The sequence below is a fragment of the Nasonia vitripennis genome (assembly GCF_009193385.2).
Source record: "Nasonia vitripennis strain AsymCx chromosome 3 unlocalized genomic scaffold, Nvit_psr_1.1 chr3_random0014, whole genome shotgun sequence".
NCBI lineage: Eukaryota > Metazoa > Arthropoda > Insecta > Hymenoptera > Pteromalidae > Nasonia > Nasonia vitripennis.
The window spans coordinates 459,330-570,572 of NW_022279635.1; the positions used below are offsets into that span (position 1 = coordinate 459,330).

General features: G+C 38.9%; 2 protein-coding genes and 1 long non-coding RNA gene across 5 annotated transcripts; 2 read left to right on the forward strand and 1 right to left on the reverse strand.

Moving 5' to 3' along the window:
* Positions 1 to 1,571: 1,571 nt before the first annotated feature.
* LOC107981478 lies at positions 1,572 to 45,211 on the reverse strand. Of its 3 annotated transcripts, XM_031928014.2 has the most exons (9): positions 44,967 to 45,211; positions 44,419 to 44,657; positions 33,499 to 33,722; positions 30,770 to 31,091; positions 30,406 to 30,465; positions 29,569 to 29,787; positions 23,906 to 23,942; positions 2,505 to 2,648; positions 1,572 to 2,133 (listed from the first exon to the last, which is right to left on the reverse strand). In XM_031928014.2, the coding sequence occupies exons 2-6, from the start codon at positions 44,651 to 44,653 to the stop codon at positions 29,732 to 29,734; spliced, it is 897 nt and encodes a 298-aa protein (XP_031783874.1). In that variant the 5' UTR covers positions 44,654 to 44,657; positions 44,967 to 45,211; the 3' UTR covers positions 1,572 to 2,133; positions 2,505 to 2,648; positions 23,906 to 23,942; positions 29,569 to 29,731. The 3 variants fall into 3 exon arrangements, with proteins under 3 accessions (XP_031783874.1, XP_031783873.1, XP_031783875.1); XM_031928013.2 differs by lacking the exon at positions 23,906 to 23,942 and having other exon boundaries at positions 44,967 to 45,201; XM_031928015.2 differs by lacking the exons at positions 1,572 to 2,133; positions 2,505 to 2,648; positions 23,906 to 23,942 and adding an exon at positions 3,796 to 5,980 and having other exon boundaries at positions 44,967 to 45,201.
* Positions 45,212 to 85,370: 40,159 nt separating this feature from the next.
* LOC116417007 lies at positions 85,371 to 89,787 on the forward strand. Its single transcript, XR_004227313.1, has 5 exons — positions 85,371 to 87,896; positions 88,339 to 88,536; positions 88,885 to 89,070; positions 89,190 to 89,423; positions 89,492 to 89,787. It is a non-coding gene; the product is annotated as an uncharacterized LOC116417007 (long non-coding RNA).
* Positions 89,788 to 101,942: 12,155 nt separating this feature from the next.
* LOC116417001 (putative uncharacterized protein DDB_G0285119) lies at positions 101,943 to 103,120 on the forward strand. The gene is made up of 2 exons (XM_031928006.1): positions 101,943 to 102,156; positions 102,252 to 103,120. Exons 1-2 carry the CDS (start codon positions 101,943 to 101,945, stop codon positions 103,118 to 103,120), a joined length of 1,083 nt encoding a protein of 360 aa, XP_031783866.1.
* Positions 103,121 to 111,243: the final 8,123 nt, after the last annotated feature.

The window sequence follows — 111,243 nt, forward strand, 5'->3', positions numbered from 1 at the left end:
CTCCATTCATACCAACACCCATTTACTTTTATTTTCTGATATCCTACCTGCGTTTCTAGTCCTCTTCCCCTTTCCTCTTCTGCAATCATTTTTAGCCAATTTTGTATCTCCTTTTCTCTTTCTATTTTCCATAGACTCTAACTCTACTACTAATCCACCCCCTATCGCTCTCACTTTCTTTATATAAATAGCCTGATCTAGGTTTTCTTTTATAATTTCCTTAATTTCCTCTTTTATTCTAGCCCCTATCGTTCTTACTCCCCTAATAAATATGTTTTTCTTTCTGTTTTTTCTCTCTGCCATTTCCCATTCTAATTCTCCTTCCCCTAACTTCTCTGGCGTAACCTTCAAATAATCCCTTTTTATATTTCCTAGACGTCCTTCCTTATTATTATTATTATTCTCTTCCTCGCTGTTTTCTATTATTGTTATTTCTATTCTTATTATTGTTATTTTCGACATTCTGTTCTTTTCCCAATGTGTCCCTCCCTTTTTCTAACAACTCTTCTATCACTAATTCAAGCTCGTTCATTCTGTTTTTATCCATTATTCTTTCTTTTTTAACCAGCTCTATATCTCTTCTCAAACCCTCATTGATTATTCTCTCTAGCCTTACTTTTTCCCTCATCTCGTTCATCTCCTTCTCTAATGATCTTTTCTCCCTATCTATCCTATCTATCTTATTTTCTAGGTCCTTAAATGACTTACGTACTACCGCTAGTTCTTCCGTTGTCGACTCTGCTCTCTTTCCCGTGGCGTCCTCTGTTGATACCTTTCCCGCATCTTCTCTCTTTTTGTCCCCTGCTGGTATCTCTGCCTCTGCCGGTACTATCGTCTCCTTCCCCTCCACTGTCGCCGTTGTTCCCGCAGCCGTTGTCCCTGTTTCCGATGCCCCTGCTGTTTTTGTCCTTTCCGATGACTCCTCGACTACCTCGTCTTCTTCCTCATTCTTCTCCTTCCTCCCCCGGTTTCTTTCATCATCCACTTTCCCTTCTTCGTGTATCTTGCCAGAATCGCCTTCTTTTCCGTTTACCGGTGAGTGCTCTATTCTTCTCCTCGTGCCAAATGCTACTTGAAATCCGCAGTTGCCGTTTTCTAAGTAGCTTCTCATCTGCCCTGTCTGTTCTTTTGCTTTTTCTTCTTTCCTCGGCCTTCCTCTCGGTCTTTTGATTTCTTCCTCCTTCTCTCCTATCTTACTTTCTGGGCTCTTTGTTTCTCTCGTATCCGCCATTTTTGTGGCGTTCTTAACCTCTTCTTTCCTGACTTTTTTCTTTTCACTTTCCTAACAACAATCTTCTTTCTTTTTTCCGCCTTCACTTTCCCTCGCTTTTTAATTAATTCTCTCACTTTTCCTGACTAACTCTCCTTCTTTAATCGTCTATTTCTTTTGCAAAATCGCCTTTTTAGCTGGAGCTTCTTAACTCGCGTCCTCTCTCAGCGAGCGCTCCCTAACCTCCTTCGAGTACTGCATACTATATTTATATTATACAAATAGCGGATTATATAATTTAGAAACAATTAATAATGTATTTTAAAAATAAATGAACAATAGGTTATTTTAAGCAAGCAGATGACAAAATATACATTTTATTTATTAACAATAAATAATAATAAATATATAACTTAAAAAACATAATTTGCATGTGATTCGTTGTACCTGTGGCTTATTAATTAAACAAAATTTTATATCGATAGATCGACGTCTGAGAGGAATAACTCTCAAACTCGGCTGCTGAAAAATTCCTTCTTTTCAGTCTCAAATTATTTCTCTCAGACGTCGATACAATTTTAAATCTTACATAAACTAAAAAAAATATATTTTCACAGATCGGGATTATTAAAAAAAAGTAATAAAAATACAAAAATTTATAATTAAATTTTTCATTAAACTACAATATTTTTATTTCTTCTCCGGCGAGCGCTTAGCATTACGACCATTTTCTTTTAAATTTGTATTACTTTGATTAGCATTAGGACGCCTATTGTTCTCACAGCCCTTGTTGCCACGGCTTCTATTGTTTCGTCCTCAATTGTTGTCGAAACTTCTGTTGTAACCACCTCTGTTACCACCACGACCACAGTTGTTGCCATTTCCATGCCGAGAATTCAACTCACGATTTTGGTAACCATTACCTGCAGAAAAATATTTTTTTTTTATATTTTACTCTACAAAAATATGTTTATAATTCATAATTATTCATTTTATGTTTTATATTTACGAATACAACATAATTCATTTTTTTTATAAATATGATTACTTCATCAGTCTAAATTGAAAATAAAAAACTCTTTGATACTACCGCAGATGCAATGATTTTATTCTTCAAAAAACAATGGATTAAAGAATGTACAAAGTGTATAAAAGTTAAAGAGAACGTTATAAGAGTTAAACTAACAAATTATAAGATGACAAATAATGAATTAATGAAAATTGTGAAAAAAATAGTTGAAAATTCATGAAAATTAGTAAATTAAAATGTTAAAAAAAGGTAACGTTGGCTTACTAAAATCTTCCATACTCAGTCCATGAGATACGAAGGTTCTCACGCGATGCATGACTTCCATATTATATGCCCTGTTACTTTTAATTCTCTCCCATTTCATTTGTGCCTGGATCCATCTACCTCTCCTTGATCTCTTATGCTTCTCTGCAAATTAATAAATAAAATTTTGTAAGAGAATGATTTTGAAACAATTGCTTCCTTGCTGGAGGAAGCCTTGTAATAGTAATTTTTTGAGTTTGATTAAAAACTTGTAGGAAGTGTGTTAGTGTGTTATTTTTAGTCGAAAAAAGCGTTTTTGGAAAATGCCTGTACGGATATGTGTGTGTGTGTATGTGTGTGGTGTGTGAGTGTTTGTATACACCTGTATCTTAGCTTCCACTCAGTGGATTTTAACCCACCAAGTCTTATTTTATTTTTTTTTACTAGTACATAGTGGGAAAAAAATCCGTTTTTATAATTTGTGAACGCATTTTTTTTATAGTGATTTTTCAGTTTTGAGATTCCAAAAACAATTCTTATATTAAAGCAATATATAAAGTTGAAGGAAGCTACGCTAAAGAATTGGCAAAACACGTATTAATTATATTTGTTAACAATAACTTTTTAAGTTAATTGTAACGATTAAAGTTTCTATTAAATTTTTGCTTCCTCCTAGAGGAAGCTTTGTTATAGTAAAATTTTGAGTTTCTTCAAAACTTATAGAAAATACTTTTTAGTGGGTTAGAAATCAAATGTTTTTGGAAAATGTCCGTATGGATGTGTGTGTATGTATATCGTAATATTTCTGGAACTACTTTGTCAATATCAATAAAATTTGACATGCATATACCCGGCTGAAAAATCTCATATGCGTTCTCATGTGATAACTCATATGATGACTCATATGAGTACTCATATGAGCTCTCATATGAGTCATCATATGAGAATTTCGACCAATTTCTCATATGATGACTGATATGATTACTCATATGAGTACTCATATGATAAATAAAAATCGGAATAGATTTTATATGTATCTTATTAGTCCCAAAAAATTGATTAGTCTGATTTTAAAGTTGCTATACAATTTTATGGTTTGTTTTGATTATTGCCGAGCTGTAATAGGGTAATGAAAAAAAATTTTTTTTAAGTTATTAAGTATATTAATCTTTTAACATAACATTAATGACATAAAACTTTAAGTAATATATATATATATATATATATATATATATATAGTAATATATATATATATATATATATATATATATATATATATATATATATATATATACATATATATATGCACATGTACACACAATATCCAAAATATTTCTAATCACGATATGGATACGGAACAGCTATTACGTAAATTTTACTTCCAGCTTCTATGTACACAGAGTTTTTATCGATTTCTCTAGTTGGAATAGTCAGAATTTCGTCTTTTATATGCATAACCTCTTTTATAAAATGAGAAATGCTATTGGATTTACTACCTGACAAACTGTTAGTTCTGTTTTATTTACTGAATCTACAAGAAAATGATTTATCTTGATAAATGTGCCATTTTTCAAAATAGCAAAATAATTACAAGATCGTCGATTAATTTGATTAAATGTCTGGTACAAACAATTATTTAGGACAATTTTTGAAAAAACTTTTGTTCTTGGTGATACATTTAACTGATTAAGTAGTCGTTGATCTATACTTTTGCCTTTACCAAAATAAATCTAAGAAATTTTGTAGATTTTTTTACTTTTTGATTGAAGTATGTTTTCGAAATAGTATTTTATACAAGGTGAACAGTCTGGATATACAATTTCTTCTAAAATTTTTGCATGTTGTTGAAGATTTGTGTATCTTAAAATTTGTAATATAACACCTATGGAAGAATGAATCGCAGTTAGTAAATTGTGATTAGCTGCTTCAAAATAAAATGCTGTGTGCGCCCACAATGGTCCCCAATCGTTGATACTTTTTGTTATATGTAATAATTGGTGTACATTGTACGTCATTGATTTTAATGAGTATAGTTCTTGTCTTATAGTTCTTGAATCTGTAATACAAATTCATGAAGCATTTTATTTACATCATGTAGTAAATGTGATATTTGTATTTAAACTAATGTGCATTGATTCTACCAGCAGCAACCAATGTCTTAATTTATTTTTATTTTTCATTACTGCATTAAAAGCAGGCACACTGTAGTAAAGTAGCCAATTTTCCCATTCTCGGGCTTTCCAATTACGTCTATCTTTTAGTGACCTAGTTAAACGACATAATTGGTTTGGCACTTTAATTTTTAGTAGCAATTGATCGTTTTTTTTCGATGTCGCTATTAGGTAAATCACACAAAATACAATCAGTAAGTTTTGTTACTACACCAGCTGAGACACAGTGCATATAGTCTGGCGTAAATCCTTTTATTATGTCAAAACTTTTCAAAAGCAATAGTGGAGAAGCGCTTTTGACACCAAAAACAGGTTGTCCTGAGTTTAAAGCCTCTTTTGCAAATGCAATAGTATTTTCTGAAGTTCTTTCCAGCGGTAATGGTGTTACGTACGGATATCGTATGCTTCCTTCAAAATATGTACCTTCTTGTGTGCACCAATCACAACCACATCTTGCGTTGAATTGATGTATTTCATTCATTGGTGCTCGAGCAATGATATTCACGCAAGCAACAAATATAAAGAATTTTATATGTAAATCTCTTCATTTTTTATTTCGCATAAGATCCCAGTGGTCGAAAGTTTATTCATTTTTTTTTACAAAAATGTCTAACAATACACTCATTTCAGGTTTACCATATCCAAACCAAAGACAAGTGAGAATTATATTGTTAAACCTTGATTGTATAGGGAGCTCGTTTAACATAATATATATTGGATATATTGAAAAATTTGATGATTTAAATACGGGTGCCCCATCCGTATTCATAATTGCAGTCACATATTTATTTTTATCTGACGCAGATAAAGTAGAAATGAACTCTCTATTTTTCCATCGTAAATGTCATTGATTTGATTCTTTTCATAAACTCTTTCATTCATAATATAACTATAATAATCCTCATGAGCCTTCCAATGTTTATGAATTGCATTTGATGGATCAATTATTGCGAAGAAATAAGAATTTGATGGATTAGACACATCAACAATAGTATCACATACTTCACATGTAATAGTTCCTCTAAAATTCTGAAACTCGCCATTGTACGCAGAGCACGTAGAGCAAACACTATGAAATGTTATACTGTCAAAATCGTTACATAATTTGTTCATCTCATAATGAGTATCAGGCAGTATATTTTTTCCACATATTATGTTTATGAGCTTCATTAGATTTACTATTTCCGTAAAAGGCAATTTACCAGACAAACAATAATTCAGACACATTAGAAAAAGTTCTCCGTACCTAATGTCAACATGAGCATCAACTAAACGATCGATCTTCTAATTTCTTATCTGCTTTACTAGAAAGATTTTTTAGAATGTCTAAAATAAAATAAAAATCTTGGTATATTCATTTATAACATATCAAAATTACGTGTTACTTAGGGCTGCATAAAAAGAAGGAAGTAGTTTCCTGGAGCCTTATTTTCTAACTGTGTGATAATCTACACAGTCACACATGCGACACACACTCCAAACATATAACACACACTTCACAAATGTGACAGACACCGACACACGCACTTTGTCAGCTCAAAAAGAGCTCAAATGACGCTCTTGTGCATTCATAACACATATTTTCAATACTTGTGTATAAGTTGTCTCAAAAAATTGTCCATAACCAGACATTGTTACATACACATAAATTACATTTATACTGTAAATATCTACTTCGAGCTTGCCAAAGAGCGTATTGGCCAGTCATTTGAGCTTATTTTGAGGTTACTGGCGAAAATAATGTGCAGTGATCTGTGCATGGATCTCTGCAAAGTTTTCTGCACTGATCTCTGTCAAAAATTTGGATCGTCTATTTTTAATTTCCAGAACAATCCTAAAATCAAAAAAATATAAAAAATGCCTTACTAGGTGTTATTATTTAGAAGATAACTCTATAACTTTGATAGTAAATTCCACAATTTTTATTTTTCAAGTTTTAAAAAATTTTTATGTTAATCTGTTATTAAATAAATAAAGTTTGGAGTCCACAGCCAGAGTGTTGGTGTTATTATCAGTATGATAACACCTATTAAGGCATTTATTTTAGCTTTTAAGAATTTATTTTTTGGAATTAAAAAATATACGGACCAAATTATGTGCAGAGATCAGTGCAGAAAATTTTGCAGACATCTATGCACATATTTTTTTTTGTAGCTGATTTTTATGTTTATGGTATTTTACATTTTTTAGATAAAGAAGATGAAGTTTTATCAATAAAATTAATGGAAAATACATGAACCTTCAGAATTTTGTATAGCATAACCTTACGAAAATAATGTGCAAATATCTGTGTAGAAATCTCTACAGAAATCTGTGCACAGGTGTTTGCACATTATGTTAGTAAAGGGTAGCATAAAATTTCGCTTTGTTTGTATTCGAAAATAATCGCACATGTATATAACCACCTTCCACACCCGTATAGAAAGAAACTGTTAAACTGTATATTTGCAATACTCTTTTGCATTTTGTAATTGACAATATTAAATTTAAAAAAAAAACTAAAATTCGGCTTTACATACATATTTTTTGGCGATCAATAGCCCATTTTTGGCGATCATCAGCCCATTTTTCAATAAAAGTTTTTTAATAAAATAAAGTTATTTCGTAAATCTCGATTTACCTACAATCCTGCAAACACGTTCATAATACCAAAGCTAAAAATAATCATTGAAAAACAGTTTTATTACCTCCGTCTGCTCATTAACTTAATAATATTTATAAAGTTCAAATGTATTTTCCATCGAGAAAATCATTATTACTAGACATATAAAAATGTATAATACTATAAACTAGAATAAACTCCTGATTTGTAGTTGCATTTAGATTTATATTTTAATTCAGATTTTAGGATAATGGGTTAAAGGTTAATAAAATTGGGATTTGTAGTTAATCAATGTAGTTTGGATTATTAGGACTAAATTATTTTTCACTATCAAGGATTGATGTATCACAGGAATACAGTTTTTAAATCAATCGTTCACAGTATCCTGTTGAAATAACTTACGTGATTACTCTCACGATTATTAAAGCAGATACATGAGTAATTGCATGTATAACATCCGAATAGTAAAAAATTTCGTGTGAGTACAGGATATTCGCGTAAGTAGTCATGTTATTAGTCGCGTAATTGATTTCGTGATTATCTCATGATTAATATTATAACGAGTTGATTAGCGTACTCTCGTTATGCCTCTCTCCCTCATTACTGTATATAAACATATCTAAAAATATATATGTAATGTCGTAAACGTTATTTCAGCTACAAGGTAAGTGAGAGAGCAGAAAGCCCAGCTAGCGAACACAGAGAGAGAGAGAGAGAGAGAGAGAGAGAGAGAGAGAGAGAGAGAGAGAGAGAGAGAGAGAGAGAGCCGCGCGCGTGTATGAGTGTGTCGCGAGGGAGAGTGGGAGAAAGTCCGTGCTGCCCATGCTCCCGCGCTAAGGGACTTCGATTCAGAGCGCCGAACCGTACAGTCGAACTCTAAAGGTCTCGGTGCTTTTGCGCGCGCTAGCCCTGGAAGATTGTAGCTGCAACGGAACCGCGCTCTTGGTGTGTCGCCAGGTACGAGCATTTTCCAGTGAAGGTCATCTTCACGCGTCAGTCACGAGCTGAGCAGCTATCGCCGCTCGTCCTCCCGCTGCCCCCAGCTACACACATAAGGCCACGATGCATCTTCCTGGCTGCCCAGCGTGGGCCACGGTCGTCTGATTGTGCCCTTCCGGTCGAGCCACGAGGCATCCTTGCGAGCCAGCACGAAGGCGAATGTAAGTACCCGCTTGATCGCTACTCTCTCTCTCTCTCTCTCTCTCTCTCTCTCTCTCTCTCTCTCTCTCCGCATTAGACTCTGCTTCGTCTCTCTCTCTCTCTCTTGCCTAGCGTTGCGATTGTATCTTTCTTTACTTAGTTTTATATAAATTTAACTAGAATTTCAACCTGCGCTTGGTTATTTCGCACCTGACTCTCTACCTATTCCCCGCGTTCGTCCCTCTCGATTATACATTTCATCCGCGATTAAGCTACGTAGCATCATCTCTCACGACGCCTCCGCGGGCTCACGTGCTCGAGGACGAGCACGTGCAGCATACTGCGCTACGGGCCAGGCTCCACACAGCCTACAAGAAGCCTGCAACGAGCTGCTGCTTTTACTCCTCTCGCTATTCGATAGATCAGTGCATTCATCACTGACTCTTTATACACGGGATAAAGAACCCCGTTATATATGGCGCCCTAATGTTTCGGGATTATTAAATTGTAAAATCGCAGAATAGTCGAACTATTCAATCGTTACAGTAACTACGTAGTTTTCGCGAATGCGAAAGGAATTTTCGAGAGCGAGCGCGCGTGTTTACGAGTCTCGGACTCGAAGCGTCCGCAATACATTAGGCCAGCGCACGTGACCGAACGTGTTTATACTCGCGAGAGTCAGGCAGCGGCGAATGTAAACAAAGAGCACACTTCCCAGCGAGTTAAAATTTTAGCATTGCGAAAATTTAAGCCGTCGAATTTTATAATATTACGGACTCGAATTTTCGACTATTTGTACGTAACGGAATATTCCGCCGAGAGGCTAAATAGAGTATTATTGTCCTGCTCAGTACAGCTAGTTCAAGCGGAGTGTGCTACAGAGCTTATATATACTCTGTCACTATTACGTTTAATTGTTTATATTAATTTCGTTTATTTATTTAACTGTTTAAAATTAACTGACCCTCGTTATATTTGTTGCATTTTGTGCGTGCGTTCCCTCGTCACGTTCAAGTGTACCCTCGACAAATCGATCCAATTTTTTTTTTTTTAGAATATTATGAATTGCGTGAAAATTTTTGAATTTTGAATTTTGAAATTTTTTTTTTTGAACGTTAAGAAGCATTAAAAAAAATTCGAAAAATGGCATCAAGTTGGACTATCGCTGATTTGACGATTTTTAAAGAAAACGTAAACGTTAGAATACGTGACTGGATTCAGAATTTGTCGAGTATAGAAGTGGACGATGCATTAGAACACTTAGAATTACATACAAACGGTACGCTATTTGAGCGAGCGAATAGACTGTTAAGAAGACTCCATGGCAACTACAGCGCCGAAGATTTTAAAATAGATAGCAATTCAGAAGAAGATATAGCTAGAAGAGTTGATTTATGCTTAACCTTCGTACAGTCACCAAGTTTTCCAGAAGAATTGAGAAATGACGTCCTTACAGTAGTTGAGGCAGAGGAAGAACTTGAAAATAGCCTGCTGCGACGCTGTGCCTCCCAGTACAGGTGCGCAACACCTCGTACGCGCCAAGATTTTTCATTAATCGCGGGATTTAGCCTAATCGCCGACGTTTGGGAGAACTTGGGGAAAGAAGGAAGAAGTAATCACACAAGTTATTAAGTTATATTGCACGTATATTTGGCCCAGCCCTTCCCTACAACGTGGTGGCCGTAGCCGCCCACGCACAGTAGCCACGCATGGGCTCGCCGTCACACCTCTACTCTAATATACACGCGCGCGCCTCGAAGCTCTCGCCTATGACGTTGCGCAGTCTGACCCGTCTGCTCTCTCTCTCTCTCTCTCTCTCTCTCTCTCTCTCTCTCACACACACCCGAATTTCGGCTCGGCGCAACCCGCTCGAGTAGCTACGCGGCCGGCGTGCTCTCTCTCTCCCTCTCTCTCTCTCTCTCACTCTCTATCTGCAGACTTGGGGATAAATGCCTGGCTCTCGTTTCGGCTTCCTTCCTCTGGCTGAATGGCTGGACGGTCGTCTCCGGGGAGGGATCTCTTCCTCGGGGCGATGGTCCAGGTCGTGGAGCTGCTGCTCTCTCACTCTCACTCTTTTCTTGCAATTCACTTTCGCGCACTCTCGTCACGTCGAAGTGTCATCGACAGGGCTCGGAAAGGAACTGCCGAGCCGCTCTGCCGCGCGTGCGCTCGGCGTCTCGCCGTCGGCCATCGGGCCCGGCTGATAACGTAGCCCAATTGGCCACGCGAGGCGCGAGACGCGCTGATTGGCTGCTCGTCTCGCGCCAGCTCGAACCGGCGAGCTCCCTCCTTGGGTACGTCGGCCAGCGAATACCACGAATTCCCGGGACGTAGCTCGCGTCCGAGAAAACGCGGACCTCGCTGGAACCGATCGCCTTTTCTTCCTTGCATCGAGTGAGGTTGCCGCGTAAACAATAACGCGCGATTTGCTCGGCTGCGACGTACAACGTCGTAATCCCCCTCCCTTAACTTAACTACCCCCAAGAGAGACGGACCCCATCGTAGGTCCAGGAAAAGGACCGTCCAACTCATTCCCATTGGAGTGGGTTTTAAGTTGGGCGGGGGCGCCACCCTACATCCTCCCACTTGCCCCGGAGTTGCGTTTGGAGCACAACCGCAACCCCGACTTCTCTTCCCTCTTGTCTCTCTCGTGGCTCTCTTCTCTCTCCTCTCTCTCTATTCTGCTCGATCCTCGCAACGTCCTCTGTAAATGCGCCGAAGGACGAGCTCTCTCGTCTCAGGTGATACTCCTTCTAAGCCTCGCATGATTTGAAGGAGGATATTTCTCTCCTCTTGCTGGCTATAGTTAGGGACCTCCCTGACTACGTGGATCTGGCGATTCTGGGTGTCTTCTTCTGGGCGGAGACAGCGGAGACGCTCCCTCTCCTGCTGTTGGTATAGCTGTTGATACAGCTCTCGTGTCACCAGCTCTTCGACCTCGTTCCGATACCTCGCTTCCTGCTGTTGCCTTTCCTCTCGTATGCGGCGATCGTTCGCTTCTCGTTCCTCTCTCTCTCTTCTCTCTCTTGACGCTCGCGGGCCTCTCGCTCTTCTCGCTGGCGATGGTCCCGTCTCTCCGGCTCCTCTCGCTGCCGGTCATCGGGTTCGTTCCAGTTCTCTTCGGCGATGTCGACGCCACTGGCCGTTTCGATGGGAACGTAACCTCCTCCTCGCTGCTGGCGGCTCAGAAAGGCCTCGGCGCATCGCGGTTAGCTGGTCACCTGGACTCCGTGTCTTTCGCAATTGCCGCAGAAGTCACGGGTGATCCCCTTGTTACACGTGGTAACACCATGGCCCGGCTGCCAACAGTTAAAACAACTGTACGGGGCCGGGTCGATCGTCGGGTTTGTCGGAATCGGTCGGAGTCCTGCGAACCACGCTCCCCTTTCCTTTACGGGCAAGGTCCTGCGGTTGGAGGTGCGACTCCTTGTTCGATCCGCCGAACGATCTTCGATGACGTTCCTCGCGTCTCTTCTCTCTCTCTCTCTCTCTCTCTCTCTCTCTCTCTCTCTCTCTCTCTCTCTACCTCTCTCTCTGGATACGCCTCGCTTCTCTTCTCCGGGAGGCTCTGGCTGCGTTGCGTCGTGCGTTCCTCGCTGCTACAGCCTCCTCCCGGCTCATGTCGTTCTCCGGGGTTGCAGCGGATGCTGGTGGATCGGTTTCCATCTGCTCCTGGTCGACGGGCGTGGAGGCAGCTTCGTCTCGTGTTCGCTGCTCTTCTTGGTGACGACGCTCAGCTTCCTCTCTCTCCTTCTTCTCCTTCTCGCTCTTTCTCTTTCTTTCCTCTGCCGCGGCAGCAGCTCGCTCAGCTCTGAGCCGCTTTTCGTCGTTGCGGGCCTCGCGTAGTCGCTGCTCCTCTTCACGGGCTCGCCACTCTTCTTCTTCTCGTTCTCTGGCCTCTTTTTCTTTCTGCTTCATTTCTTCTCGCCGCCTTCTCTCTTCCTCTCCTTGTTGCTCCTCTCCTCTCCTCCTCTCGTCAACAACAGGAGAGTTGTCGACGTACAACTCCAACTCCCTCTGCGCCCATCTGCTTTCCTCTGCCTCCGAGCTCTCGTTCTCTTGTGACTCGGCGGATGGCTTCTGCCTCTCCATCCGAATCCTACTCTCCTTCTCTCTCTCGACCTCCTCTCGGATTAGGCCCAAACGCCGGAGAATTGCCCCTGTCGAGATCGCCTGGCTTAGTCTTGTGATCGTCTGCGTCCTTGGCCTCTCCTCGTTGCTCCCATCTCGCTGCTGGCTGCTCGCTGGAGTCGTCATCAGACCAGCTGTGGATTGGCGCAGGCGCAGCCTTGGTGTGGTCGCGCCGATCCTCAGGCTGGTTATCCCCGCCCCTGAAACCTGCAGAGGCGTCGACGACGTTGCTGGCGTTGGCAGTATTGCTGGTGATCTTGCTACCTGGGCGAACGTCGGACGTGGCGGTGCGATGTTGGTCGGTGGCAGGCCGGTCGGCGCCGTCTCTTTCTCGTCCTCTGCTCGCTCCATCCTAAAAACACAAATGAATTAGTATTTTTGCTTAGCCCCGTTCATCCACGTAAGCCTTTGTCAACCGTCGCGATTTTCCGTCACCGTAGCCAAGTACATAGACTATCGGGGATTTAACCTCGACAATCTCATACGGGCCTTCCCAGTGCGGAGCTAGTTTTTTAGAAACACTCTTGGCTGCGTCGAATAGGACATGGGTCTTTCGCATGACCTCATCTCCTACTTGAAATTGCGCGTTTTTCCGTCCCTTGTTATAAACGCGTTCTTGTTTTTCGGTTGCAGCGCTCGTATATTTCCCCACTAAATCTCGCAGCATATCTAATCTCTTCATCCTGTCTACCCACTCATCTGGCTCCCTTCTTTCCATGGATTTTTCTCCCTCGATCTCCCGTCGTAAACTCAACACCAGACGAGGATGTCGCCCGTAATTGAGAAACGCAGGAGAGACTCGAGTAGAAGCTTGCGTCGCCGTGTTAATGGCATGACGAAACTCGTGGAGATGCAAATCCCAGTCGCAATGATCGTTTTTTACATACATCGCGATCATCGTTTTAAGCGTGCGATTCGTACGCTCGACGGGATTTGCCTGAGGATGATAAGGCGGAGTGGTGATATGTTTCACACCGTAGACTTCCAACACCTTCTACAAGTGTTGGTTGTCGAACTCCTTTCCGTTATCGGTTAGAAAATATTCAGGGGTTTCCCACCTGAATAAAATCAACTCCTCAAACGCTCTGGCTACTGACTTCGCATCTGCCTTTCTCAACGGCTTCAATTCGATCCAGCGTGTAAACAAGTCTTAGAACACGACTAGATATTTGAATCGATTTTTGCTCGGAGGAAACTCCATGAGATCAGCTGCGACGATGGCCCAAGGCCGCTCGACAACTCGCCGTCCCATGAGCCCTTTCGCTTCGCTTCGCTTTGCGCCCTTTTATATTTTTGGCACTCCTCGCACGACTGTACGAACTTGTACACGTCGTGATAGGCTCCTCACCAATAGTACTCTCGAGCCACTCGGTCATAGGTCTTCTCTATTCCCAAGTGACCCGAGGAAGGCGGACAGTGTGCATCTCTTATTACTCTCTCCTTCTGTTCCTCCGGCACTACCAATCTCCAGGCTTCCTCGCGGTGTGTTATCGGGTCCAGCAAGGTATCCTTGTGCCAACGATAAAGCACTCCATTTTCGATACGCCATCCTTGGTACTTCTCCGGGAATTTTTCAACCTCCTCGAAAGCGGCAACAGCGTCCTCGCCATAGTCGTCGCTTCGGGATAGCGCACCCGGAAAGTGATTTAGTTCACCTTTTCGATAAATCACGTCAAATTGCCACTGTTGCAACTCAATTGCCCATCTTGCTAGGCGACCGCTGGGATCTTTCAAATTCCTCAGCCACTGCAGACTTTTGCGGTCTATTATCACGCTGAAGTCGTACCCCTCTATGTACGGCCTCAGCTTTCTGATAGCCCAGACCACTGCCAAACACTCTTTCTCCGTCGGCGTTCAGAAGTTAGTACACGACTGATATACACTATCGGGTGCTCGCCATCGTCATGGTCTTGAGTCAGAACGGCCCCGATAGCCGCGCCACTGGCATCACATTGCATTTTGAACGGCCTTGTAAAATCAGGCCGAGCAAGTACAGGGGCCACGGTGAGCGCGTGTCGGAGAGCTTCAAAAGCCTCTTGTTGCTCATCTCCCCACTCCCATTTCTGATCTTTTCGCAGCAGTCGGACGAGCGGGACTTTGAGCTCGGATTCGCGCTCGATAAAGCGCGAATACCAGCCCAACATGCCCAGAAATCGTCTCAATTGTTTGACGTTTTTCGGTGCCGGAAAGTTTTTCACTGGCTCTACCCTTTCGGGATCAGGACGCAGTCCCTCCTTGTCCAGTAAGAAACCCAGCCACCTGATCTGCGAAGAACAGAATTCGCACTTCTCCTCATTCACGACTAGCCCCGCGCCCGTGAGTCGCTTCAGGACAAACTCGAGCCATTCTAGATGCTCTTCGAAAGTCTCCGTGGCGATCACCAGGTCGTCGAGGTAGGCGAACACTGCTGGCTCGCACGCAGGCCCAAACAAAGCATCGATTAGTCTCTGTTGGGTCCTGGGCGCGTTACACAGACCGAACGGCATACGCTTAAACTGCCACAGGCCTGAGCCCGGCACAGAAAAAGCCGTATACTTCCTGCTCTCTGGCGACAACGGGATCTGATAATAGGATTGCTTCAGGTCGATCTTTGATAGATAACGAGCACTGCGTAGCCTATCTGTAATCGAGTCCATATTAGGGATTGGATGCTCATCCTTAATAGTGACTCGATTCAGATCTCGATAATCGACGCAAAACCTCCATGTTCCGTCGGCTTTGCGGATCATGACAGGTGCGCTCGTATAATCACTCGCCGATCTCTCTATGATTCCTTCAAGGAACAATCTCTCAACTTCCTCGACCGCGGCTTGCTGTTTTGCTGGAGATTCACGCCGAGGCTTATGCCGAATCGGCGTGAAGTCCATCAGCTCGTTATGGTGCTCCGTAAGATACATGAGCCCTATCGATGAGCCTTGGTCTTTAAGGATCCCTTCCACTAGCTCTCTCACCTACGCACGCTCCTCCTCCGTGATAGTCGACAGGCCGGCACACTCCGCGTACACGGTAGCTTCCTCTTTGTTGTTTGTATCAGCAAATGGTCGCCACTCGCCCTCTTCCGTACGCCACAAACCTCTTCCCAGTCGCACGTCGCAATCGAATTTCTTACAAAAATCCATTCCGAGGATCATTGGTTGTTCGAGCGACGGTGCGGCTTTGAAAGATATAGCTTGTTCTTTACCTCCTATATCGAGTATCATCTCCAATTCTTCAAGCACTGAGTGAATGTGCCCCGTGGCTGTGCGGAGCTTAGTCGTGCTCTTCGTTAACCGCTCCCGAAATCTCTCGGCGATTTCTGGGCCAATCAACGATAGAGTTGATTGGCCCAGGATCGAGCAGTGCTTGAAACACATGCCCGCCTAGGCTCACTGATAGGAAATTTCTATTTTTCGTGTTTCCTCCGGCTACCACCTCTCCATCATCCGCACTTTCCCTTGTGCTAATGCCTGGTACAAAGAGCGGTTTCGGCGAGCTTTGAAGTTTTTCGCTCCTCGCAGCGTTCCGTCTCTCGCTCTCTTTCTCTACTCCTAACGGTTTGAACCATTGGCAGCCTCTAATGTCTAATTGGACTGCGGTCAGGTTGTGCAGTTCCTCGAGGTGTGCCCCTTCTCTCTGCATCTGTAGCAGACTACTTCGGGACACTGTGAGGCGCGATGACCTACACGGTGACACGTGAAGCACGCGCCGAGAAACTCTCCCGCGCTCACGTTGGTCGGTCCTAAGGGCGATTTACCCGCCCCCGCCGCTGTATTCCCTCCGGTGCGTGGCTGATTTCCTCCGCCCTTCGGTTTATTGCCCGAATCCTGGCTCGATGCAGCATCTTTTCCCGTCGGCTTTGATTTATTACCAGAGCCGGCGTTAGTGCTTCTACTCGCGACTTTTTCCGACTCAGAAGCGGACGCTGAAGTCATAGCTTTCTTAGCTTTCGACTTCTTGCCCTTCTTCTGAGTCTCCTCACTTTCTTTCTCCTTTTCTACCGTCTCGACTGCAGCGACCTTGGGCTTAGTCACCCCTCCTGTATATGCCGCGCCGGGAACGTGCATCTTCTCGGCTGGCAATGGCGGAGCATATCGACTGTCCAAGTCTCGCTGCTTCTCCCACCGGCGACCATATTTCTCGAGATCTTCCAAGCTATCAATGAGCTTATCACCGATAGCCTTCCGATACTCGGGTAGAATATTGCGATACGCTATCTGCAACAATTTTCTTTTGGATGGGGGTCGATGGAAGCGTGACACAATGTACTCAAATTTGGCGAGAAACTTTGTGATTTTCTCACCTTTGTGTTGTGTCCTCCTCCTCAAATCCTCCATTAAATCTTCCCTGTTATATGCAGTAACGTAGCGGTGCCTGAATTCTCGACAAAACTCCGTCCACGTCTGAATTTTCTCTCTCTTGGCTCGGAACCAACGGCCCGCCTCGCCCTGGAAAATACAAGGCAAGACGTTTATCCAATCGATATCCGAAGCTCGAGTACCTCTTCGGCAATCACTTAACCTCTCCAAAAACTCTTCTGGGTCCTCGTTTCGGCCTTCTCCGGAAAACTGGAAACCCCAGTCCTTGAGTTTTTTGGTGATATCTCGGGCGCTGTCCATCCTCTCATTCCGAGAACCTCGCACCGAGAGTCTTCCCGTCGACGCATGATTCGAGCTATGCTCTAATTCGCTGTCGCTGCCGCTCAATAGACTCAAGCTTCCTCTTGGACTTCGTACTCTCGCGACACTCTCTTTCCTTCCTCCCTGCCCCAGCTCGCTTCTCCGGGTCCTCTTCGCGCGACTCTCGCTCGTGTGAGGGACATCCGACTGACTCTCCGAACTCCTGTCGGTTGGCCTCGTTCTGTCGAAGAACAGTTTTCTCTCTTCTCTCTGGTTCTCTGAGTGACTAACGGGCTCCGCAATTCTTTCCTTCCCCCACCTCTGACACTGCAATGTTGGCCGTTTTATAGCCTGCGTCGAGGTTCGCCGGAGACTTTCGGATCTCATCTCTTCCTCTCTACGCAAACTGGTTTGCTGGCGAATCACTTGGCGCGCCTTGTTCCATGCTTCTTCACGTACTTGTTGGAGATTGCGTTGATGCCGTCGTTGCACTTCTTCTTCCTCTACCTGGATATCGAACTTATTCATCGCCTGATTAAAAACGCGATGGCCCTCAAGTTCGAGCTCATCATTCCGTTCGCGCGGTGTTCCCCTATACGAGTCACGCGTTCATTCAAGCGTTCGTTCGTTTCCCGATACCGATTCTCACTCTCTCTTTCGCTATCAGCCGAACTTCTTCCCGCTCTTGAGCTTACTGACGAGCTTTCCTCATTTCTCTGCTCGTTACAGTTGGCTGTCGCAGAAACATTTCCTCCCGCTAGAGTGGTCGATGGTGTATACCACCGCTCTCTTCCTAGCGGAGGTCGGCTTTCGGCGACAGGAACCGTGCTCGGAATTTCTCTGAGTTCCGGTCGGGCAATAGGTGATTCGCCTATACCTCGTACTATTCGAGCCGAGAAATACTCCCACGCTCCCGGGTGTCTCACTGGCATGCGGTTCTCAAACCGGTAGCCACGCGGTGCTGGAGTCGGAGGCGATATCAAGTTTCCAATTACTGCGGAGGTAATCGGTCGTCCTGATAACGCCGCCGTAGCAGTCACCAGGGCCGCTCCAGCCCGTGAGGTGACTACACTCGACGATGTCGTAGTCGCCACTGCCGTACTCGGTGGCACGTTTAAATTGACACCGCTTCGGTGATCGTCTCCTCCGTCCTCGCTTTCGCTAGAACGTGGATTGATGATCAACCTTACCTGGTTGTCATCGTTCACCCTTCTCTTCTTTCCCCTCTTTGATGGAATTTCTCCTAAAATACGCCACTCCATTTCCTCGTTGGATATCGCAACTCTCTCGCCTTCGATATCCCACTCATACCACGGCACTCCGTCTAAAGTCGGATTGGCTTCCGAAATATACGCGCGTAATAATCGGTCGCGACGAACCTCAGCAGAGCCACGCAAGCCAAAACCTCTGGCCTCGAGCTCATCATCGAGTTCGTACTCTGACAACCGGCTTATTTTAAATTTCATCGCGCGAGCTATGCATCAGCCGTTGCATTATGGCTGCATGTGTTTCCTTACTTGCAGCTCGATTCATCGCGCTTTCTTATTCTCACGCACGCTCTCTACACTCCCAATTTCTCCTCCTCTCCACCTCGGCGATCACGAATTCCCCACAAGGGATGCCAATTGCGACGCTGTGCCTCCCAGTACAGGTGCGCAACACTTGACGCCTCGTACGCGCCAAGATTTTCCAATAATCGCGGGATTTAGCGTAATCGCCGACGTTTGGGAGAACGTGGGGAAAGAAGCAAGAAGTAATCACACAAGTTATTAAGTTATATTGCACGTATATTTGTCCCAGCCCTTCCCTACAACGTGGTGGCCGTAGCCGCCCACGCACAGTAGCCACGCAGGGCTCGCCGTCACACCTCTACTCTCGGCTCTGACGTCGCGCAGTCTGACCCGTCTGCTCTCTCTCTCTCTCTCACACACCCGAATTTCGGCTCGGCGCAACCCGCTCGAGTAGCTACGCGGCCGGCCCGCTCTCTCTCTCCCCCCCTCTCCCTCTCTCTCTCTCTCGCGTACGTATAATCGCGAGCACCGCGCGCGCTCACCGCGGCGTCGTCGGCCAAACCAACGCGGTCCCCTCTCTCTACTCTCGGGCACGCACACACGTAGCTGCGCGCTCTCCAACAGCTCGCGCCAGCGGTCCCGGCCCGGCGATGCCTGAACCGACGCCGGCGTAGCTATCTGCTTTCCCCCCTCTCTACTTCTCTCTCCCTCTCTCTCTCTCTCGCTCTTCTCGGAGCTCGCGCGCACAGGCTTTGCCTCGCGTTGGCAGCAAGCCCGACCTGCTGCTATCGAGCAGCGAGGATTTCTCGGATGCTCCGATGCCTCTCTCTCTCGCTCTCTCACTCACTCACACACTCTCCCGCGTTTCTCCGGCGCTGCGCTTCTCTCTCTCTCTCTCTTTCTCGCTCTCGCGCAGGCTGGCCCAATGCCTCGCGTGGATGACGTCGAGGTGTGCGCCCGCACCACACACCGCTCTCTCGCCTCGCTTACTCTTTCTCGCACACACCCGCGGCTTTCTCTCTCTCTCTCTCTCTCTCTCTCTCTCTCTCTCTCTCTCTCTCTCTCTCTCTCTCTCTCTCTCTCTCTTCTCTCGGCGGCCTAATGGCTCGCACCAAGAGTATCCCGAGAAATCCAAAGGTTCTTACCTGGTGTAGGAGAGACGAACACTAGTCTCCCGTCCCCCAGCGGAAGCCTCGCTAGCCCAGGAGGTGCTGGCTTCCCGTACTCTTTCTCTCTCTCTCTCTTCCTCTCTCTCTCTCTCTCTCTCTCTCTCTCTCTCTCTATCTCTCTCTCTCTCTCTCTCTCTCTCTCTCTCTCCCTCTCTCTCTCTCTCTCTCTCTCTCTCTGGAGACTTGGGGATGAAGGCCTGGCTCTCGTTGAGGTTGTCGCGCAAACAATAACGCGCGATTTGCTCGGCTGCGACGTACAACGTCGCACTGCAAGAAAACGCGCAGCTACCGTCAAGCTCGCCACATGATAGCCAAAAGGCTAGGGACAGATCACTCACAATGACTGTCGACTCAAGCCAACAAACACGCAAGGAAGTTGACTTAATAAACTTGGAAACGCCACGAGGGCCGACGCTCCATAGCTTTGCACCAGCACACGTTGCTACCATAGCAGTTACTACTACAATTACATCAGTGCCTACAGGCGCACATTATAGCAGATCAGCTGGCGCACAAGTTACGCTAACCTCCACAACGCCGCAGGGCATATCGAGGACAAGTCAAAATATGGATCCGCCTCTCGTCCGCACTGTTTTGCCAAGCGGTGATGTTCAATTCATCCAGGTGGCGGTAGCTACAGAACTGCGAAGAGTTTGGAAATTGGAGGCTGAACTGCAGAAAAATCAATTGGAGATGAATAATTACATCTCCGAGCAAGCAGAAGAAGTCCAGACTCTATCATCAAAAATTGTTGACTTAGAAAATATAATACAAGATCTTCAACAACAGCTAAAGAAGCCGCCGCCTCCAGCTGAACAGAGCATGCTGCCGGAAACAGCTTATAGGCCTGCTAATAAAGTCACCAAAGCCAGGCCGGCCAGCGTTGCCTCGTTAGACGCGAAGTTATCGTCTCTGAAAGAAGAAGATCTGGAGAAGCATTTTCAGAAGTTCTTCCAGAAGAAGACTCAAGAGCTAAGCTCTCCCAGCCGCAACACGTCAAGCGCAGGGAAAAATTCTCCACAAAATAAATCTTCTTCGACTGAAGAGGAAACGCCACCGAAACAAGGAACGGGTGACAGCCATCGAGCGTCAACTCGCGTTGGCGGCGGAGGTCGTGGAGGAAAACGTGGTAGAGGTGGCTGGCAGCGGGGAGGTAATCGAACAGATGCGATTACTCCCAAGTCTGACAAAAATAGAGACAAACCGGCAGGACCTGTTGGCGATAAAATTCTCTGCTGGAATTGCAGCTGGCCAGGGTACACTAAGTTCTCCTGCCCAGAATGTGCAAAAGAATTGCCAAAACAGGAGTAGCGCAAACACTGCACGGCACGGCGAGTGACTCACCGCTAGCCACGAGTAGCTCGACCGATGTGGAGGCGTCTTGCGATGGAGGTACTGTAGCCAGCGCTTTGGTAGAGAAGTACCCACGGTGGTGGCTAGCCGTAGAGGTTAGCCAATACACATTAAAAGGACTCTACGACACTGGAGCCTAGCGCACTGTCCTCGGCCCCACAGGCATATCGTTCGTTGCTTCATTAAATATGCGCGTACGACCTCATGTGGGCCCCGGGGCTAGAGCAGTCGACGGTCACTACGTTCCCATAGTAGGGAGCGTCAGATTGCCCTTCACTGTAGGGGGGATAACTCATTCAATCGATGTTCTTATTTTAAGCGAAGTCGATACTGAATGCACCTTGGGTGCAGACTTCGTTCGCGCATTTTCGGCGATGCTTGACCCAGTAGCAAATAAGCTACTGCTCCAAGGCACAGATGTTGAGATACCAGCCGTTCTCTCGTCTATGGGTGCTGAGGAGCTTTTATCGCTCGCCTCTCTCGGAATTAAAGCAATTACCGATGAGCAGCGCTTAGAAATCGACGGTCTAATGAAAGAATTGCTACCCGATCCTTCCTGTGAACAGCTAGGCTGCATAGAATGGATTCATCATGATATTGACGTTGGCAGTGCTCGCCCAATTAAACAGCGGTATTACCCTGTTTCGAAAATTTTAGAGGACGAGATGTATGAGCAAGTGCACAAGATGCTCCGCGCCGGAATAATTCGAAGGTCCCAAAGTAATTGGTCCAGTCCAGTGGTTATGGTCCGGAAGTCCGACGGCAGCTTTCGCTTCTGCGTCGAATACCGTAAGGTTAATGCTGTGTCAAAAATAGCTGCGTACCCGCTTCCTTATATGGACATGATACTGCGGAAAATACAGCATGCTAGATATATAACGGCGTTAGACTGCTCAGGAGCATTTTTACAAATACCTCTTACCGAGCGATCCATCCCGATCACAGCTTTCACCGTACCTGGACTTGGTTTGTTTGAATTCGTCAGGATGCCATACGGCCTCGCAGGAGAGCTACATTTCAGATGTTGGCTGACAGATTGATCACCCCAGAAATGGAGCCACATGCTTTCGCATATCTAGACGACATTATTATTGGGACAGATACTTTCTCAGATCACATAAAGTGGCTGACTTTGATCCTGAAGCGGATAAATGAAGCTGGTCTGGCAATAAATCGCAAAAAGTCTAAAATATGCATGTCCGAAGGGCATTATCTCGGCGTTAAGATTTTGCCACTCTTTGTGAACCGCTCACTGCGCTCACCCGTAAGAATGTTAAATACGAGTGGAAAGACGAGCAATGGGCAGCTTTTGAGCAAGTCAAAGCACTAGTTGCAACCGCCCCAGTTCTAGCAAGACCTGACTTCAGCGCTCCGTTTATCGTTGAATGTGATGCCAGCGATACAGGGCTTGGTAGCGTTCTCTTGCAGCGCATTGACGGCGAGGACCGCGTGCTCTGCTTTGCGAGCCGCGTCTTGTCTGCTACAGAGCGAACGTTATCGGTGACTGAGAGGGAATGTCTCAGTGTAATTTGGTCCATCGAGAAATTCCGACCTTACATTGAGGGCTACCATTTCACTGTAGTAACAGATTACCATAGCTTAGTGTGGCTTCAAAATTTAAAACATCCGAATGGAAAATTTGGTCGTTGGTCTCTGCGTCTTCAGTCGTATGACTCCCCGACGCACTTTCTCGCATGTATGAGACCGAGCAATGAGGTACGAGCATTTTCCAGTGAAGGTCATCTTCACGCGTCAGTCACGAGCTGAGCAGCTATCGCCGCTCGTCCTCCCGCTGCACCCAGCTACACACACAAGGCCACGAGGCATCTTCCTGGCTGCCCAGCGTGGGACACGGTCGTCTGATTGCGCCCTTCCGGTCGAGCCACGAGGCATCCTTGCGAGCCAGCACGAAGGCGAATGTAAGTACCCGCTTGATCGCTACTCTCTCTCTCTCTCTCTCTCTCTCTCTCTCTCTCTCTCTCTCTCTCTCCGCATTAGACTCTGCTTCGTCTCTCTCTCTCTCTCTCTCTCTCTCTCTCTCTCTCTCTCTCTCCGCATTAGACTCTGCTTCGTCTCTCTCTCTCTCTCTCTCTCTCTCTCTCTCTCTCTTGCCTAGCGTTGCGATTGTATCTTTCTTTACTTAGTTTTATATAAATTTAACTAGAATTTCAACCTGCGCTTGGTTATTTCGCACCTGACTCTCTACCTATTCCCCGCGTTCGTCCCTCTCGATTATACATTTCATCCGCGATTAAGCTACGTAGCATCATCTCTCACGACGCCTCCGCGGGCTCACGTGCTCGAGGACGAGCACGTACAGCATACTGCGCTACGGGCCAGGCTCCACACAGCCTACAAGAAGCCTGCAACGAGCTGCTGCTTTTACTCCTCTCGCTATTCGATAGATCAGTGAATTCGTCACTGACTCTTTATACATGGGATAAAGAACCCCGTTATAATATTAAAATAAATTGCTTCATTATATAATCAAGTTAGTTCTCGTGTGGGTTATTAATTTATCGATATACATACGTGTTTAGTCACGTAAGTAAACGCGTGAGTAATCAGCGGAGTGATCACGGGAGTTGTCGAATGGGGTTTTTAGTAGGACAGGTTATAATAATTGTAATTTGATTGATTTAGAAGCTATATAATAGAGGTCTATGGTGTTTGGAAGAAATGGATATGTGATGAAATTAAGGATTTGCAAAATTAATTTCTACAAGTTTATGCTAATAATATAAGCTCACACTGTGTAGTGACGAGATAAGTGAATTGGCACCTTAGCTGTAAAAAAAAATTTCTTTTTTAGTTGTGAATACGTAAAATTAATTAAATTTAGATTATAATAAAGGAGTTTATAAAAAGTATCTACGAGAATCTTAAAGGAGGCTAGAATAGGCTAGAAAGCTGGGAATAGTGGGAACGAACAAGCGCTGAAAGTTTATGAGTGTGAGGATTCTGGGTGACTCAAACGGGGATGAAATACCTTAGGATCGCTCTGTAATCCAAAGTATAAATAATATTTTAAAAAATCACATACTTCGTCGATCTCTCTGAAACAACTATATACTGACGACGACTTCGTAAACAATACAATAAAATTAAAGTTACGCAGACAGATAGCAAGGATAAGGTGAGCAACAAGTTTGTTCGAGCCTTACGAAGTTACAGGTCCGAATGATATGTTCCCGACACTTCTGCAGCGAGGCATCAACATACTAACACATCCCCTGAAGAAATTATATCAGACATGCCTGGCACTGGGGTATGTGTCGAAAGAATAGCGACTGACAAAGGTGGCGTTCATGCCTAAATCAGACAAAGCGCAACATATGGTCACGAAGGACTTCAGACTAATCAGCCTGATTTCATTCATGGAATCATCAAATTCACCCTGGAAAAGCTGGTTGACAGGTTTATGAAGAAGACATTGCTATACCCCTCCAAAGAGTAGGACAGCTTTCTGGCCCTGAAAAGAGCCGGTTGTGTTCTCGTGTGGTAATCAATGAGGCCTAGATGGCCTAACGTAGCCTAGTAGGCTTACCGTGGCCACCGATGCAACTCATGCACTGAATGGCGCGACTGATGCTCCTACTCCTCAGGAGATTGTTGGTCACTTGGAGCAAGTCTCTACGTAAAGCGTAGAGGCTATCGCCTAAAATATTCTTGGACTGTCTGAGTCCCTCGGCATTCTGCCATTTGGCGCTCAGTTCTTCGTTAAGCCAGCGGAGAGGTTATCAGCGCCTCTGCCCGCCAGCCTGTCCACCATTTCGTTGCCCACCACGCTGGACACCTGGGACCCACAGTAGTCTTACGACGTTGCGATTTGCTAGTACTTTCAGCGTCTGTATGCAGCTAAGAAGTTCTTTTGAAGTAACTCTGTGATGGCCCCTGGAAGACTGGTATGCTGGTCTAGGGAGCATACAATCTCTTGTAAAGATCACATTGTGACGAGATTAGCTCGTCTTCACTGTGCACAGAATCCTCGCCTCGCTCTCGTTACTGGAGTCGCCCCAATGGCAGTAATTGCTAATATTTTGGGTGATTGTAGTAGTAACGAGAGGAGAGAGGAGTCGTGGCCAGCAGTTTCATCGCACGTCACGTCACCGGAGCAGACGACGCAATCGCACACTCGGCTGACCAGTACGGCAACTCCCGGATCCGAGCAGCGCTGCTTTGATTCCCGTCAACGGAAGCAAGCGCGCCGAGACCACGAGGCAGCAGCGCTGGAGAGTCGGCAGTGCGGAAAGGGGGAAACCGCACGGCCAGCAGCACGACGAGTCAGCAGCTGCGCGCGCGCGCCGAGTGTATAGCTATACGTATGCCGAGGCCCGACTGCTTTGGAGTGGAGGGAGAAGACCCGATTGGCAACCGGTGGAGGCGCGCCTGCTAACATTGGAGATAAATGTGTAGAGGGCATAAGCCCAGTTCATACTGGCGCCGTTGTACGCGGCGAGTGAGAGAATGAGTCGCGGTTCGAATCGCGCGCGTATTGACTTCTGTATCGACGCCTGTTTAGTCGCCTGCGTGCGAGAAATATCGATTATCGACAGGCTCGATGAGGTCCTCGTGGCGCAGAGACCCGCGACGCGGCATTGTAGTTCCGGACGGCAACGAGCACGAAACCTGGAGTGGATCCCCCGGTTTTGATTAACTGCACGAGAGAGTTCTTCGCGAGTTCGCTTTTCTTAGAGTACGAGACATCATCAGGAGGAGAGGAAGTAACAGTTGTGGTGCGGAAATTGGTAGCCAGGTTAGTAAGACTCATGGTGTCGAGAACTCGTAGTGAAGCTAGTGGCCGCCGGGAACGAGCATTCATTGATGCCACGTGGCGCGAGAGAATTTCGAAGTACGCGGCGCGACGAAAATTGTGTGAGTGAGAGTGAGTTCGATAGTCGGAATTAACGCATTCTATTAGAAGTTGAGTTGTGTAATTTGTGGTCAGAAAAAGAGTAAATAAAAATTCTTTCTTACTTTAGTACTTAAATATCGAGCAAAGTGTTGTTTAGTCCCTAATCACCCGCTATTTCGCATAGTCGTAAGACCGAGAGTATCACCCGAAATACTTTGTGTTCGTCATCGGAACCTCCTCGCGAGGGAAAGAGTTTCACAGCCGCGGTAGAAGACGAGAGTATTGTGTCGCGGGCAAAGTGTAGTTCGGCCTGGCGCCCTGTTATTAATAAATTCGGCCGGATTATTCTTTAATTGTCAACGTTGGTGTTCGGGAGTTGTTCGCTGGGCCCTCCATCCCAGTGAGCATCCGCCACGTTACAACATTAAAAGTTGTTCTAAACTGTAGACAGACGTTGGAATTATTGGCAAATAGCAACGTTGTGCAAGGTAGCAAAATGCCAATGGAGTTAGACAGGACAAAGATATCATAGGTTACACCCTACCGGTGAAATAGCTTGCGTCTACCAGAGGATTAAGAATAAATGGATTTAGGTTAGCCGTGGACTGGTTAACTGAACACTGAAAGATAGTGTACCACCTACAGAAAATAGGATTCGCAGATTCTGAGGACTGCAGATAATACAAAGAAGAAGAAAATACCACCTCTCACCTACTGTTTAGATGTCCTGTTGTCGCGGGGTCGAGGCAGAGCATGTGGGATGTCTCCTTAACAGGGACAGAGGAGTTAAGGGCGGCTAACTTGACATGCCTAATTGCCGTAGCTGTCAACAAGAAATTGTAAGGTGTAAGGTTATATGGTAACGAGGCAAATTACTAAGACACTTCAGATAGATGCAGCCATGCCAAGGTGCTGTGGTCTACCCAAAATCGACAAAAATGAAAGTTCAGTATGACCAGTTGACCAATAATTTTGACAATAGATTAACCTTCTTATTTCTTGTCAAAAAGCTTTCTTAAAATTTGACAAAACAGCATGAAGAAGCTTGATTCACATACAGAAAATAGCTACGAATTCGTAAATAATAATGTTAATACTTCTGAAAATGATTGCTGGACTAGCCTCGACATAATTGCATATTACGATACGAGTATCATAAATAGTCCGATACGGCACGATGTGTATTGGGCACCCAAGCATGACTAATGAGCGGTGCGTGGCTCAGTTGGTTAAGGCACACATTTTAACTAACGAAAACTCAGCTGTTCAAGGCGTCAAGAATTTGATTCCCCGTAAAGTCACTTGGATTTTTTTTTAGTTTTTTTTTTCAATGTAATTTCGGGGTTTTCCTGTCTCACAGGCACATGCCTGGGCGAATGCGAAACAATAGTGAAGAATATATCAGAGGTAAATAAAAAAAAATGTTAGGGTAGCCAGTCCGATGCACTAGGCAGAGAAAGTCGGCCTTACTGGTGAGGAGCTGGTCGCTAAAACTGAAACTATTGTCAGCTTAACTAGCAAATGTGTGAGTCTGGGTCCTGACCGGAAATGCCTCGCAGGCGTAAGAGGCATGAGCCAGAAAATTGGTAGTAAAAAGGCGTTCAAAACAAAAGTAGGGGCAAAAATAGAGTGCTAAAGTGAATAAAGGTATAAAAACTCTATTCATGCCCGTGCAGGATACTAGTGTATAAGCCTATCACTTTTCTTTTATAGCACTGGCTCACTCATAAATTCGCTGTTGACCTGCAAAAATTGAGCTCAGCAGGAAAACATTCTATACTGATAACGATTCCGTAATTGCGAGTTTTGACTTTATATTATTATTAATTAACTTTTTGCATGTACAGGAACATTTACACAACAGGAAGGAAAAGAAAGAATTTTATGTATTTAAAAAAAGATCCTGTTGTATTTTTGATGCTCGTTAACTACTTTAGATGCGCTCGGTTTTGTTAGTTTTTACTTTCCACGTGCCTTCTTTAGAGTAAGACAACTAAAAAAGTGTTTGGAATAGTGATAAAGTAACCATTATTCAAGCTGGCTTTTGGCAATGTTTTGCCTGGCTTATAATATGTACAAAACTTATTCTATAATTGCCAGACTGTTCCAGTACATATTTAATACTATGATACTTTTCTTTTGCAATTGATATCATCATGGAAACAAGAATTTTTTATTATATGTCAGTTCAAAGTAGTTTTATTCCGTTATGGATTTATGAGCTCAAGAAATTCTAGATTCAAAGGTTTTAGGATTTTATGGTTAATTGATTAATGGTTGTAAGGATCAAAATATACAGACAAATTTATAGATTCAGGAGTTTATGCGATTATGAGATAAGGGTTATATATGTTTAGTGGTTTATTAATTTGTATCAATAAGCGCTTGAGGAATGTCTACACGAGTTACTGTCAGTATCAAGTTCATCTTTGTTGCAGCAGAAGACAAGCGTTCTTTGAAAAACTTTGAAACTTAAGGTTCTGGTCGTACTTCATTTGTTAATCAAAAGTCTTGATAAATGTTCTATATTCAAGATACAATATAATTTCAAGAAATAACATTTTGAAGATGGGATCTCAGAGCATTTTTCTACAGCACGATGCTACTGCATAGATGCATGTATAAAGTGGAAACTAATAAATTATGATTTTTTGAAAAAACTTAGTAAAAGGTTTTTTGAATTTGAGTCTATCGAGACTTTTGACCAGCGGAACTATCAGAGCCCGAAGTTTTGCTCAAAGAACACTTCAGGAACGAAATAACTTTTTTTGACAAGTGCATGCAAAAGGGCTTTTTTCTTGCATGAAAAGAGAATAGAAAATCAAGTTTTTCACGCAGCGAGAGAAAAGTACTTATTCTTCCGCTGCTCAGAGACTTTCAAAATTGTTATTAAATGTTTAAATTAGTTAAAATTTATTTAAAAATATATAAACATGTAAGAATGACATTTTATTGAAATTATATACACTGTGAAGTCCTTCATTTCCTATTCGTTTTTCGTGCGCAAATAGCTCGCTATTGCTAGAAAATTCCAATTCCCCCTCCCCTCCCTGGGTGTACCATGTAGTAATAAATAGTTCTGATTCTCCATCATTCGTGCCAAGTTTGTTCCTACGTCATAATCGACAGCGGTATCCAGCCCACGTGAAATTGCGGGTAAGTACGAGGGATCATGACGGGTAATTACGAGGGATCAGGAGGATCAGAATTATTTAAATGTCTTTTTTGTAACAAACGAACGATTTTCGCGTTTTTTGTATCGATTAATCTGTTAATCTTTTTAAAAATGCATTGATTTTGATTTATTTTCATTATTTATTTATTATTTACAAAAAAATTGAATTTCACTTTTGTGTAATGTTCGAACAAGAGCGTAGTTGCAATGTTATAAAATAGTCACGTCAGCCCTGTTTAACACGTACGAAAAAACACAAAAATATGTCCGCTCGTTACAAAAAATATGATGTGCACCAAAGGCTAAGTGGGTTTTTTAGGCCGAGTGCTTGAACTGAATCCGTATGCTTATTCATATAATTATTATTGATTATACAAAAGTACCTTTGAGTAATTGCATTCGACTGGCTCAAACTCCATTCTTTCATCCCCAGGGTATCGAAACGAGGTAAGATGTAATTTAAGACATTTATTTTTTAGTTCGTTTTCAGGCCATATAAGTTCCATTAAGTCTCTCAAAAAGATCATAGAATTTTTAGGTTTTCTCTTATTCATTTCTCTCCATATTTCTTTGTCTACTGAGACATCTAATCCTAAATAGATCTGAAAATGTTTGAATATTATCATATTATTGTAATATAGGCAAAAACACAAACACAGGGATATTTTCCAAACTCAGTCAAGAAATGGACTTTTTTATGACACGTGCATGAAAAACACCACTTTTTATGCACGTAAAATGAATAAAAAATCGAGTTTCTCTTATCAGTGGAAGGAAATAATTTTTTCCTTGCCCCGTATCAAGAGAAGGAGTTTTAGCGTACTTTATACCCTAGATGCACAATGAATAAGATTGGTGATCCGAAAGCTTTGTTGTCAGATTGTAAGTAAATTTGTTGGTAAAGAATACCGATTCAAAAGTCCGATTTTTAAATTTAAAAAAAAGTTAAACATTCTCGTACTTAAATGTTTGCTGATAAACTTTTTTGGTGTACTAGGAAATCTAAGTGCGCTGCGCCCACTTTTTATCATGTCATAAATAAAATTTGAATTTTGCCGCCTGCTGAGCATCAACAATTTCAAGCGATTGTAGGTTATGTAATAAAATTCGCACTTTTAATTTGCGTTCCCAAATTCTTGTAGCAGGCGACTGATTATTTATTAAATGCTTCACGATAAAGCCAATCACTTTTTTAAGAAAGGATTAAAAACATGACATACCGTCTTCATGCAGCTCTTCATATCTCTTGTGTTCTATGTTAAGTTCGAATTTTTCTGCAACTAAATAGAAGAATAAAATATATCAAAAGTAAAGAAGAAAATAAAGTGACAGATGGAGAGAAGCAAAGGAAGAAGGCAAGTAAGAGTAAAATCTATAAAAAGAGAAATAAAGAGAAACAAGAAAATTAATAGTTCTAGAAAAAAGTGAGGTGGGGAGAAAAAGAAAGAGTGGAGAGAGAGGGAGGGGGAGTGGGTGGGATGAGAAGAGAGAGGGGTGGGGAACAGAGAGGGAGGGAGGGGGGAAAAGAGCAGTTTAAAAAGTTACACAGAGGAAAAAATGTAAGTTAAAGATGAAACTACTAACCCGCTATTTTATATTTCTTTGGCTTCCTTTTTTGGATGTTTGGTTTATTACTCTGCGCATTAGTTGAATTTTCGGTCATAGTGCCTTGATTATCTTTATTTGCTTCCTCTTCTTCATCCAAAAGATTTGAAGGCTCATGGCTAGCAAGAGTTTCATCATCATCACCATTTGAATCACCATTGGCTGTTATTGCAACTTGTAATTTATCCCTTTTATTCTCTGCAAATAGGCTTCTCGTTGAGAGAAATTTTTTAAGCTTATAATCTTCAACTATTTTTTCTTTTATTGATTTATTCTTGTCAGATAATGAATTATTCTTTGTCTGCAATGCAATACATTAGTTATATGATAATGAGGTCCGAAAGTAAATTCAGATCCAGATTTCCCGCCACAAAATAGCGGACATCAAAAGAAACTGATCTGCTTTTAACAAATTATAAAAACAAAATCAAAATAAACTACAATATTGGTATCTAACACACTTGCCCCTAATCTCGCGGTGATCAGTAAAACTAGACGATTTCAGACAAAATAATTACGAAGTATAGCAATTTAAGATGAATTTATGATTTTTATTATTAACATAAGTGCGGTGGATAGCAGACAGTTCACACAACGTAGAAAAAGTACTAATAATTACTGTTAACAATTCTTGTACAATGGGAAATTGTGGGAACAGAGAAAACAAGAATTAAAATCTTAGATAAAAAGATCTGTTTAATGCACAGAAAATCGCTTTGAGCATTAACAACGGAGAAAAATAAAAAAATTCTCACTGGATTTTGTAAAAAATTTTGATGTTTTTGCAAGCCAGGTATCGAAAAAAGTGTGGTTATCCTCTGTCGTTTTAGTAGATGTATAGACATTTTTCACCTGCAGCACCTTTTCACGCGATGGCTACAACCTATATAATATTGCCATTTATCAATACGTTACTGTCGATCGCAAATACTTGACACAGAAATTATTTTTTTAACAGAAAACTAAATCTGCTACATTTGACTCCATGTTAAACGCTGGGATAGTGACGTCATCTTGATGAGCTATATCTATCTATTTCGCCTCGGTGCCAGAATCCAATAGCTGCCTTACGTATTTTAACTATCCCTCATTTAATACAATTTAAAGTTTATATGTCCATATCTTGGAACAAAGTTTAATTAATGTCTCAAAATCATGTAATTTAATATTTATTTTGTGTGATATTGACATATAAACTTAAAACTTCGTGAAATGATAAATAATTACATTACGTAGGGGAACTTTGTCGTGGTTTATCGTAATTTAACTTTATTATTATTATTATAAGGTAATTGTTACTTTTGTTGTTTGGTGTTTAATAATACCATAAAGGGTCGATCAATGTGAATTTACAACCCAATTTAAATACAGAATGTCTAATTCTTTATTAGTATATAGCTCCTTTCAAACTAATTTATTTTATAATTATGATATTATTGAGGTACATGATGTAATTATTAAAAAAATAAAAAAAGAAATAAGAAAAGTAAGCTGTGTACTAGACGCACACAACCTGCAGTATTTTTTTTAATAATATACTAAAGTCATGAACAAAAAAAAGGCTGTATATGCACCTTAAATATTTTGACGGACAAATCAGAAACAATTTTTTAAAATAGTTACTTCCTATTATAAACTTTAGGTCATACTGTCTTTAATGTTTTAGATGCACGTTATTTACTTCATTTTTTTTAGCAGATCAGAATATCCGAGAAAATATTCCAAAAAGTATCTCAATATATAGTCAAAGGACTTCATAGTCTTTTGATGAACCTTCATTGTCAAAAAAATACGTCATATAGGAGATTATCACTATTAAAAAATCGCACGATTAATTTCGCGATTATTTGCATAATCAATCGCGCAAATAATTGCGTCAGTTTGTCAAACTTTTTCGACGCGATTAGTCATGTGATGAGTATCACAATTAGTCACTTGAACAGTCACGCCATTTATCTCTAATCAATTGTCAAATAATATAAAATTGTTCAAAATACGAAATTTGTAAGGGTGGTGGCCAATATAGGTGTTACCATTCGGATGATACCTTTTGAATCTGCTACCAAGCTTACTAATTTTGCATTTGGAACAATTTTATTTTATTTGAAAATGCATTGCATACAAGTTACGCGATTAGTCACGAGACTTATTGTGCGATGAAACACGTCACTAATCACGACAAAAAAAGTTTGATAGTTGCCGATAAGTCGTTATTTTCCTTCGCGCGATTGATCGTATGAAAAATCGTGCGACCAATGGTGGGAATTTTTTCTTCAATATGGATAGTAACACGTTTATTATGAGAAGATATTTACTCCTAAACTACAATAATCTCTAATGAGAATAGATACACTAAAGGTAGCAAACAGGAGATGACCACAATAGCTAGCAATAACAAACAGAACTAAAACAAATAGCTGTTAATGTACACGGTCAAGGGGCGGCTGGAGGTCTGCCCCTTTTTGCATTTCGTAATTCTCAAGTTTAGAAAAAAAGTCTGATTTATATTTTCTTTTGGTAAAATGATTCATTAAATTTAACACTAGGCACTCTCAGAGCTGGGTTTTTATTAGAATGTTTCTTTAAAAAAAAACAATCATCATTGAAAAACAGTGTTTGTATCTCCAACCGCACCTTAAGTAACTATTTGAAACAGTAAAAATTGTTTCTGATTATAACTTTTTTTTGTTGTTGTAAAATTATATTACATAGTCATCATCTTCATTTTCTCCATTAGATTGAGATTCATCGCGGATGATACCATTACTGAAAATTCCTGGCTTATTATTAGCATTTGATACGTCTTGTTCATTACTCTCAAGCGAAAATGTATTTCTTTCAGGAGTCACGTAAGTAGATTCCGAAGCCCAATCCATCTTAGGAAATTTGATTCTTCCAGCTTCAATTTTTTTACTTACAGCATCTCTTGAATCTTCAAAACCAAAAAATCAATATCAAAAGACATAGTTTATTTAATTGGTTAAAAGTAAAAATTTTTTTCAATTTTGAAATAAAGAAATCAAATAAATAATAAATAATATAAAATAAGCATTAAAACGATTTGCAATATTGTACAATATGTATACGTTTTCAAGGATTTAGCTAACGTTTCAGAGAATCTCTAAATTGTGTTCACAAGTGTCATGCATAGGCGTATATTAATGACCGTATTTATGTTAAAACTGAGAAGAAAATGCAGCTATTGCTTTTACCCTATAGTAGAAGCGACATGAGCTGCGATGTGCTCTCAGAAGGTATAGTGACTTTACTTTTTAAGGTGTGTTAACTGTAGCTATAAAAAGTTAAAGTCAGCTATAACGTTTGTAAATGTCATCAAAATCTTTTAGCATGTATGTGTATGTGTGTTTTATGTGTGTTTGGCTGCGTGTACACACACACACACGGGTCAAGCCACAGAGCCCAGTCCCGCCGTCGATTCCGATCGGGTGAAACCCCTGATGGTCGGCGCTGGCCCTATAGAGTTTGGGGAGGGGGGGAGGGGGGAGGCAAACTCACTTAGGAGCCGCAGAGGTTTGTCACCTGACCACTGCTGCATGTAGAGACGCAGGTGATATAGAAATAAATGTTCATGCAGACAAGGATAAGAGAGCTGTTTGCATAACGCAAAGGAATGCGCATTTGGATCGCCTTGGCAGCAGAATCGATGAATTGATGGACTATGTCAGGGACAGGCACAATATGCACAAACAAGTTAAAAATCTTGCCTGAATCATAAGAGCAAGCTATAAGAATCTCTGCATAGCAGATGATAACTTATAGCAATGCCAACGCCCGGGAACTCAGGGGAGGGAAACCCAGGCAACCCCAAGTCTTAGATCTCGGAAGGCGGGTACAACAAAGAAAGCCCTAACTACTCCGTAGGATAGAAATGGAGGAAATAAAAAAGAGCATAATCAACCTAAAAAGGCAGCATGGCAGAAAGTCGCCACAAGAAAGTCAAAGAAAAAGGAAAAAAAGGCAAGCAAAGAGGATAAAAGGCATTACAAACCTGGCGTTACAAACCAGAATAGGACCAGTAAGGATGAACCAAAGCGGGCAAGACCTCTTAGACCGGATGCTTTAATCATCAAGGCTGCAGAAGGAAAGAGCTATGCAGACATTTTGTCACGAATGAAAGCGGCTCCGTCACTTAAGATGCTGGTGAATAGCGTAAATAAAATACGCAGAACAGTTGCAGGAGATCTTCTGATAGAGCTTAAACGCACAAGAGAAGTCAAAATCTCGGACTTCCAAGAAGCAGTTGAAGCGGTACTAGTGGAAGGCGCCACAATAAAAGCACTCCAGCAAGAAGAAACCATTGAAGTAAGAGATCTAGACATGCTTACCTTAAAAGAGAAGGTACTAGAAGCACTACAGAAGGAAATTGGCGAAGAGAACATCATAGAAGACTCTACGATAAGATCTCTGCGAAAGACGTACGGTGACCCGCAGATTGCAATAATACGGGTACCAGCTTAGATAGCGACTAAGATCAGAAAAGGATGGGTCAACTGTAGGATCCGGGTGGCTAACCGCAAAAACGAGCCGCTTAGGTGTTATAAATGTCTTGGTTTTGGACATATCGGCAGAAACTGCACAGTAACTGAAGATAGAAGTAAGCTTTGCTTTAAATGTGGAAAAGATAGGCACAAAGCAAAGGAGTGTGAGAACCAACCCAACCGTGTACTCTGTAAAGGAGGGACAGGTGGAAAGAGAGTATAGGCATGCGGAGACGCCGCTTTCCAGGAAAAACTGACAAGACGTAATGAAGAATTCGTACGCGCTAAGGTCGCAGGCGTACACATTTACAGTTGCTATGCTTCTCTTAAAACGTCGATAGAACAGACCGATGTCGATAATTCAGACAACTGTTGGACCGGCTAGTACAGGATGCTGTAAGAAGAAAACCGGCACTGACACAGGCGGTTTCAACGCCTGGGCAGTAGAGTGGGGCAGCCAAAGGACGAATGAAAGCGGACGAGCGCTATTGGAAGCATTCGCCCTCCTTGACTTGGTCTTAGTTAACCAGAAATGTTCTTACACATTTCAAAGAGGAGACGCAGGGTCCATCATAGATCTCACGTTTGTCAGTAGCTGCCTGATTGGCTTAGTTAGATCATGAACGGTAAGCGATCATTACACAAATAGTGACCACCAAGCGATAATAATGGAGATAAAAATATCAAAACAGAAATTCAACGGGAGGGCAACGACAAAAAGAGTCGGAAGGAAAACGATTATGATAAGGGGACATTCCTGCTGGCTCTAGAAGAAACACAGTTGTTTGGCGAATGATAGGGTCGAGCAGGTAATAGGAAATATTACCCGAACCTGCGACGCAACGATGTCAAGGAGGGCTCCCAATAATAGACGACCGCCAGTATACTCGTGGGATAAAGAAATTGACGCTCCCCGCAGCGAGTGTCATCGAACCAGAAGACGGGAACAGCGGGCTCGGAAGAAATACCACAAGACTGGTCGAGGTAGAGAAATAGTAGACGCCGTAAACAAAGAAATGAAGGATGCTAAACGGATACTCAAGAAAAAAATTCGAGAAAATAAACGACGGTGCCTTAAAGAGTTACAGGACGAGGTTCAGCTAGATCCCCGGGGGCGACCGTACCAAGTAGTAATGAAGAAGATAAAGGGAGTTTATATTCCCCCTCCTAAGAGCCCAGAATTGCTGGACCGTATTGTGACCACACTGTTTCCCCTTCAACTGGAAGTAACAGCTATCCCTGAAGCGGAGGTAAATGACGAAATCATTCCAACAATTACCACAGAGGATTTACTGGCTGCATGCAAAAGAATTAAGAACAATAAGGCTCCAGGCCTAGATGGCATACCCAATATTGCATTGAAACAAGCTATACGGGCACGCCCCGATGTCTTTGTGGACCTGTACAATTCATGTCTCGAAGAAGGGACGTTTCCTAAGAACTGAAGGAAGCAACGCCTACAAAACGAATACAAAAAGAATATAAGCTACCTGGAGAAGTAGCCTCATACAGACCACTCTGCATGCTGGACACCCCGGGCAAGATTTTAGAGCGCCTAATTGGCGTTAGAATGGACCAAGTCATTGAAAAACCAGGTGGACTAGCGGGATATCAATACGGCTTCAAGAAAAAACGCTCAACTCTTGACGCCGTGAGCTTAGTAGTCGACACCGCTAGAACTGCAATAGAAGCAAAAAGATGGAAAAGAGGATCCAAGAAGTACTGTGCTATTATTACACTGGATATTAAGAATGCGTTTAACTCAGCCAGCTAGGGCAACATACACGAGGCACTATCGAAAAAAGGGTAACCCGCATATATAAGAAGGATTATGCCTGACTACCTGAAAGACAGAACCCTTTTGTACGACACAGAGAGCGGCACGAAAACCTATCAAGTAACCAGAGGGGTCCCACAATGGTCAGTGCTTGGCCCATTATCGTGGAACATCATGTACGATGGAGTACTTAGGCTAGAGCTACCGAAGGGGCAACGGTTGTAGGGTTTGCAGATGACATTGGAGTAGTGGTATTAGCAAAGCAAAAGAAAGAGGTGACGAAAATCGCTAACGAGACAGTAGGTATAATCCACGATTGGCTAAAGCAGACTGGACTTGAGCTTTCTAGCCATAAAACGGAGGCTATCCTTATATCTAGTAGGAGAAAAATAGAGACAATAACGCTGACAGTGGACGGACACGAAATAGACTCTCAGCCGACCATTAAGTACATGGGAATCACCATGGACGCCAGACTAACGTTTAAGCAGCATCTCAAGAGGGTGAGCAATAAGGCAGCAAAAGTTGGTGCTGCACTATCACGACTAATGCCAAATGTAGGTGGGCCAACACAGGGTCGGAGGTTACTCCTAGCCACTGTAACTACATCAATGATATTATACGGTGCCCCAATATGGGCGGACTCTATGTTGGTGAAGTCCTATGCACGAAAGCTGTCAACAGTTTATAGGAGAAGTGCATTGCGGGTCGCTTCTGCCTACCGAACAGTATCAGAAGATGCAGTGTGCGTTATCTCAAGTATGTCGGCTATTGAACTTCTAGCAACAGAACGAAAGAATATATACGAAGAAAGCCGGCGTGGTGGCAATACTCAAAAAGAAGTTGGAAATCCGCGAAGAAACAAACCCTAGCTGAGTGGCAAAGACGATGAGACTCCAGTGGAAAGAGGCGATGGATGCACCGCCTCATACCACGTATTGTGGGCTGGACCAATAGATGACACGACGAAGTGAATGACTATGCAGAGGAACGTAGGTCACAGAGTTGAGCTCTCACTCCCTTGCCCGATGCAGAGGAACGTAGGAGCTAGGGTTGAGTACCTGTAAGTGCTCCTCAGACTGATGCTGACGAATGTAGGTAACTGAGTTGAGCCCAGACATCCTCACCCGATGCAGATGAACGTAGGTGTCGGGGTTGAGTCTGTCCAGAATATGGCCGGTTGATGCTGCTCGAAGTAGACGACCGGATGCTGCAGGAAGCAGGAGGCTGGACGATGCAGAATGAAGAAGACGAGTTTGATCCTGAACCCCTAATCACCTTGGTGGATCGGGATGTATGGAAATGTCAAACTTCAAAGGAGAAGCCAAAAAAGGCTAGTTAATGGGCCCCACGGAAGTATTGTTCAACGATAGTACCTGTGGAAATCGGGTGTCGGAGGGCCACTTGTTCAGAGCTTGCTCTGCCTACGCCACATAAAAATAAAAAAAAAGAAACACACACCACACACACGCACTTGACCTGATACGATTATTGACATAAGTACGCAATCCGGTATATAATCCCTTATAAGACCCAGAAAAATGTTGATGCACAGAAAGACATTTTAAACTGTAAGAGAACGCAGCAGCTCAGTGCTTAATTCGTACAACTCTTGGTTTTGCTATGGTATTCCGATTTTCACGAAAGCTATTTGAGCCACGCCTTCCCTTTCTACAAAACTTATGGTGAAAGGTGTGATTTAACTGAATTTAGGACCTCCTTACCAGTGTGTCCGTGAGCAGAAGGTAGACGTAGCCATTGTGTGCGAGCAATACAGAAACCTGGAAGAGTCGACATGGGAATCTGATGGACCAGGCAAAGCAGCGATTTGGACATGCGGAGACGCTGCTTTTCAGGACAAATCAGCTACACGAGTGGAAGGTTTTGTGCGAGCAAAAATAGCAGGTATACATATCTACAGCTTCTATGCCTCACTAAATGCGTTAATCGAAGAATTCGAACGATTGTTAGATATACTGGTACAGGATATCAGAGGAAGAAAGCCAGTGATTATTGCTGGTAACTTTAACGCTTGGGCAGTAGATTGGGACAGCCAAAGGACTAACTGAAAAGGGCAGGTGCTCCTGGAGGCATTCTCTTCTCTAGATTTGGTATTAGCCAATAAAGGCTGCACCCACACCTTCAGAAGATGAGACATGGGATCTATAGTAGGTCTGACGTATGTAAGCAGCTGCCTGATTGATTCAGTTGACGAGTGGATGGTAAGTGAACACTATACGAATAGTGCCAAATCTGAGACGACCGACAGTATAATGGTGAGACAACGAAGTTGAGAGTGTCCGCGGCGAGTGCCAACGAACTAGGAGGCAGAAACAGCGGGTGAGGAAGAAATATTATAAGACCGGTAGATGCCAGGATATAGTAAAAGCGCGAGAGCTGGAAATAAAGGACGTTAAGCGGAAACTCAAGAGAATAATTCGTGACAACAAGCGAAGGAGCGTCAAAGAACTGCAGGACGAGGTCAAACTGGATCCCTGGGGCCAACCTTATAAAGTAGTAATCAAAACGAGAAGTTACGTACCGCCTCCTAAGTGCACAGAATTAAGACACCGTATCGTAACTATGCTATTTCCTCTTAAATTAGACGAAACATATGAAATTTAGAAAAGGACAGACAATGTAACTATTACCCAAATCACTACGGAGGAGCTGCTGACTGTATGCAAAAAGGTGGGATACAACACGACGCCAAGCCCGAAAGGCATACCCAATATTGCATTGGAACATGCTATCCACGCCCGGCCTGAAGTCTTCGAAGACTTATTTAATTCGTGTTTTAAGGGAAGAACGTTTCCTGCGAACTGGAAATAACAACGTCCCATGCTGCTACCAGAAGGAGATAAGCCACCCGGAGAATCCGCATCGTACAGACCACTATGGATGATATACACTTCAAGCAAGATTCTTAAACGCATAATCTGCGTAAGGATGGACCAGGCCATAGAAAGATCAAGTGGACTAGATGATTAACAGTGTGTCTTTAAGAACAAGCGCTCCACCCTAGATGCTATTATCTTAGTGATCAGCTTAGTGTTAGCTTAGTGATCGACACTGCCTAATCAGCGATAAAAGGAAAAAGATGGAAAGAAGAATCCAGGAAGTACTATGGTATCATTCCACTAGACGTAAAAAATGCGTTCAACTTGACTGAATTCTTATAAGAGGAATAACATGAAAATCATATAAGGAATCATTTGAGCATCGTTTGTTATATCGCGAGTTTGCATAAGTATAAATAATCAGGTGTTGGGGATTTAAATGATCTACACAAACTATGCATTTAACCTTGTATATTTTCGTCGTCCCTCTTCAGAGAAAGTCTATAAATTACAAGAAAAGAAACGCATAGTTCGAGTAGATCATTTGAATTCCCAACATCCTAGTCCATCGTATAAACATCCAAGACAATCTCAATTAAAAATAGTCATACTTATTTTCCCGTGCTCTGACATAGATTTATCTTTTACTACTACTGATGTTATACGAAATTCTTCTATGAAGTGAGTTTGGAAATGGAACATTTTAGAAATAAAAATCATATAGATAAGAGGCCGAGAAACGAAAGTAAAAATTCGTTTTCACGGATTTTTGCCACGTCACACAATAATGAAATGATACTTGTTAAAGATTACGATAGCTAAGCGATCAAGACACTTAATTCATAACTTTAAAATCCCAAGTTCAACTCTGCGAGACAAAGTTTTTTTTTGTTATAATATTTTATAGTACAGTATAGCTAAAATCTGCTTTTAAGTTACGCCTATCTGTGACTACAGTAGTTTTTTTTTTGCACCGTGTGAGTGCACTCGTTAAGCTCGGGCGCTAACCTTGATGTGCAAATAAGGACTACTTTAGTTACTGAAAGGGGTGACTTGTGGATTTTATCAGTCTGTGCTATAAAATTTTATATGATACTCGTGACTTAAGGAGGTTCACCACCAAAATCATTTTCGTAGGAAATTGATGAAACTTTGCAATTTAAAATGAATGATGAAACTTTAAAATTTCAGATCAATCCGACGTCTAGAAGCTTAGATATAAGGACTTAAAGTTTGGACGATTAACACGCGATCCCTATGCTGGGCCCGCGAGCCCGCTGAGTCTCTCGCTTACCGACGCGGCGAGTCTAACGATGTGTGCGTGCGGCCTGTAGAGGCGCGTTCAAAAGTATCTGCGCTGCAGAGAGGGGGAAGCCATGCTGAGAGCGCAGCTAAAAAGCTTTGAGGAAACGTTTTTCCCGAGTTAAAATTACGATCTTATCGATTATTCAATAATAAATTATTGACAACTACCCTAGTGGAAATGGAAATTGTGCCGCACTGTGCCAGACTGTGCCAAGCTGTGCCACACTGTGCTACATATATACCAATTGGAACATGTGTTTGGCACAGTTTTGCACAGTCTGGCACAGTTGGGCACGATGTGGCACAGTTTCGCATAGTGTGGCTCATTGTTCCATACTGAGGCTCTTTCATGTTTATGCTAAGTAGCTGATATAAGCTCTCGTATAAGTTTTAAATATTATATATATTAACCTTACATAAATATCAACAGTTCATAGTTTATGAGACTTAAGAATATTTTATTCAATTATAATTTTATATTTGGTGTTCGTTATAAGAAAAAAATATATCTAAATGAACATATAAGAAATTAACTCAGGCAGTTAGGCGTTTGAGTGGTACGCCGGAGAATCAGGTTCGATCATACCTCAGGTCGATTTTTTAAATTGTTGATTAATCCTGCACGATATTTTTGTAAGGGACATACTGTGCCACACTGAGCCGTACCGTGCCACACTGTGCCATACTGTGCCAAGCTATTACCAAATGTTCGAATTGGTATATATGTATCACAGTGTGGCACAGCTTGGCACAGTCTGGCACAGTTTCGGCACAGTATAGCACGATTTCGCACAGTTTTGGCATGATGTGGCACAGCAAATTATTTCCACTAGGGTACTTGTGATTTGGATTCAGGAGGCCAAAATAGAAAATTTTTGATGTTAGAGAGGACATTAAATTTTCTACAAGAAGTATTGTGGCCCTGCTAAAAAAACTCGATATTAAATTTTCAATCGAATTTGAAGCTATATCTTAATCCCACTTTTTATATTAGAAATCGATTAAAATCGATAAAATCAATAGAAGTTAATGAAATTTAATGCGAAAAACAACTATTAAATTCGATTGCTAATTCCAACGATTGGCTTTAAAATTTATAAACTTTAGAAACTTTTATAGTCGGTAGCGAGTTTAAACGCGCTCCGTGCGTTATTTTTATCGTATCATATATTTTCACAATATACACTTTTTGAGGTTAGGAACTCATACATCTGCACAGATCGCGCGCGAAAACGAACAGCCAATCAGAACGACTCTTCGCTGTCCTTTAAGACGGCGCGATCAATTCTTTTAGATATGATTATTCGTATAGAATTTTGTCAAGCCCTGTCGATTCGATTGATTTTATTCGACTTCTAATACAAAAAGTGGGATTAAGATATATCTTCTAATTTGATTGAAAATTTAATCAATCCCTATTGTCTATTATTAGTCTGTTTTTGTCTATTTTTTATAATGTTATATATGACGAAGCATCACGTGATTGAAAAGCTCAAGTTGTTTTACACACAAACTTCTCGCAGGTCTGCTTGTGTGTGTTTAGGCCTATCTGTATGTGTTTATATATGTATAATGCATGTTGTTATATACCATTGTAGAAATGGAAGTGTGATAAAAGTGTTACTTTTAATATAGGAGAGTGTAATTTTATAATATGAAAACGTGAATTTTTGTTGTAGTGGGGACATTTTATAATACTTATATAGTACTTTATAAATAAATATGTAACATTTTTTAACAGCTCTGTCACACTTTCATATAACAAATAAAACAATGAAATGCACATCGTCTATTTTGCAATGAATGGGTAAGGTTCGAGTCAAAGGATTTCCTTCGTTATGATTGAAAAAGATCTTTTTAAAGAATTTTCGAGGACTTTTCAATGTAATTTTTAAGATGATAATTTTTTATAATAATAATTTTGATCAGATTTTTTTAGGCAGTTTTATGGGCAGTTGCACTAATGTATGGATTTATCAGCACTCAAAAAGCAGTTATAATATGAACTATCGTCAGATAGTATAACAAGAAACAAAAGTATTATTATACCCAAAAACAAGAAAAGAATTAGTTATAAGAATAGTTTTAAGAAAGCCATAGTGATATTTAATGCGCTTCAAACGAATCAAAAACTGTAAATATAGAAAAACGTGCGCAAATTATTAAGATTAAAAGTTGGGTAAAACTCATCTGTGAGTAGTGATAGTTTAAAGTGATCTTACAAGCCTACAGTTTTAAATTGTACTGTAATTACTTGTTCAAAATGATATATTTAATAATACAAATTGTTTTTTTAGTTTGTAAGAATTTAGTATATAACTATTTGAATTTTTATTTTTTTTATCTGTATAAACCCTAGTCCTGCGATCAGGTAACAATGTTTACCTCTGCGTGTTTTTTGGTAAAATTACTAGTTTCATTAAATAAATAATTTTTTTTACAGGATAAATGTCTTATAAAAATTTACTGCTCTTAAAAAATTGTGCATTTAACCTCAAAAAGTGATGTGCAAGTTTTTTATGCAGCTTTTGATGAATCCTTTTATAATAATTAGAACAAAAGTAGAACAAACAGACATGTTTTATTATGATGTATGAATCTTATTTCATGCATCGCAATTTGTATAACTTTGTAAGTAAATTATTTCAGAAATTAACAACAAACCTAAAAAGCCCTCATTTCGACTAGTTATGTATCAAGGAAACTCTCTTGACATGTAAAATTTTTCTATATGATTTTGCAATAATGATGAAAGTAGAAAATCATCTTTTGCATGCGTAGCATGAAAAATAATATAATGAACATAAATTGCTTCACATACAAATACAAATTATATATCAATATTGATGCACTGAAGCCAAGATAGACGTTATATGGTTGAATTTTGTCTTTAAAGTAGACCCGAAGGGTTGGTTCTAACGTTTGAATTTTCTACTTAATTGCTATATGGTATGTAGTGTGCATGTGTCTAAGTCAGGAAGTCTAAACGTTTCTGAGATTAGAGCATGCGATGTGCGCTGTGCAAACTCTAGTTTATGCAGTAAGAAATTAAATAATGGTAGATACAAACTTAATCGTTGCGCTTTTAAAATACACATGCACAAAAAATGAATGAATTAACATTTAATAGAAGTAAATAAGTATATTTATAAGTATATTTATAAGCCTTTAAAAATGGATCACATCTATGACTTGATTTTATCGTACATGGCTTTTGACACTGCCATTTCACGTGATAACAATTCTTTTTATCAAAATCATCCTCATGTTTTGGTAAAAACTTTCTGAATGTAACTTTTCCTGCTGGGCCTGGAGTCTTTTCGATGATGCACTGAATATCCTTGATGTATAAATTTGATGCATCATTATCAAAACCAACGCAAGCATATTTCAAAATGCTATGTACCTCCGGCGCATTTAAAGAAGTGCCTTGCACACTCATTGTACTAGAAAAAATTTCTAAGTATAACCTTTGTTATATTGACAACAGATTAATTACTGTAAAAAAAGTTTGTAAAATCGTTTGCTTTACATAATAAATTTAGAGTTCTGATGTCAACAGAATTGAAAAAAAAGTATTTTTTTAAATTCAGGCATATCAATAAAATCAAAACGAATTCATCATCTAAATACACAATTTAATCAATTTTGAATTAAGACATAGTGTGATTGCATGTAAATTTTAATGCCTTATCAACACTATAAAACCATAAACTTTTTTTACAATATAATATTTATAAATTATGCAATTTTACCTCGAATTTTACCAAGTTTTGTAGAAAAAGCAATGTTGGTCAATTTTCCTTCCAAATATTTATTTGAAGAATCGCGATCACGTATATACGCAAAATCTTTAATTAAGATTTATTTCTATTAGATATTAATTTATCTCGTTGAATTTTTATTTGCGTCGTTGATTAGTTTAGTTGTAAAAAATGCTACGGAGCTATACATAGTCACACAAACACACACACACACACACATATATATATTCAACCAGAGATGAGATGATTACATATATATGCTATACATACCTTAAGATCTGTCACAGTTTCCGCTAGTTCCTTCTGGTAACTATACAACTATATATATATATATATATATATATATATATATATATATATATATATTGTAACGGTTGCCAGTGCAATTAACGCACGTTGAGCACGTTACGACATCTCTCCGGGACAGAATCAACATTCGGTATAATACTTCTGTTGTTACAGCTACTAAAGGCGCAGCATGTGAGAGAGTAAGAGAGACAGAGAGAGAATAAGCATCGAGAGAGATTTAAATTCAGCAACGTACAATGTTGCCACCTGCTCGCACAGTGCTGTCAAGAGTTGACAACAGTGTGTCAGAGGGCATAGGTAAATCTGTGCTCGCGCTAGCGAGCCATTCCGAGTCTGTCTTCGCTCCGCTCCGTTTCGCGAATAGACACTCTGCGATTGCGATTATTGTGTGCGAGGGTTGCGAGGTCAACCGAACCGAGGACAATCCGTCCGGGACCATCTTCGCGTGGGTTAGAACGGCCGTGCCGGCCACGTACATCTGTAAGTACTAGTTCTTATCAACTCTCGCTTACTCGGGCGACTTTAAGCCTCTTCTCTCTCTCACCTCGACTACATGCTGGTAGCTGGCATGCGCCCGTCTGGCGCGCTTGTGTAAGCCAAGCACCAATAAACAGTTAATCTAAGTTTTACAATAATCCGCGAGTGTCATTGACTTTTCCTCTTTTTGAATCCACGTCCTGAGTACTACTATCACCGCAGCGTGTTCATACGTCTTTACGTCCGTGCGCGGATAGATTATAGTCGGTAGAACCTAGTGTCTTCTGCACAGCCGACGGAAACGGTGAATAGTAGCATAAACAACAAACAACTTAAAATAATAATGACGGCCGAGCTACCGTCATAAAATATATATATATATATATATATATATATATATATATATATATATTGTCATGAAGTATATAGGTTTGTATATTTACGTTTTTGTATAATACATATCCCATCGTTATGTGTTTACTTTTTCACGGTTTCGAAATAAACAATTTTTATACACACTGAACCGATTAAAAACGGTAAAATACGATTTACAAAATAGGATCCACCATAAAATTATTAGTGTTCTCGATATCACTATAATAAACTTATAAAAGTAAAATGTCTGAATCTGACGACTCTGGTGAAGAAATAGAAATTAAAAGATACAAACGTTATTTAAGATCAGGAAGAAGAGAAGACCTTACAAATTATTCAATACGGAAAAGAACATCCGAGGAAAATTACTGCAATCAACAAGTAAGTTCATGAATAGTATTTATTTCATAATAATTATATGGGGGATTTTAATTTAACGTGTCTGCTTCTCAGAGATTTGTATGTACATAATTCATGAAAAAAAATTTACCCCAATATATTAGAAATTATAAAATTTTATAAACCACGCACTGATCTTTTCCCAAAATTTCAAGTTAATTATTATAAAGCCTTCTTACTCCCCGTACAACATAGAAAATTCATTTTTTTGTAGGTTTTTGAATTCTAGCTCTCAAACTAATCACTAAAATGACTTAAAATTTTTACAACATGTTGATATTATCATCCTTTATTGTCATTATTTTTTTTAACATTTTTCCCTCCGCAATTTAGTTTTGAAGATAGGAATTTTTTAAAGGAAAACCCCTATTATTATAACAATTACAATTAACTGCATTTACCATAAGTTGAAGCTGAATATGCAGATTTATATTTGAAACCAAGTAGTGCAGTATGCCCTAAATGTCAGTTTCTTAACATATCCTCAACACAAATTATAATTTAAACCTATCCGTACACAATAGTGGACACCTAATAAACTGTACACATAGATACCCTATATAAACATATTTCCCTACGCGAAAAAATTCTTATTTTATATTATTCTACTACACTGCAAAACTCTACTCAAGTATATAACCTATTGTTGTATCAATGGTATAAGAATACATAGGTTATGTGATTTTGTAGAGCTTTGCAGTGTATAAAATTAAAAAAAAAACAAATGTAGGGTATATTTGTGTACTAAATATCGATGTCAAATTTTTTTTGTGTAAGGTATTTATGTGCACAATTTGTTTGATGTCCAATAGTGCAGCGTGTAAAAAGAATTTCATCATTCATAGTATGAACTATATAGATAGATGTTACAACAAAATGTATAGCTGTTGTAATAGATTTCAAATAATTTAAAAATTCAATGAAAAGTTAATTAAACATTGAACATTACCTATATTAATTTCAAAAGTTTTCAAGTGTATCGTATAATTTTGCCTATCAGTTTAATATCAAACTTAAATTACTATTTATTTATTTTCCTACATTTACGGTACTATTTATTTAGTCCAACCAAAAAATGATCCCAAAATCCACAATTCTGTAAATACAAGCTGAATAATATCTCAATTTTAATTTCATTACCAGTAGACTTTTTATTAACTCCTTAAGTTATAACAAAGTATACTTCAGTTGAGCTGTAGCATATAATATAAGCATTACAAGTTTTCTTCTATTATATATGTCTGTGTACTGATTTTTATCAAGCTTTATATCAATTTAATTGCCTTTGACCGAATCCCATGTGATTTGCAAACTTTATATTCAAATATACTTCTTAAATATTTGGATACTTTGGAAAAAGACATTTTCTTAGTGTTGGAGTTGAGGAACACTTTCAATCAACGCTCGACGTTGGCATGCCTATGCGCATGCGCGACTGCAGCGCGCACAGCGGGACTGTCAGCTCTCATAGAGAGAGGTTCTCCCGTGGACACGTTTCTTAAATAAAGCTTTAGTAATCTCAGTGAGACCAAGTGTACTTTTATTGCGTCGACCTCCTCGTAAACCTTCTCCATCATTTAGTTAAACTTCTTTCTTTGCAATTATTTGACTTCCGTGCCCTGTTAAAAATAAACAATCCAAAGCAATACAAAACTGCTGCCAATACATTTCCTACTGAAAAAATCACATGATTACCACGTGAAAATCACGAAAAAATCACGTGAGATTTTCGACCAATTTCTCACGTGATTATCATGTGATAATCGCGTAAAATAATATTTATAAATTAAGAAAATGGATAATTAATAATAAATAAAAACTTAATGAAAAAAAAATTCTCTGATCGAGATTTAAACCCAAAACCTTGGCGTGAAAATCCTTGCCATCTGAGCTATTTGTTTTCTTTGACGGTTAATATATAATAGCTAATCACATATTTAGAGATATAATTTTTTTTTTGAGGTTACACAACTATTATTTTAATAACAATAACTCAAGAGAATCAATTTTAACTAGAAACCTTGCTAGCAACGCAGCTAGCTTTGAGATCTGCTTCGCGAGTTTCGTATTCACATGTGTGCTATTCCCCCGCACTCTCCTGTGAGGAGCCGGCTTATCAAATAAGCGTTGAAAACTTTAGTTGCAACGATCGAGGAGGCGGCGGTATTCCTGATAACTCGAATCGAAAAATTTATTAATACGATAAGGAATATAAGTGAACGTACACGAATGTGCGCATATGTACGGAAAAGTACACGAACGTATGAATATAATAAATATTTAAGACACAAAATTTTACGGGTTATTTGCAGAAATCTTCAATATAAACTTGTACGACTTGATTTCTTGCTGCTATAGTTAACTTTATTCGTAGTAACCTTATCGGTCTTATATACTAACTAATATAAAAACTTAGCACTTGTGAGAAGAAAAAATCGGACGCCACCGAGGGGCGGGTCTGAAACGATAATTATTTTTCTTAGTTTGCTACATATTCACACGTTCACTTACGGCTGCGTAAGTTTGCGTACGTTTCTGTGTAATGCTGTAGAACATATTCGAATCTCAACCAAAACGTACGCGAACGTACGTGAACATGCGACACCGTATAAAAATCTACAGCAGCGTCCCGTAATATAACAAAAACGTACGATTTCAATTTCCATTAGGGAAGGCGGTTGGGAACGGGAGAGAACAATCTCGGGAAAATGAAACGAATCCTGAAGTAATATACAACAGTAATGTATGTATAATATTACCTACTGAAAAAAATCGCGGAGTTTTTACAATATTTCCTGATGAATCGCTTAAACTTATCGAACTTCTTCTGACGCGATTTGTCACGTAATTAGTTGCTAAATTAGCCAAATTAATTTCCAAATAAAATAGTTTGAAATGCAAAATTTGTAAGCGTGGTAGCCAATTTAGGTGACATGATCTGAAGATGACTCCTCAAACCAGAAGTCTTTCAGCGTGCATGCAAATACGTGCGACTCAACATTACCCCGTGTGTTTTCTTGTTTTTTCGCGCAAGTTTCTTGGAGAGGAGTCCGAGAAGCCAGAGAAAGCAAGGAGTCGCAACGGAGGATTCGAGGAAGCAGGTAGTTCGGAAAGAAGAACCGAGTGTGCGAGAGTCTACACAAAATTTTTTAACTCCGGCTGCGACCGGAAAATTTGCGGAATTTGTCAGCATGTGTTTGCGGGCAAGCGTTGGTGAGCGTCATAGGGGAATGCGTTGCTAGGCGCGAGCCGAACGTGAGCGCGGAGTCGAGTTATCGGAGGTATGGGAAGAAGGGGCCGCATCGACGGCTACTAGCCCAAATTCAGACTAGTCGGGGCGTGAGTTGAGCGCTATCATGGGGATTCGCCGATTCGCGATCGCTGATTGGCCGGGCCAGAGCGGAGAGAGCGCGCACCGCCGCGGTGGCCGGCGAGGCGCGCCACTTCTTATTGGACTATCTCTCGAGACACACGTAACGGTAGCAGTCCAAGTAGCAGTCGCGCATTTTTCCCGTGTTAGAGGCGAATTCGTGGAGTGAGCAGAAGGTCGAGGTCGAGAGTGTTTTCAGGAGAGCGCGTACGCGGGTTCAAGAAGTCGTGAAAGTGAGTGTGTGTGAGAGCGCTGGATAGCGAAGAGCAAGACGAGAAAGAGGGCGATCATCTGTGTACAAAACCAGACCGAGGCGACAAGAGTCACCAGGAGGAGAGCTGATCCAGCGACGCCAGGCCTGTCCAGGACCGGGAAAAAGCGAGAGAAAAGATCAGTGGACAGCGAGGCGAGGAAGAAGACGAGACAAGCACCGCCAGGACAGCCGAAAGCAGCCAGAGGACCGCGTCGGTCGCACGACCATTGTAAGTCTATCTTACTCAGGCTGAGTCCTAATCTTTGTTCGAGCGTGCCGCGATAATTGTGAGTGCGTGAGCGAGAGTGAGAGTAAAGTGATTATCGTTGCATTAGTGTGTGAATCGCATGGGCAAGGAAACGCGGGAATCGTGAGCGGCAGAGAAGCGCGGCCGGACTGCCGATCGCCGTCAGAAAGCCGCACGTGGCTAAATTCGAGGAATTGCGCGCGCGTTGGCCTAAGGAGGGGAAGTGGTGCAGCGGTCGGAGAGGCGCCGCTGGTTCGGCGGGACCAAGATCAGGCCACGAGAGTGAAGGAATGAGAGAGAGCGTGTTTGCGAGAGCGTGCGAGCGCCACCGGGCATCCCTGTCGGAGAGAAGCGAGCGGAGGCAGCAAGCCTCGCGAGTGTGTGAGCGTGAACGTGTATGCGTGCGTGCGATTGCTCATTAGGGCGTGCAACTTTTTTCAAAAAATGATAGCTACCGAGGTTATGAGGTAAACCTTTTATATCTTCAAAAATCGTTACTTCATTTTTCGATTCAATATCTACTATAAATTCGTGAATATTTATTGTCCTGTTATCTTTTAATAAAGCAAAAGAATTATCAGAGCGAAGATTGGGTCTTAAACATGATGCATATAGACATCCATCTTTCACCATTCTATAATATACTCTACTATCTTCTGATCCACCAAATTGAATAGCTTTTTCTTGACTTATTTTTAGTTCTTTTCCAAAATATGTTATATTCATTAATTTATAACTTTTTTCACTGGTATTTTTTTTATGGTAACACAATAGTTTCGAACAATTTCACATGCAGTTGGATAAACTTTCTTTTCGAGCACAAAAGTACTTGAATTAATGTTAACTAATCGCAAAATTTGCAAAATCATTCCTTTTGCGCAATGAGTTGCCTGTAACAATTGATGATTTCCAGATTCAAATGCAAAGGCAGAATGAGACCAAATCGGACCCCAATTGTAAACACTTTTTACTAAATGCAACAATTGATGCATATTGTAAGTCATAGCAGTCTTTCCAAAATATTTTTGCATTTGAATGCAAATATGTGCAACATTTCATCTGCTCTGTCCAAGTCAGCTTCATTTATATATGTTTGTAAGCAAATGTATAAACTTTGTACAAACAAAGTCCAGTAGTGAAGCATTTCACTACTGATTTTAGAAGCTAGAATTGAGACGCTATAATATCTGATCCAATTTTTCCACTTCCGTGCTTTGCAATAGTTTCTGTCTGAAAATGGTCTAGGCAAGCGACTTACAACATGTGGATCCTTGATACTTTTGATTAAATCATCAATAAGATGCATATCGCATTTATCAAGCAGATAATTAGTAATTTGCTTCGCAACTCCAAGCAAGCAGCAATGCATGTAGTCCGGTACAAAACCGTTGATAATATCAAAATGTGGTAAATTAATCAGAGGTGATACAGATTTGATGTCATAAATAGGAGTTGGATTTTCCATACATCCTACTTGTAACATGTAATCTATTGTCGTATCCTTATCTCTTTCTCTAGGTGTCTCAAATAATATAGGATACCACATACTACCTCCACACCATTCACCAGGATGTTCACACCAATCACAACAAAAGTGAGCATTAAATTGCTTCTTTCCGAGAACAGAAGCTCTAGCAATCGTGTCGAAACAGCAAAGAAGTACGAATAATTTTAACTTTCTCACTTCTCCTTGTATGGTACAATTAATAACGTCACGGAATAAGCTGTTAATTTGATTAACAAGTGGATATAAAAAAGTCTCCATGGGCGGTTTGATTTTATTAAACTATAAACAGCATGTTACAATTTTGCTAAATCGTTCTTGAACAAGAATTTCATGTACCATTAGATACACAGGCCAAATCGAATATTTTGAGCATTGTAATACTGGAGCACCATCAGTATTCAGCGTTAATGTTATATAGCGATCCCTGTCTTCTTCAGGAAGTGCCGATACAAAGTCACGATACATTTTATCATCAAAAATATCTTTCATATAATTTTCTTCATAAACTCTTTCTTTCACAATATAATTATAATAATCCTCATGACTGCTGATAATATCAGATATTGATTTTGAGGTATCAAGAACTGCAAATAAATTTTCACACGATCGAGTAGATAGATCTGTTTGATTTTGACAAATATTGCAAACCACCTTTTCCTCAACTTCACCTAATTTTCCAAAGCAATTTCCACATTTTGGACAGCACCCATATAATTCAGTGTTATTGTCCGGATTTAGAATTATATCTAACATATATCGTGATTCCGGAAATATAGGTTCAGCAAAAATAGCATTAATCAATCTGAACAAATTCGACATTTCTGTTTGACATGTATGATTCATTAAACAAAATTTTAAAAGCATTAACAGTAGCTCGCCTCTACTTATATTAACAGGTGTCGTAATTGTGTCAAAAAATCCTTTTGTATTCATCAAATCTTTTAAGTTTTTTCATTTCATAATCAAAATAAAACTCTGATTCGTTTCCAAATAAATCTTCTGGTAGATGAAAATTTCTATCATCATCATGATTACACATTGAAATATCCTGAAAAAATTAATTAAATATAGAATTTATGCAATTGAATGTATATTATGATAAGTAATTCAAGAAACAATTAAGTACTTTAAACTATTTATTTGAACTAAATTATAAGTAGATTAAACATTTTAAACTCGAGTAATTGCTCTGTGCCATGTTTTATTCTAAGAATAGGCAATTTTAAATGCGCTTTATGTAACTTTTATATTAAAGATTAGAATAAAATAGATAAATTTGGACTCGATATGATAAAATATTCATGAATTTGATTTTAGCAAAATTTAAAAAAGCCAATTATATTTACATTATCTGGGTGCAGATTTGGTTCGTTTTCGGTAGTTCTACTTTCGTGTATAACAACATCATTATCCGCATGATATATTCTAGGATTTACGTTATTATCAATAAGAGGATTTATTTCTTCAGCAATATCGTTAAATGTGACCTGAAAAAATATAATGATAACGCTTTTTTTATTGTGACTTAGTATTATCCAGTTTCAAAATATTTTTACCAAGAACGAGTTACTAGTTATATTTGGAAGTAATAATTGTTATGAATTCATCGTTAATAGCATTCTATCTTTCTATCTTTTCAAATAATAAAATTTTAATTTTGAGAAAAGTTAATAATTACAGAAATCTTTTAAACTTAAGTATGTTTCAATGACTAATTTTTATTTTAATCTATGTATTTTTAGTGCTCCACTTCCATTAAAAAATAAACAAAAGTTCTTACTGCAACAATTTATGGCTGCATTTTTAGAGTAAACAATAATTATATTCATCTAGTTCTCGATATTACTACATAGTTCAGCTTCGCCCCGCGTGGTGTCACAACTTTAGCGAACGCGAAAAATTAGGGGGAAGCCGTGGCTCGCCTCCACTGGCTCCCGCCATCTTCCTCTTCATATCGCTTTGTTGTGCGCGAGTGTCAACATCGGCAGAGAGACGTGATAATATTTCACCGGTAATAAGTGCCTTAATTAATCTGCAACGATGCCGAAAAGAGTAGCGGGACCAGGAGATTATGAAAGATGGGGAGATTTTCAAGCGAAATTCGCCAAGATGCAGGCTGAGATGGAGAGCCTCCCACCGTTGTTCGTCCGAAGCCCACACACCTCGGATGATGATTCAAACGGAGATGAAAGTGAGGAAACATCCAAAAGCAACAAAGAGAACAATGGCCAAAGAGGTAATTCATAAAAATCATTCGAGATGAGACAAGAAACACCTCGTTCTCTCTTGTTTACCCTCCCCCGTTTCCGAGAATTAGTTTCTTTGTTTCAGGCAGAAGCTGACACCCGAACGGCCGACATAGCAACACGCTACTAACCTCTTTTATTAAGAGTTAACCTCACATAATTTTCATTATGTGAGAGACATAAAAATTTATAGTCCATTACAGAAAATTTTTATCGTCATTAAGAGATTCATATATCTCGGAATAGTCGCGATTATTATTACAATCTAGCGACTCCCTCACACAAGAGGTACAAAACAATTTCATGCAAAAATTAAGCATAATAATTTTTTTCAGAAGGAAAAGATTCGGGAGAAATCTCTCCGAAGCCAGAGCCACTGAAGCATGTCGACCAAGACGTTGCAGAATTGCTCGGTCTACAGGACGACGACGGCAAGGAAGACAGCGAAACTGTCGACCCGGCTCTAACCAATATCTGGAAAAAATTAATTAACAATGGACTTGACAAAGAAGTGAAAACTTCGTTGATGAAAGAATACCCCAGGTATTTCTTTAATCCTGTAATTATTGTATCAACAATAATAAGCGCTGGCATACACTAACCCTGCCACATATGTCCTTTTGTTTAATCATATATTTACATTTAGGGTTCCGGAATTTGAGCCTAAGAAGCTAAATAGAGAGATCGAAGCCGCATTAGCTACCAAGAACAGCAAGAAAGATTCTTGCTTAGCAGAGCTTCAGAAGCTCGCGGGTTCGCAGCTCATGGCTACCGATCATGGCTAGGGACCGCTCTCTCTCTCTCTCTCTCTCTCTCTCTCTCTCTCTCTCTCTCTCTCTCTCTCTCTCTCTCTCTATCTCTCTCTCTCTATTGATGAGCGAGGAAGAGTGCGACAAGATGCAATTTGTCAAGCTACTGAATGATGTCGCCAAACTGGCCATTTCAATACACCATGCAGTCTCCGTATCACGGAGAGCCAACATATATATACCAAACTTGTCTCCCAAAGTAGCCGATCTTATAAAAAAGGCTGAGATGGATGATAACTTATTTGGCAGCGATCTATCCGAACGTATCAAGGAATCTAAGGCCTTGTCAAAACTAACAGAGGAGATCAAGACAAAGCCGAAGGAGACAAACTGTAAAAAACCGTTTTTCTGGAAAGGCCAGCCGCGCAGAAAGCCCCTCGCGCAGCAGCAGGGCCAGAACAACAACAAGGGCCAGAACAAGCAACAGCCACACTTCGGCAACAAGCAATATCATTTCAACAGCAACCAGAAGAAGAGCGAGGAGAATTCGTCAGAAAAGTGAATATAAGAATCGCAGGCAGGCTTAGATTATTTATTGATAAGTGGTTAGATATCACGTCCAATGGGTTTGTTAGGAATTCCATTAGCGGCTACAAAATTCCCTTTATTTCAAAACCCCGACAGTCTGTCCAAACCAGTCCTAGAATAGCAGTAGCTGATCAAGCCGGATATAGTAATGCGATAGCTGAATTGCATAAAAAGGGCGCTATTGAAGCCTGTAAGTCATCTAAGGATCAATTTCTTTCTTCTTTTTTCTTAATTCCAAAGAAGGACAATTCGGATCGATTCATATTTAATCTGAAAAAGCTAAATAAATATGTTAAGAGTGAACACTTTAAAATAGAAGACCTTCGCTCAGTCACTCATCTCATATCTCCAAATTGTTTTATGTGTACAATTGATCTTCAAGATGCCTTTTTCACAATTCCAGTACATAAAGCTTTCAGGAAGTACCTACGTTTTTGTTTCAATGGTATTACTTACCAGTTCACTTGTTTGCCATTTGGGCTTTGCACATCCCCTCTCGTTTTCACTAAGATCATGAAAGTTCCAACCCAAATCTTGAGATCAAGAGGTATCTTAATGGTCATTTATTTAGATTACATGATATTTATCGCGGATGACAAGGAGACGTGCATCTCTTACACAGAGTCTGCGCGTGAATTGTTTACTTCTCTTGGTTTAGTTCTCAATGAGAAAAAGTGCAATCTCATTCCATCTCAACAATGCGAATTTTTAGGCTTTATAATAAATTCTAAAAAATTCACCATAGAACTTCCAATAAGGAAACGGCTAGGATTGACAATCCAGGTGAGAGAATTTATAGACAAGGCATATTGTAAATTATGACTGGCTATACACAAAGAATCTAGAATATTTCAAAACAAATTGTCTCATTGTTAACGAATTCGATTACTCAGCAAGAGTCAATATACCTGTTTTTGTCCACAACGATTTACGGTGGTGGGAATATAGTCTAGTAGATAAAGTAGGTCTCGTGAGATCAACTAAATTTGATATGACCATTTACACCGACGCCTCCAATTCTGGTTGGGGCGCGACTAATGGGATTAATAGTGTCTGGGGTTTTTGGTCAATAGAACAAACTCATTGGCACATAAACTATAAGGAATTGTACACGATACTACTTGCTATCAACACCTTAGCAAATGTGCCTGATAACGCACAAATTCTTTTGCGGGTGGACAACACCACAGCCATTTCATATATAAACAAAATGGGTGGGGTTCGTCACGCCAAATACAACAAAGTAGCCAGAACAATCTGGCAGCGTGCAGAAGCGAAGAATATTTTTCTATTCGGATCTATTCGTATTTCTATCCTCTAAGGATAATTCCGAAGATGACGCACTCTCACGTGTCAGCAATTTAGACACAGAGTGGGAGCTATGCAGAACAGCTTTTAATCATATCGTAGAGAGACTGGGAAAGCCAAAGATAGACTTATTTGCTAATAATCATAACGCCAAGTGCGAAAGATACTTTTCACGGTTCCCTGATTCTCAAGCCATTGAGGTTGATACCTTTACAGCAGACTGGTCACCCTATTTCTTCTACGCTTTTCCCCCATTCGCGCTGATAGCAAGATCTTTATCAAAAATTAAGACTGAGCAAGCGACAGGCATTATCGTGGTTCCAGACTGGCCTAGCCAGCCCTGGTATCCGTTATTCAAGTCATTAGCATTAGAACAAATAAGATTAGAATCTAGATTAAACTTACTCACATCACCTTGTAGGAGATTATCACACCCGAGAGCAACGTCACTAGCACTGATTGCAGCAACAGATCAGGACAGCCTTCACGCTGCAAAATATACCGCTAGAAGCGGCAAATATAATGACTACATCTTTAGAGAAATCAACGATTTCACAATATAACTCGGTATTAAAATCTTGGTTTGAGTTCTGCAAATCCAAGAACTACAATGGCTACAATCCGGAAGTCCGCAAGTTCTGACTTTCTTGAATTGCAAATTTGAGGAAGGAGCCTCTTACGGCACTTTGAATTCAGCCAGGAGCGCGATTTCGTTAATTTCCAATAAAAAAATTGGAGAAGACGATGCGGTATCCAGGTTTATGAAGGGTGTCTCCAAGTTGCGCCCCCCAAAACCCAAGTATGCATTCACTTGGGATGTAACCATCGTACTTGATTATCTAGAAAAGCTTTATCCATTGGATTCGCTTTCTTTTACTGAACTCACGTATAAGACGGTCATGCTTCTAATATTATGTACAGCTTATAGAGCTCAGACAATAGCCAGCATTAGACTGGATAATATCGGATTTTCTACAGATGGGGTACTTATACATATTACAGACCGTATCAAAACGTCAGCACCGGGACGCTGTCAACCGTTGCTATCTATTCCGTATTTTAAAGATTACCCAAAGAATTGCGTCGCCACGGTATTAAAGATGTATATAGAGAAATCTAAGACTCTAAGAGTGAATAGTACAAAATTATTTATTGCTATAAAACGTCCACATAAAGATGTAGGATCACAAACTATCAGTCGTTGGGTTAAGAAAATATTAGGTTTAAGCGGAATCAATCTCGATATTTTTACGGCTCACTCAACACGGCATGCAACAACATCTGCGGCAAAAGCCAAGGGAATTGATTTGGATACAATTAAACGCACAGCCGGTTGGACGCCAAGATCAGAAGTATTCGCTAATTTTTATGACAGGCCAATTGTGCCTTTAGATATACATGATTTTGCACGAGCAATCATCAATCCTAAGAATAAGGAGAGACAAATATAAAAAGATGTTATCTTATTTAATCACTAAATTAATGTTTCTTTTTTGTTCAAATATAGATAAAAGTTATCTATTTGTATTGATTTCAAGATTATAACATAAATAAATTATGTCTTATAATACTCATTATAAGTTTATAACCCATTATCTAAACAACTACGTAGTAATATCGAGAACTAGATGAATATAATTGAACAATTAAACGAACTTACGTGAAGTTCGATTGTAATTATATTGATCTAGTTCGAAGATATTACTAAACCCACCCATATTCCTTGTATGTACATATTATTCGATTCTCTCATATCCCTCCCTAAAAAAAAATAAATAAACAACAACTCTGAAGAATATGAAGAGGAAGATGGTGGGAGTCAGTGGTGGTGAGCCACGGCTTCCCCCTAATTTTTCGCGTTCGCTAAAGTTGTAACAACTCGCGGGGCGAAGCTGAACTACGTAGTAATATCGAGAACTAGATGAATATAATTACAATCGAACTTCACGTAAGTTTGTTTAATTGTTCAATTTTTACTCCGTATCCTACTGTAGATGAACATTTTTTTCTAACAGAGTAATGCATGCTACGATAGTAGCCGGTTCATCAGCAAAAAGCCAGAAAATAAACATACTGCTATTTGACTGGCCAAACTCAACCAACTAAGTTTGACAAAAGTGAGTTAGTGGTAAAACAGTCATGATAAATAGCGAAAAATTGTACAACGCTAAAAGTGGTTCAGGAAAAGTACAGTATCATCTAGCAGTAAGGTATTGTTTAGGCAAGGGATCAGCCTGGTCATATATTTTAGCAAGTGTGAAAGAGGCTTGAATGTTGGACAACGATCCTGATGAACGCATCGAAAGCGCGACTGTCCTAAGTGAAAAGTATGCGCAACAGTACCAACATAAGGGTGTGAGTAGCCTTCAATCTTTAGCCTACGCGCTTTACAGCACCCCTTATTTTTTTTTTATATTTGGGCCTAGACAGAGCAAGCTTTGCGAACGTTACCATCCGGAACCAGATCTCTATATGGATAAAAAAGAACAGTAGCGTTTACTGCAGCTACTTAAGTAAAGCCGTTGAGTAGATGCTACTACAGACTTTTGTAAAATCTACGTAACTGCGCGCGACAGCGAAAAGGGGCGGCCGCGGCACACCTAACCTAAAGAAGTATACTAGTATGGTGTAGCGTGAGAAACGAGAGACAGATAGAGAAAGGAAGAGAAATATATGGATACAACATAGAGTGTTTCGTCCGAGAAGTCGGATCTGCGCCGATCACCCTTCCTTTGTGGCCATAACTTCTGTTTGAGTTGCTTTCGCGGCACAGTTAAGCATATTCTTCTTCTTATTATATGGACTTATTTTTTTGGTTTCACAAACCAACTATGACTAAGGCAATGTCGAGCATAGTAATAATATCTATTATGCAATTTTCATTTACAAATTTTATTTAGTACTGGAGTTAACTGCCGAACTGTTCATTAAGTTGAAACTACGCGAACGATTTAGATTTCCTTGATAGTCTGTAACTGGACGACCCAGATTAAATTTACTTAGATTTTGAGAAAGCGCAACGTTTTTGTTTCTCCGTGTACCGGCACTATTATTAGACAATACTTCAGTAAGACTCATTAATTAATGGGGATTAACGAAAAACCGGCTAGGCTAATTAGTCTAGCTGGTTTTTCGTTTAAAGTTTTATATTTCCGTACAACTCCATCCACTAAGATGATTAAGGGTTCAGGATGTAACTCGTTTTATTATTTTTACGTCGTCCAGTAGTCTATTTTGTGTAACAAGGTTCGGTCATCTTCTGTGCAGCCTCGAACCTGATACTTATCTATTTGCTCCGTCTTTTTCTTCTTTTCTAACATTCTTAAGGATGGCTGCTATGTAATTGCTTACTACACGCGACCTATCCTCCGACCAGCATCGCGGCAGTTCGCGCCGGAGCTACGGCATGTCTCGCACTTCCCACTCTCACGCTTCATCGCGCCATTTCACGCGGAGCTGCGTCATGTCGCGCACGCGCCCCACTCTTGCGCCTCATTGCGTATATATATATATATATATGTGTGTGTGTGTGTGTGTGTTTGTAAGTACAAGTTTTAATCATTTTTATAAACTTTTCAAAAAGCGGGCAAAACAAGTTTTTTTGGCCAGCTTTTTTCAGGGCGGCCAAACACCGCTGCCAATTGTTTGGCACGTAGCTTCCTCCAACTAAATTTATAGGTCCAATAAATAAAATATTGTTGAAATTTATAGTATATTAATTATTTTAAAAATACTTTTTATCTTAATTATTTTACCAAAGGAGCACCCGTCACAATATCAAATCATATAATTTTCAGGGAAAAATTTAAACCTTAATATTTTAGATAATTTAGTGTCCTCAAAACCTCATAAAATTATGAATTTTCTCAAAACATTCTGAACTTTTGTTTTGCGAGTTATAAGTTTTAACATAAAGAGTAATTTTCAGTTATACAGGGTGAAAGACAAAGAATAATAATCCTAATATCTTTTAAACTAAATAATTTTGTAAGCTGCTAAAAGAACCTAGCTGAGGTGATCACAAGATCGATATTTTCCCAAAATTGCAACGTAATCAAAGCCTTTTACTCCCGTAATCGTACGACATAGAAACCCCATTTTTTTAAGTTTTCGATTTTTAGCTCAAAAACTATAGTCATCAAAATGGTTTAAAATTTTTACAGCAAATAGATATTATCGTTTTTTATTGTCATTAACTTTTTCAAAACGTTTGAAACTTCATTTTTTGAGGTATTAATTTTTTTTTTTTAAATCACCTTTTTTGTTATAGAAATAAAACGGAACAGTCAATCTGGTCAACAGTCAAAATCTTGCGAAAAAGTAGGCAATTTTATACTCTTTTAGATACACGATTGTTCAATAAATTAAATAAATCATATCATCAGAAAAAAGCAAAAATATTTTTAAAAAATTGAAAAATGGCCTATATGGCCTAAGATCGTCAGAATTGTAAAAAATATTTTTTCCGAATTCAGAATTAGAAAAAATATATGCGTATCAAATTTTATTACTATCGGTTGTGTGGTTCCAAAATCATAATGGTATACGTACATACACACATCCACGGACATTTCCTAAAACTCCATATTTCGCGCTCTAAACACCTTCAAATGCGTTTCTACGAAGTTTTAGCGGAACTGAAAATTTTACTATTACAAAACTTCCTCTAGGAGGACGCAAAAAGTTAATAATATCAAATAACTAATCCGATACAACTTTTTATTCAGTGTAACCCATTTTTCATTCGTTTATCATGCACATTTTAAAACAATCTATATTATTCGTATCAGCGTATACATTATGCATGTGTTCGTTTAGTAATCAATATTTTTTATCCACACAGCAACATGGTTATAAAGTTTTCTTGGGTCGGAAAGATTACGGACAAATTAGTCCGGTGTAAGCTTTGCGGGGTTGAAATTACAGGTAGGAAATATGTCATTAAAAGACATGCTAAACGCGCACATCCTGAATTGCCGATTGACGATGATGCTAAGTCAAAGGAGAAGGAGAAGAAGAAGAAGGAAGTTTCCCAAGAATCTAAGGAATCATCACTATGTCAAGATTTAAATAATGAGATACCCGACGAATATCACTGTATTAGGAACGACGAAGTAGACGAAGAGCAAGTTAAAGGAAAAATGGAATACGATTATGCAAAAGCAGTAATCAACAAGTGGGACAAGGATGAGGATTCCAAAAAAAAGTATTGATTTGAGTAAAATAAACGAGAATCAAGTTACTTGTATCTCTTGCAAATCAGTTTTACATGCTAGAAACAACATCATCGATAGTCATTTTAGAAGTTCTAATCACTTGATTAAAATTGGTGATATTTCCGATTCTTTTAAAGCAGACGTTGCAGCTGCAGAACTCAGATATGCGGGTATAATGCTAGAAAATCACCTATCCTTCTTACAAGCTGAGAATATACTTCGTGATTTAAAAGGTATTTTACCTGACTCGGGCACTCTTAAGAATATGAATGTAGGAAGAAAAAAGCTCATGCTATAGTAGAAAAAATTCTTGCTCCTACACACAAAGGACGCTTAAGAGATATTCTGCAGCACACAGAGTTTTCCGTATGCATCGATGATTCAACAGACATCTGGGTTCATTCTTCAATATGCATCATCGTTAGGTATGTGGATAAAGTGAATAAAAGAATCCATGATACATTATGGGATGTGATTCCTGCTTATGAGAAAGGTAAAAAGCTTAAAATGGATGCTCAGCACGTATTTGATAAAATCATACAAAGTTTCAAAGAAGCTGATATGCCTTTAAAAAACATAATTGCTTTTTGTTCGGACACATGCAATTTGATGATGGACGACAGCAACTCGGTAGCAACAAGATTTAAGGAATTGTCACCAAACATTAGTATTGTAAAGTGTGATTGCCATATTTCAAAATTTGATTGTTCAAGAGGCAGTAAATTATTTTTCACCGGAAATTGCAGAACTTGTGTCGAGCGTTCATAATTATATTATGAGCAGTTCAAACCGAGTTACAAACTGGTATACATGCCAAATGAACGTTAACATTCCTTTGTTAAAGGTTTTGAAATACAATCCCCTTAGATGGTCATCGCTATATTTAGGTATATTGCGAATATTGCGAAGAAAAACATCTTTAACTACATTTTTTAAAAATGAAGTTATCATGAACAAAAATAAATCGGATGAAACAGCTTTAAATATTTATAAGCAACTGAGAGATCCCCTCATTCATGCTTCCTTACTTTTTTGGAAGCTATACTATCTAGATTAGTGAGCGCCAATGAAGTGTTACAAAGTGAGAAACCAATTGTAACAGAGACATTAACAGAAATGACAAAAGTGTATGCTGACTTTTTGAAAATGTATATGAGAGAAGAATATGTTAAGAACACAAAATTAGCCGATTAAATCCAGAAGAAGAAAGTCAATTTTTTAACTTGTCCGATATTTATATCGACAAAAAGACTGTTGCATATTTTGATGAGCATGAAAAGAAATTTAAAGCTACGCAGAATTCTGACATTGAAGAAAATGAGTTTAATTTCAGGAAAGCATGTCAAGTTATGTTGATCAAATGTTGCCAAAAAATGAAAAAAAAAAAATGCAATTTAGAAGATAAGAAATTTTTGTTCAACGAAAAAAAGGCTTTAGATTTACATTTTAGAAAGGAGTATTACAATCTTGAAGTTGCTTTTGAATCATTTGCGCAATTCGAAGTAACTCAGGACTCTAATTTAAGAACAAAATTTAACGAGGAATGGCGTTGTATCACAGAATATAAATTTCCAGAGAAAATTTTAAATAAATTGAAAACTGCTGAACAATGTGATGATTTTTGGTTTATCCTCAATGATTATGTTGATGAAAATGGTAAAAAATTATTTGAGAATGTATCTAACTTTGCACTTAGTGTTCTATGCATTCCAAATGCGAATGCCGTACCTGAAAGACTAGGGAGTGTGCAAGGATTGATATAGACGAAATTGCGAAGCAAGTTATCTTTTGAACTTATAAGAGCTATTTTATTAGATATTTTATGAGCAGGACAGTACGTAAACGACATGGGAGGTGTGTTGAAATTCGTACTCACAGATGATATGATAGAATCGATGAAAACATTAGGTACCGAAAAAATAAAATCAAGGAGTAAATCAAACACTGTAGAACAGAGTGAGTACGATAATGTTTCTCTATTTATGAAATTAAAAGAAGCATGTATCAACGAAGAAGTAATGTTTAAAAACAAATACTCTGATATGAAAGACTCTGATGGTATTAGCAAGATGAGTCTTTTTGATGAAGATCAAGATTTTTTTACAGATATTTAAGATGAAATGTTAGCAATAAAAGAAGGCAAATTTGTAGTCAACGAGAAAGATGATTAATTTTTTGATTATTGTGACAACAATCTTAATGATAAGTTACAGATCAAATTCGAAAAATGCGATGACATTACAAAAAATACAATACTTGATCAATTGCTTTAAGATGAAGAAACGAAAAACTGTAAACGAGAGCTTGTTTCAGTAATTGCTAACGTAGCAATGGATAATGATGAAATGCCAGAATGTAAAAAAGGGAAATATGAGGTGAAGGAGGAACATGAAAACTGATATGATATATTTTCAAATGGAATCGATAACAGTAATTATGATCAGTTACAAATAAAATCAGAAAAATTTGATGAAAACGCAGATGAAACAAATAATATAGTTACTGAGAATATTTTTGATACAGACATAGAAAACATTGTAGAAGAATACATTGCAGCAGATACCATGATGCATGTCTCTTCAACTCCATGTAAAAAAGTTGCGTTATCAATAACGCAAATGATTTTACCTAATGGTTTAGTTGACGACATGAATTATTACATGGCTTCAAATGAAAATCGTACACTAGGAAAGTACAAAGGAATAATTGATCATCCAATCAGAGATTATAGAAATTTTGATAATAATAAGAATGAAGCCAGTCATCTGCACAAAAGACTATGAAGTACTCCTCTTCACTAGTGAATATAAATCTTTGAGAATCGATACTGGCAACGTCAGAGATTTATATATTGATAGCGATGTAATTGATGCTTTTAGCATGATAAACGAAAAGAATTAGAAAAATTGTGTATCAGTTCCTACTCAACACACAAAAATACTGTTAAAAGAAATTTCAGAGAAAGAAATTGATGTTGACTGGTTCATGTTTCATTTGCAAGGTGAATTCAAAGGAAAAATATTTATGCCTTATGAAACTAATGATCATTGGTGCTTATTTATAGTTGATGTTGACAAACGTGTGTTACTTCACATTGACCCCTTGCAAAATGAAAAAAAAATAAAAAGAGTAGACGAGCAACCCTTTGCGTAAAATATTTTCTCAGGTACATAAATATGTCAAAAAACATGACTACCAATAATTTGCAAATAAATTGGAGTTATGAAGCTGTTAAGTGACGAAGTTACTGGATGAATATTCAGAAATATTAAATTAAATGAAACAAAGACAGCAGGAAAAATCCAGAAACTTCGACGCTTAACGAGCGCAAGAAGTAACCCCAAACCAAAACAAACTTCTCCTCCCTCGGCTGAAAGCGCGCGTGCACAGTCGACGCTGCAGTTTAGCCGTTGACCGTACTTAGGCCCATAAGGCCTAATGAGTAAGAAAGAGAGCGCGGCTAAACTGAAGTGCGAAGGAGAAGTAAAGACCCTGCGTGGGAGAAAGCCATGACGCTTTCTTCAAGCTTCGCCTCCCCCGATTTTTCATTCCTGTGTGTGCGATCCAAGAGTAAGGACGCTATTCAAGAGTTCAATTTTATAATTATATTTCTGAGTCTTTAATTTGGAGTTTAGTCTTAATTGTGATTCCGTCTTGATCATCATTTACCGAAATTTTGTCTCATTCCATTTGAAAATTATTTGAAGTCTCCAGGAACAAATAAAGGAATTTTCTGAAATAATTGAGCCTAAGAGATTACTTGATTTGAGAGTTTTGATCGTCAACCTTTGGATCATCCCCGTTAACAAACACAAGTAAGTCGTTCTCGTTAATAATTTAATTTTCCTTGGTGTTTTATCATCACGCAAACAGCTTCGCCCGGGCAATCAGTGCGAAGTACTGATCTCGTCCGTATGGGAGAGTAAGCTATCATCCGCATAATCATACAACATTACTTTGTTAGTTCGGTAAATTTATTACTACCCTAACAAAACTGGGGGCTCGTTCGGGATATTTTATAGCTTTTGTCGAGCGAAACTGTTTGCTTCTTCATGTATTAAATTCTGTGTGATTGAGTGAAATAGTCATAAATTAAAATTTATACAAGTGCGCGCACACAAATGAAATAAAAAATCAGAGATCACGAGTGCGAAAATAGAAGAAGAAATTACTTTCAAAGGAATGCACGAGAATTGAGATTGGGAAAGATTTAAAACATAAGGAAATTTGAGACGCGCGCGAGACAAAGACGTTGTGACGTCAAACCGAGTGCATATCGGGTGTCACGCATTCTATTTAATGAATTATCGAGTTTTCTTGGGAAAAAGGTTAATAAGAAAAATACAACACACGCTAGGCGGGTCACTATCACAACAATTCGGTAGAAGAGTCAATTTTTAAATAAATTTAAAATTCACATTTTCGTCGCAATAATCAATACAACATTAATTCCTATTTTCACATCAATTTTCTTTACAAAATTAAAGCGCAGGCAGTTTGACGTATCCTGCCGGACATTGCGTAGTGCCAAAATTACTCCTTTTATACACACAGACACATTTATATTGTAGACACTTAACACACCAGGCATACACACAAAAGTTCAAATTCATTTATTTACTTAATACACGATATACAATTATTTAATGCATACACATCAAAATCATTTCACTCGAGACACTAACATTTGATTAAATTTTGAGTAATCACGCACAACTGATTTAATATTTCAAATACAAAATTCAAAATCACATTTCACATTTTCTTTTTAGAATTTTTTTTGTCAGTTTAACACTCTGCAATAAATCACACTCATTACACTGCACAAGTTTCTTTTGCACGAATACACTTGGTTGATAAGCATAGGGGTGGGCCTGTTAGGACCTTGCTCGTGCTCCAAAAATACCCAAAACACTCAAAATCTGGTCGACAAGTAGCACTAGTGTGCACTGGCAAGTGATCGCCAGAAGTCGAGCCAGGGCCTGGACGAGGCTGCTGCATAGAGTGTAGAACTCTGGGTTCCACAAAGAAGAAAATCTGGTTTTCTGCACTCGAAACAGCCAAATTTGGTGATAAGACGCCAACTGGATCCCTACAAATATTGATAAGCATTAGGTTTACGTACATTTATCTCCCAAATTATAAATAAAGTTACATTTGCCCACAAATCTGAAGTACGCCCAAATTTACATATACAGGAGCCCATTGCCCGTGCACTACAAGCATAAGTTTGTGCAAAAGCACAAAGAATTAATAAACAGATCATAGGAAATATTATTAAAACGAGGTGTGACTATTTTCAGTTGAAACGGTTAAAATCATTCAATCAAAGGTGGATGCAAGCATGAGAGTCAGTTCTGTGATTTAATTTAAGTAAAGTATTTCCGGTCAAATTCACAAAAATTCATTATTTGAAACAAATTAAAGCAGAAGCTAGTGGTTTAGACTTAAATGCAACTTTCTCATTGGAAAACTAGTAATGAATAATCGTAGTTATTAACAAAAAGCGACGATTGACCCCGAGGCGCGACAATTTCCCATAGAATTAGTACACAAAAGAATTGATCACTAACTGTATTTTGTGAAAAACATAAAGAGCAAATTAGAAAGTGTATAAACAACAAAACTTACATGATTTTAAATAGTCATTACAAATTTATTAAAATTTAAAGTGTAGAAACACGGGTTTAGCAAAGTTAACGTGATTTTGACAATTATTTTTTTTTTTGCATTATTGAGAATAGCTTAAGGTCACTATTGTTAAACACGCAAATTGAACGCCAAACTATAAATTATTGTTAAATCATAGAATAAACACACGGTTAAAACACATAAGAGACGGTTCGACTCACAGTTTTGGTTAGTTTTCTTTGAATGGAAGTGAACAATTAATAAGCCGGAATGCGCAATCTATTGAAAGCACTGTATAAATTACAAATAATTAAACAGTGAGAGAGAAAGTGGTAGACTATCTGGTTGCACAAACATACCCGTGACGTCATACAAATGTAGTTGAAGTTCGCAACATTTCTAGCATCGAAAAATTTTTTTTTAGTTGGTCACTTTTTAATAATGGGTAATGATTATTTTGCTTAAAAAATGGCTAAATGTCAGTTTTTGCGATGATCCCTGGTAAGGAACTCGATTTAGAGGGCGCTGCCGAAGTCCGATCCCCAAAACGAGAAATTTCGAACTTTGTCGACTAAGTGCTCGGCTTACACACCTATTATCCCTTTTTTTAAGACGGATTATTGTTACTGGTAGTATAACAAATAATTACAGCAAGTTTGGTTAAAATCGAAGGTGAGGAACCTTAAGCAGAGGGCGCTCGAAGAGGTGAAAATCGCGGATTTCGAACTTTGTCGACTAAGTGCTCGGCTTACACACCTATTATCCCTTTTTTTAAAACGGATTATTGTTACTGGTAGTATAACAAATAATTACAGCAAGTTTGGTTAAAATCGAAGGTGAGGAACCTTAAGCAGAGGGCGCTCGAAGTGGTGAAAATCGCGGATTTCGAACTTTGTCGACTAAGTGCTCGGCTTACACACCTATTATCCCTTTTTTTAAGACGGATTATTGTTACTGGTAGTATAACAAATAATTACAGCAAGTTTGGTTAAAATCGAAGGTGAGGAACCTTAAGCAGAGGGCGCTCGAAGAGGTCAAAATCGCGGATTTTGAACTTTTTGGACTAATTTTTGGCTTACGCACCTATTACCCTTTTTTTGTGCGATGGATTATTGTTTTTGGCATTGTTGTTAGAATCATTATTTATGGTTCTTTTAAGATTACTGTTACTTGTCTCAATATTTATCTATATATTATTACCTCTGCTAGGAATATTTTGTATTCTCAATGCAGAAAATTTATGTTTAATTGACTTTTAGTTATGCTAAAACGATTTTTGAACCCAACACTACGCTGATTTGATTGTTATATTAATTTCAATTTTTCTATTTTCAACAATGTATCTTTGTACAATAAAAATATTGGGAGGTATTGTAAGGTTTGTTTGTAATCATTGAAACATTCACTTGTATTATTATCGAATGATTTATTGAATTTACCACTACGCCAGTCTTCTATTCGTTATTCACTGTAAGTTTTATTGAGAAAACTATATTTAATAAAATGCCGCGTTATTACATTAGCCACCCTTCTAATGAGTTTACATAATTTACTGATATTTGCGTATCTATTGGTTGAAAGAAAATTGTTTGTCTCTTGTTCTTTTAAAGGGGCTTAATGGGTAATGGCGATCTTATCATTTTCATCTTAAGGCTTCTATACATTTACCGTAATGATTTTATTGAAATATAACCGCTCAACAAAATGTTATTTTTTTGTTTTATAGATGTTTTTAATTTTTATTGTTGCTTATTCTGGAAGTGAAAAACGCGCAGGTTCTATTGTCTTACAACACGTATTTAATTGTATGCGATTGTTTTACCCTTTTTGGGGTGTATGGTTATATTGCTTGTATAATATTACATATTTTTAGGGCCGTTTAATAGTACATTACGATACGAGTGACTTAAATGGACCTTTGTTATACAGCGCAGTAAGTGCCCGAGCGTAGCGAGGGCGCTAAGCGCCTTGCAAAACTGAACCATTTAAGCCAAGAGTATTGTATAACATTTTATAGCACAGACTGCTAAAATCCGCATGTCTCGCCTATTAGTGACTAAAGTAGTCCTTATTTGCACCGTGAGGTTAGCGCACGAGCGTAGCGATCACCTTTTTCTATAACAGAAATAGCTTGCTGGGCTCATCAGTAAGGGGACAAACTATTTCTGTTAAATTGTTTTTTATATACTTCTCTTACTATCTTAAAATTGTACGTTTCGCCCACAGTTTGCATGAACTTTATTTGGGAACCGTTACAAATATGTTTTGTGCATACGTAATAAAGTTTCTGCAAACCTCCCTTAGACGTACGTGTACTATCATTACACACGTTTGTTATGAATTTTCTACTTATGTAAAACTTGTAATTGATTAGTCAAAAAAAGAGTTAGAAATTTTATTAATGATATGGTCTACTGACCTTGAGTCCAAGTTTTACGCTATTTTTAGTCATTTTTAATACGTATAAATAACTATGAGTTAATTATTAATGGCCTACTGACCATGTGACAAGAAATTATCTTTCGTTTTGTACACCTGTACTATCGCGATTTGTAAAATAAATTCTATGATATGGTCTACTTACCTTCTCACAATACTTTGTCTTTATAACCGCATTCTGTTATATCTCGTTTTTAATATGCTATACATTTTTTGTCTACCTTCTTTTCTTAACTTATAGTTCAATTAATTGTATTTTCTTATGTTTCACAACAAAAATTATACACGTCTTATCAACTTTATTATAAAATGATCACTGACCATACGAATTGTATATTATGATCTACTGACCGCCTGACGATACTTCGTCTACATTAAAAAATTATTATTAAGTAATCCTTAAAGTTGTATTTAACACTTTGTCTATAATTTATACGACCTATATGTTAAATTAATTATTTTTGCAGTGTACAACCGGTAATAAGTGAATGATAGAATGGCCTACTGACCTGCTGACGACAAATCGTCTTTCAAACTGCATACTTTTAGAAACGCGATTTGTGATATGTTATTTGTTTATATAATCTATTTACTCTACTTTTTTTGTTTACCGACTCTGCGTAGACGCCTTAGTTACTTCGTATTGCGTTGTTGTTCTGCAACATTATTCATATACGCATTATAAATTGATTATAAAAGGGTCTACTGACCTACTGACCCTTCAATGTCCTTCATGCGACTATTTTTACTCAAACTTAATGATAATTATTTTTAAAACAGCAAACATAATAATTCTACTATTATATACTAACAATTACAAATGAATTTTCATCTGCAATTGTTAATGTAAGATAGCAGAATTATAAATCTTAACTATTTTTTAAAATACTTCATCATTTATATTGAGAACAAATACATAAGCAGAGAATTCAACCTTTAAAGGCAGTTCACCCTCCTTCATTGCAGAACATTTCTGGATAAATTGATGTACTGGCTCCTTCCGCCAAAATTTCGCTCGTTCATGTCGTTCTGCTCTTTGGTACATTGATCGCTAATACAACGAGAGAGATTTGCTATATTCTTTTGTTTACAGAGATTTTAACAGAGTAGGTGCATTTAATGTTCCACTTTTCAAATTCAGCGTTATTATAACAACCAATCATTTATTTTCCTATATCACTTTTTTCAAGAGAATCTGTTCAATTTTTTTTCCCTGATTTTACATATTCTTCATATTTGCTGCAAAATGGACAAACGTAAGTTTCTTCACTGATTATTTGTATTTCCCTATCACATCGAATCGTGCATTTCTCGTGATTTTTGCGATGGCATATTAGACATTCAATTTTTTTCAAATCTATTTTCTTACACGAACAATAAATGCACTGGTCTTCCATGTTTGCGGATTTCAGCAATAATGTATGAGCGACTGTTTCTCGAAATTCTATAGGATTAAAATTAATATTAAATGCATTTTGCTTTCCGATGCAATCCATGTAGTGCATCACATACAAGCCACAATTGTCGGTATCAGATGGTGATTGGTAAGGACGATTCTTCATTACGTCACCTTTCACCCACTTTATATTTTTCAATTTCTTGAATGACGATCCTTCGCAACAGTTATCAATAAAATGCTTTAGAGCTCCTACAACTCTAGTATAGTCTTCCCAAAATTCGTAAGGATTGAGTAATGTCAACTCTTTTTTCTCAATATTGAGAATTACTAGTTGAATGTGGTGATTAAATGAGTACGGCATAAATACTATGTTCTGCAAGGCCTCAGTTGTCTGGCTAATTCGTAGATTTCTATTCACTCTTTTTTCACTGTCTTTCCCTACGATTGGGGTCGCATCGTCTGTGGAGATGTACGTTAAATCAATCCACTCATCAAGACAAGCAGCAGCAAAGGCATCAACGATTGTTAAATTAACCTCATCCTCTCTTAGAAGGGTCGGAAATTCTCTCGTAGTCACGGTAATTAATTTTCTATTCAGGTATTTATTAACATCATAGCGTGCGATAGTTACCTCTTTATGTTCCCAATTCATATAATAGTAAGGATCTTTGACTAAACCGTTAAAGAATCTTGTAACACTAAATGTACCTTCTTTAACATTTCTGGCTTTATCAAACTCTAATACTTCTACGGCATCGTTATGTGAAATCTTGTTTGATTTTTCATCAAGTGACACCAGCTTCGAAATCTTGCATGGATTACTATCCTCAAGGCACGGTGAATGATCTCTTTTTCGTTTGTTGATTTGTTTCTCAGTGTCAGATTCATTTTCATTCCCGGCTTGTACTTGAATAATTTCTGAGACACTTTCCTCTTTATTTTTCTCTAATTCTTGTACTTCCCGTGACATTTCTTTGATGTCCAACAACCTACCCACTCTGAATAGTGCACCTATATTAATTTTCGTCGTTCTCTTTCTCCTTGGCTGTTTTTGCTTAGCCCAACTTTCTTCCACAAGAGGATTCGACGCATCATCCTCTTTCGCATGTTCCACTAGCGCTTCTTCGCTTTGCAAAATATCGGTTGTTCTTGATTTGTTCTTCGTAATTTTACTCTTTTTATTTGACTTTCTTTCTGCAGAAATTTCACCCGCTTCGGATTTTAACTGAGAATTTTCCAATGTATTACGTGATTTGCTTTCTCTAGACGTGTTCTGTTTTTCAGATGCTACCGTAGGATACAATGGCCTTTTGCGCGAGTTTTTCGTTCCTGTCAGCTTCTCATTTGCTGCAATTAGCGCTCGAGTGGATTCTTGATCTGTCTTCAATGCTCTGACTACATTACCTATCGAAGACTGACTGTATCCTTTTAATACTAGCTCTTTCATGGTTTTATTAGAGCTTTCGACGTATGCATTGCTAACTCTAGAGATTCCTGGAGCAAATATATCCAAGTCCAATGAACTCCATAGAATTGCGTAAGGCATCCACTTGGTTATTACTTTTTCCATGAAGTCTGGAGCGTAAAATGGATTAATTTCCTTTTCTGAAAAATCTTTTTCATTACGTCGAATTGCAATCGTTTGCTCATCTGCCATAATTTTATTAAACTCTACGTAATACGGTGAATTTCTATAGATTGTTTCACTTTTTTCAATATCATCACAAATCGTGTTGAGCTCTTCGACATCTTCTTCATCTTTAACTGTTCCAGCAGCACTCTCGAATGTGGAAGCATGATGATTTTTCAATCCAGTTATTACTCGTATGCTGTCTTCAGCTATTTTTGCAGATTTATTCAAAAAAATAACACATACATGTTTAAACAGCTCGTACATATGCTCTAAATTTCTAGCCACGCATAATAGTTGCATACATCCTTTGAAAACTTGCTTAAATGTCGGATATGTTTCATCTGTTTTTCTTGCTACGTACACTTTGTCAATAGTCTGCGTTATATTGTGTGAAAAGTGAGCAAAACATAATTTCACAGCTATGAAATCAGCAGGTAGGTTTTCTTTTTTAAGTAGAACATTGAATGTAAGTCGTAAATACCTTTGAATATTCATATTATTCCACTGTAAAAGGATAGAGTGTATTGTGGCCCACGCATGATCGGTTACTATAATTTTTGCTATTGGCCACTTTTTAGCCTTCGTAGCAAAATACTTGTAATGACTAAGCCAATTACCAATAGATGCTGTATGATGCTCCGACGTAATCATATGAGCTAGTTTTATTATTTCGATCTCGTGCCTGGCTAACATGCAATAGTAAAATATTCGTTTGCAATCTAAGCCGTCTGGCTTTCGTACAATAGATCCAGTTGCATCAATATGTAAAATAACGTCTTTTTGACCTGCCAATAAATCGAGATCTTTTTCTGCATACATATGCGCTGTCAAATCTAGGCCAACAAATCTCAAGAAGGGATCTTTTAATTTACTTTCATCTATCCACATTTGAATGAGATCTCCTAGATCAAAGGATTCCAATTGCAAACGATTTTTACATTTATCTTCAGAGCTGACCTTGTAGTAAACGTGTGCTCTTCGTATACTACCCGGATGGCCATCTCCTAGAAGTTCAGTGCTGTTCTCTGTTACTACTTTCTTGATAAGAGATTTAACAGATTGATGACCTAAATTTTCTTTAATTTCTTGACGTTCTCTGCCTTTTAATGGAAGATATTTAGGGTCTTCTGGATCTCTTTTATGTACTTGCTTTATTTTGTCATCACTTTTTATGACTACCTTAGCAAGATCATAATTCAAATTATGCATTTCAAATTTGAAGGATTGCTGGTGCTCTGCCGAGACACATTTTGCATACGCAGAGATACTTCTTCTATTGAAGCGCACTTCCCCATAAAACGACAAAAGGCACGTGCAACGAAAAGCATCTCGTAAGGTGTAGGAAAGTACTTCCCTTATTTTTTCTTTATCGTACATTCTCTGTTCATTTTTGAAGCTACTTGGATCCATTTCGAGGGTACCAATGTCAATCATAAATTTTTTATTCTTCTTATTATTCATTTTTTTCCCTTTTTTGACATCTTTACACAGACGTTGCAATTCAGTATCGGTATGTTGACTGTCTGAACTATCTTCAGAGCTACTAACGGAACCGATTGAATAATTTTTATCTGAATTTTTATCTACAGATTCTTCTCTGCGGTCTTCATACATAGAATAACTAAATTCCCCATCAGGATGTCTTTGTTGGAGTGATCTTGTGAATATTTTTCTTTTCCGAAGATCACTTTCAAATTCGTCTTTGTCTGAGTGTTTCAGCGAATCCAAGTCGGACTGGTTCTTCTCTATACCAGCTTCATCGCTCAACTCCAGCGCCTTTACCTTCCGTTGATCCTTTCTTTCACTGTTTTTGGTCGTGAATGAACATGGACTATTCGGAAAATCATACGCGTCATCAACAGCTTTTCCTGAGTCTGATTGACCTTTGAAAAACGGCTCAATCGTACTACTATCAACACCACTTGTTGACTTTTGTTGAACATCTTTGGTTGTTTCATCATCTACTTCGTCAATGAATGGAGAACTAGGAAAATCATTCTTCGGGTACCATTCGGAGTTAATTTTATCTTCACTATCTGAATTCGTCAAATCATCATATATTGGATCTGTAGGACTTGGCCGGATTAATGTACTTTCCATTTGAAAGCTTGCATTACTTTTATTTATATCGCTCGAACAATTATTCTCTGCAATTGTACTTTCCTCGATTTCTACGCTAGGGATTTTCAACATTTTACCATTTGAAAAATTGCATAAGCTGTCACTAACCATTGCATCGCTAATTACGTTGTCACTCTGGTTTTCTTCTACACCAACTTTGTAAATTGACTCCCTAGATAATGCCTTTATCTGCTGTTTATCTTTCGTTTCAGTGTCTTTATTGGCTACCAGATCATATGTCGTGTAAATGTCACTTTCAGTCGGTGAAATTATCAAAGGATCATTAATTTGATCTTTTATTACATGATCCGCGACCTCTGCCTCTGGTTCACTTTGTTCATACATCGCTTCGCTGCTTTCAGCATTATGTATGCTTAAAATGTTGAACGATGTATTTTCGACATCCACTTTTTCTGACTCTAATTCGACACTTTTATCTTCAATGGTCAACGCTGCTTCATCATCAATTGTCGGGTTTGTTAACGAAATATTAAGAAATTTCGTATCCTTTTCCAGCGGCTCATACATATCCTTTTTTATCTCGCAAGACACTTGCTTAGTATTCAAAACCAGCCAGTGTCCAGATCTTTCCGTGCCAGTGAACAGCAAGTTAACCTTTCCTGCACTTGCTTCAGAACAATTTATAGGATATCTTAAAAAAAATTGGCCATTTCTTTCATCGTAAACTGCAGCGTCTACTTTATATGCATTAACAAACATGCCAATTTCAAAATCTGTCCCCTGTTCTCCGTCCCTTCCCATAAAACATTCATAATCCTTAGCATCTTTGTAGAATTTATCTACGCAAGTAGCCATAAGAAGATCAATATTTTCTTTCCAGTTCTTTACAACATATTCTACAACGCTTTTACGAACTTCAAAGTGTCGGGATTCATCATTAAATAAATGTATGGCAAATGAACGGAATAAGCAATTACCATCGCCTTTGACGTTCAGTTTCTGAAAAGCAACGTCAGGGTTACTTATCTCAGTAGCCTCACTTGCACCATGAGTTTTTTCTGTCAAAATCTGAGTTTCCCTACGCATTAAAATCTCTCTCACTAATAATTTCAAAACCGAATCACTCAGATTCCACAAGTATATTAACTTATTCTTCCGAGGTTTTCCATTACCCAGTTTTGTTGCTTTAGCAATCTGTAAAATAAATATACCGAAAATGACGCAACTATAATTTGTACAATTAGTCACTATAACGTATGATAACATTGACGTGCAATGTCAATATATTATTATAATTAAAATATATTATATATGTTTATGAAACAATATTTTATTACCATACGGTATAATGATTGCATTTGAAGGCTAAGTGGAAAACCTTTCAACGAAATAGTACTACGGAAAAATTCGCATTTCATTGACCTATCACTGACAAGTACGGTCATTATTTTTCGGGTTGTGAATTGTGGTAAAAGTGTGAAATTTGAGGCCAAAAATGTATAAGACTCACACCAAAAGTATTAGTTAAAATGCAGGGACAACACACTGAAAAAAAAAACACAGTCATTTCTGCTATAAAGTCCGGTAGTTTTAACCGTTCTGCCACCGTAACGACTGTTCAGTAAGAACAACGGTATGCCACTGTTAGTTTTGGTGAGTCGCGACTCGTAAAATTGGTCGCTTACGCGGGACACCAGCAAAAACGACCGAAATGATTCTTCAACGATAATTTTGGAGAGTCTTCGTACAATGACGGATTACTGGTGCGATTTCAGTTAAAATGGGTGAGTTTTTTTTTCAGTGCATACTCTTCGAAAGCTTGGGGCTCATGGACTACTAGGTATGGTGGAGACCGGAGCAAGCAGCGAGTACTACCATTCGCACGTTACTCAGTTGAGAGCCAGATCATTAATGCCCGCTGCTGGCTCCGGGGCTCCTTATATACCCGAGTTGCTCCCTCTCTCCTGTGTTACATGCGCGTACGCCATCTACTCGCGTATAGGTAGACTATTTACATTTGGCTACTAGCGCCACTCGGTCAGTAACTTGCCTACGCTAGGCAACTTATCTGTTGCTGTTCTCTTATCCCCGTGCTGGGCCTGCCGTCACAGGCTAGATTTCATTCGCTACAAAATTATTATTTACCATTATTGTAGAGAGAGTAATAATTCTTCTACGTTGACTCGATCACTGGGTGGATATTGAAAAATAGCCAATATCGTTTTATTATTATTAACGGATTTCTCATATTTTTATGTGTTAAATATGAGTATTCGGGTCCAAATACGTAATTAATATTAACATAAGCTTCTTATAATTGCTTTGAAGCGTTAATAAAACTAAATTAATTGTTCGAACATTTAAATATTTGTCGTACGTCAGTTGTCTGAATACATTAAATTTAATTTTTAAAAAATGTAATGATTTCAGTTGTTAGTAATAAGGTAACACTTTTGTAGACAAACCACAAGAAAAAGAAACAAAAATTGGCCACTGTTGAAAGGAATGCAGTAAACGCAAGGGAGTTTGAACAAAAAATGCATGCAACTACAAACAAAATACGTCACGAGGTATTTCGTATTTCAAATGCCAAACAAAAAACTAAAAGTCTAATTAACTTTTTCTTTCCGTAGAATGATTAATTAAACTCGAAAGAATGTCGCTGTGCTATTTATATTGATAGAAATTAAAATAATGAAAAGTTTATCGGTACTACTAAGTTTTAAAGTTAGCCCTGAGATCGCGCTAAAATCGTGTAAACGCCCATTCGTATTTCAAAACTTGTTAAAAAACTGCAAGGCCAATTGACTATTTCTTTCGATAAAATGATTCTTTGAATATAACACTATTGCGCTTTGGTCTTAATTTTTCATTTCACGCTTCATTAAAAAAGTTTCATGGACCAGAAAAACAGTGTTTTTTAGCTCCCACATCCCCTTAACTATTAACCTTTCACTTAAGTTATCGCATATCGTACAAAAACGTTTTTTTTTCATTTTCCGATTTTTTTTAAGAATCTGCTTCGTGAAATGACTTGAAATTAAGGTGGTTTATATTTTGTTTAACCTTAAATAATCATGATTTTTATTAGAAAGGTTTGACGGTTTTTAAATATTGCACTCTATGGTGTATAACAAAAGAAGAACGATGATTAAGAATCTAAATTCTCCGCGGTAAACAATAGTATATTGCGTATCAAGGGTGTAAAGTGAACTTTTTTATGTCGACTGTAGAGTTCGCAGTACGAGTCAAGGCGAGTACTGCAACCACACGAGGACGAAAAGCATACTTAGCCCTTAGTGCATCCCATATTTTTGGAAACGCATGTACTGATTTTCGCATTTAAACACACACGCGCGCGCACTGTAACGCACACATACATATGTACATCTGTACATAATGATATATGCACACGTATACGTATTTTCGATGTGAACTATTCATCATTTTCTTTAAAATTTTAGCCGGCCTTTTGTGCCCTCCAGTTGGATTGCTTAAAGTTTCTGGCCGCTGCGCGAAACGAACTTACCGCTTTCCGGCACCGTCGAGCAAACAAGTAATATACACACCTGGGCTGTAAAAAACAAAGCCTCAGATCACATGTTTATTGACCTCAGCTTTGACTCGACCGACAATTAAATGTGATCTGAGGCATTTCTTATTTTACTGGCCTACGTATGTAATCTACTATTCTTTTCAGGTACATATGCAGTATTTTACTGTTATCATTATTTTTGTATAACTATATTACAAAAAAATTAAAATCCCTATAAACAAAATTATTTTCCCGCTATGTTTCGGTGAAAACAAAGAAAATGATACTCGACGGATGAAATCCGGATTTAAAAATATTTTTTTATAACACGTGCATAAAAAAGACCATTTTCGGCGCCTATAAACTGGTCCGAAAGTGGGGTATTCCGAGCGTCACACAAAAAGTAGAGCGAGAGTCCCTGATCACAATACATATATGAAATAATCCATTTTCGCTTCCTATAAGGTAGAACGAGCCTACAATAATTTGAGAATCGGAAATCGAGCGGACCGAAAATGGTCGTTTTCGCCTCTACAGGCGATTTTTTGTTCATCTCCTTACTAAAGCTTTAAATCGTTAAAAACTGTTGAAACAATTTCCAAAATATCAAAATTTTCAAAGTTCTCAAAATTTTTCAAAATTTGCAGTTTATTAAAATTTTGATTTACTACATTTTAAAAGCTTTACTAAAAATATATTGAAATAAATAAAATAATTAAATAAAATATATATGCATATATATATATATATATATATATATATATATATATACACACATACATATGAATCTATACACGCCCACCGTAGTGGACGACTCGAAAAACTCCATTCTCGATCCACTTCATAGGCGACCCAAATGGTCTTCCTTATACACTTGTTATAAAAAGTACGGTGAACAACGAGGGGCGAATGTGCTTTTCCAGGCTCGGATGATGTTTCAACACTCGTGTCCGTCTCGGCCGCCTACGGCGCCCTCGACTACCACTCGTGCTCAAACATCATCCTCGCTTGGAAAAGCCCATTTTCGCCCCTTGTTGTACAATGTACTATTTATCTCAATTATTTAACTAAAAGAGCAATGTTATTTGCAAAAGACTGTGGTAATCAGAAAGATTCGATCACAATTTTTGAAAAAGGATAAGAGTGACACTCAAAGAGGTGCCGAAACTAACAGTTCACGAACAATATTTTTATTATTAAGATTAGAAGTTCTCATAATTTTAAAAGTAATCATATATTGAATAGTACAAAATTTAATGAGCAAAAAAATATTATTAATTTCTAAATACAAAAATAAATGCAAGTAGAATATCACCAATATTAAGTAAATAGTAACAAACATTTTGTGATACACGCGTGAGTGCGCTGAATCTGAAAATTTTTATATAACTAATTTTTCAGTATAAGAAAGCACTGTGCTTATATGACAGACTTGCAGCTTTTTTCGATTTCTTGTTTATTGATAATGTTCTACAACCACATTTTGTTCAGTTTTTAACCACAGTAAACAAATGGTATACATGACGATACCGGTGATGTAACTGCCACTTTATTACTCGGTACGAACTTAGCGATACTGACCCTGCGTAGCAGTACGCTACCAACACGTATAAGTGCGCTTCACTCTGTGCCATGTGAATAACGTCTTATGGCACATGTATCGTTCATTATTTCTTGACATAGTTTTATAATCTACTAGTGAAATCGGCGATGAAAATCGCCAAATAAGTATAGAAGCGTACAATTAATTAGTAAAAACAGTATTAACTATGACAGTGATACGTTCAGAGAGAAAATTCCAAGCACGCTTTAAACTAGGTAAGGTCGAAAAGAACCCAACTGTGGTCGTGCCTAAAAACGTTGACGAAATTAGTTCAATATCGATGGCTGACAGGTAGAACGCCCGATCTCGGCGCCGGCTTCAAGAACGCCCTATCTCGGTGCGAACTTATTTATAAGACTTTTCTACGTCATTTATATGCCATATGCGATTCATATTTCACCTTTTTTTGGTAGTCCTGTTTGCTTTCAAACGGTGTGTTGGACTACCAAAAAAAAAGTAAAACATTAATCGCATATGGCATATAAATGATGTACAAACGTATACAAAAATTAACTCGCACAGGGATAGGACGTTCTTGAAGCTGTCGCTGAGATAGGGCGTTCTTGAACCGGTAACCGAAATAGGGCATTCTGTTTCTCTACCGTCGATATGTGGTTAATGTGTAAAGTTTTCTCTGTTGAAAAATAACGTAAATTATGGCATCCTCGCTTTGCTTGATATCTTCCAAGTACGTAAGCTTATAGCTGAAGAGCAAAACCGCTGCCATTTGTTTCGGATATAGCTTTCTTCAAAATTATTTATTGCTTTAATACTAAAATTATTTGTACTTAATATTCAATTCTATAAAGTTATTGTACTTTTTGGTTTGATGGATAAATTTTTCGTTTAATAGTAATCGAAAAATGGCCACGAAAAAAACCCACATGCGAGACTGACAATGTTGTTTTTGCACAAATTGTTAAAAAAAAAAAAAAAAATAAATAAAACACAAAAAACAAGCCTTGGCGAATTAAAATCCATTTAATAGAAGCTGAGATCCAAGCGATGCAGTTAATAGTATTATAGGATATAGCAATTATAAGTAACATAAGCTTCTTATAATTGCTTTGAAGCGTTAATAAAACTAAATTAATTGTTCGAACATTTAAATATTTGTCGTACGTCAGTTGTCTGAATACATTAAATTTAATTTTTAAAAAATGTAATGATTTCAGTTGTTAGTAATAAGGTAACACTTTTGTAGACAAACCACAAGAAAAAGAAACAAAAATTGGCCACTGTTGAAAGGAATGCAGTAAACGCAAGGGAGTTTGAACAAAAAATGCATGCAACTACAAACAAAATACGTCACGAGGTATTTCGTATTTCAAATGCCAAACAAAAAACTAAAAGTCTAATTAACTTTTTCTTTCCGTAGAATGATTAATTAAACTCGAAAGAATGTCGCTGTGCTATTTATATTGATAGAAATTAAAATAATGAAAAGTTTATCGGTACTACTAAGTTTTAAAGTTAGCCCTGAGATCGCGCTAAAATCGTGTAAACGCCCATTCGTATTTCAAAACTTGTTAAAAAACTGCAAGGCCAATTGACTATTTCTTTCGATAAAATGATTCTTTGAATATAACACTATTGCGCTTTGGTCTTAATTTTTCATTTCACGCTTCATTAAAAAAGTTTCATGGACCAGAAAAACAGTGTTTTTTAGCTCCCACATCCCCTTAACTATTAACCTTTCACTTAAGTTATCGCATATCGTACAAAAACGTTTTTTTTTCATTTTCCGATTTTTTTTAAGAATCTGCTTCGTGAAATGACTTGAAATTAAGGTGGTTTATATTTTGTTTAACCTTAAATAATCATGATTTTTATTAGAAAGGTTTGACGGTTTTTAAATATTGCACTCTATGGTGTATAACAAAAGAAGAACGATGATTAAGAATCTAAATTCTCCGCGGTAAACAATAGTATATTGCGTATCAAGGGTGTAAAGTGAACTTTTTTATGTCGACTGTAGAGTTCGCAGTACGAGTCAAGGCGAGTACTGCAACCACACGAGGACGAAAAGCATACTTAGCCCTTAGTGCATCCCATATTTTTGGAAACGCATGTACTGATTTTCGCATTTAAACACACACGCGCGCGCACTGTAACGCACACATACATATGTACATCTGTACATAATGATATATGCACACGTATACGTATTTTCGATGTGAACTATTCATCATTTTCTTTAAAATTTTAGCCGGCCTTTTGTGCCCTCCAGTTGGATTGCTTAAAGTTTCTGGCCGCTGCGCGAAACGAACTTACCGCTTTCCGGCACCGTCGAGCAAACAAGTAATATACACACCTGGGCTGTAAAAAACAAAGCCTCAGATCACATGTTTATTGACCTCAGCTTTGACTCGACCGACAATTAAATGTGATCTGAGGCATTTCTTATTTTACTGGCCTACGTATGTAATCTACTATTCTTTTCAGGTACATATGCAGTATTTTACTGTTATCATTATTTTTGTATAACTATATTACAAAAAAATTAAAATCCCTATAAACAAAATTATTTTCCCGCTATGTTTCGGTGAAAACAAAGAAAATGATACTCGACGGATGAAATCCGGATTTAAAAATATTTTTTTATAACACGTGCATAAAAAAGACCATTTTCGGCGCCTATAAACTGGTCCGAAAGTGGGGTATTCCGAGCGTCACACAAAAAGTAGAGCGAGAGTCCCTGATCACAATACATATATGAAATAATCCATTTTCGCTTCCTATAAGGTAGAACGAGCCTACAATAATTTGAGAATCGGAAATCGAGCGGACCGAAAATGGTCGTTTTCGCCTCTACAGGCGATTTTTTGTTCATCTCCTTACTAAAGCTTTAAATCGTTAAAAACTGTTGAAACAATTTCCAAAATATCAAAATTTTCAAAGTTCTCAAAATTTTTCAAAATTTGCAGTTTATTAAAATTTTGATTTACTACATTTTAAAAGCTTTACTAAAAATATATTGAAATAAATAAAATAATTAAATAAAATATATATGCATATATATATATATATATATATATATATATATATATATATATACACACATACATATGAATCTATACACGCCCACCGTAGTGGACGACTCGAAAAACTCCATTCTCGATCCACTTCATAGGCGACCCAAATGGTCTTCCTTATACACTTGTTATAAAAAGTACGGTGAACAACGAGGGGCGAATGTGCTTTTCCAGGCTCGGATGATGTTTCAACACTCGTGTCCGTCTCGGCCGCCTACGGCGCCCTCGACTACCACTCGTGCTCAAACATCATCCTCGCTTGGAAAAGCCCATTTTCGCCCCTTGTTGTACAATGTACTATTTATCTCAATTATTTAACTAAAAGAGCAATGTTATTTGCAAAAGACTGTGGTAATCAGAAAGATTCGATCACAATTTTTGAAAAAGGATAAGAGTGACACTCAAAGAGGTGCCGAAACTAACAGTTCACGAACAATATTTTTATTATTAAGATTAGAAGTTCTCATAATTTTAAAAGTAATCATATATTGAATAGTACAAAATTTAATGAGCAAAAAAATATTATTAATTTCTAAATACAAAAATAAATGCAAGTAGAATATCACCAATATTAAGTAAATAGTAACAAACATTTTGTGATACACGCGTGAGTGCGCTGAATCTGAAAATTTTTATATAACTAATTTTTCAGTATAAGAAAGCACTGTGCTTATATGACAGACTTGCAGCTTTTTTCGATTTCTTGTTTATTGATAATGTTCTACAACCACATTTTGTTCAGTTTTTAACCACAGTAAACAAATGGTATACATGACGATACCGGTGATGTAACTGCCACTTTATTACTCGGTACGAACTTAGCGATACTGACCCTGCGTAGCAGTACGCTACCAACACGTATAAGTGCGCTTCACTCTGTGCCATGTGAATAACGTCTTATGGCACATGTATCGTTCATTATTTCTTGACATAGTTTTATAATCTACTAGTGAAATCGGCGATGAAAATCGCCAAATAAGTATAGAAGCGTACAATTAATTAGTAAAAACAGTATTAACTATGACAGTGATACGTTCAGAGAGAAAATTCCAAGCACGCTTTAAACTAGGTAAGGTCGAAAAGAACCCAACTGTGGTCGTGCCTAAAAACGTTGACGAAATTAGTTCAATATCGATGGCTGACAGGTAGAACGCCCGATCTCGGCGCCGGCTTCAAGAACGCCCTATCTCGGTGCGAACTTATTTATAAGACTTTTCTACGTCATTTATATGCCATATGCGATTCATATTTCACCTTTTTTTGGTAGTCCTGTTTGCTTTCAAACGGTGTGTTGGACTACCAAAAAAAAAGTAAAACATTAATCGCATATGGCATATAAATGATGTACAAACGTATACAAAAATTAACTCGCACAGGGATAGGACGTTCTTGAAGCTGTCGCTGAGATAGGGCGTTCTTGAACCGGTAACCGAAATAGGGCATTCTGTTTCTCTACCGTCGATATGTGGTTAATGTGTAAAGTTTTCTCTGTTGAAAAATAACGTAAATTATGGCATCCTCGCTTTGCTTGATATCTTCCAAGTACGTAAGCTTATAGCTGAAGAGCAAAACCGCTGCCATTTGTTTCGGATATAGCTTTCTTCAAAATTATTTATTGCTTTAATACTAAAATTATTTGTACTTAATATTCAATTCTATAAAGTTATTGTACTTTTTGGTTTGATGGATAAATTTTTCGTTTAATAGTAATCGAAAAATGGCCACGAAAAAAACCCACATGCGAGACTGACAATGTTGTTTTTGCACAAATTGTTAAAAAAAAAAAAAAAAATAAATAAAACACAAAAAACAAGCCTTGGCGAATTAAAATCCATTTAATAGAAGCTGAGATCCAAGCGATGCAGTTTGTAGTTGTACAGAGTATACAGGGTGAAAACAATTGTTGAATCTTAATAATAAACTTCAACTGAATTTTCACTGCAGTTATTGTGTCCCATAAAAAATAACTTTTTTAATTTTTTTTCTCCAGATCTGTTTAACGGAATGACTTAAAATTAAAATTGTTTATAGCAATGGGTGTCTTAAATCCGCACTTAAGTCACGCAAGTCCGTGTCGTAATTAGCCATTTCTGGCACCGTGTATATCGCACTCTCTAAGCTCGTGCGCTAACCTCACACTGCCGAAAAGAACTGCATACGCCACGAATTTGCGTGACTGCGGATTTAATCAAGCAGTGCTATAAAATATTGTACGATACTCAAGTCGTATGTTCACTTTGCGGGACGGCGTAAGCACCCTCGCTACGCTCGGGCGCTTAACCTTTCCGTACCACAATGTGCCTTATACGACACTTGTACCGTAATGTACTAGTACAGTTTTAATTATTTGTAATACTAATGTTATTTTCATGAAGGTTCGACATTTCTTTTTCCAGTTGAAACGGTTTTAAAAAATTGCAATTTATGGTGTATCATAAAAGAATGATAAACGATAACATCAAATCTCCGCGGTAAAAATATAAGTATTATTTTTTTTCAGGTACATACTTCAACATACTTTTATCAACTATTTCAAAATCTATTAAAATTCCTAAATTAAAGTCGCTATACAAAACGGAGTATTTCCCCGTAATGTTTCGGTAAAAACAAAGAAAAGGAGACTGGACGGGTGAAATCCACTAAGTAGAAGCAGAGATACTGGCGTGTATGGACGCGCGCACACACACACGCATATATATTATGCATCCATTATGATTCTATTAATAACCGTCCGACACTTGAATTTTAATGAGCACAGATGTCGAAGGCCTGATAATATTTTCTGCGGAGTACAACATAGGAACAACAACTGCCTAATGCTTTTTTCAAATTGCCGGCTTTCGTTTTTTGCCGTGTGCGTTTGATCGCAAAACAATGACATTTTTTCAATTTTTGTAATTCTATGAGCCGGCGCGAAATTCCATGCGCATGTGACTGTAATTGTTGCGCACAATGCGCGGGAGTACGTACGCGCGCCTCGTGTATGCTGCACACCGAGGTCTGTGACGGGCAAACATATACATATATAATGCCGCGAGAAAGCGAAGGGCTTTTCTGCGTGGCTCGAGTGCAGCAGCCAGCCCTGTTATGCGCGTGTACACCTTCCCCACACCAGCAAGCGATAAAACGATTGTTAGACGCGGCTTTCTGCTTCGCGCCGATGGGGCGCCGGAAATCGGAATTCTAATTTTGAAGCTTTTGGATCGGTACGGATGTCCAAAGAAGCTTCTATAAAATTATGAACATACGCCAGACGTCATACACTCGCACCGAGCTCGAAAGTTTTTTTTGCCAATCTACAAAAAACCCAGTAAATAAACTATGAGCCGCCGGTCGAACTGAAGATGAAGTAGCTTATAGCGTACACAGCGCATATCGCACCTTCTCCCCTTTCTATAAACTGAAAAACTAAACATCCTCCCGCTCGAAAACTGACATTTCGCGCGCGTCATCAATGAAGCATTAAACTCTCCAGCGGCGGCCATAAATTCGAGCGGCGCGAGCCTTGACGAGAAGACAAATATTATGTACACCTTGCTGCCGTAGGTACGTGTATTCGCAAGCTTTGCGCACACTCCCCCCGAGTAAGCTTGACCGGCGCAGTACTCAGCGCGCGTGAATACACGTGAATGCCACATACTACAACATTCAATAATGGATAAATCGAATGATTAGCGAGAGGACGGGGCTATAGTCTCAACGCTGCGTCTCAGCGCAAGCTCTTCTCTCCGTGTATAATAAAAAAACCACGACTAGAACGGTTGAAAGATTTTCCACTTTTAATTGAATGATATAAACAAATAAGAGCCAACATACCTTTCGTACCAAATCCGAGGTAAACACCACGTCACCGACATCTCCAAAATGCTCTGCTACCAGTGTAGCCGCAGCCTCGGACGTTGCATTTCGGATGTTGAGTAGCATTTTACAAGTAGATGTACAGAGAGAAATATAGGAAAGTAGAAAAAGTAGAAATGCAAAAGAATGTCGTAGAAGAAAAAGAATGAAAAATGAAAGAAAAGTATGTTAAATAAAGAGCAAGTAATAGAGTATAGAGTTTTATTGGTTAAAAGCAACAGAAGCACGTGAAGCACGAAAAGTAATGCGATGTTGCACGCTCGGAAGTTACTTTCGTAATGAGGAGATTAACCGACAAAGCTAAGAAGGCGCTACTGCTACTCATCAATTCGGCGAATTTTTTCTATCGTCGACGTAAACAAGTGCCGAGTCGAGCCCTTTGCGCGCGTGCCGCTGTCGCCGGCTCGCGCCGCCACCCGCCCCACCTCCTCGCCCAGTACCTAGCCCTGCTTGACACCTCGCGCCATATCTCAGCGTCGCAGTATAGACAGCTATAACTGACCATACTATACGTTCCTAATTTTCGCCGAGTTCGTTAGTGCCCACCGCCCCTCTCCCCGATCAGTCATTTCCAGTGCAGCAGCCTTCCCGACAACACGCGCTTTTCAACGCAACGCAACTATGGGAAACAATATAAGCAACATGGAGGACAAGTCTGATATGTAAGTACATGTATTTTGTTATAGTTATTCGCAATCACCACTTTTTCTCCATCCAACCATTGAGATCGCGCTTTTTCGTAGTCCCTGGCACGTGGTACGCAACAAAAAATCCTCGTGCGCGCGCTTTCTCTGTCTCTGTCTTGTCCTTTCTTTCTCTATGTTCTTTTCTCTCTCTCTCACTCTCTCTCTCTCTCTCTCTCTCTCTCTCTCTCTCTCGCTCTCGCGCGCGCGCATTTTTCAGTTATTCGCAAATGCCTTCACCTCTTTTATTTATCGAACCATCGAGATCGCGCTTTTTCTGTGTCTCTGGCACGTGGTACGTGACATAAGAAATCCTCGTGCGCGCGCTTTCTCTGTCTCTCTCTTTTCCTTTCTTTCTAGCTGTTGTTTTCTCTCTCTCTCTCACTCTCTCGCGCATTTTTAAATATAAAATGTTTTTCAGGGAGAGCCCATGCAAACGTAGCTGCAGTCAGGATTATAGCATTGAAGCGCAAGTAGCCGTGCGTGGGCCGCCCGCATGCTCGGCCGCCCCGGCAACGACCTCCGCCGGAATTGCAGCGGAGGCAGCCATGCAGCCGATACCGGTAGCTGCAGCTAAAGCTCAAGCACCATCGCCGACATCTGCTTGGACTGGCACACGGTAAGAACGTAAAAAACATTCTCGTTCGCGCGCGCTGTGTCTCTCTCTCTCTCTCTCTCTCGCACGCACGCTTACTCTCTCTCTCTCTCTCTCTCTCTCTCTCTCTCGCACGCACGCTTACTCTCTCTCTCTCTCTCTCTCTCGCACGCACGCTTACTCTCTCTCTCTCTCTCTCTCTCGCACGCACGCTTACTCTCTCTCTCTCTCTCTATCTCTCTCGCGCGCGCGCTGTCTCTCTTTATCGCGCGCGCACGCTTACTCTCTCTCTATATATATATATATATATGTTTCTCTCGCTCTGTCTCTCTGTCTCTTGTCCTTGCACATTTTTAATGTATCTTTTTTTAGGGAGATTCCTGCACCATGCAGCCATGGCTGATTTCAGCAGCGACAGGATGAAGCGCAGCTAGCCGTGCGTGGGCCGCCCGCATGCTCGGCCGCCCCGGCAACGAACTCCACTGCTTATCCCCTGGCTGCGGAGGCAGCAATGCAGACGATGCCGCAAGTTGCGGATTTTACAAGGGCCGTCACATGGTAAATGCTCCCTTTTTCGGGCCCTCTCTCTTTATCTCTCTCTCTCTCTCTCTCTCTTTCTCTCTCTCTCTTTCTCTCTCTTTCGTCCTCGCACATTTTTCAAAATCAATTTTTTTTAGGGAGATTCCAGCACCATTGGACGTTTGCCGCCGTCAGCAGCCATGCGATGCACCGCAGGTAGCCGTGCGTGGGCCGCCCACATGCTCGCCCGCCCCGGCAACGAACACCGCCGTAAGTTCAGCAACGGAGGCAGCAATGCGGCCGATGCCGAAAGCTCAATTTTTTACGCGAGCCTCTTTGTCGGCAAATTATTGCTCCAACTGCCGTTTTGCGCAGGAGCAGTTGGCAGTAGCGTAAGTATAGCCGCAATTTAATTTGTTATTGTTTATCAAATATATAACTAATAAATAAAAATTCGTAGGAAAGAAAAGTTGATTGAACAGGAGGCTGGAATTGAGCAGTTGAAAAAAAAACTGAAACTAGAACGAGACTTCATTAAAAAATTAAAATATCAAATTAAAATAATCAAATATAATCGAAGAAATTAATGTAAAGAAATTAATAAAATATCGTTCTGTAAACAAATATACTTGTTGTACACTATTTTTAATCTCGTTTTCTTGGATACTCGCTGCTGGTTTCGAGTACTGGTGGTGGTGGTCTGCTTTTCTGCAACGCGGCCTTCTGCAAGAGCGTTTACGCGGCATAGCGGCGGCAGCTCTTTCGTCGGTCTGTAAAAAGGATGTGCGCGAGGAGGAGAGAGAAGGGCACTGCTCGGGACACACAATACTATGCAAATACTGTCGCGGCTCTACTTGGCACAACCGAAAGTCTGCGTGAGGAAAAGTATATTGGGCACCTGTAACGGGCAATATGGATTTTCCGTGAGCGTCAGCGTGTTTTCGTGCAGTTGTTAAATTGGACATCCATCTACAGATTTCTCTAGCGCGCCAGCGTAGTGAGAAAAAAAATCGCGTCGTACCCGCGGCGACTAACGTAAACGCAGGGGTGCGTCGGTTGAATTTTGTACTCGAGCATGACTCCGCTCTCTATTAAAATTGAATTGAGAGAGCGAAGGATAAAAATCCACTCGTGCGCAGTGGCCCGCTTTATAGCCGAACGCTAATTGATTCTCCGCGCTTCACCTCCGTCTAAACGAGATGAGGGAAGGGTGGGTTAGAAAGCCGATAATCCAAAAGGGCGGGGTTTAAATCCTGAGCAAGGGATTTTTTTTTCTTTTTTATTGCAACATTAACCTAATTGTAAATGTAACAAATCATATCCTATTTAAATAAAAGTAATAATATAATATTTCTACCGTTTTTTCGACAAAAAACTGAAATGATATAATACATTTATCCCACGCGCCACTATTTAATAGAAAAATATTCATTCAAAAATAAATACTATGGTATTTATTTTTGAATCAGTCGAAGGCGAGCGACAGCGAGCATTACACATAATTACAACGCAAATGCTTAAACCTATCTACCTATCTACCCCACGCGCTACATTTACTAGTCAGAGAATATTTATTGTAAAAAAAATCCTACGACACATCGGAGCAAGGCAAACGAGAGCGGTCGAGATTAAAATCAAAATAAAAATACTTGAACTAGCACTTGTGCGCCTCGAGGTTTAAACAGAGAATCTCTGTTTATTTAATTGACTAATTTAACGCAATCATAACGTAACTTCTGTTCGATCATAACCAAACTTGCTGTAATTATTTGTTATACTACAAGTAATAATAAACCATAGCAAAAAAAGGAATAATAGGTGTGTAAGCCGAGCACTTAGTCTACAAAGTTCGAAATCCGCGATTTTCACCACTTCGAGCGCCCTCTGCTTAAGGTTCCTCACCTTCGATTTTAACCAAACTTGCTATATTTATTTGTTATACTACCAGTAACAATAATCCGTCTTAAAAAAAGGGATAATAGGTGTGTAAGCCGAGCACTTAGTCGACAAAGTTCGAAATCCGCAATTTTCACCTCTTCGAGCGCCCTCTGCCTAAGGTTCCTCACCTTCGATTTTAACCAAACTTGCTATCTTTATTTGTTATACTACCAGTAACAATAATCCGTCTTAAAAAAAGGGATAATAGGTGTGTAAGTCGAGCACTTAGTCGACAAAGTTCGAAATCCGCGATTTTGACCACTTCGAGCGTCCTCTGCTTAAGGTTCCTCACCTTCGATTTTAACCAAACTTGCTGTAATTATTTGTTATACTACCAGTAACAATAATCCGTCTTAAAAAAAGGGATAATAGGTGTGTAAGCCGAGCACTTAGTCGACAAAGTTCGAAATCCGCGATTTTCACCTCTTCGAGCGCCCTCTGCTTAAGATTCCTCACCTTCGATTTTAACCAAACTTGCTATATTTATTTGTTATACTACCAGTAACAATAATCCGTCTTAAAAAAAGGGATAATAGGTGTGTAAGCCGAGCACTTAGTCGACAAAGTTCGAAATCCGCGATTTTCACCTCTTCGAGCGCCCTCTGCTTAAGGTTCCTCACCTTCGATTTTAACCAAACTTGCTGTAATTATTTGTTATACTACCAGTAACAATAATCCGTCTTAAAAAAAGGGATAATAGGTGTGTAAGCCGTGCACTTAGTCGACAAAGTTCGAAATCCGCGATTTTCACCACTTCGAGCGCCCTCTGCTTAAGGTTCCTCACCTTCGATTTTAACCAAACTTGCTATATTTATTTTTTATACTACCAGTAACAATAATCCGTCTTAAAAAAAGGGATAATAGGTGTGTAAGCCGAGCACTTAGTCGACAAAGTTCGAAATCCGCGATTTTCACCTCTTCGAGCGCCCTCTGCTTAAGGTTCCTCACCTTCGATTTTAACCAAACTTGCTATCTTTATTTGTTATACTACCAGTAACAATAATCCGTTTTAAAAAAAGGGATAATAGGTGTGTAAGCCGAGCACCTAGTCGACAAAGTTCAAAATCCGCGATTTTCACCTCTTCGAGCGCCCTCTGCTTAAGGTTCCTCACCTTCGATTTTAACCAAACTTGCTATATTTATTTGTTATACTACCAGTAACAATAATCCGTCTTAAAAAAAGGGATAATAGGTGTGTAAGCCGAGCACTTAGTCGACAAAGTTCGAAATCCGCAATTTTCACCACTTCGAGCGCCCTCTGCTTAAGGTTCCTCACCTTCGATTTTAACCAAACTTGCTGTAATTATTTGTTATACTACCAGTAACAATAATCCGTCTTAAAAAAAGGGATAATAGGTGTGTAAGCCGAGCACTTAGTCGACAAAGTTCGAAATTTCTCATTTTGGGGATCGGACTTCGGCAGCGCCCTCTAAATCGAGTTCCTTACCAGGGATCATCGCAAAAACTGACATTTAGCCATTTTTTAAGCAAAATAATCATTACCCATTATTAAAAAGTGACCAACTTAACAAAAATTTTTCGTTGCTAGAAACGTTGCGAACTTCAACTACATTCATACAAAGTCAGCATTGTCCTCCTTGATCTTGAAACTGTTTATGAAAAGTAAAACCACTGCTGACTGCATGGAAAGCTGAAAAGGAAAGACAAACAATTTTACACAAAGCAACAGTTCTTGAGTTACTCGAGTGACGGCATTATAAAATTAAAAAAAGAAAACTTATCTGATGCTGTGAGTAACTTGCGACTACAGCACTGGGGACTATCCTGGGCCACGAGTTTTCACCTTTTCAGGAACGCGGCAATAGCACATTCACACCTTCATTGAAATAGTACGAAATAGCACGCACAGGTTATAAATTGCAAAACTTTATCAACAATTTATCGCGAAATACAAGGCATACGACACGACGCGAGGCAGACAGCTGACGCAAGCAAACTTGACTAGGGAGTTTAATTCTAGTGTGAAGTCGGGCGCGAAGCGGTGCCACACCCAACCGAGTAACCAGGCTCGAGAGCGAACGGACGCCATCTTGAGAGCGACCGAGCGCGCGCGCGGAATTTAAATTTGAAACTGTAGATTGAAGCATTTCGGAAGTATACACGGACGATGAATAATAAATCAAATTGTTAAAAATCATTAACATTTAAATTCGAGGATTATTAACACTATAAAAACACGTTCATCCGAATTTGTTTTTTTTTGACAATACGCAAAATTTTAAAACAGATTGAAACTATAATTCGTTGACAAACTTATAAATACAATTGATCGTCTGCGCGAATACAAAAATTAACTTTGCATCTATTATTAATTATTAACAAATTAATTTCGAAACCGAACTTTGAAAATTTAGTTTTTTTCTCTCCACAAGATTAATAATTGTTTATTTTTCTTGGTTTAACAAGTCAACCAAAGCATTTTTAAATATTTTTTTTTTTTTTTGATATTTGCTTAGCCTAACTTTCTATATTTTTCCCTTTTGTTTCAAAAAAAAAAGGAAAGAAAAGGTCCACAATTTGATGACTCTTGCTGGACAGACTCACTAATTTAGGCACGTATATGCTAAACTGATCAATCATTGTTCTTATCATTAATCATTGTAATTATTACCCACAATTTTGAATGAAATTAGGGGAATCCCTACATTTTTTTTTGGGTTTGCCATAAAGTTTTCATAATTTAATTTAGTTAATCCACGCGATACCCATACTATGATTTTTCTCCCATAATCGTTGTGAAAATGAAGCAATAAATAAGAATAATAAAGAAGATTCAAGAACATTTTGTATCAAGAGTATCATAGATTATTAAACAGTTTTAAGAATATTTAGAAGAATAGACAATTTATTTAAATTATAGAAGACAAGTGATATATTCAACATGCCTGACGAAAACGGTGCGGGTGATAAACGGCTGCTGCATTAGCCACTACAATGGCTAATAGTTTTGCGCTTATGAATTGCATAAGCGGCATACCAAATTTCGATGAAAGGCACACCAAGCTAAGAGACTACATTCAAGATTTAAAGAATGCGAATGAATTAGTCACTAACGACATCAGACCACAGTTTATGCGGAACGTGTTGCAAAGAATAACCGGACCAGCAAAGAAGAGTCTCAATAACAAGACTATAACAACAGTAGAAAAATTAATCAAACAGCTAAAACAAAGATTTGGTCCAGGGAGGGACTTCAGCTATTATAATACGCGCATACAAACGCTAAGGATGAGACAAGGTGACACAGTAGGAGATTTCTATGACGAATTGAATGTGCTATTGAGCAGCGCCAAGAATGCTCTAAAAGAGGAGAAAGGAGAAGAAAACATTGATAAAATGATGGAACCATTGGAAATGTTAGCGGTTGACATATACATAAAAGTATTGCCGGCAAATTTATCCGAACGAGTTGACATAATTAGACCTAAAAACCTGCAAGAAGCATACGAAGAAGAAGAAGCTGTACGATTAGAATCAAGAATGGAGGCGAGAATCATACCAGATTTAAGGCCACGAATAACTCGAAACTATTATAATGGACAAAATTCTTATAATAATGGATATGGAAATGAAGGTGGATATAATAATAGAGAACATGAGGGGCATAGAAGCCAGAATAAATACGACGAACGAAATCATAGAGAACAAAACTATGTTGGTTATGTAAATGAGCAAGAAGACTACGTGGGGTACGTGAATCAACCCGAACAAAGAGAACGTTCAAATAACTATGGAAGAAATAATTATTATCAAAACAACTACAATCGTAACAGTTATCAAAGAGGCAATAGTAACTACAATAATTATGGCAGAGGAGGATATCAGCGGGGATATAACAACAGTAATCGACAAGGAGGAAGCAACTGGCCCTCATGGAATAGAAACAATGGGCAAGGAAACCAAAGGCAAATCTTCAATTACGAGAATGGACGTCGCGAAGATTATCAGCCCACTGGTCCAGATGGACGAGAGAACTATAATAATTATCCAAATAATTGGAGAGGCGGCAACGGAAGAAACTACCAACAAAATGAAAACGAAAGAGAGAATTTAAACTCTCAAGGGGCTCGTCATGGAGAAAGAATGACGAGCCAGGAACGAAACCAGAGCCAGAGACAACAGCAGGATCCAGATCAACACAAATACCAACAACAGATGCAGAACTACAATCAAGGAAAACAGAATCCAATTCAGAACAGCCAGAACAACTACAGACCACAGAGAGCACCGGTAATGACGATCCTGACAAAACAGTCTGAGTTTCAAGAATGTGTGCAGCCAACTGTACGGGACCTGAAGAGTTTAATTGGGAAAATGATGAACCAACAGCAGTGAAAATAAGAGTGTCAGAAGGGACCACCAAACCATGGATGACATTCATGATAGACAATGGAGCAACGGTGAATTTAGTTAAATTAGGCTTCATAGACGACAATATGCCAATAAATATGCAAGATGTACGATGGCTTGGAGGGATTACTGCAGAGACAGTACCAACTCTAGGATCTGTTTATCTACTCATCAAGAATAGTCCAGTGAAATTTCACATAGTTAGAGACGACTTTCCAACACCACACGATGGATTATTAGGAAGAAATTACTTAAAGAAGGAAGAAGCTGTCATCTCTTATCACAACAACGCTCTGGTGGTGAGCGGAGACGTAATGCATCCAATGCCATTTTTGGGGCGAGAAAAGGAATACAGAGAGCAAAGAAAAAGAGCACACAACCCTTACAAATCGAGTGACATACTACAAGTTGAGGAGAGAAATAATGACAAGGAATCATGCAATATGAATGCGTCAGAAAAAGCAGATGTACCCATGAAAACAAGACATATTATAAAAGCCAGAACGAGACAAGTTGTCAGAATCAATTTAATCAGAACTCAATTAAAAGAAGGATATATCCCAAGAATAGATGTAGGAAACAAAGACTTATTTCTGGGAGAAGGAGTAGTGATCAATGACAATAATACCTGTAAAATGCTAGCAATAAACACAAGTGAGCACGATGTTACCATAGAAGTTGATCCCAAAGAACTCATACCGTTCGAGACTGAACCACAATTCTTAGAAGAGACAGATAGTGATTTTGATGGCGAAATCATAGTAGATAAAATCAAACGATTAGAGAGAGTGAAAGAAGCTATTAGAAGAAGCCACCTAAATAGAGAAGAACTAAAGATTGTAAATCGTATTATAGAGGATTATTTAGACAGATTTCTATTGCCTGGAGACAAGCTACCATGCACAGACATGATTCAGCATCACATACATTTAGAGGACGATATACCAATAAATACGAAACAATACAGGCATCCACCGAAACACAAACAAGTGGTTAGAGAAAGTGTAGAAAAGAAGTTACGAGACCGAATTATCAGAGAGTCAAACTCACCATGCAATTCACCAATATGGATAGTGCCAAAGAAGCCTGACAGTCACGGAAATCCGAGATGGAGAATGGTAATCGACTTCCGAGAGCTCAACAAAAAGACAATCAGAGATGCTTACCCTCTACCCAACATCGCTGATATAATGGGTCAATTGGGAGGAGCCACATACTTTTCCAATTTTGACCTTGCAAGTGGTTTCCAACAAATACCAATGGCCCCAGAAGATTGTTACAAGACGGCCTTCACCACAATAAACGGACATTATGAATATACCAGAATGCCGGAAGGATTGAAAAATGCAGCGGCTACATTCCAACGACTAATGGAGAAGGTACTCAGAGGTTTGCAGAACATAGAAATGCTAGTTTACTTAGACGATATAATAGTATATAGTAAAGATCTTCAAGAACATGAACAAAGAATTAGAAACTTGATGGAGAGACTCAGATATGCGAAACTAGTATTACAACCAAATAAAATAGAGTTCTTTAGAAAAGAAGTCGGATTCCTAGGACACATTATAAGCGCTAAGGGCCAAACCCAGAAAAGGTAGTAGCCATAGCAAAACTTGCCACACCTAAAAATGCGAAAAATGTGAGAGAAGTACTCGGCATGTTTGGGTACTACAGAAAATACATAAAAGACTTTGCAAAAATCGCGAAGCCACTCAATGACCTACTAAAGAAAAATGTGAAATTTGAATGGACGGAAGAGTGTGAAAACAGTTATCAGCAACTAAAAGAATGTTTGATGAAAGAACCAATCTTGCAATTTCCGGACTTCGACAAAGAATTTACAATAACTACGGATGCTTCTGATCACGCCATCGGTGCCGTACTCAGTCAAGAAAAAGACGGTTTTGATCACCCGGTACAGTATTTATCCAGAGCGCTCAACATAGCCGAAAGAAATTACTCGACTACAGAAAAGAAACGTCTCGCTGTATTATATGCTTTACACCAATTTATACCATATTTATTATGCAGAAAGTTCACACTAGTGAGCGATCATGAACCACTGAACTGGATGCATAGCAGAAAAGATCCAGGACAGAGACTAATGAGATGGATGTTCAGATTCACTGGATACGAATATACCTTCAAATATAAACCAGGCAAATTAAATAAAAACGCTGATGCGCTATCACGAAACCCACCAGAAATGATTGAAGAAGAAATTAATAAGAATCTACCTAGTATTAAGGTGATGGTCATAGAAGAAAAACAAAAGAAACAAGAAAAATTATCAGCAAGTGCCACGACATCATCCAAGGCAACAATACAGCAACGAAGCAGAATACTCGTTAGAGTACTAATTAGAGTCACCAGCCATCTTAGAGATGATTTACAAACATTTTTATCAAAGCGGAATAAGAGTGACAATGTGTTACGGAAAAGCAGAAGTACCAGCTGAAAAACACAGAAAAGAAATAATCAGCCATCTTCACGACAGTCTAACAGGAGGACACAAGGGAATCAATCAAACTTACCAGAATATAAGAGAACGATATTATTGGCCAGGAATGAGGAATGATGTTCAAGACTACATTCGATGCTGTCCAAGCTGCCAAGAGCAGAAGATAGAAAGATTCAAAACAAGAGAACCAATGATAATCACGGACACTCCAATAGAAGCATTTGACAAAGTTTCAATTGACACAGTTGGAAAACTCAAAATGACTCCAAGAGGCAACTGTCATCTCTTAACAATGCAATGTAATTTAACGAAATATTTAATAACCATACCCATCAAGAATCTCAATGCCACCACAATAGCTGATGCACTAGCAAAGTACCTCATTTGCCAGTTCGGAGCACCGAAAGCCATACTCTCAGACAGAGGCACCAGTTTCCTTTCCAACATAGTCGAATCTCTACTCAAACTATTTAAAATTAATCATCTCACCACTTCAGGATATAGACCGAAAACAAATGGGTCGTTAGAAAGGAGTCACGCCCCACTTATAGAATTCATTAGAATATACTCCGAGAGATACGACGATTGGGACCATTTAACGCCATTTGCGACGTTTACCTATAACACCAGCGTACATGCAGCCACTAACTTCACCCCATTCGAACTAGTTTACGGGCGAATAGCGCGTTTCCCTTTGAGGATACCGTCTGACGAAAAATTAAAAACATATAATGTTTATATGCGATTTAAGGTTAGAGGAAATGAAAATTTTAGCAGGCAAAACCCAAATAGCGAACAAGGTTAAAACAAAAGAAAGATACGATAAAAAGGTTAAAACATTTAAGGGTAAGGTAGGCGGGTATACGAGGCTAATTAATGAACCCCGTATAAGTAAATTCGATGCTTATAGGAATAAACCACTGAAAATAATTGAATTTTTAGGTAGGAAAAATGTCATTTTGGAATACCCTAATGGCAAACGTATAAGAAAACATATAGACAAATTAAAACCGGTAGAGGATAAGTCCGATGATAATGATTCAGACTCCCTCGACTAATTAATGATAATGTTACAGGATGAGAATTTTTAAATATTTTAATAATAATACTCAATCTACTCAACGAGAGCAGGTGTGAACCCGTATACCAAATAGAATCCCTAAACCCCAATCCTGGAATATATTTTGAAAAATTGGACGTGATCAGAATAAAAAGAGCAACATGGAAACTCAACATTTACATCAACGTGGAAGATTGTATGCAGTAAGAAAATGCCGACATGCTTTAGCCATCGACCTACTAGAAATAAAAGAGCAAGAGCTAACAAATATCCAAGAAACAATAAGAGAAACAATAGCAAGTCTAGGACACATTCAATATCCAACAGCAACACATCCACGAAGCATCAGAGCAAAAAGACTAGTTCCACTAGGCATAATAGGAAGTATAAGCAATAGTTTGTTTGGACTAGTGCCGACGACGAAGTGGAGAATATAAACAGAAATATAGACCAGCTCTTCGTAGACCAGACCAAAATAGTGCATCTGATAGACAGCAATTCTCACATAGTCTCAACAAAATTCGAGGAGCTATACAACATAACCAGCAACCATTACAAAGTGCTACAAGGATTTGAAAGAGAGTTAACAAAAACAATCAAAAGTGTGCTACGAGAAAAGGAAGAAATGAATTACCAAGTCGAAATAATGATATACGTAAAACGATTGGAATCAACATTAGACCACGTCATCAAAAGCAACGAGAACCTATTAACAATTTTACAAAAGCGAAAAGAAGGAAAAATGCACCAAGAACTCATGAAACAAGATGTGCTTCATCAAATGAACATGGACGTAAAAAGAATGAGTCGAGACTTAGAATTCCCAATACCACCAGAGCACATGAGGGCAGAAGAACTAGCCAAAATATCGAATATCGATGCCATACACCAAAACGAACGAACGCTAGCCGTGCTGCATCTACCACTAGTAGACCGAATGCCGTACCAATTATACAGAATGAACCCAATCAAAGTGCCACAGAACATGAAAAACAAAACAATAGGGCAAGCTTTTATAAAACCGTCCCATGAATACATTGCTATCAGTTACAACCATACAAGATATATTAAATTCAATGAAGAACAGAGACAAACATGCATCACGACACACTATGCAGATATATGCCCGATCCAGGGACGTGTCCGAATCCAGGGACTGTGAGATAACATTACTTCTAAATCCCAGCCAGAAAGCAATCAACAACTGCGATATACGCTACAGGATGAACATACAGACCCAATGGACGTATTTAGAATATGATAAATCATGACTTTATTCCACGGTTGAACCAGAAACATTAAATATTATATGCCAAAACAAACACGAAACCAAAATAACAATAAAAGAGGCAGGAATTGTGCACGTAGCTCCTACATGCATAGCAACGACTACAGAAGCCACAATAACTGGAGAGATAACCAGAAACACAGAATACACTTATTTATACAAACCAGATATAAACCTCAAAATAACAGACATTTACCCGTCCCTAAATAAAGAAAACAACGACATAGAATTTCATAGTTTAGAAACAATAAATATATTAACACCCAATACAGCTAATAATGACGGAAAATCGTTACACGAAATAATGAGTCAGTTAGAAGAGATAAGCGAACACAAAAGACAGAATTATAAAAATGACACAACACTATACAGAAGTGTGACTATTCAGTTAACTATCATAGCAATATAGTAATAATCATGAAAATGAAATGCCTCGGCAATTGTCAATGTCTCAACAAAAAACACGCCCACCCACCACCCAAAAGAAATGACAAGAGACGAAAACTCATCTCAAATGATGAAGAATTCGAACTCGAAAATATCTCAATTAGTCGCAAAAGTCCCAATACCCTACACTTAGACCGCAAAACCCTCGAAAGTAAAACCTCAAAAAGCACAAAGAAAATGTTACTATTACCGAAACAAGAAGCAGAATGCTCATAATTCACCAAATTTTAACCAAAATTTAAGCATGAATTTTTACAGGAAGCTTGTACATAGCCAAACAGCGTATAGTAAAATATTATTAATTACATTAATTACATAACATAATCTAATTACAGAATAAAAAAAAAGAAAGAAACAGAATGGAGTCGAGACCAAGAACCACCATATCAATGTTCTGTGATGTAGACATTCCACTATCGAACATAGTAAAAGAATTCGAAAAAATAGGAGAACCTCAAAACGCTTACGTAGAAAAACACAGATACGAACGAGAGACCAAGAAGAACACCATATCATTTAGCTCGGAAAGAGAAACATAAAGAGCATACGAACTCAGATCATTATTAGCAAAACAGAACAAATTGAAGAGAAACAGCAGAAGAGCAGCACCGTACCAGGGCCCCACAACGACCTCAAACCCCAAAGTATCAATAGGAGAATTGATCGACCTTACTCCGAATGAAGAGCCAACAATTAGATCTGAAATCCACGTAGTGAACCAAAAAGCACAAACGCAAGTAATCAGAAACATATTTTTTTGCCTACTCCCTTGGGACGGAAATGACAGAGAAAAGGACGAGATGTTCTTTTGACAATTTGCGCAATTTGGAACCCTAGCCTACTACGAGACGGTCAGAGACAGGAAAGGACGCCTAGCGTATGGATATGTGCAGTAAATCACAGAAGAAGAAGCCAGAATTGCAAAAGAAGAAAATGACCCGATATACAAGGCGACCCTTGCAGAGCCAAGAAGACTCCCACGCATTGCACAAGGAAACACTACTACAAAGTTCCACGAAAAATGCAAGAGAATGATAGAAGCAGAAATATACAGCTTGCACGACGTAACTTGCAAAAAACAAGCAAAATGGTCTCAAGAACAAACGCATGAAGCCCCTCTAGACAAACTACAACCTTTAAAAGAAACCATATTGGAGCTGAAAGAAAAAATAGCCAGGCTGGAGAGCCAAAAACAAAACAGAGAAGAAAATCCTGTTACCAGCAACTCAGTACAAAATGCCAGAGTAAATGCTCAGAATCAACATAAATCCGAAACACCCGAGACCCTCAAAGTAATACATGATGACCTAAATGATAACGACATGATTATAGATTAGAAAAACATGGACCAAATCTTCAAGACCATAATCGAGTCAATCGAGTTTGATGAGAACTCAAAACACGTCACCATCCGTTTTGGCCCACCAGGGAAACTACCTGTTGTTATGGCATTACTGAATAAATACGGATCGAACAATACTAAGAGCTTCAGAATTACCAATCAAGGGACTGACGATGGCACATCCATATTAACAATAACGTACAGAACAAGTACAGGTACGATACAGCTACTACGCGATTACGAACTGAACAGACAGACCAAGAAACAAACACTGTAGAAACTAATGAACCGACAAACAACCTAGAGACAGGCAACAACACCGACACTTCCAAAAATTCTACTGACTCAAACGCCACTGACAGCACTGACAGTTCTGAGAACTCTGATGACATCGACTCTACGGACAACAGTGACGATCCAGACAATAACGACATTAACAATGATGACAGAATTGCTACAAACGATAACACTGACAGCAATGACAATAACGACGTCCAAAGACCTGCCAACAATGACAATATCGAAGCTTACACTATTAATGAACCAAACATAGCACTACGCCATACATACAACCCGCAAGACAATGTACAGCTACTCAAAATAAATTTGACAGACGCTTACACAGTGACAGCCACATATATAGGTACGACAATAGACGCAGAAGCATTATTTAGACAACATGGGCCCTGCAACACCGAACACCACGCAACGAAAAACAAGGACATCAAAGCCATAATAATTAGATACCAAATGAAAAATCATGCGCTTAAAGTAATCAACAAATACAAAGAACACATACAACAAACAAACAATGACATACAAAGATCAACGACAGAACAACAAACCAATCAGGAGAAAACAATAGAATACGTACAAACACCAGATACTATATGTATACGAGTACCCGGACATACGACAAGACAAAATTTAACAGAGACATTCCAACAATTCGGAAACATCATAGACGTAAGACACTTAGAGCCTAAAGACGGACAAAATGGACGATACACTGCGTTCATTCAATTTGAAAACCAGGACAGAGCAGACAAGGCTGTGGAAAAGACACAAATGACGCACTCGATAAGACTAGCTTACAACAAAGTATACACATCAACACGATCCACTGCACAGCAAAAGACAGAAAAAGAACAAAACACAACACAACAGAAACAAAAATAAACAACTTGGACCGTTGACCCCGACAACAACACAAAATTATACATACTACCACCACCAGACACCACACAACAGCAATTAGAAACAGATTTTACAGTGTTTGGAGAGACAGTGAGCATTGAACTGACGGACGGTACAACAAAAGGAAAAGCTTCGACGACCATATACAGAACTGCAACATGCCTCACTTAAGACAGAGAATACTAAATGAAAAGTCAACATCAACGACCAAAACACAAGAGGACCCAAGACAGACAACATCGACACCACAACCGAGCACGAGTGAACAGGCAAACGAGCAAGCAACAAGTCGCTCAACAACATCCAACACGACTACACCAGTGTCAGTGCATAAGGCATTACACTTAGACTACACGTCATCCAGCGACGAGGATCCCATAGAAAGGGAGATAGCCAGACAGAATGCCAGACGCTGAATACAAGAGAGACAACAACGGACAGAGCAACCGAGACGACAACATACAGAGAGCCAAAGACCGACAACATTACTTTGTTAGTTTGGTAAATTTATTACTACCCTAACAGAAGCATTTACAATAGACAAGCCATTGCAAAAAGACGCATATAACTGCGGCGTGTTTGTAATGTATTATATGGATTGTATAGGAAACGAAAAACAGTTTGATATGAATTTTGATCCACAGGTATACAGAAAAGAAGTCGCAAATTTATTGATTAAAGAATCGCAGTGTATGAAAAATGTGTGCCTGTACTGTTTTTCGCAAAGAAAAACTGACACTATATTTTGCATATCATGCCAAAGGTTTGCACATGTGCGATGTTTACTGCAGGGTCGTGCTGATATTCCGACCGATACAACATCATATACATGTAAATTGTGCTCACAAAATAAAATGTATTTCTATAAATCTATATGACATAATTTCACTAATTTTGAAATATCTTAAGAAAGTGTATATATATATATATATATATATATATATATATATATATATATATATATATAATGTATTTCGGCGGAATGTACGCCGCATCACATAATATATTTATTTGTTTTGAATATATTTTATAACTCAACAAATTATGTATATTATCTAATGTAAAGCAAATATATTCAATTTGAATAATAAAGGCGGTTGCGCCGTGCTGTTGGTGTACATGTTTCTAAGTTTAAAATTTTTTTTTAACAGTATAAATTTGTAAAGATTGGTTTTGATACAAGTAATAGAGTAATTTTAAGAAAGGAATACGTATACACGCAACGTACTATCAACGCCGCACATTTTTCAGGATTAATTACATTTTTTAAATGTGATTAAAAATGAAAAACTGTGTATATTTTGGCGGATTTTTGTCTAGACAATGGTATGCATACTATTATTAAAAGGTTGTAGAGCAAAAGCAGAATTGCTCACAAGTATAAGAACAGTTTGATGCTGCATGCATTGTCTAGACTATTTAATTTAATTCATATTATTGTAATAGGGAACAGGCGTTAAGATACTACCGTAGATTGTTAATTCGGTACTGTTGAGACATCAATCAAATGAAATATATCGATTCCAAAGACGTTGATGCACCAATTGCGCATATACGTGTGGCCGATTTCATCTTCACAAGAACTTACTTAATATCAAACCAAAATTAAAAAGAATTATAATATTACGCGCTGAATCGGTATCTTATTCCGAATGTAATCAAGCACGCTTCAAAAAATATTAAATTATTTCAAATAATATCTTGTGACGGCCAAGTGCACGTCAAATGTCTAACGGCTAATCATGTACTAATTGTAATAAGATTATTGTTTCAGCAAGCTGCCAACGAGCGCCGAAACGAGCGAGAACGAGAGACGAGGCAAGATAGAGACAGAGAGAGTGATAGCATAGGTAGCGCGGTTGCCGCCTGGCCGCACAGCGTTGGCGAGATATGACAACGATGTGCCGACGGCCGGGAGAACCGCGACTAAAGTTAGTCTCGATGCGCTATCCACACGAGTAGCTCACGCTACTGTATACGCGGATTTGTTGTGAGTCCTGCGAGCATCTCGAGAGCGAACGATATTCGTCCGTGCGTTACCGACGAGTTGCTGCGACGCCCGTCCGAACTGTACATCTCCACGTCCGAGACTGGACCACGTCCGTTGCGTCAAGTACTACTGCCACTACCGAGTTGTAAGTACCTGCACTCTCACTCTCTCACGTCGACAGGGTAATATCTCTCGTCTCTCTTTATCGTTCGTCGAAGTGTGCGGCGTTTGCACCTCCGTGTATAGTTACAGTTGAATATACATTTCCTTATCTAAACTTCTCGTGTGTTATTTCCTACGACCCGACCTACGCCGCCTCCGCGGGCTCGTGTAAAAATACGTGCATGATCTGAGTCGGCCGAGCCGTGCCTTCTGCACGCCCGACGTTAATTTACAATAAACAGGGCCCTTCTGGCCCTGGTTATAACACGGCAGGACAGTATTAACCGAGTGTTATAATCTATAAATAGTAAATATCTTAATATGTTTCGCAGAAAATGGCAGGCGGATCTGAAGCTGAGGACAAGGAGAGAATTACAATTATCACTGCTCAAATTTCTCGTCATAAGTAGCACAACTCATTTGACGCACGCTGCACTAGCACAGCTCAAAATTTCCCGCGAGGACTAGCACAACTGAAACTTTAAACAACGAATTTCTATAAAAATTTCCTGATTTTTGCGAAACTGTCTCTAATGACTTTTAAATATTAACAATTTACAACTTTTTACCGAATTTAAAATTGTTTTCACAAATACAATAATTTTTTACAAACATTTTTTAAATTATTAACTTTTGTTAGAAACCTTCTAAAATTTCCGAAATCTTTAAAACTTTGAGATTTGTCTGTCTTTGTCCACATTTTAAGTAATATAGAGTCGCGACTTGTGCTAGTCTTGACGGCATTTCTGAACTGTGCTAGTCTTCGTATGACGAAGCGACGATATGTATAGGTGGTTTTCTGTCAAATCACTTTAATTTGTATTTTTGACCATCAATGAAGCATTATTGTCAACTTCTTAATCACATTCCCTTTTTACCAATGTAGACAACCTCTGTAATATTATTATGAATGATCTATAATAATCTTAATGTTATTCAAACATTTGTTAATAATTAATACTAATATTTTAGAGTATTCAAAAAAACCTGCTCCAAATAACAACTCTGATGGTAAATATGATGATTAGCTTCATTTTTTTCTTCAAAACGTGTATATTTTTGTTGTAATTAATTATTATTATTTATTACTTTAGCAGATAAACAACGTAGCAGTGATCCCTCTGGAAAGTGTGCTGGACATCAAGGTATGACGAAATTAGACGCTTCTTTTAAGTCAAGTTAGCTTTATTTAGAGTATTACAGAATTGAAATATTAATATTTAAAGTTGCGTGCTAGTATAAGGTATCTAGAACGGTACTAGTTTTCATAAGGATATATACATACTCTAGGACGTGGTTTATTTTATTTACACAAAATATGGCCTTTTAACCCGTTTTCATACAAAAACTGATAATCGATCTGAATGTAGTAAATACTCTGAAAAAAGCAATAATGAACTTATGTTCTTTAGTTTTGCAGTCATGCACTTGTAAGCGGCAAGTACAAATTTGTGATTTTTTTTAAAAACGCAGTCAGATAACTCTGTATGGACGGTGTGTCGATTTGCAATAAGTCTTGCAATATAAGTACGCGTTTCGCGGGCGAGAACCGCAATGTACACATAAGTCTAGAATTCTCGGATCAATCACTTCTCTCCGTTCACCAACGAAGAACCCAACGTCCGCACGTTCTACAATGAATTCCACGACGTCATGCAGCAACTGAGACCAGTCCCAGTTAGCCACAAAACGGCAACCAAACCATTCATACATCAAGATATGAAAACTTGTACTCACGCCTGGATGCAAGAAAGGCCTATCAAACCGGCATTGACACGGCCATACACTGGCCCTCACAAGGTCATCTCTCGCAACATGGAGAACCAGACCTTCAACATAGACATAAATGGAACGCAGAAGACTGTATCTTTACAACGCCTAAAACCTGCGTTCATTCTTCAAGAGGATCCTGACGGCGCTAAGGAAAATGCTAGACCTGAACCGATCAAGATTCCCAAATCCACCAAGGACAACAGTGATCAACTAGCACCAAAGACATCCATACGCACGCAGCTTCCAGCAGACGACATTCAACCTGCACCCCCTTCTCCTCCTATCGTTGATCCTCCGGATCAACCGCTTCCGGTTCCTCAACCACCTGCACCCAAACGCGTTAGATTTGTTCCGGATATCTAAAAATGTAGCAAGAATCAACCTACTGAACCTGTTCAGTCTGCGGAACCAGGGCCAAAACGCACAAAGTTCGTCCCAAATATATTGAAACGAAAAACGAACGCGAACTCAATCCAGTCACGTAAACACACACCGAGAAAACTCAACTCCTTTGCGGGGGGCGCAGTGCCTAAACAACGTTACATCTCACATAGAAAAGTTAGTAATCATACAATTTTTCTTTTAAGTATGGACAAGTTAGGAGAGTTGAGAGCTCAGCTTAACAGATTCAGAAACAACTCGAGCGACGAGAGAGTTCGTGCAGACTGCTTCAACGCGGATTTGGAGCTGGAGTCTTTTGAAAACTTTCTACGACGAAAGTTAGAACATCCAGACGTTCGCCTGCGCATGGCGAGACATCACTCGCTAGCGGATCACCCCGTCATTTACGAACCTCCCATTCCTCAGCTCTTCTTAAACAATGTTCCGATCACACAGTTGTTCTTGCGTGATTTAAATTACCGCTTAAACAAGAATAAGTTGCGTGAATTTTTATCAGCTCAGGGTTTCGAGGACGTAGACATCAAGTCCCCCAAAAACACCAAGTCGGGCTCTGTAGCTACTTTAGTTTGTAAGTCTCTGTCATCATCCTGCAAGATTCAAGTAAAATCATGCAAAAAAGAGCTAATTTTCACAGACCCCAAAGGGAAAGTTTCATACATTAAGATCAGACCTGATCAATTTTCCAGTCAAAACGCACTGCTACCCACGCAAGCGTCTTCTAAAAAAATATCAGTATTGCCGCAGGCTCTTTTAAGTCTGTTGTACTGCCCTCAAGCAGTAAATCACTTGTTAGAATACGTCTCGGCAAACAATACTTACAAAGTCTACATAGCTTCCTCGAGAATCCAAAATTTCTCGCTGTTGACTTTACATTTGACTCCGCAGAAGACAGGTACAACAGCGAGAACGGATTAAATCGCATGTTGGATGATGCCAGAAAATTGAGCTTCAGAAGTATTTTGTTCAACGCACATAGAATCACTATAGAAACTCCTTTTGTTAACAAATTGTTGAACATTTGCGTAAATCGTCGGCTTGATCCAGACAGACGCCTTTGGCTACGCCAAGTCGATCTATCAGCGGTCGCAGCTTCAGAACAAACGATTAGAACGCTGTCTGAATCATGCACGATTATCAACCTAACTTTAGGAAGCACCCCAGACGGTTGCGATAGATCCTTAGACATAAATAAGTTAAATACTTTGACACTAGTTAACAACGCGCAATTATCGTTAAAATTCTTGACCAAAGACTGTTTCTCGTTGATTACTTCGCTTAAAATCATTGATTGCAATGAAGTGCCAATGGACAAGCTGTTCAACTTCGTTACCATTAACACTAACTTAAAAACGCTAGTATTTAAGGACAGTCAGAGCAGAAACAAAAACTCAGTTGACCTGCTCATAGCAGTATTTTCCAGTAGGAATTGTATAGAGGAATTCCAATTCGATTATTCAAGCACAAGAGAATTCCGCACTCAACTGATTCCCAACATGGTTCTGAATCAAACTACCTCACTAAGTGCTTTAAACCTAGAAAATAATGATTTTTTAAAGAATTGGATTCCTCCAATTATTGATAACGCGTCCAATCTAACCGAGTTGAACATCCTCGGATTAGAATTCGAGTATTCGCTTCCGTTACATAGGTTACCATTTTTAGCTTCTCTTAAACTTAACTTCAATCAGGCTATCGAAACTACGTTAGCCAACCTAGTCAATAAAAGCAAACTTGATGTATTAGTCAATAACACACGAGGTAAAAAGAGAACCCGTGCAATCAATCTAGCTTCATTAAGAGACGTAACCTTTGGTTGTGCTAAATTAAGTCTAAAATTCATTAACTGTAAGTTCGTCGCTTTAGCATCAACGCAAAGAGCTTTGGAATCAGATGGAGTTATTGTACAACGCTCAGAAAACTCAATTATTATTTGTAAGCGCTAAGCGATGCTAATGTACTATCAAGAAATCTCTGTATTCATAAAATGTAAATTACTCTCTAGTCGCTGACAGAATCAAAAAAAAAAATAAAGCTACTCATTTTTTTTTCCTTTTCGGAGGGCGTACTGTAGGTGCCCCACTGATAGATGGCGGTACTTCCGACCGCGGAGATAGAGAGAGCAGCGCTAGCTGCGAGCGAGCGCTGACGCCGCCGTCAGTTCCGTTCCGACCAGAGCACACGCCAGACGGGCTAGAGAGAGAGAGAGAGAGACCGAAATAAAGTGCCTTGTCCAGGAGAAGAGCCTTGTTCTTGGTCTCCGACCAGCCTCTTCCCACGTGTATATATATATATATATATATATATATATATATATATATATATATAAGATTTAAGTTCGCAATAGCAAATGTATATGTTAAAATGCTCCTTTAATAAGCTAAAGTGATGCTTTTTGACGAATAATATTCTATTTATTAGGGAACAATATTATTATAAGGCTTACAAGTATCAGTAATATAAAAACTAATCTCAATATCAGAAGAGAATTTTGTAATTAAAAAAATGTGTGTTCCCTGTAAAAAACTTAATATTTTCTATATTTACAAAGTAGTATATTGTGTACCATGGGCGTATAGTGGCCTTTTTTATACCGGGTGTGCAGAACTAGTCGAGGCAAGCTAGCACGAGCTGAAGGCGAGTTAAAAAGCCTAAATAGCCTTGGTCCGAACCATATATTTTGTAAATGCGCGGATGTATTTTTTCGTATACGTGTTAAGCGGAGCTTACGTGACTATTTTTTGACACAGCAACTACGCTCTTCATAAATAATGCAAACTTATCAAAATCAACACTTTTTTAGAAAGCGGGCGAAAAAACTTTTTGTATAGTGTTCTGTATTCTATATTTTATGCACCATGTTTAATCAATTCAATTATTTATTATGTATACGCGCTTAATAGCTTAATGGTACAACAAGAGAAAACAATGAGCTATATTAAGTCAATTGTATATATCATTATGGGGTTAAATTATAAATGATAATAAATTAAGATTACAGTTAAATTATAATAACGAAAATGTGACAAAAAAATTATAATCAATAAAAATATCTGCTAACGTCATTAACAGTATGCTTCCTTTAAAAAATATGGTTATTAAAATAATCGTCTTAATAATTCCCTCCTGGTTATCCCCCCTAATTTTCCCTAGCGGCTTCGAAAGTTAAGTACGCGCGTCCGAGTGTGTTTAACCCTTTTACCCTCCCTTACGCCAGTATAAACCTAATCATTATGATCTTTGTGTTCATCCGAAAACCCCCCAAAAGAAATACGTCTAACTTTTGAATAAATTATTTTGAATAAATTATCTTTTCACATAGATCCTATGATTTTCCCTGTTTCCTTACGGAGATATAAGATGGAATCTAATGTTTAAACTAAATCATAACAATGATAAAAATTTATCTTCTTTGTAATATTATTCATATCGATTAGCTTATAGGCCTATATCAAACTTTAGTTCTATTTTATATTTTGGAAGATTAACTCAAACTTATATTATATAAGCTTATATGATATAGAATATTCTAGACTGCGTTTTTTAGATATAATCAGAAAAAATTACGTGTGGAATGTTATCAAGGTCTTGTTGATCACGTAACAAAAAGTGCCCTTAACAATAATAAAAATTTTGAAAATAACGAAAGATTAGAAAAAGCATGGTATGAGCTCAAAAAATAAAGAATAGCGTTTCTGTATACTCGATTGAATATTGTAATTGATGCGTCTTAAGATTTTTTTTGCAACCATCCCAAAATACCGTAAACTATCCCTTGTAG

Excerpts from the sequence above, each read along its gene's own strand:
- LOC107981478 (XM_031928014.2), bottom strand. The coding sequence starts at position 44,653 with ATGAGTGTGCAAGGCACTTCTTTAAATGCGCCGGAGGTACATAGCATT. Across the intron at positions 33,723-44,418 it reads ATGGCAGTGTCAAAAGCCAT|ATTCAAGAGATGCTGTAAGT; the intron begins GTACGATAAAAT and ends TTGGTTTTGAAG. Across the intron at positions 30,466-30,769 it reads AAAGAAATATAAAATAGCGG|TTGCAGAAAAATTCGAACTT; the intron begins GTTAGTAGTTTC and ends TCTTCTATTTAG.
- LOC116417001 (XM_031928006.1), top strand. The coding sequence starts at position 101,943 with ATGGACCAAATCTTCAAGACCATAATCGAGTCAATCGAGTTTGATGAG. Across the intron at positions 102,157-102,251 it reads AACGTACAGAACAAGTACAG|GCAACAACACCGACACTTCC; the intron begins GTACGATACAGC and ends ACCTAGAGACAG.